General features: G+C 51.4%; 2 protein-coding genes, 1 long non-coding RNA gene and 1 pseudogene across 22 annotated transcripts; 1 reads left to right on the top strand and 3 right to left on the bottom strand.

The window, feature by feature from the left end:
• Positions 1 to 1,565: 1,565 nt before the first annotated feature.
• Positions 1,566 to 6,945, bottom strand: SPATA19 (spermatogenesis associated 19). Of its 3 annotated transcripts, none has more exons than XM_033204635.1 (8): positions 6,880 to 6,902; positions 6,300 to 6,440; positions 6,065 to 6,121; positions 5,441 to 5,572; positions 5,178 to 5,269; positions 3,423 to 3,500; positions 2,968 to 3,043; positions 1,566 to 1,743 (listed from the first exon to the last, which is right to left on the bottom strand). In XM_033204635.1, the coding sequence occupies exons 2-7, from the start codon at positions 6,375 to 6,377 to the stop codon at positions 2,977 to 2,979; spliced, it is 504 nt and encodes a 167-aa protein (XP_033060526.1). In that variant the 5' UTR covers positions 6,378 to 6,440; positions 6,880 to 6,902; the 3' UTR covers positions 1,566 to 1,743; positions 2,968 to 2,976. The 3 variants fall into 3 exon arrangements, with proteins under 3 accessions (XP_033060526.1, XP_033060525.1, XP_033060527.1); XM_033204634.1 differs by having other exon boundaries at positions 1,574 to 1,743; positions 3,434 to 3,500; positions 6,880 to 6,921; XM_033204636.1 differs by lacking the exon at positions 5,441 to 5,572 and having other exon boundaries at positions 1,574 to 1,743; positions 3,434 to 3,500; positions 6,880 to 6,945.
• A 17,455-nt stretch (positions 6,946 to 24,400) lies between these two features.
• LOC117081389 lies at positions 24,401 to 32,458 on the bottom strand (annotated as a pseudogene).
• A 15,291-nt stretch (positions 32,459 to 47,749) lies between these two features.
• Positions 47,750 to 96,432, bottom strand: IGSF9B (immunoglobulin superfamily member 9B). 17 transcript variants are annotated; one of them, XR_004435696.1, is made up of 23 exons: positions 96,135 to 96,432; positions 85,602 to 85,799; positions 83,745 to 83,891; positions 77,230 to 77,381; positions 76,806 to 76,923; positions 75,482 to 75,623; positions 75,046 to 75,191; positions 72,304 to 72,446; positions 71,780 to 71,920; positions 71,578 to 71,694; positions 71,179 to 71,329; positions 69,881 to 70,004; positions 67,153 to 67,328; positions 65,958 to 66,184; positions 65,037 to 65,121; positions 62,460 to 62,621; positions 61,187 to 61,232; positions 58,734 to 60,389; positions 58,013 to 58,098; positions 57,227 to 57,272; positions 52,897 to 52,960; positions 51,050 to 51,978; positions 48,378 to 48,472 (listed from the first exon to the last, which is right to left on the bottom strand). XR_004435696.1 is itself a non-coding variant. In XM_033204538.1 (21 exons), exons 1-19 carry the CDS (start codon positions 96,196 to 96,198, stop codon positions 57,227 to 57,229), a joined length of 4,041 nt encoding a protein of 1,346 aa, XP_033060429.1. In that variant the 5' UTR covers positions 96,199 to 96,432; the 3' UTR covers positions 51,064 to 51,171; positions 52,925 to 52,960. The 17 variants fall into 17 exon arrangements, 5 of the variants coding, with proteins under 5 accessions (XP_033060425.1, XP_033060424.1, XP_033060426.1 ...); XR_004435695.1 differs by having other exon boundaries at positions 51,050 to 52,112; XR_004435694.1 differs by having other exon boundaries at positions 51,050 to 52,190.
• A 21,552-nt stretch (positions 96,433 to 117,984) lies between these two features.
• On the top strand, positions 117,985 to 120,855 carry LOC117080952. Of its 2 annotated transcripts, none has more exons than XR_004436021.1 (3): positions 117,985 to 118,259; positions 119,503 to 119,625; positions 120,642 to 120,855. It is a non-coding gene; the product is annotated as an uncharacterized LOC117080952 (long non-coding RNA). The 2 variants fall into 2 exon arrangements; XR_004436022.1 differs by lacking the exon at positions 120,642 to 120,855 and adding an exon at positions 120,088 to 120,635.
• The last annotated feature ends 21,570 nt before the right edge of the window (positions 120,856 to 142,425 follow it).

Genomic DNA, 142,425 nt, shown 5'->3' on the forward strand with positions numbered 1-142,425 from the left:
CTAAACACTGAGAACTAATCTTGCAAATATAGAACACTTCCCCTCCCACACACTTATCACCACAATAATATGGGAATATTGTGTTAAATTATTGTATAGTTATATAATCCCTGGTTATATAATAACCGGGGATTACAGCAGAAATAACTGTAAGCCTCAGACTCTATTTAAGAAGGAGCCTCTAGGGAAAGCCAAAGACAACAAGAAAGATGAAGACAAGGATGCCAGAGGAAACCTTAGCCTCTGACACACTACAAAACCATAGACATAGCCTCCTAGCCAGGTAAACATACAGCCTCACACTAATGGCCTATTTACCACAGCTCCTTTTCCTGATAAATCATGTCTTGCTTTCCCCAAAATAATTACAAAGCTTGCTAAAAATATATATACATAGCTTTATGGGACAAAGCAAGTATAGAAACCAGTCAGATATATTGGAATTATTAGACTGGGAATTTAAAATAGCTATGATAAATATGCTAACGGCTCTAATGGGGAAAGTGGACAACAAGCAAGAACAGATGGGTAATGTAAACAGAGAGATGGAAACTCTAAGAAAAAAAGTCTAAAGAAAATGCCAGTAATCAGAAACACTATATAGGAATAAAGAATGTCTTTGAAGGACTCATCAGTAGACTGGACAAGATTGAGGAAAGAATTGGAGCTTCAAGAAATGTCAGTAGAATTTACCCAAACTGAAAGGCAAAGAGAAAAAGAAAAAAGTGGAAAAAAGTGAAACATTTTCCAAAAACTGTGGGACAATCTCAAAAGGTGTAACATATGTGTAATGGGAAGACCAGAAGGAGAATAAAAAAGAGTTTGAATAATAGTTGAGAATCTTCCAAAATTAATGACAGACACCAAACAACAGATCCTGGAATCTCAGAGAACACCAAGCAAGATAAACGCAAAAAATAAATAAATAATAACTATACCTAGTCATATCACATTCAAACTGCAGAAAATCAAAGACAAAATTTCTTGAAAGGGAAAATACCTTATCTATAGAGAAACAAGGATAGGAATTATATCCAGCTTCTCCTCAGATACCATACAAGCAAGATGAGAGTGGAGTAAAATATTTAAGTGTTGAAAGAAAAAAAAGATTGCCAGCCTAGAATTCTGTATCTTGCAAAATTGCCCTTCAAAAGAAGGACAAATAAAGACTTTCTCCAACCATCCAAAATTGAGGGAAATTTTCACTAGTATAGCTATCTTGCAAGAAACATTAAAAGAAGTTCTTCAAAGAGGAGGGAAAGGATATAGGTCAGAAACCAAACCTACATTAAAAAGGAAGAGAGTTAGAGAAGGAATAAGTGCAGATAACATAAACGTCTGAAACAAACCAGCACACTTCCCTCAAAAAGTTCCCCCAGCCCCAGCCACAGAGCACTCCTTATGTTCCAGTAGCACCCATATCACCATTGTCCCATTGTTGGAATGGCTGCTGTCTGTCTCCCTCAGGCTGTAAGTCAGTGTCCCCAGAGCCAGGCCTGTGAGGTACTCAGTGTCTGATGAATGAACAAATGAATGGCACGGCACCCCAACCAGCAACAGGGTGAGTTGTTAAATAGCACGTCTCTTTATTCGCAGTTCAGCAAGAAGACTCCAGTGCTGACACTGTCGCATGAAGAGCTCACCTGCTGGAGTCTTTCTGCCCAGGTCTGGCCCTTCTTCAGGTCAAGCAGAGAAGGATGTTCTTCTGATACAAGTCGCTGCTGGACCCTGAAGGACTTCCACCTAGGAGGTAGAGAAATGCCCAGGGGACACAGCAGGGAGATGTGGTTGGCCAAGGGGTGGGGCTGCTGATGACTCCCTGTAACCCCACTGTTCTCTGCGTTCCCAGCTCCATCTAGAGAGCAGAAACCCATGGAAGAATAGACAGTGGTTCATCAGGCAGCTGGAATTGAAGCCTGAGTCTGTTTCTTCCAGCTCAGAAGCCCCTGCGAACTGTGTACCCTCCCAGCACTTCCTGTTCTTCACCTCTAGTAATATGAGCAAACAATTGATGTGGCATTTACCTTGTGCTAGACACCATCACCCCCAAGACAACCCTCTGAAGTAGATACTCTGTTGCAATAAAGACACTGAGGCACAGTGGCATTATGTAACTTGCCCATGGTGGAGCTGAATTGGAACCCAGCATCTGCTCCCCGGCTTGACTTAAGTTCTGCCTTCTGTATAATGGGCACAAACGATGCCCTCTCTTAAGATTGTTTTTTGGATCAAATGAGAAACCCTGACAAACTACCTTGTGCAGAAGCTGGCATACAGTAAGTGCTCAATAAATGCCGGTACTGCTCTCCAGCAGCCTTCCTGTAAGCATGCTGAGGACGCTGTGCCTAAGTCTCTCCCTTAGCCCCAGGATGGCCAGCACAGCTGTTCACCACAGGCTCAGGGGCTGCATCCTGGAGAGCTCCTGTGGTTGTTTATCCTGCCACTGGCCTTCCACCTCCCAGGGCCTCACAAACAGCCCCTGTGTGACCACTGGGCCAAGCACAAGGAAAGAAACCGTGGGACCCAAAGTCACCTCACAAGTTGGTGGCAGGTCTAAAACCTATACGGCCTGACCCCGACACTACGATCTGTGACTCAAGGTGAGGTCAGCAGACCAGCAGTGACAATGCCCAGAAACTCTGAGAAATGCAAAATGGCAGGCTCCACCACAACCTCCTAAACACGAAAGCCCAGGCCCATGAATGATGCAGAGGCAGTGCTCTCTGACCCCACAAAGTCAGGAAGCCAATCTGAAACTGGACTTCAAGTGCTTCCACAGACTTAAGAGAGGCGTTGCGGGAGCCCAAGACAGCCGGCCCGCCTCTCACCCTGCTGGCCCTGAGTGCAGGCCCTTCCCCAGTAGGGAAAGGCTAAGCCTCTTTACCAAGTTCCCTGCTGCAGTGCCCCTTCCCACTGCCCAGGATAACCATCTTCTCTGCCCAGTTCCTCATCCATCAGCTCTCTCACCTGTAGCTCTTAGCAGTCTGAGCAGGATGGTCTCATACTGAAGTCCTGAGCTGAGACATCTGCAAGATGGGATATGCTGCAGGGGACAGAGGAGAAGGGCCAGGTGGAGGGAGGCTGCCTGATAGCACAGGCTACCCAGATGACGGCACAGGGGTTGGGGTGGGAGGGCAGGCCATGCCTAGGCCGTGGCCGCACTGGGCCTGGGAGCACAGTCATCTGAACAGGCCCTTAGCCTGGCGCCCTTCTGTGCACTGGCAGACACCATGGGAGGCTGGCAAAGCCCTGTCATGTGGAGCACAGAAGATAAGACGCAGCCCTGGGAACGGTGTGCCCCTGCTCTTGATGTTGTTGTACCAGAGAGAGCATTGCTGGGTGTGGGCGAGAAACCCAGCAGTCACCCCCACACTACCTGCCCCCAGTCGGGAACACAAATCAACTAGTCCGAAACGGCTTACCTTCGTCTCACCTGCTCTATTCGATCTCGCATGATGTCCTCTGTCATCTCACTTGGCACTTGGAAGATACGAGTGTGGCTGCAAAAGGCCATTCATACATTGGCATATGGGATCTGAGTTTCTTTTTTAACAGGCATAGAGAACTGCTAGAGTTGGGATCCTGCAAACAATGGCTCTTGCCCCAACACCATGAACTTTTGAGCTGGGCTCTCCCCACTTCTTGACTCATGAGCACAAAGCTTTTTTTTTTACTAACCAGGGACCCTTGAGCCCCCAGTAATGCTGGACAGGTAGCAGACTGTCCCAGGGAGAGCCAGGGACACAGAGTTGAGCGCCCTTACTAAAGGCAGCAGGCAGTGGTCTCATGAGCCATGGAATTCACCCTTCTTAATTCAGTCTTCTGAATTCCTCTCCTATCGTCAGCTCTTGATGACCTGCATCACCCCACACCCACTGTGGTTCAGAGATGCTTCTAGGAAAGCCTGCAGTGAGGAAGTTGTGGGGTCTCCTGGGGAGCCTCTTTGCTTGTTTCATAAAGGGATATATATTTCCTGACTACATACTTACTGAAATAAGAGGGGGACACCAAAACCAGTGGCTTGTGGGGGAAGATAGGCAGAGGCTTTTGGTTTAAAATCTTTGTAGGAAATCCAGAGTGGAAAAATTGTATGTAGATAATGGACTGATTCCTGTAGACTGTCTCAAAAGCTTAAATCTAGTTTTATTATACAGCCAAGATTTTTAAAATATTGGAAGATGATGTGTGTGTTATCCAAACCAAGGAGCACGATGTCCGCAATTCCATAGCACAACCACATCGGGCACAGAAAAGCCTGGATTATAATCAACAACATTTATGATTTTAGGGGCCTCAGAAGGCTTCCCATCCAAAAAACCTCTTTCCCAGGGAGCTCTCAGATCCCACCATGTTATTCCTTTTGGTTGTGTAATTACTGTGCACTTGAGTCTTCTGAAAAGGCAGATGCCACTAGAAGGGGTAAGCACATGGAACCATTTCTCGAGAAGTGGAGCCTCCTTGATACAACAGATCAACACCCCTGATGCGGCAGGGAAAGGAGAGAGAGGAGGAAGGGGAGAGGTCTCCTTCAGTTTCCCAGAGGACCAGTCCAAGCCCTCAGTCCCTCTCCTGGGAACCGGGGGCTGATGTGCTTCAGAGTCCCAGTGAAAACAGGTGCAGGAAAGGAAATAGGAAAGCCTTTGTCTGAAGAGTGATGGCTTCAGGCCAGCTCCCCGGGCCTCGTGGCTCAGCATCTGCAGAGCCAAGAGAGGCAGTGGGGATGACTGTGAACTGGCAGACACCCGGGAGGCTGGCGAAGCCACCATGACCGAGTGCAGAATTCTAGCCTCGGGCGCTGGGAAGCGTCCACACACCTCGGTTGCAGATGAGAACTTTGGCTTCTGCATTTGAAGAGCTTATTTTCTTTCAGCTCTTTAAAGTGCAGCCACTTCTGAGCAACTCAAGTGCAAAAATAACAGAAGTCTGAAATGTATTCAGAAGCATTTAAGAAATGGAGTGCAAGCCCAGTTTTCCAACCCCTCAAGTCATTTAAAAATGTAGAAATGAGCTGGGCTTTCAAGATAGCAAGAATATTCCCTTAAGACCCCAAAGCAAGGCTGAGAAATTTGTCAGCCAAAGACGACACCTCTAGAGAAGAGCATCTGTGGGATCGTGAGAGAGGGGCTTGCGCATCTCTCCCTCTCCCTCCTTCGCCCAGGGCAAATGGGACGCCTTACCTCCATCTTATGAACTGGATTCGTGTTCTCTCCTCTAGGACCTCTTGGCTCTGGTTTGCCGACATATCAGACTTAGAGAGGTGGTGCTTCACCTGGGAAATCCAGCGGGTCCATGTGATTCCTGCCCAGTGTGGCCCCCAACTGGGCTGGCACAGAGCCCAGACGAGTGCCTCACCCTTGCCCAGAATCATTTACGGTGCACCTCCTGCCTCTCCCCTCTCCCTCACCCCCACTCCCATGCAACGTCTCAGACTCTCAGTTACCACATCTCTGGTCACATGGACGTCCTGGCCATGGGTGGGAGGGGAGTCCGTGGACATCTTCTCCCTTATGCTCTGGGAAGGGTAGTTGAGGGACAGCTTTTCCTTTAGGCCCTGAGAAGCCTCTTCTTCTGTCTGAAAGGTGAGGAATTCCCTCTGAAAACGTCACTCTGCCTCCAACCCTGGGTCTTCTTCTCCTCTTCTTTCCCTTTTATTCATTCTCCATCACACTCACACACCACATATTCACACACATACACTCCTCACCTTGCTGTTCCTGCAATAAGCTTCTTTCCTGTGAAGTCCTTGGAACTCCCTAAGTACATGGCCCTATCCCAAGGTATTCCTGAGACACCCTTGAGCTGGGGAGGATGCAGCTGAAACCCTTAAGCCAGGATGATTGAGAAGCAGGACGGCATGAGTGGTGGTGCTAACACGTTTCCTACCAGGACACAAGCCACAGTGTCCTCCAGGATATGTGAAGAAATTAGACTCAAATCTAGGAAGGGTGTCTGGCAATGAACTTGAGTTCCAGTTCCGTGAAGAAGGAAATCCAGATCCCCACATCCACTGAGACCAGCTCTCTAGGATTTTGGATACCCTGAGTCCTAAAGAAATCTTACTTACTTTTTTCAACCAATGCTGTAGTACAGACACAGCCTCGCTTTCCACAACGTCAATGTCCTGGAACAAATTAGCGAGTTGGTTACCTCAGAAAACCTAGAATCCCAGCTCCTCCCACCCACCCCCCACAACTGTTACTCAAAGTTATTTGTAATAGCTCTCTGAAGTGCAGCAGGGTCCCAGAGGTGGAGAAGAGACATGAGAAATTATTCCATATGGCTACCACCAAGCTGCTTACCGAACTGGTTATTGGTAGGAAGGGAAGCCCTACACCTTTCCGAGCAAGAATATACACAATCCATGTTGTAATTATCATCTTTGAATGTATACCAGGGCCCCTTCTTGGCTCCCTCCTTCCATTGAAGCTGCCTGAGAACTCCTATGGGACAGGAAAGTCATTGAAAGGAGGTGTCCACCTGATTGGTTGACCCATGATGATGTGACAATGGCCTCCCTTTGAAGATGAGGTATGTGAGTATAAATGCAGTTGCCAAGAGCCCCTGCATTTCAGGCTCTGGGTGCACTGCTTATGAGTTACCCTGCTTCAAGGAGCAGAACCAATGAATAAAAGATTGCTGTCTAACACCACTGGCTCACCCTTGAATTCTTTCCTTGGGAAAGCACTAATTTGGGAGCTCACCTCAAGGCAGGAGGATAGAGTCTGGAGGCAGGAAACCTAAGGCCGATTCACACTGACTTCCTAGAACTAAATCAAAAGGAAAACCCCAACTTTCCATGCCCAAGTAACAAAAGAACCAGAGCCTACTCCCTTGGCAACCCTCTCCTTTTCTGCATGGCAGATGAAAAACTGAAAGTACCTCTGATTGGTCCCCTTCCACAACCAATCAAGCTGGCTGTGGGCCAGGTCTTCATTTGCGTAGAGTTATAACTTTATAACTTCACTTCAGCCTCTGATTGGTCACTTTCTGCAACCAATCAGACTGATCATGAGCCACTACTTCATTTACATAGGGTATATACCAAGTAACCAATGGGAAACCCCTAGAGGTTATTTAAACTCCAGAAAATTCTGTAACCAGTCTGCTGCCACCCTGTGGAGTGTACTTCTATTTTCATTAAATCTCTGCCTTTGTTGCTTCACTCTTTCCTTGCTTTGTTTGTGTGTTTTGTCCATTTCTTTGTTCAAGACGACGAGAACCTGAACACCCTCCACCAGTAACAACCTGTCCTGCAACAACTTGTTATGTGCTCTTGACCTAATCATTAGTCCCATTGGTCTGAGTTTCTTTGCCTTATACTGAAAGGGATAAAGTTGTGTCTCTAGTTTTCTTCTAACTCTAATATTCCATAAGTTTTCCCATGTTTATTCTTCTCAGGACTATAGAAAACCTTTTATCACTTTCTCCAATTCCCTGATACAGCCACTACACCTCTTCGCTCTCAACAATTCGCCTCAATTTTATATCATCCCTGGCATAGTCAGAATAGGCTAGGCTCTGCTGAGGACTGAGGCAACAAACCAATCTCCAAATCAAAAATGTTTATTTCTCACTCTCAAAAGCTCTGGCGAAAGTTGGGTAATTTCAGGGCAATTGTATGCCATGTGGAGACTCACAGGTCCACACTCAGAGGATGTGAGCTCCATGACTGCCAAAGCAGGGAAGAGAGTACAAAGAGGAATCAGGTCAGTGTTCGACATTTCAGCTCAGAGGCTCCTACTTAGAGCCTTTGATCTAGAACTAGTCCTATGGCCCCAACCTAACTCCAAGGAAGACTGGAAATTGTAAAAGAGCAGATGAAATTAATTGTCAACATCTCTGTTTCTGTGGCTATCCTCCAAAATTTATGTTTTCATCCTTATTGATGTAATTTTATTTTTGACTATTTAAAATATTAATGTGATTCAGAAATCAAAACTACATGAACAGATATATTCAAGGACATTCCATCTCTTCCCCTATACCTTCAACCTTGTTCTAACTCACTTCAGAAGTAAAATTTTCATTAGTTTCTAGACTACACGTCCTGTGTTTATGTTGTCAAAATGAAGCTCATACATAAATCTATTTGCTTTTTGATTACAATGTTATAAAATGGATACAGTAAAATGTACAAATATGTGTACAGCTGAGAAAAATTTTTACACACACAAACACACACCCACACACTTACTTGCCCAGATCAAGACAGAAAACATTTTTAGTAGGACATTTGTATTATGTTTGATTTGATGCTGTTTAAAATCATGCTGCTCTGAACATTTTTATACTGTGCCTATCTTTTGCTTGACATAAGCACTAAATCTTCTGAGTATATACCAAGGATTAGAGTTGCTAGGTCATAGACTTTACATATGTGTAGCATTCATATATACCAAGAAGTACTGCAAAGGGGTTGTATTAATCTACCGCCCATAAGCGATGTATGAAAGTGATAATTACTCCATGTTTTTTCCAACACTTAGTATTGTCACTCCTTCAAATTTAGCCAGTCTAGTAGAGGTGTAGTGGTAACTAATAATACTTGAATTTTCATTTAACTGATTATCAGTGGCATTATGTATGTTTTTATTTGCCTATTGATCACTTTGGGTATTCTTTTTTGTGAAGTGCCTCCTCAAGCTTTGTGCCCTTTCATTGAATTGTTGGTCTTTTTTCTTATTGATTTGTAGATTTTTTAATGCATTGTAAATAGTAGTCATTTATCAAATATATGTTTTGCAACTATTTTATCTCAACTTATGACTTGCCTTTTCACTCTTTGAGTACTGTCTTTTGAGGAACGGAAACTCTTAATTTTTAAAGTCAATTTTATTGTGATATATTTAAATAATATAAAATTTACCCATCATAATGTATAATTAAATAATTTTAGTGGATTCAGAGAATTGTGCAACCATCACAACAATACAAATATAGAACATATCCATCACCCCAAAAATGTTTGTCATGCCCATTTGCAGGCAACCTCAGCTTCTATTCTCAGTCCCACCAATCTGCTTTCTATCTCTAGAGATGTGCCTTTTCTGGACATTTCATCCATATGGAACTACACCATATTATCTCTGGCTTATTTCACCAAGCGTGTTTGGGAGGGTCATCTACATACCTTGTAGCATGTGTCAGTAATTCACTCCTTTTTATTATGGGGTAGTATTCCACTGCATGGACATACCATAATGTGTTTGTCCATTCACCAATTGAGGTACCTTAAATGGTGTCCATTTGGGGTCTACTATGAATAACACTGTGATGAACATGTTGGTGGTGGTGTTTAATTTTTTAATTGTATTTTTCCATAAGTTATTGGGGTACAGGTGGTGTTTGGTTACATGAGTAAGTTCTTTAGTGATGACTTCTGAGATTTTGGTGCACCCATCACCCAAGCAGTGTACGCGGCACCATATTTGTAGTCTTTTATCCCTCGCCCCCTCCCACCTTTCCCCCCAAGTCCCCAGAGTCCATTGTATTATTCTTATGCCTTTTCATCCTCATAGCTTAGCTCCCACATATCAGCAAGAACATGCAATGTTTGGTTTTTCATTCCTGAGTTACTTCTCTTAGAATAATAGTCTCCAATCTCATCCAGTTCACTGCAAATGCTATTAATTCATTCCTTTTATGGCTGAGTATTATTCCATCGTGTATATATACCACAGTTTCTTTATCCACCCATTGATTGATGTGCATTTGGGTTGCTTCCACGATTTTGCAGTTGTGAATTGTGCTGCTATAAATATGCATGTGCAAGTATCTTTTTTGAATAATGACTTTTTTCCTCTGGGTAGGTACCCAGTAGTGGGATTGCTGGATCAAATGGTAGTTCCACTTTTAGTTCTTTAAGGAATCTCCACACTGTTTTCCATAGTGGCTGTGCTAGTTTACATTCCCACCAGCAGTGTAGAAGTGCTCCCTGATCGCTGCATGCATGCCAACATCTATTGTTTTTTGATTTTTTGATTCTGGCCATTCTTGCAGGAGTAAGGTGGTATTGAATTGTGGTTTTGATTTGTATTTCCGTGAGCATTAGTGATGTTGAGCATTTTTTCATATGTTTGTGGGCCATTTGTGTGTCTTCTTTTGAGAATTGTCTATTCATGTCCTTAGCCCACTTTTTGATGGGATTGTTTGAGTTTGTTGTAGATTCTGGATATTAGTCCTTTGTCAGATGTATAGATTGTGAAGATTTTTCTCCCATTCTGTGGGTTGTCTGTTTATTTTGCTGACTGTTCCTTTTGTCCTGCAAAAGCACTTTCATTTAATTAGATCCCAGCTATTTATCTTTGTTTTTATTGCATTTGCTTTCGGGTTCTTGGTCATGAAACCCTTGCCTAAGCCAATATCTAGAAGGGTTTTTCCAATGTTATCTTCTAGAATTTTTATAGTTTCAGTTCTTAGATTTAAGTCCTTAATCCATCTTGAGTTGAGTTTTGTATAAGGTGAGAGATGAGGATCCAATTTCATTCTCCTACATGTGGCTAGCCAATTATCCCAGTGCCATTTGTTGAAAAGGGTATCCTTTCCCCACTTTATGTTTTTGGTTGCTTTGTCAAAGATCAGTTGGCTGTAAGTATTTGGGTTTATTTCTGGGTTCCCTATTCTGTTCCACTGGCCTATGTGCCTATTTTTATACCAGTACCACACTGATTTTGGTGACTGTGGCCTTACTGTATAGTTTGAAATCAGGTAGTGTGATGCCTCCAGATTTGTTCTTTTTACTTAGTCTTGCTTTGGCTATGTGGGCTCTTTTTTGTTTCCATATGAATTTTAGAATTGTTTTTTCTAACTCTGTGAAGAATGATTGCAGTATTTTAATGGAGATTTCATTGAATTCATAGATTGCTTTTGGCAGTATGGTCATTTTTCACAATATTGATTCTACTCATCTATGAGCATGGATGTATTTTCATTTGTAGGCGTCATCTATGATGTCTTTGAGCAGCGTTTTGTAGTTTTCCTTGTAGAGGTCTTTGGACTCCTTTGTTAGGTATATTCCTAAGTATTTTATTTTTTTGCAACTATTGTAAAAGGGTTGAGTTCTTGATTTGATTCTCCACTTAGTCACTGTTGGTGTATAGAAGACCTACTGATTTGTGTACATTAATTTTGTATCTGGAAACTTTGCTAAATTCTTTTATCAGTTCTAGGAGCTTTCTGGAAGAGTCCTTAGGGTTTTCAAGGTAAACGGTCATATTATCAGCAAACAGTGACAGTTTGACTTCCTCTTTACCGATTTGGATGCCCTTTATTTCTTCCTCTTATCCGATTGCTCTTGCTAGGACATCCAGTACTATGTTGAAGAGGAGTGGTGAGAGTGGGCATCCTTGTCTTGTTCCCATTCTCAGAGGGAATGCTTTCAACTTTTCCCCATTCAGTATTAAATCGACTGTGGGTTTGTCATAGATGGCTTTTATTACATTAGGGTATGTCCTTTGGATGCTTATTTTGCTGAGGATTTTAATCATAAAGGGATGCTGGATTTTGTCAAATGCTTTTTCTGCATCTATTGAGATGATCATATGATTTTTGTTTTTAGTTCTATTTATGTGGTGTATCACATTTATTGACTTGCATATGTGAAACCATCCCTGCATCCCTGGTATGAAACCCACTTGATCATGGTGGATTATCTTTTTGATATGCTGTTGGATTTTGTTAGCTAGTATTTTGTTAAGGATTTTAGCATCTATGTTCATCAAGGGTATCAGTGTGTAGTTTTCTTTTTTGGTTGTGTCCTTTCCTTGTTTTGGTATTAGGGTGATATTGGCTTCATAGAATGAATTAGGGAGGGTTCTTTCTTTCTCTATCTTGTAGAATAGTGTCAAAAGGATTGGTACCAGTTCTTTTTTGAATGTCTGGTAGAATTCTGCTGTGACTCCATCTGGTCCTGGACTGTTTTTTTGGTAATTTTTTAATTACTGTTTCGATCTTGCTGCTTGTTATTGGTCTGTTCAGGTTATCTAATTCTTCCTGATTTAAGCTATGAGGGTTATATTTTTCCAGGAATTTATCCATCTCTTCTAGGTTTTCTAGTTTATCTGCATAAAGGTGTTCATAGTAGCCTTAAATGATCTTTTGTATTTCAGTGGTGTCAGTTGTAATATTTCCTGTTTCGTTTCTTAGTGAGGTTATTTGGATTTTCTCTCTTCTTTTCTTGGTTAATCTTGTTTTGTCTAAGAAAAGAAGAGAGAAAATCCAAATGGTCTATAAATTTTATCTATCTTTTCAAAGATAAATCCAAATGATCTATCAATTTTATTTATGTTTTCAAAAATAAATAAATTGTATTTATCTTTTCAAAGAATCAGCTTTTGTTTCATTTATCTTTTGTATTTTTTTCTTTGTTTGTTTCAATTTCATTTAGTTCTGCTCTGATCTTGGTTATTTCCTTTCTTCTGCTGTATTTGGGTTTGGTTTGTTCTTGTTTCTCTAGCTCCTTGAGGTATGACCTTAGATTGTCTATTGTGCACTTTCAGACTTTCTGATGTAGGCGTTTAGGACCATGCACTTTCCTCTTAGCACCGCCTCAGCTGTATCCCAGAGGTTTTGATAGGTTGTGTCATTATTGTCATTCAATTTGAAGACATTTTTAATTTCCATCTTGAATTCGTTTTTGACCCAATGCTCATTCAGAAGGAGGTTATTTAATTTCCTTATATTTGCATGGTTCTGAGGGTTCCTTTTGGAGTTGATTTCCGGATTTATTCCACTGTGATCTCAGAGAGTGCTTGATATAATTTCAATTTTCTTAAAATTATTGAGGCTCATTTTATGGCCTATCATATGGCCGATCTTGGAGAAAGTTCCATGCACTGTTGAATAGAATGTGTATTCTACAGTTGCTGGATGAAATATTCTGTATATATATGTTAAGTTCATTTGTTCCAAGGTATAGCTTAAATCCATTGTTTCTTCATTGATTTTCTGTCTTGATGACCTGTCTAGTGCTGTCAGTGGAGTATTGAAGTCCCCCACTATTATTGTGTTGCTGTCTATCTCATTTGTTAGGTCTATTAGTAATCATTTTATAAATTTGGGAGCTCCAGTGTTAGGTGCATATATGTTTAGGGGTGTAATATTTTCCTGTTGGACAAGGCCTTTTACCATTAAATAATGTCCCTCTTTGTCTCTTTTAACTCTATTGCTTTAAAGTTTGTTCTGTCTGATACAGATACTCCTGCTCGCTTTTGGTGTCCGTTTGCATGAAATGCCTTTTTCCACCCCTTTACTTTAAGTTTATGTGAGTCCTTATGTGTTAGGTGAGTCTCCTGAAGGCAGCAGATGGTTGGTGAGTTCTTATCCATTCTGTGGTTCTGTATCTTTAAGTGGAGCATTTAGGCCATTCACATTACATTCAAAGTTAGTATTGAAACGTGAGGTACCGGGGCATTCATCATGCTCTTTGTTGCCTGTGTGCTTTGCTTTGTTTTTTGCATTTTGTTTTTGCTTTTTAACTTGCATTTTGTTTTATAGGTCCTGTGTGATTTATGCTTTAAAGAGGTTCTGTTTTGATGTGTTTCCAGGATTTGTTTAAAGATTTAGAGCTCCTTTAGCAGTTCTTGTAGTGGTGGCTTGGTAATGGAGAATGCTCTGAGCATTTGTTTTTCTAAAAATGACTGTATCTTTCCTTCAAATATGATGTTTAGTTTTGCTAGATACAAAATTCTTGGCTAATAATTGTTTAGTTTGACGAAACTGAAAATAGGGGCCCAAATTTCTTCTAGCTTACAGGGTTTCTGCTGAGAAATCTGCTGTTGGCCGGGCGCGGTGGCTCAAGCCTGTAATCCCAGCACTTTGGGAGGCCGAGACGGGCGGATCACGAGGTCAGGAGATCGAGACCATCCTGGCTAACACGGTGAAACCCCGTCTCTACTAAAAATACAAAAAACTAGCCGGGCGAGGTGGCGGGCGCCTGTAGTCCCAGCTGCTCGGGAGGCTGAGGCAGGAGAATGGCGTGAACCCGGGAGGCGGAGCTTGCAGTGAGCTGAGATCCGGCCACTGCACTCCAGTCCGGGCGACAGAGCGAGACACCGCCTCAAAAAAAAAAAAAGAAAAAGAAATCTGCTGTTAATCTGATAGGTTTTCCTTTATAGGTTACCTAGTGCTTCTGTCTCATAGCTCTTAGGATTCTTTTCTTCGTCTTAACTTTGGATAACCTGATGACAGTGTGCCCAGGCAAAGATCTTTTTACAGTGAATTTCCCAGGTGTTCTTTGTGCTTCTTTCCTTATTTATTTATTTTTGAGAAGGAGTGTCACTCTGTCGCCCAGGGTAGAGGGCAGTGGCATGGTCTCAGCTCACTGCAACCACCACCTCCCAGGTTCAAGCAATTCGGCTGCCTCAGCCTTCCAAGTAGTTGGGATTACAGGTGCTGTGGGGATGGGGGTGAGATTCCCAGGTAAATGGAGTTGTGTACTTAGGAGGATTATGGCTGCCTCTGCTGAGTCATGCAGGTTGTCCAGGAAGTGGGGCAAAGCCAGCAGTCACAGGTCTTACCCAGCTCCCACAGAATCTGAAGGACTAGTCTCACTCCCTCTGTGTCCTCTGCAACAGCCCTCAGTCTTTTTCCAGTCGGAGGGCCATACGGCTTGAAAACTTGCCTGAGGCTTTAAGCCTCCCAGCTGTGAAAGAAAAAGGCTTTAGTTTAGTTTAGAAAGAAAAGGTGGTCCTCTGGCCACCCTCCTGAACGATCCCTGTGGTGCCAGGCGGGAATGGGCTGCTTGGGGACCCAGAGAGCTCCCAGGGCCTTCCTGCTGCTTTCTCTACTGCTGTATTTCGCTCGGCTCGGCTCTCTAACTTGACTCAGCTCCAGGTAACATCAGAAACCTCTCCCACAAACAGTCCTTCAGCTTCTCAGTGGGGTGTGTGTTCAGTGTGCTTCCCGCTTCCACCAGTCGGGGCACTCACGGTATTTGGGACGTCTCCCGGGCCCTGCAGGAGAACTCCATTTGCTTCAGAGGGTCTGTGGGTCCTCTCACGACAGCTTGTTTGTTCTCGCAGTCAATCTGGAGCTAAAATTCGTAATGCTAGCCCCCACATGCTACTCTGTCTGGAAATACAATTTAGTCCTCCTCCCATCCACCATGATCTGTGATGAACATTTGAAAAAATATTATGTGGAATGGAAATATATTTTGTTTCTCTTGGGTAAATTCCTGGGACTAGATTGATAACTTTATGCTTAACGTGTTTTACTTTTTCTTAACAGCTTTATTGAGACATAATTCACATTCCATAAAATTCACCCATTTAAAATATACAATTCAGTAGTTTTCAGTATATTCACTGGATGGATGTAGAACCATCACCTCGACCTAATTTTAGAATATTTTTATCACTCCAAAAACGAAACCCCGTACCCATTAGTAGTCAACCCTTATTTTCCCCCAACCCTCTCTCTCAGCATTAGGCCACCACCAATCTACTTTGTCTCTATAGACTCGCTTATTCTGGACATTTCATGTGAATAGAATCATTCAATATCTGGTCTTTCGTAACTGAAGATAACATTTTTGCGGGTCATCCACATTATAGCAGATATCAGCAATTAATTCCTTGTGTAGTATTCCATTATATGAATGTATCACGTTTTGTTTATCCATTCATCAGCTGATGGACATTCGGATTGTCTCTATGTTTTGGTATGAATAACGCTACTATGAACATTTGTGTACAGGTTTTTGTATGGACATATGTTTTCATTCTCTTGGGTTTATATCTAGCAGTAGAATTCCCAGGTCATATGGTAACCCTGTGTTTAACATTTTGAAGTACTGTCAAAATGTTTTTCAAATGCCTGAATCATTTTACTTTCCCATCATCAATGTGTGAGGGTTTTGATCTCTCCACATTCTCGCCAGCATTATTACCTGTCATTTTGATTTTAGCCATCCTAGTGAGTGTGAAGTGGTACCTTATTGTGGTTTTGATTTGTCTCTCTAATGACTAATGATGCTGAGTATCTTTTCATGTGATTATTAGTCATTTGTATCTCTTCTTTGGATAAATATATACTTAAGTCCTTTTTCATTTTATAATCGATTATTTATCTTTTATTGTAGAGTTGTTAGAATTTTTATGTATCCCTTGTACAAGTGTCTTATCAGATATATGATTACAGATAGTTTCTCCCATTCTGTGGGTTGCCTTTTCACTTTCTTAATGATGTCATTTTAAGCACAGAAGTTTTGAATTTTTTATGAAGCCCAATTTATCTCTTTTTATTTTTGTTTCTTATGCTTTTGGTGTCAAATCTAAGAAACCATTGCCCAGCCTGTGACCATAAAGATTTAATCCTATGTTTCTTCGAAGAGTTTAATAGTTGTAGCATTTGTGTTTATGTCTACGATTCATTTTTAGTTAATTATTGTCGATAGTGTGAGGTAGAGGACCCAACTTCATTCTTTTGCATGTGGATATCCAGTTGTCCCCACACCATTTATTAGAAAGAATATTCTTTCTCCATTGAATTGTCTTGTCATCCTTGTCAAAAATCAGTTTATTATAAATGTAAGAGTTTACTTCTGGACTTTCAATTAACCATTGTGTCTATCCTTATGCCAGTACCACACTGTCTTGATTATTGTAGCTTTGTAGTATGCTTTAACATACCACAAAGTTTGAGTTCTCCAACTTTGTTCTTTTTCAAGATTGTTTTAGCTATTGTGGGATCCTTGAATTTCCATATGAATTTTAGAATATAAAAAAAGTCTACTGGCATTTTAATAGGGATTTATTCATCAATTTGGGGAGTATTGCCCTTTTGACAATATTAAGTCTTCCATCCATGGACATTTATTTCTATTTATTTAGATCCGAAATTTCTTACAACGTTTTATCATTTTCAGTGTGCAAGTCTCGCACTTCATTTGTTATTATTCTTAGGAATTTATCTTTTTAGTGCTAGTTTAAGTGGCATTTTTTTCTTAATTTCATTTTGGGTTTTTTATTGCTAGTGTATAGAACTATAGTGGATTTTTGAATAATAATCTTCTATCCCACAACTTTGCTGAACTCATTTCTTGTAAAAGTTTTTTAGTGAATTCCTTAAAATTTTTTATATACAAGATCAGGTCATCTGCAAATAATTTTCCTTCTTCCTTTCCAATCTGAATGCCTTTCATTATTTTTCTTGCCTAATTGTCCTGGCTATATATTATTAAATAGAACTGAAGAGTGCAAACATCTTTTTCTTGCTCCTGATTTTAGGAGAAAAGTATGGTCTTTCACCATTAAGGATAGTATTAGTTGAGAATTTTTTCATAGATGCTTTTTATCAGGTTTATAAAGTTCACTTTTTATTCCCACTTTTTGGAGTGTTTTAGTAATGAAAAAGCATTGGACAAAGTCCAATGCATTTATTGAGGTGAACCATGTGGTTGTGGCTTTTACTCTATTAATACTGTGTACTACATAATTTTTTGATTTTCAAATGTTAAACCAACTCCAGGGATAATCCCACTTGGCAATAAAGTACAATCCTTTTTATATGTGCTGAATTCAGTTTGCTATTATTTGTTGAGAATATTTCCATCTATAAGAGATATTGGGCAATAATTTATTTTCTTGTGATGTCCTTGTCCAGTTTTGGTATCAGGGTTTTGTACCATTCAATTCTTCTTGATTTTTTAAACCTCATAGAATGAGTTGGAATATTTTGTTTTTTCTTCTGTTTTTTGGAAGAGTCTGTAAAAGGATGAGTAGTAGTTCCTCTTTAAATATTTGATATACATTTAACTTTTTAAGAAATGTCAAACTTTTTTCCATAACATTTTACATTTTTATCAGCAAGGTATGAAGGCTGAAGTTTCTTCAGATCCTCACAACATTTTTTTTATCATAGATATTCTAGTTGGTGTGTAAAGAGGCGTATCATCTGCTTTAACTTGCATTTATCTGATAGCTTATAATATTGATAATCTGTTTATATTACATTGGATAGCTAATAAACTACATATTAGATATTACACCAACATATATATAACTTGTATGTATGTTTTATATATATCTAAATCTTATGTACGTATAACATATATGAAGATTTTTATATATCATTATATGTAAGGATTTTGATATATATGATATATACACACACATAAAACATATGTTATATATATGAAAGTTTATATAATATTCAATATTTATTTTTTTAAAAAATTAAGTTGTCTTCTTTTTATTATCGAGTTCTTTATATATCCTGAATGCAAGTCCTTTATCAGATTATGATTTGCAAGTACTTTCTCCAGTCTCTTGCTTGTCTTTCAATTTCCTAATGTTTTCTTTTGAAGGCAAAAAGGTTTTAATTTTGATGAATTCAAATATTTTTTCAAGTATAAAATATGTTTTTGGCATCATGTTTAAGAACTCTGCTCAATCTAAGGTCATGAAGAATATTTTGTTTTCTTCTAAAAGTTTTATCATTTTATAGTAGCTCTTACATTTAGGCGTATGATCTATTTGAGTTGTTTTTGTGGATATGCTGTAGGTAAGATCTGTATATGCTTTTTCTTATAAACATATAATTATACCAACACAATTTGTAGAAAAGACTGGTTTTTGCCCCCATTGAATTGCCTTGGCACCTTTGTTAAAAATTAAATTGACCATGAGAGTTTATTCTTTTGTGCATTCTCAATTTTACGTCATTGGGCTATGCTTATCCTTTCACCATCACCACATTGTCTTGATAATTATACCTTGGTAGTAAAATGAGATCAAGTAGTATAAATCTTTTTTCCCAATACTTTTCTGACTATTCTAATTTCTTTGCATTTCCACGGAGATTTTAGGATCATTTTGCTAATTTCTACCAAAAAACGCCTGCTGGAATTTTGATAGGCATTGTTTTGAAGCTATAGCTCAACTCCCCTAGACTGTCTAATTTGCTAAGTTATTTGTAGTATTTCCACGGAAACTTTTTAATATCTATAGTGTTGGTGGTCATGTCCTGTCTTTCGGTCCTAATTTTGGTAATTTGTTATGTTCTCTAGGTTTCCTTGCTCAACCTGTGTACAGGTGTGTGAAATTTTAAAAAGTCTTTTCAAAGACCACCTTTGGTTTACCTTGAAATTCCCTATTTATTTTTCCTCTGTTATTTTTCTGTTTTCTATTTCATTGTTCCTAATTCTGTTTGTTTTTTCTTTCTTTACTTTTGTTTGCGTTGGGCTTAGTTTGCTGTTCTTTTTCTAGTTCTTTAGGTGGAAATTTAGATTATTGATTTGAGATCTTCCTTTTTTTCTAATGTGGGTGTTAGATATAAATTTCCCTCTAAATATAACTTTAGTTGTATTCTGTGAGTTTCATATTCTTATAAACTCAATCCAAAATACATAGACTTATTTTACCAAGGCTTATCTAGAAGTATAATAGTACACCCTTATCCATAGGGAATATGTTCCAAGACCCCCATGGATGCCTCAAACCGCTGATAGTACCAAATCCGATTCCTGTCCATCAGTACACGTCCTGTCTTCCACCTACAAATACAGTGCCTTTTTCATGTTAGCTAAGCACTTAGGCACTGTGGCCATAGCTTCTGCAGTTTGAGGTATGTCAGCAAAATTAGGATGAATTTATTTTTCTTTCATTACAGTTTCATGGACAGAAGATTTACTCTCACCTTAGATCTCAGCAAACTTAGCATAAAGTTTTTATCTTTCCTTACTGAGAACTTTCACCTTTTCACTTAAGAGAAGCACTTTAGGCCGGGCGCAGTGGCTCACGCCTGTAATCCCAGCACTTTGGGAGGCTGAGGCAGGCGGATCAGGACGTCAGGAGATCGAGACCATCCTGGCTAACTTGGTGAAACCCCGTCTCTACTAAAAATACAAAAAATGAGCTGGGCGAGGTGGCGGCGCCTGTAGTCCCAGCTACTCGGGAGGCTGAGGCAGGAGAATGGCGTGAACCCGGGAGGCGGAGCTTGCAGTGAGCTGAGATCCGGCCACTGCACTCCAGCCTGGGCACAGAGCGAGACTCCGTCTCAAAAAAAAAAAAAAGAAGCACTTTATAGCTTCTCTTAGGCGTATCTGAATTGCCAGCATCACAACTCTTGTGCTTTGGTCCGTAAAGTAAAATAAGTGTTACTCGAACACAAGGACAGTGACACTGGGACAGTCAAACTGATAACCAAGAGGTCAGCCGAGTGGATGGGTAACGGGTGGGTAAAGCAGACAACACAGAGACGCTGGACATAGGAATGATTCATTTCCCAAGCGGGACAGAGCAGTATTCCATCAGGCTACTGAAAATGGCTTGTACTTTAAAACTTACGAATTGTCTATTTCCGGAATTTTCCACTTACTATTTCAGACTACAGGTCTGAAATATTTTTTTACATGTGAAATATGTTTTTGGCATAATATCTAAGAACTCTGCTCAATCTTAGGTCATGAAGAATATTTTGTTTTCCTCTAAACGTTTTATCATTTTATAATAGCTGTTACATTTAGGCATATGATCTATTTGAGTTGAGTTGTTTGTCAAACCACAGAAAGTGAAAGCAAGGATAAGTAGGGATCCCTGAATGTTGTTTAACTTACAAATAGTTGAAGATTTCCCAGATTTCTCCCCACTGTTGATGTCTAATCTAATTCTTTTGTGTTCAGAGAATATGCTTTTTTATTTCATTTCTTTTAAATTTTTGAGATTTGATAGTATAGCGTATGATCTATGTTAGAGAAGATTTCAAGTATACTTACAAGAATATGTATTCCGCTGTCATTGGTTGATTCAAGTGTTCTCTCGCTCTCAGATGAAGCTGGTCAATACTGTTGTTCAAGTCTTCTATTCATTTAATGATTTTCTGTCTACTTTTTCTTTCAGTTACTGAAAGTCAAGTGTTTAGGTCTCTTACTTGCTGAATGGTTTATTTTTCCTTCCAATTCAGTCAGTTATCGCTTCAAATATTTGACAGCTCTCTTGTTTCAGGCATAGACATTTACAATTGTTATATTTTCCTTTTGTCATTGTGAAATATCACTTTGTCTCTAGAAATATTTTTGTCTTAAACTATATTTTGCTATTAATATAGCCACTCCAACTCTCTTACGGTTATTGTTTGCATGGCATATATTTTCCCCCTTTTATTTTTAAATTCTTGTGTCTTTGAAGCTAAAATATGCCTCTTATAGACAGCATAGAGTAAGATCTTTTTTTTCATCTGGTCTAACAATCTCCACCTTTTGATTATTTAGTCCGTTCACATATGTAATTATTGATATGGTTAAATTTATATTTGCCATTTTACTATTTGTTTTCTATATGTCTCATGAGTTTTTTATTCCTTGTTCTTTATTTATTATATTCTTTTGTATCAAATAGATACTTTTAGTGTAATATGTAATTCCTCTTGATTTTTTAAACAGTATATTTGTACTTTTGGTAGTGGCAGATATAGGGATTATAACATACATCTTAATTAATTACAGTCTACATCAAAGTAATTACAGTCTACATCAAAATAACTTCATTCTGGTAAACTGTAGAAACCCTGTTCCAGTACACCTTCATCCCTCAGCTTCCTTTGTACAATTATCATACGTATTAAATCTATATTATGTTGTAAATCCAATAATACAATGTGATAATAATTGCTTTATGTAATCTTATAAAAGAAGTTAAAAGAAGTGAAGTATATATTTATATAGACTTCTTTTTATTATTTTTAACTCTGGTAAAATAACGTAACATGAAATTTCCCATATTAACCGTATTTAAATGTACAGCTCTGTGTTATTAAGCACATTCACACTGTTGTGCAGCCACTGCCATCATCCATTTCCAGGGCTCTTTTTATTTCACAAAACTAAAATTCTACCATTAAACAATAACTCCCCGTTCTCTCTACCCTCAGCTCCTAGCAACATGATTTTACATTCTTTCGCTATGAGGTTAACTATTCTAGGTACTCTATATAAGTAGAATCTTGCAGTATTTGTTTTTTTTTTTGTGGCTGACTTATTTTACTTAGCATAATGTCTTCAAAGTTCATCCATGTAGTAGCATATTTTAGAATTTCCTTCCATTTTTAAGGCTGAGTTATATTCCATTGTGTACACCGCATTTTTAAAATCTGTGTATCCATTGATGAACATGTGGGTTGCTTTCACCTTTTGGCCTTGTGGATAATGCTGCTATGAACATAGTCATACATGTAGCTCCTCAAGATCCTGCTTCCCGTTCTTTTGGGTATTTAACCAGAAGTGGAATTTCTGAATCATATGATAATTTCATTTTAAAAAATATTGTTTAGTGACAGGATCTCACACAGTTGCCCAGGCTAGAATGCAGTGGCATGATCATAGCTCACTACAACCTCAACCTCCTGCGATCAGGTGATCCTCCCACCTCAGCCTCCTGAGTAGCTGGGACCACAGGCGTGCACCACCATACCCAGCTGGGGTTTTTTTATTATTATTATTTTGTAGAGACAGGGTCTTCCTATGTCTTCTATGTCTTCCTATGTCTTCCTGGTCTTGAACTCCTGGCCTCAAATGATCCTCCTGCCTTGGCCTCCCAAATTGCTGGGATTCCAGGCATGAGCCACTACAGTCAGACTCATTTTTAACTGTTTGAGAAACCACCATACTGTTTTCCACAGCAGCTGCACCATTTTACGTTTCTACCAACAGTGTGCAAGGGTTCCAATTTCTCTACATTCTCACTAACATTTATTGTTTTCTATTGTTTTGAATATGTATATACTAGCCATTCTAATGGGTATAAGGTAGTATTTCATCATGGTTTTGATATGCTTTTCGCTAATGACTAGTGATGTTGTGCGTCTTTCCATGTGCTTATTACCCATTTGTATATCTTCTTGAAAGAACCATCTATGAAGTTCTTTGTCCACTTTTTAATCAAGTCATTTGGGTTTGTTGTTGTTGTTGTTGGGTTGTAAGAGTTTTTTATACATTCTGGACACGAACCTCTAATCAGACAGATGATTTGCAAATATCTTCTCCCGTTCCATGGGTCCCTTTTCCATCTACTAATAGTGTTCTTTGATGCACAAAAGTTTTGAATTTTGATGTAATCCAATTTATCAGTTTTTTCTTGTAGCCTGTGCTTTTGGTGTTTTATCCCCACACCCAAAAAAAATCATTGACAATTTCAATGCCATGAACCTTTCCCCTGTGCTTTCTTCTAAGAGTTTTATAGTTTTAGTGCCTACAGTTAGGTCTTTGAGTCATTTTGAGTTAATTTTTGTATATGGTTTAAGTTAAGGGTCAACTTTATTTCTTTGCATATAAATATCTGGTTTTTCCAACACCATTTTTTTAAACGGCTGTTTTTCCCCCATTGAATACTCTTGGAACCACTGTCAAAATTTATTTGACCATATATGTGAGGGATTATTTCTGGGCTGTCTATGCTTTTCCATTGGTCTATATGTCTGTCTTTTTTTCCTTTTTCTTTGTCTTCTTACAAACAGAGGTTTTATTGCGTTTGGTCCATAGTCCTTATTTCTCATTATCTCATGGTGCAGGACCCCTGGGTGGGGTTTCCTGTGCAGTACTTGGTGGACTGTGTGAGGGGCGGGGAACCAGAGCAGTATAGCTGGTCAGGCCTGGAAGGGGAAAGAAGGATTGGGGCCCCTTAAAACCTACTCAGGAGCCAGGCGTGGTGGCTCATGCTTGTAATCTCAATACGTTGCGAGGCCGAGGCAGGCAGATCACCTGAGGTCAGGAGTTCGAGACCAGCCTGGTCAACATGGTGAAACCCCATCTCTACTAAAAATACAAAAATTAGCCAGGCGCGGTTGAGCACCTGCAGTCCCAGCCACTCTACTCGGGAGACTGAAGTAGAAGAATCCCTTGAGCCCAGGAGGTGGAGGTGCAGTGAGCTGAGATTGCCCCACTGCGCTCCAGCCTGCACAACAACAACAAAACCTACTGAGGCCACAGTGGCGGGGGCGGGAGGTGGGGGGAGATTAGCATGGATAGGGGTTCAGGCTTGACCCCAACAACTCATAATTCCACTTCCTTGTATGGGCCTCCGTTTCCCAACCAGGCCATGAGATGGGTCTGAGGGTCTGAGGTCTGTTGGTCTGAGGGTCCTAGGGAAATCCAGCCACTCAGGAGCCTGAGCTATTTAGCATCGTGGCTGGGCTCCCTCTCCCAGGGGACTCATTTTCCAGCACCTCTCCACTGTCCCTGCCCCATTCCTCTGGAAAAATAAAACATATATATATATTTTTTTTTTCTTTTATAAATACTTCCTGAAACTTTTGCAGATACAGAAACCACAAACTGATCGGCTGACAGAAGGGGAAAGAGGCGAGGCAACTGGAAACTTTCCGGGACCGGTTCCCTCCATGCCCAGGTCTCTTCTCCCAGCACAGTTCTGCTCACAGCCTGAACGTGCCAACAGGGACCCTCCCCCTACACGCATTGGGATAGAGCCTTGACCCCTTCCCCCACAGCCCGGTGGCTCAGTCCTGCGAAGGAACCACGGCAAGAGGAGAAAAAAGCCCTGCTGCCTGATCCAGCGCCGCCACTCACAGACCCTTGGTTGATTGGCAGCACTGAATAGGTAAAAAAAAAAAAAGAAAAAAGAAAAAGAAAACGCAAAAAAAACCAAAAACCCAGACGGGGAGACGATGTGGGGAGAGAGCAAGCTGGGAGCCCCAGCAGCCGGTCTCCTCCTGGTAGTAAGGGGAAGAGTCAGGGGCCTCCCCAGGGCCGGGACAGTCGCCTGCACCCGAGGGAGCCCACCGGCCCCTGTGCCTTGCGGGCAGTGCTTGGGGTCCTATGTCTGCCAGCCCAGGCCGAAGACCCGGCAGCTCTGGTTGGCGTCCTGTGTGCAGCCCATCTGCGGGACATGGAAGAGTTGTCACACTTGTCGGTGCCCAGCTTGGTGTCATGGACGTGCCGCCGGGTTCCGGGAGCCATCGTGCCCACCTGGCTGGCGCACGTGTTTGCAGCCATCTGGAGGTTGATGGTCGAGTGGTCCATGGGGGGTCAAGGATGTGGTTCTTGGGGGCGTAGAGATGCCTCCTCTCGCCGTACGCGGTCGTGCCGGACTGGCTGGTGCCTCTGAGGGTTCCCATCTGCAGCCCGATGACGCCCTGGCCGGCCTTCACGGTGGCGTCGTCAAGTCCCGCTCCTGCTCCTCCGAGCGCTTGTCACCGCTGTCCGCCCCGCTCTGCAGCCCCTTAGCCTCGGCCTTCCCCGCCAGGGCGAGAAGAGGCACCTGCACCTGCAGCGTGTTCCCAAACAGGTCGTTGGCCTCAAACCGGTCCGCGGGGTTCATGCCGGAGGTTTTCCGGCTGGTGCCAGTTCTGCACGGTGCGGTTGATCTCGGGGTCTGAGCCCGGCTGCAGCTTGTTCACGAGTGTGCACAAGATAATCCTTCCGGCCCTTCTACAACGCGGGGCCGTGGAGAGGCCAGGGAGTCCCTGGATCCGGCTGCGGGGCTCTGCCCCCTTCTGGAGGGCATATTTGGACAGGAGCCGGCTCGTGACCTCAGCCGAGAGGCCATACGAGGGGCCTTTGTTTAGCTGCGTGGAGCTCGTGGCTGGCGGCCGCGGCGGCGGGCCGGGGTGGGACCGGACGGGCTGTGTGTCTGTCTTTGTACCATACTGTTCTGATGACCGCAGCGTGTACGATGTTTGAAACCCCCAAGTGTGAAACCTCCATCTTTAATGCTTCACTTTCAAGATTGCTTTGTCTATTTGGGGTCTCTTGAGATTTCATATAAATTTCAGGATGGATTTTTCTATTTCAGCAAAAAAGAAAAAAAATGAATTTTTATAGAAAATACACTGAAACTGTAGGTCACTGAGGGAAGTATTGATATCTTAATGATATTAAGTATTCTAATCCGTGAACACATTTACATGTGTTCTCTTTAGTTTCTTTCACAATATCTTGTGGTTTTCAGTATACAAGGTATATGAGGCCATTCTTGCATTGCTATAAAGGAATACTTGAGATTGGGTAATTTATAAAGAAAAGAGGTTTAATTGGTTCATGGTTGTGTAGGCTGTACAAGCATGGCTCTGGCATCTGCCCAGTTTCTGGGGAGGCCTCATGAGCTTCTACTCTTGGTAGAAGGCCAAGCCGGAGCAAGCACATCACATGGCCAGAGCAGGAGCAAGAGAGAGAGTGGGGGAGGGTGCCATACAGTTCTTAAACAACCAGATCTCACAAGCAATCATTTACTATCACGAGAACAGCACCAAGGGGATGGTGCTAAATCATTCATGAGAAATGCACCCCCATGATCCAATCACCTCCCACCAGGCCCCACCTCCAGCCCTGGGGATTACATTTCAACATGAGATTTGGCAGGCATGACTATCCAAACTGTATCATAAGTCCCTTGCCTCTTTGGATATGTTTATTCTTAAGTGTTTTTGGTGCTATTTTAAGTGGAATTATATTATTGATTTCCTTTACTGATTATTCATTTTTAGTATGTAGAAGGCAACTGATTTTACATGTTTTTGTGTCCTACAATTTTGCTGAATTTGTTTATTAATTCTAACAGGTACTTTTTGTATGTGAAACCATTAGGTTTTCTACATGTAAGATCATGCCATCTGGAATCACAGATGATTTTACTTCTTTTCCAATTTGAATGCCCTTTTTCCTTGCCTAATTGCAATGGCTAGAACTTCCAGTATTATATTGGGTTTTGGTGGGAGGCGGAGGTTGGTTTGTTCTGTCGTTGCTGTTGTTGTTGTTGTTGGAGATAGATTCTTGCTCTGTTGCCCAGGCTAGAGTGCAGTGGTGTGATCTCAGCTCACTGAAGCCTCCACCTCCTGGGTTCAAATGATTCTCCTGCCTCAGCCTCCCAAGTAGCTGGGATTACAGCAGTCTGCCACCATGCCTGGATAAATTTTGCATATTTTGTAGAGACAGGGTTTCACCATGTTGGCCAGCCTAGTCTAGAACTCCTGACCTCAAGTGATCCGTCTGCAGCAGCCTCCCAAAGTGCTGGGATTACAGGCATAAGCCACCGCACCAGGCTTCTAGTTTTGTATTAAATGAAAGTGGCAAAAGCAAGACATCCTTGTCTTTTTCTTACCTTAAAGGAAAAGCTTTCAGTCTTTCACCATACAGCATGATGCTTGCTATAAGCTTTTTATATATGGTCTTTATTATGTTGAGGTAGTTTTCTTCTATTACTAGTTTACTGGTTGTTTTTATCATCAGAAGTGTTTAATTTTGTCAGATGTTTTTTCCACATCAATTGAGATGATCACGTGTTTTTATTTCCTTTATTCTACTAGTGTAATGTATTACATTGATTGATTTTTGTATGTTGAAACATCCTTGCATTCTAGGAATAAATTCTGCATGGTCATGGCGTATAATCTTTTTAGTATGCTGTTGAATTTGGTTTGCTATATTTGTTGAGGATTTTTGTACCAATATTTATCAGGGACACTGGTCTCTAGATTTCTTTTCTTGTAATGTATTTGGCTGGCTTCAGTATATGTTATTTTAGGGCAATACTCATCTAAAAGAATGAGTTTGGAAGTATTCCCTCCTCTTCAACTTTTTCAAAGAATTTGAGGAGGATTGGTGTTAATTTTTTAAATGTGTGGTAGAATTTGCCAGTGAAGCCATCTGGTCCGGAGATTTCCTTTGTTGGGAATTTTTTTTATTATTGACTCATTCTATTTAGTAGTTGTAAGTCTGGTCAGATTTCTATTTCTTCATGATTCAGTCTTTGTAGGTTGTATATTTCTAGACTCCATTTTATCTAGATTATCCAATTTGTTGTTCATAGTATTCTCTTATAATCCTCCTTATTTTTATAAAATTGGTTATAATGTCCTCTCTTTTATTTCCGATTTTAGTTATTTAAGTCCCCTTTGTGTTTTTTCTTAGTCTAGCTAAAGGTTTGTCAATATTGTCAGTCTTTTCTAAGAACCTATTATTGGTTTTGTTGATTATCTCTATTATTTTCCTATTCTCTATTTTGTTTATCTCTACCCTAATCTTTATTTATTATTTCCTTTCTTCTCCTAGCTTTATATTTAGTTTGTTCTTCTTTTTCCAGTTCCTTAAAGTATAAATTTAGTTTGTTGATTTGGGATCTTTGTTCTTTTTAATGTAGCATTTCTAGCCATACATTTTCCACTTAGCACTGTTTTCACTGCATCCCGTAAGTTTGGGGATATGGTGTTTTCATTTTTATATGTCTCAATTATTTTCTAATTTTCCATGTGATTTCCTGTTAGCCCATTGGTGTTCAAGAATGCATTATTTAATTTCCACATATTCATGGATTTTCCAGTTTTCCTTCTGCTCTTTTCTTGTTTTATTTCATTGTGATAAGAAAAGATATTTTGTGTGATTTCAATCTTTCTAAATGTATTAAGATTTGCTTTGTGGCCTAACATATGGTCTACCCTGGAGAGTGCTCCATGTGCACTTGAGAAAAATGTCCTTCAGCTGTTGTTCAACAGAATGTTCTTCATATGTCAAGTAGGTGCAACTGGTGCATAGTGGCGTAGTGTTGTTCAAGACCTCTATTTCCTTATTAATCTCCTGTTTAGTTGTTGGCGTAGATTTTTCTATTTGCTCACATATTTACTATTTACTGTTTGCTCCTCGGGCCTCTCTGCCGGATCCAGGCCGTTTCCCCTCCTCACGCTGCTCCTCTGAGACAGGCGCCTTTTGGGTTGGCCATTCCCCTCTCGTTGCTGACATCCTCCATCCTCAAGATGCTCTTATTTGCTGAAAATGTCAGCGCCTGCCCCAGTCTTCCTCTTTCCAAGTCAGGCCATTCTTCCCAGGAATGGACCCTCCCCCCAGGGCATCTGCCCATTGCCCTTGGCTCTTCGTTCTCTGAGCATGTCTTCAGTGAACTTCTCTACCCGACCTGAGCCAACCACTTTCAGTCACACCATGGGCCTACTCATTACCAGATGCTCTTCCTGTAAGTTATGAGCGCCAGGATCTGCCTGCAAGCCCCTGTTCTTCAAGCAGAGAAACCCAACACTGACTGCAACACAGAAGCCAGTCATCAAGTCTCGGATCCATTGGACCCATCACTTTACTTGTATTTATGCATCTCGTCCTGTCTCGTGTACTCACCAACCTTGGATTCCATGGTTTCTCGTATTATTTCACCCTCTCCCTCGACTACCTTGTCCACTCTCTCCATTATACTTTCCTAGGAAATCCACGACTCGGGATAAACCACCGCACATTCATAATCACCAGCCCCATACTGACTCCGCACAGCCAGTGATCCTCAGTGCTTCCCCAGCAGGCTTGCTTCTCTGCAGGTTTCCTCTGCCACCCCCACGGCCCCTCTGCCTTCCAGCTGATACCCTGCTTCTCACCTCCTGAGAAATGCAAGCCATGGCAGGAGAGCTCCCTCCTGGCCCCTGGCTGCCCAGCACCTTCCCCTGCAGGCCAGTCCTGCTCCTCCCTGCTCTCTATCAAGGACCTTGTTCCTTTCCTGAGTGCCTTTCCCTCTGGTATCTTTGGTCTCTTCTGTTGGATCATTCCAGAAGCATGCTTTAATCCCTTCCACCTAAAACTCAGGCAGTGCCCACCTGTGACCACACTCTGCTAGCTGCCATCCCCTTTCTCTCCCCTGTTGCGATGTGGTATATGAACTCCGTCTTCTGGTGCTTTGACATCTGAGGCCTTGCTGACCCTGGAGGGACTGCTCTTCCAGGATGAGCCAATTCCTAGAGACATTAACTCACCCCATAATGCCCTTTTAAATACAAACCCACCCAATCCAGAGCCCACATCCCAAAACCTCCTGCGAGGGTCTTAGAGTCCTGCCGTAATCACCCAGGGCCAGGCAGTAGACACCTAGGGTACCAGTGCCCCAGAGCCCACTACCACTATTGAAGCTAGACAATCCTGAGCCCACTCACCCTGCTTCGCCCATTCCTTCCTAGGGAGACCACAGCGAAGACCCCCACCCACAGCTCCTGCGTCCTCTGTCTCCCGGCCGACTCCAGTGCGTCCCCAGGTGGCCCCGTGGTGTGGCGTGGTGTGGCGTGGTGTGCTGCTTCCTCTCAGGAACTGTAACAAACTGTCTTCAGTGACAATTGCCTTCTGATGTGCGGGCCTTGCTATGCCTCAAATACCCTGTTAATACACTTGGTGTCTGAAGTGTTGTCTGCATAACAGTCCCCAGTGGCTCTGTCCCCACTCAGTGAGCTCCCCACTGGCCACTGGTCCCATCACACCACTGAAGTTGCTCTCCCAAGGGTACCAACGACCTCCAAATTAAATAATGCCAAATATCATAGGCATTTTTCTGACCATTCATTCATTCTGTCCATAAATATTAAGTCTCTCTTTTGTGGTACACATTCAGGCTCCAACAGTGAACAGGACTGATGGGGGCTCCACTGCCAAGGGGCTTCCACACTAGTGAGGCAGACACACAAGGAGCCAGTGAAATGAAGCGCAGTGAAAGGCTTTATTTAGGTCAAGGAGCTGCAGCTGCGAAGGCCCACAACCGTGACAGGATGAAGGGGTCTCCAGTGTGAACGGATACTTCCTGTTGCCATTTGACGATTAAGGCCCCAAACTGAGGACACACAGGAGCTAAGCAGCCTACCCTGTCACACAGCGCTGGTTACCTCCAGCACAGCTGAACAAGAGGCGGCACAGCTGGCTCTAGCAGCACACCAGGATGGCGGCAGGAAGGAGATGAAAGGGAAGGTTGAAGTCCAGTCACTGGCCTTCTGAGGAGTGCCTGGAAGTGCTAAGAGGCGTTTCCCTCCCCCTCCTTATGTGAGTGGAAAGGGTGTGCTTCTCCCTCAGAACCAAGTGAGATAATGCTCCATAATAATCTGGCATAGAGAGGGGGCTGCCTGCAAGAAGGAGAAAGTGGCATTTCTCCTTGGAGGATGCCACCAAGCTGCAGACCCCTGCACTCAGCCTGTGCTGCCAAAGCAGTCCCCGAAGAGCTGGACAGGCACCCTGTGCGTCTGCGCAGACACGAAGAACGTGTGGTCTCCTGCCAAGAAAGGCTGGCTCCCTCCCCGCGGCAGCTGCCTCAGAAAGGCCAAGGAATTTCCCCAAGGTCCGCCCCCCAACCTTTTCTCTTTTTTTTGAGACAGAGTCTCACTCTGTCGCCCAGGCTGGAGTGCAGTGGCTCGATCTCAGCTCACTGCAAGCTCCACCTCCCAGGTTCATGCCATTCTGTTTCAGCCTCCCGAGTAGCTGGGACTACAGGCGTCCGCCACCATGCCTGGCTAATTTTTTGTAATTTTTTTTTTTTTAGCAGAGACGGGATTTCACTGTGTTAGCCAGGATGGTCTCGATCTTCTGACCTCATGATTCACCCACCTCGGCCTCCCAAAATGCTGGGATTACAGGCGTGAGCCACCGCACCCGGCCAGTCACCCCTTTCATAATGGCACAGGCAGGACAAGGACTTTTTCCAGGGGTGGGGGGTGAAGGCAAGCCACTGTGAATGCGGACAATTTCTCCACCAAGGCTGAGGAGCACAGGAAAAGCAGCTTCTCGAAAGCAGCGATCAGTCTAGTATGGGAATTGCAGGGTGCTGCCCACCTCTCTCGACTGATAAACCAAGGCATCATACAATTCTTCTTCAACACTAGGTTTGTAGACAGATGGCTCCTAGGCCCCTGACCACAGAGAAAAGCGTTCCATGGAAATGGGGAAAACAGCCCAAAAAGGGAGGCTGGGGGCACAGGAGACTCTGGCTGGTTTACCTACAGCACACCATCTGCGTGATGATGCAGACCCCTGAGTACCCCAGGACTAGCCTGGTCTCTCCCCAAAACCTAATAGCAGAGCTTGGGCCCTGAAATCAGCATGGCCTCGAGGTGTACAAAGCCCAGAAAGTTTGTTGTCGCCTGGTCTCCCCAACCCTTTCTCTGGCACTATAATTCACCCAAACTTCCACTAATAAAAGTCCTGGCGTTGCTCAGCAGGGTTCCCAAGTGCCGTTTCCTAGACTCAAGGCGCTACATGACCTCACTTGGGGAACATGGGTGTCCTGGGACTGCATCATGTTCACCTGAAAGGAGGCCTAAGGGAGAAAGTACTGGGCCTCATTTTTATTTTCTACTTCCTGCTGCCTTAAAGCCTTTGAGAAGTGATGAGGGGAGGAAAGGACGAAGGGAGAGAGGGAGGCAGAGACCGGAAGCGAAGGAGAAGTGAAGGGCCGTCGATTGGCTCATTCATTGGTTCTGACCAAAAAAGAGATAAATCACTTTTTATCTATTTTACTAAACCTGTGAGGTTATCACGAGCATCAAATGAAATAAAAATGAAAGGGTTCTTCAAGTATGGAGCACACGAATTTAGGCCCCATCTTAAAAAGAGACGAAAGTCTCTTAAATTTAACAGAGACGGTCTTCCGGACCAAAATTATTTTTTTCTCACTTTTTTTTTAAATTTAGCTTTGCCAGAGAGCTTGCGAATGTTACAGAAGGACTGTGAGGTCAGCCAGCTGCTCCCGTGGAACGCCGATGGCATGCTGGGAGTGCAGTACTGCACTGCGCACAGCCTCCTGGATGAGCCGAGAGCCGGCTCTCACAGGACAGGGTTGGCAACTTTGGCCACGTTCACCTATGCATAAGAAAGAGACTGTGAGACACTCCATGCATCTGCTTTTACAAATTAAGACCAAATACAGAAGAGACATCAAAAAGATTTTCATCATGGCCTGCTAAGAGCAGGGGAGGGCAGAGGAAAGAGCGAATGGAAACTAGAGAGGAAAGAGAATAGAGGCAGATCACTGAGGAAGAGGAAAGCTGTGTGGACACAGGGCCTGCCTGGTGGAACGGCCCATCTCACAGCTGTTAGGGAATTTCACACAGCAGAGGTTTCTTAATGTATAGATGGGCCTATTTCTGTCCGTTTGCTGGTTTGTTCATTTGCCTGTTTTCTTCTCTTGGTTGTGGCATAAACAGGAGTATCATATTTTGGCATCCGATCTCTACCTAAATCCCAAATAAAATGAGAAGGCAGCCTAGTAGGTGTTGCTGGGGAACAAGAGGAGCATTGCCTACATCCAGCATGAGAAGGGGAGGACGAGGATGAGGACGGGCCAGGGCAGGAAGTCAAGTCCCCAAACTCAACCCTGGAGGAGACAGAGTGAGATGCTGAAGCCTGAACATCCCTCCCTCCCGGGGAAAAGAAAGGCAGAGACAGAGGGGCCATCACACTCCTGACTCTTGCATGAGATTTTGCCGAGGGCCAGCAGGAGTTGCTAGCTGGGGGTCATTTAGACAAAGATGGAGTCCAACCAAAAAATTATCTTAATCGCATAATTGAAGAGCCAGCGTAAAAAGCCTACAAAGTAAAAGAGACATCTGTGTGCATTCACCAGACAAGCTACTCCCTTTTGCCTTTGCTCCAGGGCTGCCTCCCCTCGAGGCCCTCTGTGAGCACTCTAAAATAGTGTTCTAAACCACAGCCCCCTCCCTCCTTCTGTACATCAGCAGCCCCTTACCCTGCTCCTTTTTTTGTTTTTGTTTTTGTTTTTTTGCCTTAGGTCATTTGATGTCATTTTCTTAGTGCAATAACGACTCATTCTCTCTCCCCACCACCAGAATAAAAGCCCTCCAGGAGCAGGAGCCTTGTCTGGTCTGTTCACTCATGCACCCCAAGTGAATTGAACAGTGACTCACACACAGTATACCCTCAGTACATGTGTGTTCAATGAACGCAAGGCAACCTCTTCATCTCCCAGCCGCAAATCCTTTCAGAATCATGTTGAGTCGTGAGTTTTAAAGTGGGTTGATTAGGGAGACCTAGGGCCAGGGGTGAGACAACATCAGGAAGTACTCCCTAGGTACAAAAAAGAAAATTAGAAAATGAACTTTTTTTTTAGCAAATGTTTATTTATATCAAAATACAAAACATTTCTGAAGCAGAGTAATGTTACATGAAGAGCAATTAAATACTAAACGTCTTTCCATCAGTTTAACTTGCAACACTCCCGGGGACCTTCACTGGCTGCACATCTCGTCATTTGATGTGCCTTCTTTTTTCTCGTCTGCTTATGCACTTGTTTGCTCATTTTGCTTTTTAATTCAGGATATGAACATGCAGTGTTACTGGGGATGAGTTGGTTAGTACTTAGCAAGCCTGAAAATACCAGCGAGTGGAGCCTGGCGGGGTGGCCTGAGCTGAGGCAGACTGCAGGTTCTCTTCCTAATTGAGTCTGGGGTGTCACTCCATTTTTAACTGGCAAGTCAAAGGCCAAAGGGATCACCATCATCAGCAGCCAGGGCAGGCATTATTGCTTAGGGCCGTGGAGCAGGCGTGGCTTTGGGGTCATCTCCAGTGGGGTCTTCTCAGAGGTTTGGGAAGAAGGGGCAGGGCAGTCTGTAGGCCCAGGCCCAGGAGCAGGATGCCCAGGGGCCCTGCAGGAAGAACCCTCTTCCCCAGGAAACCAAGGAAGGGTTGGAGAGAAGAAAGCTCCTCCCACTCTTGGAAATCTGTGATTTGGTGGCTGGGGGTGCCTGCCCCTAGGAAGGGCCCCTTATAAGTGCTTTGAGTTTGGAGATTTTGAGGGAAAAAAAAGCACCTGATTGAGAGTGTAGCTGTTTCCAACACACCTCCCCTCCCTGACAGAGAAGAAGGGAAGGAGGCAGGAAACAGGGGAGAGAGCATCCCCCTTCATGCCTACACCGCCCCGCTCCCAGAGCCAACCTGGGTCTCCCTTCAAGCTCGTACTTAGTGCATTCACTTTGGCATTGATCACCTGTGAGCTCTCTCGCTCTCACTCTCTCGTGCGCGCGCGCACACACACACACACAGGTACGCACACATATATATGCAGGTACACGTGTGCGCACGCACACACACATCGGGTTTCCTTGCAGTCCACTCAGGCAGAAGGGTGTCCCATCCTCACCATCACACACACACACACACGGTTTTCCTTGCAGTCTGCTCAGGCAGTAGAAGGGGTCCCATCCTCACCATCACACACACACACACACGGTTTTCCTTGCAGTCTGCTCAGGCAGTAGAAGGGTGTCCCATCCTCACCATCACACACACACACACACCGGTTTTCCTTGCAGTCTGCTCAGGCAGTAGAAGGGTGTCCCATCCTCACCATCACACACACACACACACCGGTTTTCCTTGCGGTCTGCTCAGGCAGTAGAAGGGTGTCCCATCCTCACCATCACACACACACACACACCGGTTTTCCTTGCGGTCTGCTCAGGCAGTAGAAGGGTGTCCCATCCTCACCATCACACACACACACACACCGGTTTTCCTTGCAGGCTGCTCAGGCAGTAGAAGGGTGTCCCATCCTCACCATCACACACACACACACCGGTTTTCCTTGCAGGCTGCTCAGGCAGTAGAAGGGTGTCCCATCCTCACCATCACACACACACACACACCGTTTTCCTTGCGGTCTGCTCAGGCAGTAGAAGGGTGTCCCATCCTCACCATCACACACCACACACACCGGTTTTCCTTGCGGTCTGCTCAGGCAGTAGAAGGGTGTCCCATCCTCACCATCACACACACACACACCGTTTTCCTTGCAGTCTGCTCAGGCAGTAGAAGGGTGTCCCATCCTCACCATCACACACACACACACCGGTTTTCCTTGCAGTCTGCTCAGGCAGTAGAAGGGTGTCCCATCCTCACCATCACACACACACACACACCGTTTTCCTTGCAGTCTGCTCAGGCAGTAGAAGGGTGTCCCTCCTCACCATCACACACCACACACACCGGTTTTCCTTGCAGTCTGCTCAGCAGTAGAAGGGTGTCCCATCCTCACCATCACACACACACACACCGGTTTTCCTTGCGGTCTGCTCAGGCAGTAGAAGGGGTCCCATCCTCACCATCACACACACACACACACACCGGTTTTCCTTGCAGTCTGCTCAGGCAGTAGAAGGGTGTCCCATCCTCACCATCACACACACACCACACCGGTTTTCTTGCAGTCTGCTCAGGCAGTAGAAGGGTGTCCCATCCTCACCATCACACACACACACACACCGGTTTTCCTTGCAGTCTGCTCAGGCAGTAGAAGGGTGTCCCATCCTCACCATCACACACACACACACACCAGTTTTCCTTGCAGTCTGCTCAGGCAGTAGAAGGGTGTCCCATCCTCACCATCACACCACACACACACACGGTTTTCCTTGCGGTCTGCTCAGGCAGTAGAAGGGTGTCCCATCCTCACCATCACACACACACACACCGGTTTTCCTTGCAGTCTGCTCAGGCAGTAGAAGGTTGTCCCATCCTCACCATCACACCACACACACACACCGGTTTTCCTTGCAGGCTGCTCAGGCAGTAGAAGGTGTCCCATCCTCACCATCACACACACACACACACCGGTTTTCCTGCAGTCTGCTCAGGCAGTAGAAGGGTGTCCATCCTCACCATCACACACACACACAACCGGTTTTTCCTTGCGGTTGCTCAGGCAGTAGAAGGGGTCCCATCCTCACCATCACACACACACACACACCGGTTTTCCTTGCGGTCTGCTCAGGCAGTAGAAGGGTGTCCCATCCTCACCACACACACACACACACACCGGTTTTCCTTGCGGTCTGCTCAGGCAGTAGAAGGGTGTCCCATCCTCACCATCACACACACACACACACCGGTTTTCCTTGCAGTCTGCTCAGGCAGTAGAAGGGTGTCCCATCCTCATCATCATCTTTTGCTTCCCAGGGTACCCTTGGCCCACAGGTCCCCAAGACCCAGCCCCAGGCTTGGCACGCGCTGGCATTCCCAGGCTTTTGAGAAGAGGGTGATAGAGCAGGGAGCTCCTCACAGACAGGTTATACAGAGTGTAGAATATGTTCATATAAGGCTTTGGTACAGCACCGATTTCATGTTCTTATAGTTTGATTTCTAAGTCATCTTTTAGAAGAAAAAAAAAAAGCTTACTGAAAAAATAGTGTTTTTATTTACTTTTGAGTTACATACCTGAAGTTCGAAAAGTAAGCCTCTAGTTGCCATTCAAGTTCACACTCGAGGGTGTTCTGTGTGCAGCTGTACAATTTGTTGGTTTGTCTTTAATATTGAACAAAAGTCAGCCAACCCATACCATAAAGTCAGCTGCCCAAACTCACTTTAGCCAGTCCATACATACATACAGAAAAGAGAGAGAGAGAGAGGGAGAACACAAAAGCCGCCCCTAAGTCACCCACCCCAAACCCCGAGGGAAAAATCAGAAAGAAGACAAAATACAGCAAGATATCAGGAGCCAGTGGGAGGGGGGAGATTCAGCCCAACTGGCCTCTTCGAGAACAGCACCATGAAGCACCCTAGCGCAGTGATGTTGGAATACTCAACATTCAAGAAATGGAAACGAGGTTGGAGTGGTCTTCGCAGGAAGACCTGGCATGGATCGGGGGTCACCCCCAAAGAAAGTGGAAGAAAGAAAGAGTTCGAAATGAGAGCAAGAAATCTCATGACGAAACTGACAGTCATATCCAGAAAAGAAGAACTACAGCAAGAGGCTGCCACGCACCGAGAGGTACAGAGTTTGGAAGGGATCTGGGGGAGGTAGCATCCCGAGCCCCTCCCCACCCACGCTGCCCGCTCACCCCCACCCTCTGTGTGTCCACAGACCACCAGGTGAAATGGAGGAAAGCAGCTCATCTAAAACTTGCCTCCAAGTGTGCGACGGGAGAACTCTATCCCGCATGATCAAAGTCCCTCCTGGGGAAGAGAAAAAACTGAAGACCAAGGGGCAGGAGTCGCCGCTGACATGAAGCAGGATGTGGTCCCTTCACGTCAGTGGCTGCAGAAAAGCAGGAGCAACTGGTGACAGCGCCCCCTTCCGGGCCCTCTATCCCTGCCCCACCAATGGCAGTTAGGAAATTAAATCTGAATGGGAGGTCAAGACCTTTTGACACTGATGTATACAACTTGGCAAGTGGAGCATTAAACTGCTGTTCTCCCCTAGCCAGCAATTCCCCTTTCTAACACCTCAGTCTAAAGTTCCAGAATCAAGACTATCCCATCAAGTACCTTCCTCCTAGTCCCCAGACTCTGAGACCCCACCCTCCAATGCCACAGTCAACCCACTACCGACAGGAAGTGTGCTATGCAGGCTTGCTTCTTCCCCCGCCTCCTACTTTCAGACTGCTCAAAGTGGGTTGACATGAACATCTACCACAAAGAGGGATGGAAGCGCGCAGCAAAAATCCAAGACAAGGCCTCTTCCCCAAGCTGCTGGTTGGTGACAACGGGGAAGAGGGACAGGGCCCACACTGATCCATGGGAGGGCAGTTCTCACAGATCTCCCTAACCCCAACTCTTGCTCTGTACAGCAGAGGTAGCAAGACAGAAACAACTCCTCAGATACCCCCACCTTCTACCAAAAGGGAAAAGCACCAAAATTCAATGTCCATTCTGCTGTGGGGACCAAGGAACGTGTCCCACGCATGGGGAAGAGCTCAGGCTCCTGGCAGTGGCTGTGGGCCGTAGAGGCCCCATCAGAGCACACTCATCCACCTGTCGCACCCACTGATGCCACAAGCGGTTCCCAGGCCTCCTCCTTACTCCACATAAAGCTGATCTCAGTGCCCCTTGCTCCAAGTGCCTTAAGGGCTGGCTCTTCAGAGAAGCTGGAAGTCCCCTCTGACACCCACCCTTACCTCATCTTGCTGAGCAGTGGAGCAGAAAGGTCACAGGGAGGCACTAACATCCCCTCCACACTGTATAGTTTCAAGGTACATAGCCCCATCTTCCCTTTCCCTCCCCAAAACAAAGAGTCCAGTGGAGGCTGAGGAATGGAATGGTGACACGCAGGCCAGTGGCTCTCCCAGACCTTGATGCTGCTGAGGACCTAGTCTTGGGCTGGCCCTGGTGGGAGGGTGAGCCCTAGGACGTGTCCGTGGTGCTGGAGCGATTTACTCTGCTGGTTGCATGTGGCCCAGAAGTCGGGCAGAGTCCACGGAAAGAGAGAGGATGGTGGGTCTAGGAGCCAAAAGAACGGTGATGGAAGCCTCCCTTGTGCAGAGACTGTGGTGGCCTGGGAAGGCTTCGAGGTGGGAAGGGAGCAGAATTCGCAGCTCTTCTTCTTGCCCAAGCCCCTGAAAAATCTTACAAGAAATACTCAGCTGCAGGAGCCTGCAAGAAAGATCAGTCGAGGCAAGGATGGACACACTGCGAGTGGCGCCAGCACCAGGCCCTTCCGGCTGTGTGGACAGAGCCCACTTCCCATCAGCGTCCTCGGAAAGTGGGAAGTGTTCTCAGCAGTTAATCTAAGGACCCAAGGACAGTGCCTGACTGAATGGCAGGGCCTCATAGGTCCATGTGAGGATCAAGAGTTAGGCTCAAGCTTCACCCGAACCTACTCTTCCCATAATACACCAAAACTGTCAACCAAGCCCTTCGCACAGTGAAGGCATCTGCTTTCCTCTAGGGACCGAACTCTATAGACAAGAGCTCTTAGGGAGTGCCACGTCTTGGTTAGGGAAGGCGTTAGTACTGCCCTTTTCTGAGTGATGAGCAGGAATAAGGAGCCGAAAGGTTGCAGTCCTGAGTCTCTCCTCGCTGCCTGCACCATCTGGCCCAGCACCGGCTTCAAACACAGCACTCTGAGCTCTGGGCAAGTCAGGAAGGAGCTAGCACCCAGGAGACGCTTGCTGAGGCTGCAAGGCAGGGCCCCTGCATGTGTGTGAGGTCTGGAATTTGCTCAAAGAGGTATTCTTCAGGGCACACTGCTTTCTGCTCAGATACAAGTGAACTCCTGCTCTCCAGAATCTCCCGTTGTGGGTCCAGTTCTACCAATACATTGTTCAGTTTTCTAAGTCCCCGGCTGGAGGCCAGAAGGTTCCACTAAGACCTATTCTCCCAGTCCTGCCCAAAGTTAATCTCTCACTCCCCATCCTCCACTCAGTGTCCCGGGATTGGACCATCCCATTTGCAATGGCACTTTATTTTCCAATTAAAAATCACTAAAGAAAACACAGATGACATATTTATACTATATATCACATTCACGCTGGCTCTAAGAATCTGCAGTGACACTAAACAGGCCATGTGTTCTCCAAGACCAAGCCCACACAGCCAGCCTCACAAACTCTCCCATCGCCATGCCCTCTAGGAGCTGTCTGAGCTGTCTGAGCTACAGTGCTACAAACCAAGACAGGTGTCACCGTAAGTCCCTAGGTAGTCTCAACCACTCCCTTTCTAATGCTGCAAAGCCAGGTTCTCTCTGAGGAACTGGGTACCTTCCCACAGCCACATGGGGATTCAGTCACAGTTCTCATCTCCTCAGCCTTGCCCTGTTAAGCCCCTCTGCAAAGAAGTTCAAGTCAACATCCCTCCCAAGTGGCAAGAGACGCATGGGTCCTGGTTCTTTAGGGCTATCAGATCCTGCAGCTCCACACAATCTTCAGCTCACTTGTCCTTCCTGCAGGTGGGTTATTTGTTTTGTTATTTTACAAACTTTTCATATATATATATACATTTCCATCAGAAAGACCCAAGAAACTCTGAACAGAGAGAATATCAAAGGAAGAGCCGGGAAGGAGGTGGCATCAAGTAGCCCAGACTGCCTGGGAAGGTAGCACTGCTGAAAACATCTGTAAGCACAGGTACAAAAATAAAGCAAACTACGACTTCATATAGATATAGAGATAGATAGACTTTATCTAGGTTTTCTTTATATTTATATACGTGTGCAGAGGGCACGGGCCCCTGTGCATCTTGCCTGGCACTCATCTCTTGCCCTCCCGCTCCCCATACCCGAGTACCACTCGCCCGAAGCTCCCACTCTCCACAATTGCATCTGATCCTTGCCCCCCACATACATTCCCCTCTCTCCTTAAAATAGAACCAATTCTAGAGATTTATATAATTTTATGTACAGTCTCCATAAAAAATACATTAAAGATGGTGCATTACTAATTTGACCCTCCTACCCAAAGAGAAGTTGTCTAGAAAGGAGTCAACTAAAGGAGGGTCTCCTGGGCCTGACGCTACGCAGGCAAATCAGCACGTCTGTACAAATCTCTCTCACATACACCACACACACAACAAACATACCACACAACACACACACAACAAACACAACACACACACACACCACACACAACACACCACACACACACCACACACACAACACACACACCAAACCACACAACACACACATACCACACAAAGACACCGCATCACACACATGCACACCAGACATCACACACACACACGCACACCACATACACACACCATACCACACACCACACCGCCCACACACAGCTACACACAATAACACACCACACACAATACATACAACACATACCACACACACACCACACACAGTACACGCACACCAAACACACCACAGACACACCACACACCACACACACAACACACATACCACACACAACAGATACACCACACCACACACACCACAAACACACATGCACACCACACGCAACACAACACATACACCAAACCACACACAACACACATACACACCACACACTGCATCACACACACACCAGACACCGCATCACATACACGCACATCACAGACACACCATACCACACCCCACACTCCACACACACACACAACCACACACAATACACACACCACACCACACAATACACACAACACATACCACACAGAGACACACACACACCACACACAATACACACACCACACACAATACACATACCACACAATACACACACCACACAGACACACCACACACACACACGCACACCACACACAGACATGCACACCACGCACATACCACACACACCACACACATACCACACACACCACACACACACACATACACCCCCACTTACTTCCTGAATCCAGAAAAGAAACACTGGACTAGACAGTTGGCTGGGGGTTAGAGACCAGGGGAACAACCTGGTGCCTGCAGAGGGACACATGAGATGATCCCCTTTCTCCAGCCCCGCCAGGACACCATCGGCCATGGCACACCTCTCGTTCATGGCAGGCCATATAAGTCCTCATTGATAGAGCGGGTGACAACTACCCTTTCAAGATCTGCAAGATGACCGTGAGGAGGTCCATCCCCTCCACCAGAAATATAGCTTCATAGACCCCTATGCCAAAAGGAGGCCAAAGCCCTAGGTTCCACCACCAGCGTGAGGAGGGCTGGGCATTCGCCCCTTCCATGGCTCATGTGAAAACCCCACACGTGGCCCAAACGCATGCCCACAGCATTTCTGAGGCCAAAAATGCAAGTCCCCCTCCCCGGCCCAAGCCCCTGCCCTCCAGGATTCCCTGCCCCTCCCACCACCTCCCCATCGTAAACCATGCACGTGTCCAAGATCTCTGGAGCCACACAGAAGTGGGGAAACGAAAAGAAGGGAAGGGAAGCTACCTAGTGTGTATATGGGGTGGCGAGGGAGGGTCTGCCCTGGTTTCTAAAATAAATCCAGGAAGTCCAGTGCCACAGAGAGGTAGGATTGGTGGAGCACATTTCTTCAAGACCCGAACGACAGGCAGGCCCAGGCAGCCATTCACGTCCCCATCTAGTGCGATGGGAGTGGTGACAACCAAGGACCAGGGACAGGAGCTGAGCATTAGAGCCATGGGGCTAAAGCTGTCCAATCTAGCTCTTCCAGCCAGGGCTCCAAAGCCGGTAGCTTTTCACCAGCCCTCGTCCGAAACCCTAACTACTACTACTACTGTCTTCTACGCCGCGGAAGACAACACCCATGTGATTCTAATGACTGGCCACTGTTCCACCAAAGTATATGGCAACCAAGACACCCGGATTCTTCCTTCTCTAAGATGTGAGCAGCCATCAATGACCCCTGTATGGACGCTTCATTTGTCTTTATCCTACATGGGATCCCTCATGGGGTGGTGGTGTCTTTGGACCAAATTCAATCTACTGAGTGTTTTTCTAACAGCTTAAAATGAGGTTGAAAAAAACTTCCACCTTCTCAGCAACCCAACACACAGAACATCTGGTGGGGTTATTACACTTGCTCCTAAAAGAAGGTTTTGAGAGTACAGACAGGAACCCAGAAATAAGGCTCTGGACCAGTGTGGATTCACTCGCAGTCTGAGGGAAGGGTGGCGATGGGTCCCCCTAGCAAACAGCAAGCTGGTAAGAGTGCAAAAAGTCCAATCTGGGCTTTGATCCTTGGTTTACTGACTTCTTCTAAAGAAGAGATTTTTCATTCTGCCTCTTAATCTAAAAAGAAGCAGAGCTGGAGACATTAAAGAGAGAAGAATGGCTGGTCAAGCCAAGAGCTTCAGGTGAAACTCTTTTGCCCTCCCACCACCACAGACTAGTGACTTTGGCCTATCAAAAAAGAGAAAGTAAAGAGAAGGCCTCACGAAGCCACTGTGCCATGTCATGGCCTGAAGGAAGCCTCTATACCTCAAGAGGAAAGGGGGATGAAGGCACATCAGGCTCCAGCTCCTCCCCTCTATCACCATCACCATCACCAAGGCCCATGAACATTTTCCGATTGTGTGGACGGAGAGGCAACCCACCACTGCAGCTTAGGAAAACAAACACGTGAAGCTCGCGAGAATGGCGCTTCCTTCTCCACTGATGAAGAGCTGGTGATAGGACGGGCATCTCAAGACAAGTCTCTCAGCTTTGGGCCTGAGGAGCCCCCAAAAACAAATAAAGTTGAAATACAATATAAAGATGTCCATGTTTGGTTTGGGCACTTAGTGTTAGAGGCTAATTCTAGAAGAAGCAAGGAAGGTCTAGCTAAGAAGGAAGACCTCTCCCAAGATCCAGTCTGGGTCCATATGTAGGACCCCACCCCACAATCTGTCCCCAATGCCTAGATCCCCCTCCCACAGGCCCTGCACGGCCACCACTCCCCAGCCAGACTCCCACCAGGCAATCGTTCTTCATCGTCTTGAGATGATCCTCCAGTGTGTACTCTGCACCCTTACAAGTGACTAAGTTATCACATGACTCAAAGAGATGCTGAGGCTTGATGTCCCCTGGGGGTGGTCTCACCATCCTAACCCATGCCTGACCTCATCCTCTGTGCCCCTTCCAGCCTCACCAACACCTGGCAAACACATAGGTCTCCCCTCCACCCTCCAGTTCTTCAACTCCCCCTCCTGAAACACCACTGCCCCACTCATTACCCTAGTCAACCTAGATCTGGCCAATAAGACACCTCTTTGGCCCTCTCCCCAAAGCAACACACACAGCCACATGGGGCTCTACACACTGCCTACTAGATCCACTTTATCTGAAGAAGATACCCAGGCAGGGCTGGGTTAGAAGCCCCGGTGGGAATGTGCACAGCTCCTAGAGTGCTGCAGAGGCTGGACTCATGGGGCCTTCCACGACCCGCTCGGCTCCACCCTCTGCCCCTTCCTGCAGCTCCCCAGCCATCCCTGCAGTGTCCTCAAAGCTCCTTTACATGCAAGCAAAGCAAGCCCAAGATTAACCATTAGCTTTTCTTTTCCTAGGTTTCTCTACATATGAATAAAATGTACTTTATGTACAATTCTTCCCCCACCCCACCCCCAAGCCTGGAAAAGGCTTTTGCTAACAAAATGGGAAGAAACAGATTCCAGCCATGCAGTCTTCAGCCCTGGAGATTTGGATCGTGGGCAGTGCCAAAGATGCCGGAGGCTCCGTGAAATCCGTTTCTCCCCGGAAGCTACTGTTGTGTCAACCTTGTCCCCCACCCCAAATAAAATCAGAAAATTTCACATTTGAACCTTACCCCAGTTTCCTCAACACAAAAAGGGCAGAGGAATAAATTAAATCAGTTCAACCCCAAATATTTTAGATCACAAATCAAAAATAAAGACAGAGAGCAAGGAAAAATATCAAGAAATACTCGGCTTAATCCACCTGGCTTCAGTCTGCCCCCACGCGCATGGCTGTGGGACTAGGCCACCTCAAAGGAGGGCACAGACCCCATCAGCCCACTGGGAAAAAGGCGTCCTTCCTGCTAAGAAAGTAGAATCTCAAAAGGCCCGTCCTACCCCGTCTCTCGGGGAAGCTGCTTAGAGGCAGACTGGCTGCAGGAAGGGCCACTCTGGGATGCCGGGCCCAGAGCCACCCCAATAATCCAGCACAGGACCCCACTCAGCACTAGGGAGCCCACAGCAGCCCACCAGCAAATTGAGACAGGCTTCGCCTCTCTGCCTCGTCCTACATCTTCTCTCCCCATGCAAATGCAGTCGTCCAGGCCCCGCTAAGAACCATTTCACCCTCTACCTGGTCTGTGGGTCACCTGACACTGCAATAGCCACCGTTCTCAGCCACAATCCTGAAGAGGCAGACAGACATCTGAGACACAGGAGCAGGTTTGCATCTGAGCCGTGTCTACTGCAAGGCTGCCAGACAGTAAAAGGGGAAGTTTGGAAAGCGTGATCTCTCACAGAGTGAGCGCAGAAGTCCTAAGAAGCTGGTCAGTAGTCACTGCCATTGTTCAAAGGCAGACTATGAAGGACATTGGTCCCTAGAGGTGGCTATAGCTCCATCACGCACATGTTCACAACCACGCTGTCACACACGCCCACACCGAGCACCTAAGCTTGTGCCTGTGACATCTTCACCCTCTATCCCACGGACAGAGGGTGTTCCACCAATTTCCATTGCCGTCCATGGGGTGCAGGAGGGCTGCTGGCCTCCAAGGGCACTGTCACAGGAGGAAGCCCTCATGGGAGCTGAATGAGTGGCAGGCCACTGAGAGATGGGTAGACCTGACGTCCTTGCCCTAGCCAGGGAAGCCACAGCACAACGGCCATTCAGTGACCAGCGAAAAGCACGGCTCCCCACGTTGGGTCTATGTGCTGAGGTCATGGGCACTGCCAGAGGAAAGCAGAGAAGGAGTCAGCACCGTGGTTAGCACGGGGGTGCCCTGGAAGGCACAGCCACAGCCTGAGCATCTCAGCCTCTCATGACATCCAAAAGCAGCAAAGCCTTCTACCTCATCATCTCCTCTTCTTTTCTAACCTGAGGGCTGGAATTCTCAGGATGCTGCTCAGAAAAGTTGGCCAAATTCATCCTGAAGGCTGACAGCCTGATGCCCACATCCCAGTGCATCCCAGGGCCTGGCTGAGCCCCCTGAGCTCCTCTGGGAGAGAAACCCCACACTGCCAGTGCACAAAGGCTGCACGTCAGCTTGCGGTGAGCTGCCACCTCCCACCCCAACACTCAGGTAAGCTGGCTCCCATCATCCCCCAGGAGAGACCCGAGTGAGCAGCATGTCACAGCGTGGGGGCAGAGGGTGTGCCACCGGGAAAGAGGAACCCAAAGAGTCGTGTGCTCTTCCACCTCGCAGAGCTGTTCCTCAGTGGTCAAGTGGATTCCAATGCCCCCGAGAAGCACATCAAGTGGAAGGCCCAAGTTCCACCCCAAGGGTGCACGGCCCAGTCTCCGAAGCCCCTTTGTGCCACTCTCACCACGAGCCCTTCAGATGTGTTCGGAAAGGAACTGCGGTGGTGTGACTAGCACAGTAAACCTCAAGGGTGGAGCTGGTCCTCAGCTCCCTGGGTGAAAGGAAGGACCAGGGCCTGTGTGGCAGAGAAGAAGTCCATCCCTAAGATGGACATGCCAAGAAGAGACAGCAGCCATCCAAGGCCTCATCCTGCGAGGTCACTGGGCCAAGCCCATGGCAGCTGCAAGAGACCAGCAGAAGCTGTCCAGTGCTGCCATGGCTCACATCCAAGCAGGTAACTTGGGAGAGGTGGGCGCCCCCAAACCCACCAAGACAGCAGCACCAAGAAGGAAATACTTCAAGGAACCTTCATTCTAAGCCAAGCCAGAGGCGGGGCTCCTACACAGAGTCGGGGAGGGGCAGATCTGCCCTCCAGCCCGCCCTCGGGGCCTTCTGCCCTGTCCTTGGGCAGCACCATGCCTTACGGGCAGAGGCATCTTAGTGGGAAGATGACCTCATGAAGCTTCTGGATGCTAAGAGTTTGAACCAGGACAAGACTTTGGCAGAGGAAGAGTCAGTGCCCAGACCTTACTCACCACCCCTCCCGCCTTCATTCCTATGCCTCAGCCACAGAATAGAACTGGGCAAAGAGGGCGGGATCCAGAGCGTCCCAGGCCCCAGCAGCCAGAGGCGCCCTGGCTTCCCCTGAGCCCATCCTCCTGGAGCTCAGGTCCACAGGAGGAGGAAGGCCCCAAGGCAGAGAAGAGTCGGCAGGCAGCACATGGTGAGTATGGGAAAGCCACAGGCGGCTCCGCACAAGTGGTAATTAATCAATCTGGAGAATTAGCTCCCACAAAAGCAAAGGAGGATCCAATCAGCCGCTGTGGAACAGCACTGCAGAGTGCTGAGCCGGAGACGGTATAAATAGAGCCGGCAGCTTGGCGCTAGCACAGGTGGCTCTGCGGTGGGGGAGCCTTTGGCCACAGAGCTCACGGCCTGGCTGGGCGAAAGGGTGCCGATGGATGAGCTGGATTTGCGCACCAGGGGCTTGCTTTAGCCCCATGGCTGAGTAGCCTCTACTTCTGCAGCGTGAGCCGTGCTGGAAGGAAGAAAGATGCAGGTCTGGGTGCCTGGCCACCCCTTCTTCACCCAGGAACCAAGAAATAAAGACTTGAATTTAGTTCTGCAGTAACTCATTGCTGAACCCCCATAGAAGGCAGCCAGTAATCACAGCAAGACCCCATTTCTACTCTGGGTGGGAGAAGGTAGGAGACAAATGGAGAATTCAGCTGAGAGGCGTGGATCCTGTTTCAAGAGAAAGAATCCCCCAAGACAGATGTCAAGCACCTGGCCAATGTGCAGCCAGCGCTGATCGCAAACCCCAGCTGACCACTGCCCTCCTCCTCCTGCCTCCACTGACCACAAAGAGCAACAGCACTTTGCCTCAATGTACATATATATATGTATATATATATACACACACACATAGAGAAACCCACACGCTACAGACATATGCATCTGTATCTATATCTATACATATGTGGGGGTGTGGAAGATGGACATTAAGTCCAGCCTTCTTCCAGGACTTGAAAAACTGAAACAGAAGCAGAGAGCAGTAAAAGCCATTGCTTTCCTCTTCACTTCCAAAGACATTGGAAGAGATGAGAAAAATCAACCTAGTGAAGCAGGGGGCAGAGGGGCGGAGACAGGTGTTGCCCAGTCTCCAATCCACTTCCTGACCTCGACCCACAGGTGGAAGGTCTGCCCGCCCTCTGTCCTGAAGACAGGTGGCCAGAATCTGGAGGGAGACGCCCGCTCTGGCAAAAGAGGGGGCATGCAGGACAAAGATCCGGGCCGTCCTTGGCAGGTGGAGGAGGACACAGCCCCACACGGTGGCCCTCCCTGCCTGAGCCCAGCAACCTCGCCCCGGGGACACCTAGGGTGGGGTGGAGTCACAGCAAAGTGGCATGGCCTGGGTCATCGTGGTCCACACTGTTGAGAATTGCTGTCTGGTCTTCTGGAAGCTGGCGGTGGCACAAGTCTGAGAGCCGGGCAAAGGGGTCAGGACGAGAATGTCTCTTCTTCTTTCGGAGGCAGACAGCTTCATCGGGCCACAGAACCTGAGAGTTGGGAAGCTGCTGAGCCTGGGAGGCAGAACCGTCTAGGGAGAAAGGAAGAGGGACGCAAAAGAGAAGAAAAGCAAGCGGATGAAAAGGAAGAACGCAGCCCGCTCACCTTTTCCACCTGCATATGTTCCGGGATTCTAATGTTGAAACAAAGGAATCACCTGAGTCTAGAGAGACCAGAATGAATTGCTGCAGAGAAACCACTTTCTTTTCTGCTAAGGCAACCAGCAACCTGACCTGACCCTGCTCCTTCACTGGAATAGGAGTTAAGAAAGTGGAATGGAGAGGATTTTCTTTCTCATTCATTTCTTTCTCAATCAGTCTACAAATATTTATTTTAGTGCCTCTTGAGTACTAGGCATCATTCTAAGGACTGGGGATCAGGAAGGAACAGGCTGGGACTCAGGGCATCTTTCTCGTCTGCCCCAAGCAATGACTGACTTTATACAATATTTTAATTCCATGCAACAGTCAAGCCTTGACCCTTCCTGGAGTGCCCAGGCCTCTCCTCTGTCTTATGGCCCTTCTGAAGATTAAGCAGGAATGCCTTTGCTATCTTCAAAGACTATGCATCCATGTTAGGGTGCAGAGGAAGAGACAAACTGTCAAGACTTTAAAAGTACAGAAATAAAATTTGCAGTTAGTGAAAATACTACAAAGATAAAATAGAGTCAACTGAGGCACTACTCCGCTCCTTAAAGGGTTAACACTTGAATTGCGTCTTAAATTATAAGCCTTCTACAGATCTGAAGAAAAATTATTATTCCCAACAGAAGAAATGGCATTTGTGCAAGCCCCAAGTTAAGGGTAAATGTGGTGTGTCCCCAATACAGAAGGAAGGTCATCTCAGTTGGAAAAGAGTGAGGCAAGAAAAAGAGTGAGGCAGGGCATCTAGGAGCTTGAAATCTGTTCTGGTTACGATGGGAATCTTCTAGAAGGTTTTAAGAAGTGTGTGTGTGTGCGCGCGCATGCCTGCACGTGTGCGTTCGTGACTGAGAGGATGCTGCTACGTGTCCTACAGCTTGCTGTGGTGGCTGTGTGTGGAATCTGTGGTGCAAGGTACAAGGATGGGGCTGGAGCACCAGTCACAAGGTACTGCACTAGTCGAGGTGGGACAGACAGTGACTCAGAACATAGAGTTAGCAATAGAGACAACGGAAAGTGGCCAGCTTCAGGATATGTTGCAAAGGCTGAGCTAACAGATATTACCTAGCGGGCTCGATGTAAGATGCGAAGGCAACGGAAGAATCTGGGAATTAAAGGGCCTGACACCCCAGGGGGCACCAATGCTAGTGATTAAACTGAGGAAGAGCTGAGGAGAAGCAGACCTGGAGAGGTTGATCGATAACTCTGCTTTAGACATCGTAAAGGCATATGAAACACCCACGTGCACATTCAGCTGGCAACTGGAAAGATGAGCCATGACCTCAGGGAAGGGACCTGGGCTAAAGACAGACATTTGGGAGATGCCAACATAGAACTGGTAACAGGACCACTGCCATCAGAACAAGAGAGAATGCAGGTCTCTGATGTGACTTTCTTTTTGCAACAAAGAAATACATAAGTTATACATATATAAAAAATATATATTGATGGGTCTTAAACGGGTTAAGAATGGGCTTAAATTGGTTGAAAATGCAGCTTTGAGCTCCAATTTCTAACCCAGGCCCTAAAAACATCACTTTCTTTTTCTCTGCCATGGTATTTCCATCTGTAAACTGAGAGGATACTAGTGCCAGCCAAAGGCTAAGTGATCATAAGTGATCACCGTCTCCCAGAGATTCACGGGGCTCTGAATTTCTGGATAACACTCTCCCATAATCCTGTCTATAAGGAGAGTTACTATACAACAGTTATCAAAGATCTGTAAAGAAACTGTTCAGCATTCTTCCTTGACAGCCTGCCACAACACTCCTAAAACCATTCATGAAAAGAGGGTTTTTAACAAACATTAAAGAATTTTCTAGTCTTAAAGAGGGCTAAATTCGTTTTGCACTCAGAGGCTACCTATCCCTGCAAGATACACATCGGACATACTTCGATAGAGGCGCCCTCTCTGTGGGGTAAGGAGGCTTCCTTCACTCGATCTCACTGGGAAGAGTGCAGCCAACCTGCAGAGGCTGGGCCCAGGCTGCAATGTACCCTGAGCTCCACACGGGGCCCCGTCACGCCTATGTTCCCTAGAAGGCCTGAAATGATAGAGGGAAGTAAGTAAGGAGATAGAGTTACGTGCAAGGTGAACGGCAGAGTGGAAAAACATATCTGTACTATTTGTGTTGTTTGAAAACACACTAAAACAATAGGATACATTTTCTGAAGCTGTAGGCACCGAAAAGGTTCTGAAGGCACATACGCTGAAAATGACAGTTCTCCAGGTGAGTGGAAACAAATTGGGAGGGCAATCAGATAGATTCTGCTTATCTTTCTCATTTTGTATATTAAAATCATGTTCGTGTATTGCTTGAAAAATAGTGTTAAAAAAGAAAGGACAAGAGAAGCTTGTGGATTCAATTCTAGAGAAAGCCCAGGGTTGGGACCCTGAGCCCAGTCACCCTCCTGACAACGGCAAGGCAAGGTGGGAGAAGTGGGGCGGGCCTCTGCCCATCATTTACCGGATCGTTTCTTTGACTTCGAAGAGCCCTTGGATGACTTTTTGGGCTTCTTTATCCGTTGGTATTTCAGAGCCTCCAGCCTCTCAGGTGCAGCAGCGTTCCCGGGTGCAGGTGGAAGTGTTCTGGAAAGGACAACCAGAGAGCCACAGGTCAGCTCCCGGATGTGTGAGGCTTTGGAAGAGGGACTGGAAGAAAGCCAAGCAGCTGACCCATAGAAGGACAGAGTTCAGTCCCACAGAGCCCAGGGTGCCCACGATGGCTCCGTGACACCGCCTTTCTCTTGCTGCTGGAAAGAAGAAAACCCAGTAGAAAGCTCCAGGAGCATGGCCCACCTCGGCTGAAAGCCAACCTGCAGAGCAATCAGCAGACCCTAGCAAAGGGAGAGAGAGACTTTAGCAGTAAGCCCCTTCCCATGTAACTCAAGCTGGGATGTATTCAGTGTCAGAGAGAGAAGTAGGCTCAACGTCTGGAGTTCCTAGAAATCACCACCATCAAGACCTTTGCATGGAAAGTAAAAGGGCATATTAGAGCAGGGGGCAAGCAACTCCCATCCCAGTGAACCATCCTCCATCTCCAGAAAAGGGGGTGCTAAGCGAGAAACCCGGACCCCAGCTGCTTCTCCTGCAGCTGCAAGATTCCCGCAGAACAGCAGCAGCTTACAGCAGCGAGTTCTTGTCATATACCAACATTTTCAGGGCAGTGTCTCCTCAGCTCTGCAGACGAGGCTCAGCTCTCCTCGGTCATGTAAGAAAACAGGAGAAGGTGGCAGGAGATGACGGCAGAACAACCAAATCTGGTAGCCTCCCAGAGCCCTTGCTGTCTGTAACAAGAAGGTGGTGAACCTCTGTATTTTAGGATTCGACAGAGAAACGAGGTGGTTGGAACAGAAGTGGACTGGCCTCTCTTCCTGCATCCTGATTGTCACTTGCCTGGTGGATCAACTGCACAGTTAGGACAGGGTCCACGGTCTGGCCACACCCGTGCAGCAGCCCAGGTACACAAGGGAGCCAAGAGAGCTGAGAGGACAGGCCGTCTGTGACACTCGGTGCATATTGGAGAGAATCTTTCAAGAGTCATAAGAGGAAAACCTAAAAGACATGTTCTCAATGCCATTTCTTCTCAAGGTAACCCACCTAAGAGCCTGAGGAATGAAGGGGAAAGAGAAAGAGACAGGTCACTCTGTCCTCCCACCAGCGCTGGCATTAGCACGCGATCAGAGAAGCAGGGACGCTCTAGGGCTACGGCGGATGAGCGTGCCTCGCTCTTCTTCTCCTGGACCCCCCAACTCCCTCCCCTATTGCCATCGCAAACAGTTTTTAGAAAGTCCTGATTAAAAGAGGTAGGACAGACAATGCTGTGAGGGCAAAAGAAGACCCCAAAGGTCAAGAGGTCTGAGGTTAAAAAAAAAGTTAAGAGGGATAGGAAACCTGCAGCCTCTTCTCCAAAACATCAAATATCTTGGCAGCAAGGCGGGAAGAGGAGACTTACACACTAAATGCAGATAAGCCTCTGGTCTCTGGGGTTTCCTGCGTGCACTGGCAATGCAGTGACCTCCATGTTCCTGGGGGATGTCATTGTTCTCTAGTACTTTAGTCCATAAAGTTTCAAAAGGCTCCCTCAAAAGTTCAGGTCAGGATCAACCTCTTGACTTTCCATAGCCCCTGACAGCAGAGCTGAGAAGGACACACAGGGTCCCTTACGTGCACACACAGGCACACACAGCCCTCTCGTGAAGAAGTGACCCAACACGCCAGTCTACCCAGAGAGATCCGACAGCACAGCAGCAGCTGGGAAGGAAGCGGGAAGGCAGACAAAGGGTGCAGGTGCCCGGGTGGGAGGGAGCGCACCTTGCCAGTGTGGAAGGCACATCCTCACCCCTTCTCATCCTCGACTGAGGCTTCTTCATGCTGCCTACAAAGAAAGTCAATGTGAATCCACCTATTCAGTCGATCTCTGTCTCCTGGCCGGCCTCTTCAGGAGGACCACACAGGGTGAGCAACGTGTGGTCAGGGAGGCACATGACCAGCAAGAACAGTAGTCTCCAGCGTCATCCAGGGAGACTGCAGGAGCACGAGAGAAACGGGTACAGGGTGCCCTGAAAACTGTTAGGGGTTCTTCAAGCCAGGTGAAACTTCCACGGGTGATACGATGGTTAGAATCCACCTCTTATCACTGTTGTCATTTTTAACTAGCATTGATTTACCACTTACCACAGCAGGCACTGCTGTACAGTAATTGCCTGTAATCTCTACAGCAAACCTAAGAGGTAAATACTACAATGCCCCCATTTTTCAGATGGAGACACTGAAGTTTAGAGAGGTAAGCAACGTGTCGAATAATCCAGTCATCGTGGGACAGAGCCAAGACTCTTAACGTTAGGCTCACCTCTCAACTGCCCTTCCAACGTCTTCCCAATCAACACAAGTATAGCAGCTACAAAGAAGAAAAGCATGGCATCCCCACCACACCTGAGAAGCAGATATGCCTTGCAGCGTACTTGAGGCTAGCACTGACATTCTGTGCTTTGGTGGAATAGCCCTGGTAAGACAGACCAGGGCTGTAGAGGAGCCTGCTTAAGTTGTATCTTCAGACAAAAATTCCCAACAGTCATGATCCAGTAACCAGAAGCAGCCGATTTTCCCTTGAGAAACAGCCAAGCTCCAGCCCTTCCAGGACACCTGCTGTCCACCTGTTTAGCTCTGGGCTCAGCACGGAAGCATGGCCACAGGACAAAGAAGGCTCTGGACATACCAAGACCCTCACCCAATGCAGGAGGAAAAAACAAAAGCTAGTGTCTGGCAGAACAGGAGGGAGGAAGCGGGGCAGGCAAAACGAGTCTCTTTTTGGCACATGGTACAGAAAAGACGCATAGAACATGATCTAACAGACTTTACGAACTGCATGTAAAGCCCTGTGCAATCGAATTGCCTCCCTGTTTTAGGAAAGGTGACCATGTTTGCTGCCAATGCCAGCCCCACCTGGGACCCTTTGGTCATGGAGCTCCTGGTGCCAAGGTCTCCGATGGGAAGCTTCAGTGAAGCGACTCCACCTCTCCCTGGAATTCAGCTGTCAGGTAAATCTAAGTTTGATCCACAGATGACCCCATTACACCAGAAGCCAGTCCTGGGCTCTCCAAGAATTTAAGGTCACAGCTCTCTTCCCAAACAGCCTATCCTGTTCTAAAGCATGCAGGAATGCTATGAACCCTGGGGCTCCCCTTCTTCCAGGAAGTCAGGGGATTACTGTAAGATGAGGGCCTCAAAGCCTTGGCACAGAGGTGATTTTTACAGTACAGAACTACCAACAATTGCCTGGAACTTAATTCTCTCTCTTTTTTTTTTTTTTTTTTTTTGAGACAGGGTCTCTGTCGCCCAGGCTGGAGTGGAGTGGCGCAATCTCAGCTCACTGCTGCCTCAACCTCCCCATCTCAGATGATCTTTCCACCTCAGCCCCCGAAGGAGCTGGGACTATAGGCATGTGCCACTATGCCCATCTATTTTTTGTATTTTTTGTAGAGATAGGGCTTCACTATGTTGCCCAGGCTGGCCTCGATCCCCTGGACTCAAGAGATCTGCCCTCCTTGGCTTCCCAAAGTGCTAGAATCATAGGCATGAGCCACCACACCCAGCCAATACTTTTTCTCTTTTCAAAAAATCCATAGGCAACCCAAATCACGACCAGGTAGCCCAGGAGGTCTTATCTGCTTAGCTCTCAGCTTACCCAGAAGAGCTGAGGAAAGATGCAGCCACATCAAAGTGGAGGCAAGCCTCAGGACAGGGAGAGTCAAAACCCCCTGCATATTTCCTTAGCTCAGCGCCCATGAGCTGACCATTATGACCCTGTTCAGGTGCTCCCTGGCCAACAGGCTGAATCAGTGGCTTGATGGGCATTTTCTTCCTCTTCTAATCATCTGAGAGCAAACACCACCTGCCTGATTATACCCTGATGGAGGCAGAGGAAAGCCATTCACAGACGGGCCATAGCAAGGGAAAGCGTGGGCCCACTGCAGGAGTCTGGAGGTCTGAACTCACCCCACTGACGGCAAGATGTAACTCTTCTGTGGGGCTGGGCTCAGACCAGTGCTCTGCCTCAGAACCTGACAGAGGCTTGTTTCCAAAGGGGCTCCTTCCTACGGCTGACCCAGGACAGGGGCCACTCCATGCTCCAGACCCACCTGCCTCCCTGCAGTGACAGCCTGAACGGGAAAGCGAGTGGAAGGAGAGGTGAGGACAGGGCATCACTAGGCTCAGACGGGAGCTAAGAATTGGCTCAGCCTCCCCACAGTCCACAGAAAGGACAGGTCCACACAATACAACTCCCCATGTTGAGAAGGGAGTTGGGAAGAGGAGAAAAAAAGGGAGAGAGAAAAGATGAGAGGCAGGGGCAACAACTACATATGGGCCAAAGGAACAGGAGAGGAACTGAAGGGAAAAGAAACAGCGAGAACGCACGTGGACAAGAGCTGTCACAACTTCTCCAAGCAAGACCAAGAGGGCACACATGCAAAGGTGCAGCATGGAGACAGCATCTGAACAGAGCCTGCATCTCCCCAGGGCCCAGCAGCCGTACCGGGAAGGCTCCCAGCAGGCAGGAGAGCCCAGCACGGAGGGGCTGACTCAGGATGGGGAGGGCCTCCTTCTCCTAGGCTGGGGATGCTGGCCAGGCTCGGGAGAGAAACGATGGTCCCTCATCGCTGCCCCTGGTTTCTGGGTTTGCCACAGCAGTGAAAAGAGAGTGAGCTTCTCTTGGACCTGGCACAGTGGGGACACTGGGGAAGGGGAGGGTCAATGGAGTTGAGTGAAGGGGCGAGGAAGTAACACATGAGAGCGGAGTCTAGGAATTTCCAGGAGCTGGGGTGAGAGCTAGTCTAGGGCTCCCACACCTCCAGGGGCCATGGAGGAGTCACAGCTGGGAGAGGGAAGGAGATGGGAAAGGTGGAAGACCAATGGGTCTATGGCCGCAAGAGGGCCCCGGAGCAGGTGAGCTCGTCAGCGCTGCCTGACAGCCCTCACACTCACCCTATGCCAGACAGCCTCACCCACAATTCCAGGGCCTCTGGGCTGCTGACAATTTTATAGCTACAGATGGTAAAGAAATGTCAGGGCAGTCCTCTTTATGGAGGCCACTCTTTGGACTGAATGAGAATTACAGCCCTTGTTAGGAAAATGAGCCTCCCTTGACATCTCTAGGTGGGGAAGGCACCTGTCTCCTCGCCTGGGAAGCCAGAAGCACCTGGACGGGAGGCTCGCTGTCTCCCATGCAGGTGCCCAAATGCCTGTATGTGCCCAGGCACAGGGCAGAGGGTCCGTGGCGACAGGCAGCACCTTGTTAGGCTACTGTGAGAGGGAGCGAGCTTCGGGTGGCCCTGAGTCTCTGTGAGGGACTCAAAGGCTCCCTGAATGCCCAAGTTTCTTTGGCTTCCACCTGGAAGGACACTCAAGGAGAGGTCGACTGCGGGGGCAGAGGGAGGGACACAGTGCTGGTCCCTGGGGGATTTCACTTCTTGCCAGCTCAATGCCTGTCTGCCCAGGGGAAGCCTGCCCCCTCCCCTCGGGGAGGTCCCCCTAAGACCCTTTCCCTACAGCAGGACTGCAGGGACCTGACCCTGCGGAGGACCCCACTGTCAGGGAAGAAGTGGGGCTCATCCCAACCTTGTGCTCCTCGAGAGAGCCTAATACCACGAAGATCCCAAGAAGCTGGTGAGGGGCCAACCACCCCAGGAGAAGGGATGCTATGCCTGGGGCTGCTGGGAGAACAGGGTGCGGGAGGTTCTTCCTGGATACCAGAGGGGCCCCAGAGAGGTCCCCAAGGGTGCAGAGATGCAAAGCAGATCTCGGGCGTTCTGGGCCCCTTCGGGGGTGCATGCAGGGCCCCAGGGCTTCTGTGGGAGGCCCTGGGTGTACTGGCAGCAGGCTGGCAAGGCGTCGGAGTGAGGAGAGCCACAGGGGGCTCTAGAGGGGCTGGACATGGGGATGGGGGGCAGAAGCTGCAGCTAGGCGGTGCCGAGCGTGGCTCGATGTGGGGAACCCAGAAGCCGTGGGGATCGAGGAGCGGCAGCGGCCACCCCACGGGGCGGTGAGGGGACATGGTTTGGATCCCCTGTCCAGGAAGCAATGGCCCGGCCGAAGCCCCGTCCGCCTGCCCGCCCCCGCCCGCCCAGCCGAGGAGCTCCCTTACCTATTGAGCTGAGGAGAGGCTTGTCTCGACAACACTGCCCAGATAGCTGAGATCAATCAGAAACAAAGCAGTTATCAACACCGGCCGGGGGGCACCGCCCACGCACACCCAGAGGGAAGCAGGGGGGGGCACAGCGAGCACCGGACAGGCGAGGCCGGAGCGCGGGGGAGGGAGGAGGAGAGAGACGGAGACCCAGACACGATGGAAGGAAGCAGATGAGCTGAGCGCGCACAAAGCACAGAGACAAGGCTGCCGCGGCACCTCCCGCGCAGACAGAGGCGGCGGCTGCGGCTCCTCCACCTCCCTGCGCCCTAAGCTCCGCACCCCCTTCACCGCCCCGGAGCAGCCCGCGGTGGGGCTGGGGGTGGGAGGTGACCTTGTACTTCCAGGTACCAGGGAGGGTGGGGGACGGGGCAGGGGGAGGGCGCTGGGCTCCCTCCTCCTCGACCACCTCCCATCCTGCCTACCACCACCAGGCCAGCCTCCTCTGGAACTCTCTGCTCCCTCCACAGGCGGCTACATCAAGAAGAGAGACCAAAGGACGGAGCCAGAGAGAGAAAGAGAGAGAGAAGAGGGCGGGAGGACGGGTATCCAGGGGCACTACAGAGGCGTGGCCAGTTCTTCTGAGCAAGTCGGGTCAACCCAAAGACGATGGTGAGGAAGGAAGATAGGCAGAGAGAAAGACTGACTGGAGAAGGAAGGAAGGGCAGGGGGAGGAGGAGGGGGGACGGCAGGGGAGAAGGATGAGAGAAGAAGAGGCATAGACAGGTGTCCAGGCTCTGGTACCTGGAATACCAGCTGCTACAGTTTAGAGAGTGCTCTCTCAGGCGGGCTGATAGCCGGAGCTTGTCTGTCTGTCTCTCTGCAGCTTCCTGCGAGGTATACAGGTGGGGGTGGGGGACGTGTCCTGCACATGGTCACAAGGCCTGACACTTTTCTCTGGGCCTCCAGGAGAGGCTGAGGAGGGGGCTGGAGTCCGGCGCTCACTAGGGCTGCTAAGGGCCAGGAGTTTGGGAACAGGAGGCCCCTGGCCTGGTGGTCTGGAGAAGTCAGGCTCCGGGGTCCTGCTTAACAAGGAGGAGGGGCCGGGGAAGAAAAGGAGGCTAGACAGGAGGTGTGTGGGCAACCCCCAGGACCAGCGCCCGATGCCAGGACCACAGGGACACGGAGAGCCATCAACTCCAAGAGGGACGGGGTCCACCCCCGCAAGGGCACTCGCTGTGATCCGCTGCTCCCTGGTAGGTGGTGCGCCCGCTGAGAGCTCAGGGCTTGCTGGAGAAGATGCCTCATGCTCCTGGCAGGGCACCTGGGCAGGTGGGCCCACTCCACCCCAGCAACTGCACCCTGCCAATGCCGCGGCGGCCAGAACTCCTCTCCCGAGGGATGCTGGTGCAGCATGTCCACACAAGCCCTGTCACCGGGCGGATGGACGGGGTGGAGGGCAGGGCGAGGCGGGTGGGGAAGGAAGTTGACCAGGTGCGGGTGGTGGAAGAGGCGGCGCACTCACCCTGAAGTAGGTAACGTGGGTGGTGGGGGCTCTGGTCGGAGCAGTTCCTCCCCCATCCTTCCAGGGGAAGGCGTCTGTCCAAACACGTCCAAGCTGTCCCCAGGCCCAGCAGGGGCAGGGCCAGGTGGAGGGGAAGGGTAGCCTGTGGCCAGTGTGGTGAAGCCCATGGCGGGCCGGTAGCTGGGACTCCCGCTGCGGCTGCTCTGGGTCGGGGAGCCCGTGGAAGGTGTGGACTTTCGAGAAAAGCTGACTGCAGCAGGAGGCTGCAGGGTGATCTCTGACATCTCTGCCTGCTGTAGGAGGCCCGGGCGAGGCCGGGCCCGGGCGGCGAGCTCAGGGGAGCCAGTGCGGGAGCTGAGGGGGCTTTGGGTCAGAGGTGAGAGCCGGGAGGGCTGTAGCACCACTTGATGTAAACTGGGCTCGGCACGCCTGGCCTGCCGGGGGCTGGGCCGGGGCCGGGGCTGGGGCTCATACCACCGGGTGTCCAGGCCAAATGTGCTGGGGCCGCCGTGTGCCCCCGGCTCAGCCGGCTCGGGGTAAGGCAGCACAGGTATGCCCATGCCTTGGCTTGTGTGTCGCAGCTGCCCTTGGCTTACCAGAGGTTGCATAGGTCTGTCCTGCCACTTGGCGGCGGGAGGCGCTGGGACAGGGCCCCTGCCGGGCGACTTGCCTGCCCAACCCTTTGGTGCCTCCAGAGACAGGATGCCCGGGTAGGCTGCGGGCACCTGCAGGGAGGTGGGGGGCAGTCCTCGGGGGAGGCCGGCCTTGGGCTGCAGACTCTCGGGCACATCACAGGGTGGCAGCTGGTGGGGGAACATCATCGCTGGGGTCTCCAGCCCCCCGAAGGGGAATTCTGGCCGGCCCCAGGGCTCAGGGGAGCGCCCTCCTGTAGGTGTCTGAGTCAAGGGCAGCGTGCTGTTGGATGCATTCTCTCCATTCTCCTCGGGGATGGTAGGGTGGCCAAAGGGCCCCTCGGTGTGCAGGGGCGGGGACGACATGACGGAGCTCAGGGGGCTGCCCACTTCTGGCACGTAGAATGGGGGCGGCTCCACCTCCCCAGGGCTGCTGCTGCTGAGGTACCCATAATACTGGCCGTGGTGGAAGGGCCGGGGGGCAGGGGGCCGGGCCTGGCCTGTGGCCTGAAGCCGACCTTCCAGGCCACCGGGGCCCTCCAGCCCACGGGGCTGGAACCGAGGGCTGTATGCTGGTGGTGGCAGGTAGGACTCCTGGCTGGATGACAGAGGGGTGAGCTGGGACTTCAGGGCGGCCACAGATGTGGGCACCAGTGGGTCCTCATTCTCTTCATCTGACTGGCGGAACTCGGGATACATGTCCGTCTCCTCGGCGAAGGGGAAGCCCTCGATGCGCCTGCTCTTCAGTGAGGGCTCCATCTCGGCAGGGTCCATCACGAAGCGGCCGTCAGGGCCTCTGCTGATGAGTTCGATGGGCGTGGTGGCCTCCGCCTCGGCCTCCGCTTTGGCCACGCTGTACTTCTTGCTGCTGATGGCCCGCTTGGTCTTCTTGTACAGCGACAGCTCCTTCTCGCGGGTGGGGCTCAGCATCCTCTTGGCCGCAGGCTGGCCCTGGTCGTCCGAGGATTCTGACGGCGCCCGGAGCGTGCGGATGCTCTCAGGGCTCACCTTGCCAGAGGACAAGCTGCAGGGAGGAGTGAGAGCCGGTGGGGGGATGAGGTGGGGGAGTGTGCTGGCCAGGACTTCCTTTCCCTTTCTCGGCAACCACCCAGCACCCAGGATCCTCATGCTAAAGAAAACTGGCTGCGTATCGTGGTGTGAAATGCTTTGGTCAACTCTCCACTGTCTGGATGTGCATCCTCCTTTTTTTTTTTTTAGAGACGGGGTCTTGCTGTGTTGCCCAGACTGGTCTTGAATTCCCGGCCTCAAGCAATCCTCCCGTCTCAGCCTCCCAAAGCACCAGGATTACAGGTGTGAGCCACCGCACCCGGCCCCCGCTCCCTGCATCATCCATCTTTCCAGTGAACACTCCCCTCTCCACTTTTGTGCTGGCCTGCCCCCTCTCTGGTGTGCTCTAAGCATACCTCCAGCTTCATTCCCCCCTTTTCAAGGCAAGCAAGCTCACTTTAATATCAACTTAAGCAATACATATTAAGGAGGCAAATCTGCTAGGGTGGGAAAACACTAGAGAAATACATTCCAAGGCTGAAGAGAAACTGATTACTGGCTAATTTGGATCATCTACACTGCCACTCCCTCTACCAGTGTGGACAACTTACAATTAACACACAGGGCAATCAAGAAGAAATGGCTTAGAAACACTGAGATGGGGCTGGGCAAGTACAATTAACACACAGGTCAATCCAGAAGAAATGGCTTAAAAACGGAAGAATGGCTTAGATGGGCTGGGTGGGGCAAGCCGTCTACCTATGTGCCCCCTGCCATGAACAGCACAGTTCTCCCAGGATCAGAGACACTTACGGAGACTCCAGGCTCTTCCTGCAGTGGGTGATGGAGAGTGGAGGGTCTGGAAGGAAAGAGAAGGGGAGAGGCTGCTGAGGCCAAGCCAGCAACCAGGCAGCACGCTCATCCGCAGGAGCTGACAGGGCGGGAGCGCCGCCGCGCGGGCAAGGAGCTGACAGGGCCTGAGCGCCGCCGCGCGGGGAAGGAGCTGACAGGGCGGGAGCGCCGCCGCGCGGGGAAGGAGCTGACAGGGCCTGAGCGCCGCCGCGCGGGCAAGGAGCTGACAGGGCGGGAGCGCCGCCGCGCGGGGAAGGAGCTGACAGGGCGGGAGCGCCGCCGCGCGGGCAAGGAGCTGACAGGCCCCGGAGCGCCGCCGCGCGGGGAAGGAGCTGACAGGGCCCCGGAGCGCCGCCGCGCGGGCAAGGAGCTGACAGGCCCCGGAGCGCCGCCGCGCGGGGAAGGAGCTGACAGGGCCCCGAGCACCGCCGCGCGCGGGGAAGGAGCTGACAGGGCCCCGGCACCGCCGCGCGGGGAAGGAGCTGACAGGGCCGGAGCACCGCCGCGCGGGGAAGGAGCTGACAGGGCCGGAGCGCCGCCGCGCGGGGAAGGAGCTGACAGGGCCCCGGAGCGCCGCCGCGCGGGGAAGGAGCTGACAGGCCCCGGAGCGCCGCCGCGCGGGCAAGGAGCTGACAGGGCCCCGGAGCGCCGCCGCGCGGGGAAGGAGCTGACAGGGCCCCGGAGCACCGCCGCGCGGGGAAGGAGCTGACAGGGCCGGAGCGCCGCCGCGCGGGGAAGGAGCTGACAGGGCCCCGAGCGCCGCCGCGCGGGGAAGGAGCTGACAGGGCCCCGGAGCGCCGCCGCGCGGGGAAGGAGCTGACAGGGCGGGAGCGCCGCCGCGCGGGGAAGGAGCTGACAGGGCGGGAGCACCGCCGCGCGGGGAAGGAGCTGACAGGGCGGGAGCGCCGCCGCGCGGGAAGGAGCTGACAGGGCGGGAGCACCGCCGCGCGGGGAAGGAGCTGGCAGGGCGGGAGCACCGCCGCGCGGGGAAGGAGCTGCTCACAGTGGGCACCTTTGGCCCCTGCCTCGTGCTAGTTTGGGCCCCAGCAGCCTCTCCCCCAACCCCTGCTTCTTACCCCCACCTTCAAATCACGCCTCACTGGCAGCAGCTCTACCCACAAGATCTCGATGTCCCTATTTCCAAGGGGGGCCATGCTAAAAACGGTCCATCTCTCTTGATGGGGAACTTTTGAAACCGGGCCAGGGAGAGCAAGGGAAGGGGACAGACACCCACCTTTTTTGCGCTTGAGCTTACGCTTGCGCTGCTTGTTGACAAAGCAGGCAGCCAGGGTGCTGAACAGGATGGCAGCTGCCAAGAAGCAGATGGTAGCTACGATTCCCGCCAGCACAGGCCGCGCCAGCCCTTCCTCGGTCAGGTCCGGCTGCGGGAAGATGTCTGCAGGGAGGGTGGGGAGCACTCATGAGCCCATCCTTCCCCAGGACCTCACCTGCTCCGACCTTCAGTCCCCACGTGTTTCACCCTGCCTTTGTAGAACAGACAGTATCCAGGCTCAGGCTCCAAGCTGAACTCTAGCACTGAGGAGGTCTGGATGGTGTCACGAAGAGGAAGAAGATAGGAGAGTCTACAGAAGTCAATCTCTCCAGAGGGTGTAAAGAAGAAAACATCTATGCCTACCCCCATGGGGATGATGATTTCAAGAGTAATCTGTACTTATCTAGGGTTCTGCCTTCTGCAAAGTACCTTCACGCACGTTATCAGCTCTTCTCATGTTAACCCCATGAGGTACACAGAGCACACATACTGTTCTTTCTCTAAATGAAAGGGCTCTGATCCGCTGAGGTGGAGAGACCTGCTTACGTGGATACTGCCATCAGTGCCCAAACCAGAATGTAGCTGCCTGCTCCCAGTCTGGGATTTCCTGCTTCACACCACGCTGTCTCTACAAAAGGAGAGCCCAGGTGTGAAGGCAACTTGAGGATGAAATACTACTGCAGGAAGAGGGATTATTACTACAAAATTCAGATCCCAATGTATTTAACCCCTTCTAGCACAGGCATGCAATGTCCTGAAGATTCGCACCCTGGTCATCTTAGGTACGGAAGTACCCTAGAGCTGGCAGGGACAGCAGAGATGGAGCCAAATCTCGTTTCACTGTAAAGAACTGAACGTTCTCCTTTCCTGCCCAAGTCCACAGAGCTCGTTATGACCCAGCCAAGACCAGACCCCAGCCTACCTTCTTATACTCATAGGAAAGTTATGTCAGTAAGTGCCACTGCTTAGGTTCAGCAAAGGCAAAATCAATAGATTGTAATGTATTTGGCCAGAATTCATTGCTGCATTGATAATAATGGATAAAAATAATCCAGATGATGCTGATTGTCTGAGGGGAAAATGAAAGCTACAGCCTTTGGAAATGGGGGACCTAATACGGGGAATGCTGAGGCTGCTGCCTCCTCCTTCTCCCGTGTGGAAGGGTCTGATGAGGCACATTTCCTGCCAGGAGCTGGCAGAGAGCTACTGAGCACAGAATTGTCAGGGGTGGGCCCACAGAACACCCCTTCTTCAGCTCCAGCCTTGGCTGCAAGCTCTCATCTCTGTTCCTCCAACTCTGAGTCTATTCCCCGGAGAGAAGTCAAGGAGGACTGTGGGTTCTGCTACCTGTAGGACACAACTTTGTTTTTTCAAAGCCCGTTGGTGCCTAATGTATAAAGCAGAAATCGCACTCCACACCCACCCCTGCTCTCGTGCTCCCTGCAGTGTGCCCACACCAACACTTCTCCAACTCTACAAGTCCTGCCGCATGAGCTCCTCAGATGAGGTCGCTGCCACCTGGTCCCAGGAGTCTCTGGGTGAGCAGTGCCCGAGGAAATGATGCCATCACTTGCTTATAAGCAACAGCCTTTTTCCGTACCAAGGACACCCCTTCACTGGCAGAGGAACCCTGCTATGTCTTAGGAACTATAGCTGGAGAGAAGATGTGTAGAAATGGGACCAGGGCCAACAGAAAGAAAGATAAATGGAGAAAATGCTAGGGGGTTGGCTTTATTTAGCCTTAGAAATCTAGAGAGAGGAAGGAAGGAAGAAAAACACCAAACAACAATTTTCCAAATAAAACCCACATAATTAGAAAGAAGTCTATCACAAGCATTCGATAAACATGGTTGACCTGTTGTTTCCTCCGATTCACAGCCCCTCCCCCACAAGAGGAAACTGAAAATGTACAGCAAATAGCACTTCAATCAAGTCCTTTTTGACTACTATAATGAGAAGATTAGTTGAATTTATTTCTGTGGCTGTCTTATACAAATGTCAGAAACTCAGCTTCTGAGTTTCATGAAATGGAACGCATCATGGAAATACAGGCCGGGCGCGGTGGCTCAAGCCTGTAATCCCAGCACTTTGGGAGGCCGAGACGGGTGGATCACGAGGTCAGGAGATCGAGACCATCCTGGCTAACACGGCGAAACCCCGTCTCTACTAAAAAATACAAAAAACTAGCCGGGCGACATGGCGGGCGCCTGTAGTCCCAGCTACTCGGGAGGCTGAGGCAGGAGAATGGCGTAAACCCGGAAGGCGGAGCTTGCAGTGAGCTGAGATCTGGCCACTGCACTCCAGCCTGGGCGACAGAGCCAGACTCCGTCTCAAAATAAAAAAAAATAAAAATAAAAAAAAAGGAAATATGGGTTTGGTGGGCTTAAGAAAGGCTACGACTCACACAGCTGCAACCAGGCACCTCCTTAGTTTCCAATCCAGCCTCTCCTCGTGGAGTCACTACTTCACAAAACGACCCCCATGCAGCTCTGGGGCTTACGTCCCTAGAGTTGCAAGAGCACCCTCAACCCCAAATACCTGTGCTGGAGACACCGGCGATGTTGCTGGGCTCGCTGATCAGATCCTGCATGACGGCCAGAACCCGGAACTCGTACCACGTGTCCTACAGCACCAGGGACAATACCCAGTCAGCCGAGGGACCTGAGATGACCACTATCCCCATAAACACTCATCCTGCACACAGCCTTGCAAAGGGCAGGGCACCCAAAGCACGAGAGGACTGCTAAGCGTCTAATGCTAAGTGATGGTAGCACTGGCCAATTGCTGTGGTGTAAACACTCTTACAATGGCTGACTTCAAGCTACGAATGTGAGGTCACCAAAAGCGCTAGGAAGAGATATGTGCAACAGGCTCTCCAGGGCCACTGGGAGCCCACTCCAGCAACCACTATTAATAAATAAGTGTCCAGGAAGGAAGACAGAAAGATAAATGAGATTGTATCTTACGAAACCAGCTGCTTCCTCTCCCCAGCTAGATATCCAAGTTTAACAGGGCTACTGGAAAAACGGATAATGCACTTTCCTCCAGGGACTCTAAGTTATTGGAGGAGGGGTCCTTCCCTGGACAAAGCCTAGAAGAGAATTCTTCTTGGAATTTCTCTGCCCATCCCAGGTTAGGCTCAGCAAGGGGCTGGGGTCAGTGCTCTGATTATGCCGGCTGGCCTCTCAGCCTGCTCTGCCCAGTTTGTGGCGGTGCTGGGGCCCTCAATAGAACACAGGTCCCTGCTGCCCTGGAGCTGGCCCCAAGCCTGTTGACCATGATCTGAGGAGTCCAGGCCTTGGTAGCGAGTCTAGGAGAACCCAGGACCAGTGGTGAGGAGGTACAGTATGTGGCTGGCCTCACACATCCAAAGTTGGTCACTCAAAGTTTCCAGTGCCTCTGGAGTCTTGTCACTTCCAGGATTTGGGAAGCAGCAGCAAGGAAGAGCAAAGCCCTCACCTGTGACAGATCCTTGGCAAAGAACTCTCCATCAGTGCCTGGGATGGCATCGTCGAGCATCTCCCAGCGCTCCCCGACGCGGAACTCCATGATGTAGCGGTCGATGGGAAAGCTGTGGTTGGCAGGCGGAAGCCAGGACAGGAGCACACCCTGCTGAGTCCGATTGGCTATGAGGCACCTCGGTGGGGTGACCAGCACCAGGGGTTCTGGAGTTGTAATAGGGAATGCTGCAGCAGGGGAGGGAGAAGAACCACAGTGCATCAGCAAGGCCCAGGGTGGCTGCCGTACACCCACACTCCCGTGCACACATGTCAGGGCCCAGAGGGAAGCAGAGTCAGGGCCCCGGGGCCCAGGGCTTCAGAGTTCTGTCTTCAGAGTGCATCTAAAGAGCATACATAAGGGAATCGTGTACTGTGAAAGGGAAGAGAAATGGGAACTATGGAGAAGGAGGAAGAATTAAATGTTATCAAAGTATCTCCTGTGCTCTTCCAGGGAGCTAGGGATATCTTCTTTCTCACAGCACAGCAGTCGCTCCTTCCATTCCCTTCTTGGCCGGGGCTTGGGGGTCAACACGAGGCCCCACAGAGGTGCCAAGGACTGGAGGTGAGCATCCCAGACTGCTGTCCACCTTGGCGGAAGCTCAGGAGCGAATTCTGGGAAAGGGGCTGGAATCGGGCCACCCACACCACCTAGGAAAAGCCTGTTCACAGCGGCCCTTTCTCTGGCTCCAGAGCAGAGCAAACACAACTGTGGCCAGGCAGGGAGGAGTATGAGACTGCCTCCAGGAAGGTGACCGGGAAGACTCCACAGCGGGAGGCAGCCACGTGCCTACCGCCCAGTGAGACTGGGGCCAAAGGCAAGAACCAGCAGGCGCTGACAAGGAGGGAGGATGCCCAATCTCCCCTGAAAGCCACAGAAGTGGCAAACATGTGGCCTGACAAGGAAAGAGAAAATTCTAAGTGTCTTTCTTCCATCTGAAAAAGCAACAGGAACTCGGCCAACAGCACTCTGATACGGGGCCAGCAAACCCCACAGAGGCCACAACAAATCCTCACGGGGAGATCAGACAGCATGGCTCCGTGGAACACTCAGCAAAGTACCCGGCACGCAGGAAACCAACTGCTTAGCTGCCTGGGCCACTGCCCCCACCACCTCTACAACCCCGGCTCCCAACATCCCACCCCGGGGCCCTCACCTAAAGTGTTCACAGTGACCACCTCACTGAAGGCGCTGGTTCCCAGCTTGTTCTGGGCCAGGACGCTGAACTGGTACGCTGTCTCAGGCTCCAGGGTATCCACCAGCAACCAGCTGGGTCCTGGCGGCACTGGCAAGGACAGCCAGTCATGGGGCCCAAACTGTGCCCGCTTCATCCTGACCAAAAGAGAGAGACAGGATAGGGGACGAGGGGCGGGGTGGGTTACACTGGAGAGAAGAGGGTGCATGCAGGGTGGGTGCTCAGGGAGAAGGCACTGGTGGGCCTGGTGTTCCCAGGTTCAAGGGCAAGAAGAGGGCATGGCCCAGAGTGGATGACCTGCCCAGCTTTGACTGTGCCAATCCTCCTGATGCTGGGTCACCAACCACAGCTGGCACCTTTTCTACCAAAGGGGCCTTTAGGTGCAAGTCATGCTCAGGACACTGGTCCAATTGATTACCAGCTGCACTAGGAGAATCCCACCCTGGTCGAAACCCTAAGAACAAGCTCTGCCTGGAGAGAGTAAGGACACTGGGGTGTGGGGAGAAGCAGTTCAACAGTGGTGGGATGAGGGAAGGAGCCCGGGGGACCTGGCTGCACACACCCCCAGGGACAGCCGAAGTAGGGCCTCGGGTCACCCACAGGGCTCATTCATCCAATCAGACTTAAGTCATCTGAGATGTCCGGGGTATAAGACCACAATGACCAGGGGTTTCCCCCACAGTGGGACCAGGATCCCTAAGGCCGTAAGGGTCAGAAGTCACATCAGGAAGGTCACGCTATGCATGGAGAGTAGGAAGACAGGGCCGAGGGTGTTCCCTTGTTCCACAAGCTCCCAACTCCCAGCAAAGCCGGTGGGCTATGGGTGCAGTGCCACCACATCACCACAGGGAGGAGACATGGTCCTGTGAGACTGGCCCTCTCCTTGCAGCCCTGAGCTGTAACCTGGTGGGTGCCCTCCAGGATCCGCTCCCAGGCTCCTGGCTCACTAACCCAGGAGGGTGAACTGAGGCAGCGGAAAGCAGAACAAAAGGAAGCCTGCGCCAAACGTCGGAGTCAGTACACAGAGTTAGAGGCAGGCAGAAAGAAAGGAGACATCCCCACCTCGGCCCCGCCCTTCCCTGCCCCAGGCAACAAAGCAGCGAGGAGCCACGTGTGGAAAAGCAGTGCAGACGAACAGCAGCGTGGAGCAGCGCCACAGGCAGCAGGGGAGCCCCAGTCCACGCCTGAACCCCCTGTCGGATGTCCAGACCTCCCACCCGGGCATCTCCAACGACAGCTTGGCCACACCAAATGTCCCACCCTGGCCACCAAGGCGCTGAGCAGCACCAGTCTCGCAGCAGCCACCGGGCAGGCTGGTTAGGGCCCCCACGCTGCTGCGGGAGGAACAGAGTAAAGGGATAGGAGGTGAGCTGCTGCAGCTCCCATCATCTAGGTGCAGTTCTCCAACTCAGAATCAAGACACCCAGGACACTCTGTCTGAGAAGCAGCCACCGAACCACTGTGATGGGAGACAGGGCGGGTTCCCCTCTCAACTTCCCCTGCTGCTGAGAAGTGGATAAAGGGGTCTCCCTGAACCCCCTGAGCTGCCTCTGGCACCTGCCTTTTCCTCCTCCCCAGGCTCGAGTTAGCTTGGCTGGAGAGACACGTGCAGGCGAGACAGGTCTAAAAGAAGGCACTGAGGGGCTCACCCTCCCAGCTCAAGGCTGTCACCCCCGGAGCAGAGCAGGTGGCTGCCACTCTTGACTCAGACAGGAGTGTGGGAAGGGGCAGCCCTGGGGGGATGGGAGGAGTCAGCCAGGCTTCTGTCTCCTCCCCTCCTGTGCCTCCTGCCCTCAACCCGCTTGGCACATTTTTGAGATCTCTATCTATCGTAAGGTTTGTGCAAAGATCTCAAATCACTGCATCTGGCTAAACTGACAACAGAGGAATGAAAACAATCGAGAAACACATGGTCCTAGAGAGAAAATGCAGGGGCTGACCCCAAGGCTGGGAAGTGAGCATCACCTCTCCACACCAGTTTCTGTGGCCACTGGGGAAGAGACAGAATAAAAACTAGACCACAGGAGGTGGGGAGGATGAACACATACAAAACATAGTGAGAAAGAACCAGTAAGACCTGGTATTTGCCAGCACAACAGAGGATTACAATCAACAATAATGTATCATACATTCTTCAATCACTATGAGTATAACTGGATTGTTGGAACACAGAGGACAAATGTTTGAGGGGTGGATACCCCTTTACTTCGATGCGATTATTACACATTGCATGCCTGTATCAAAATATCTCATGTACCCCATACCTATAAATATATGTACCATGTATCCACAAAAACTACAAATACAAAAATACCAAAAAAAATTTAAGTTCTAAAAACTAGACTCTACACTTAAGGCTGGGCAATTTCACAAAGCCCTTGAAGGGCAGAAGTCTCTTCCAGGCTCCAGAGGAATCCAGAGGATGAAGCAGGACATAAAATGAGGCAGTAGATGAGCAGGGAGAAGGCACAGAGAGGCCCAGACCCCTCAGGCCACAGGGACACAGCCATGCCCAGAGTCCCTTCAGACCCCTCCCATCACCCTCAAGGACCTCATCACTGTCTCAACCCACCTCACTCTATGCAGGGCCAGGAACTGCAGCCTCCTCCTACCTACCCCCACCCAGAGTGGTCTGCAGGCAGATGTGGGAGGGGAGAAGCAGAGAGCAAAGCATGCCGGGGTGACTCACAGAGGTCCGTACCAAACTGAGAATGTCTGCTCGTAGCCTCCATCATAGCCTGGTTCCCAGGACACGTTGGCAGTTGTCATGGAGACCTGGACCCGGACACTGCCCGGGGCATGGGGGCTGGTGCCTGGAGATCAAGTGGAGACCTCTCAGACTGAAAAGAACTCAGCCACGTGGCTGGGTGCCCACCGTCTCGCTGTGGGGAACCTGAGAGGCTGAAGCGCATGGCAGCGGAGTGCAATATTGCAAGTGAAGGGATAGGGGCGACGGGGTGCTCTTAGGTGCTGACTCCCCTGACCCTACTGGTTAGTGGGGTTGGAGCAGGAAGTCTGTCCCACTGTGCAGTCTAGTCCAACTAGGAGATCACATAGCATCAGGAATGGGTCCAACAGAAACCAGAGCCCTCCTCGTCCTGGCCCAAATCCTGTGCTTCTCTGGTAAGCACAGAAACACTCTCTCCTAAGGTGGCAGGCACAGCCACAGAGTCCCCTCCTGTAAGGTTCTCTGGCCTCAGGAGACACCCCAATGCCGGCGTGCGGGCAGCACAGCACAGCAGTCAGGAAGCCTCATCCTGGCTTCGATTCCCAGACCCACTACTTCTTAACCATGAGACGCCGGAGAAAGCGTTCGGGTCACGCCAACCTCTGCTTCGAGGAACATACACTAGGGAAAGCTCAGCTCGCACCTCCTGAGTGGTGAAGGACGAGCTGTGCAGACCACTTAGAACGGAACCTAAAACTGGTGGTAAAGGCTCAAAAGGCGTTGCCTGTGACTGTGATTGTAGCCATCAAGACCCAGAAGGACAGGCTGAGAGGGTCCAGGCAAAGGTCCTGGGACACGCGCCTTGGGCAATCAGAAACAGGAATGCCCAGACACAGACCGCCAGTAACCTCCTCCTGCCCAGCCTCCGCACGCCAGGCCTGGCCTGCAGGTCTCAGCTCTGCCCTCATCTGAGATGCTGCACAGTCCCTGTCTCCCTCATTCCAGTCCTCCAGCTTTCCCTAAAGCCCTTAAAGGCTCTGCAGTCCCTTCCAGCCACACAGACGCCTCTTTCCCAGGTGGGCTGCTGTGGACATCAGGCCTGTCCCCAAAAAGACCTCCCCGAGGACAGGAGCCATGCTGCCCTTCCCTGACAGAGCCCACAGGGGCAAAGGCTGCAGGTGCTAGACTCGGGGTTCAGGGCTGGACGGACTTAGGAAGGATGCCCGAAGAGTGTAGTGGCCACCAGGGGATGCCCCCAGCGTCCAGCACCCCACCCCCAGCCAGCCTGTTCTGGCCCCACCGCCCTGTCAGACACGTACCGATGACGGTGAGGTGGGTGCTGGCAGTGATGCTCGTGACCACGTTGGTGGCAACACATTCCCACTCCCCGTGGTCCTCCTTACTCAGGGCACGGAACTGCAGGCTCCCACTGGGCAGGGCACTGTGCTTGCTTCTGCTGGGCTTCCCTACCTTGGTGAACAAGGGACAGGGAAGAGGGCGGGAACAGAAATGGGGGTGAGGAGAGAAGCCCGAACTGGATGGGAAGGACGCGCCTGAGACCCCGGCCCACCCATGCTGCCCCTCCTCCTGAGTGCCTGCAGCTCTTCAGGGTCAGCTCACTGCTCGGCATCTAGCCTGGTCAGGGCAGGTCCAGAACAGAACTGCTCGCTGTGTCCTCATACCTCCCCGCAGCCCCAGGAGCTCCAGGGCCCAGCTACCTTTCTCCACGTGATGACAGGAAAGGGGTCCCCTGCGGCCGCGCAGGGGATAAGCAGCTCCCGGCCGGCCTCCTGCCTGTACTCCCAGCCTGGTAGCACCGTGAAATAGGGGGGGTCCTGGGGAGGAAAGCACAGGCACCCTCATGAGGCCGGGGATCCAGGTGCCCAGCTCCTGGAGGCGGTCACAGCCCCAGGACCTCACCTTCAGGACAAGCCTCGCAGGGGCAGACTGGCCCATGGTCCCCAGGGTGTTGTAAGGCACACAGGTGTAAGTGCCAAGAGCCTCCTCTGTGGCCTCCTCAATTCGAATGGAGCCATCCTCCATCAGGGTCCAACCCAGGTTCTGCCAGACACAGATGACAGAGCAGGGAACGCTGGTCAGAGACTCCATGCTCCATCCCAGGCTGGGTCCCAGCTGGGCCAGGCAGCACGTGGGATAGCATGCAGCTCCAGCCTGGGCACGTGGGATGGCATGCAGCTCCAGCCTGGGCACGTGGGATGGCATGCAGCTCCAGCCTGGGCACGTGGGATGGCATGCAGCTCCAGCCTGGGGTGGGCAGTACCCACAGACCCCCGGAGACCAGAGACCCCTACGGAATCAGCTCTCTGTTTGCCCAGGGCTTTTGGAAGGGGCCGTGAGTCCTGACAGAAATCCACAGCCCAAGGTGGCATCACAGTACTGGGGGGAACCCTCACTCCAACCCCCAACATGCATCTCTCTAGCACCTTCTCGACCTGCAGGGGGCGGCCATCCTTGTTCCACTTGACCACGGTGGCTGGTGGTTCTGCATCCACAGGGCAGCGGATGTAGCCATGGATCCCGACGGGCACATAAATTACAGGGGGCATGTTGAGGACACGGGCTGGATCTGCACAGAGGAAACACAGGTGGGAAAGCAGACAGACACAGGGAAGAAAGGTGAGAATCCAGGCCGGAGGCAGCCCATGCACCGGCCCAGGTGCTCGGAACTTCAGTTCTGAATGTCTGGAGGCACTCAAAGGCACATCTGAGCCTGCTCCCATCCTCAGTGCCCGTCATGCTTCTGCCATGGACCTCACCCGTTGAATGAGGACTCTCAGTGCCCATTTTCCCCAGTTCCTAGATCCCGAGCCTCAAAGCCAGCATTTGCCCACACCCTTTCCCAACAGCTCCTTATCCCAAAGTCACCTGAGCAACAAGCAGTACCTCCTCTCTACATCCTAAGCCAAAAGAACACTATCATAGGCTTAACCACAAAGGGGATATTTTTCCTCCCCATTCTGCTGTTTGTCCAGCCTTCCTGAGATTCAGTTTCCCCATCTGATTCTGCAGTTGAAATGCAGAATCAGGCCAGGTGCAGTGGCCCACACCTGTCATCTCAACACTTTGGGAGACAGGGGTGGGAGGACTGCTTGAGGCTAGGAATTTAAGACCAGCCTGGGCAATTTAACGAGACTCCAACTCTACCAAAAAAAATTTTGAATTATCTAGGCATGGTGGCACACACCTGTGGTCCCAGCTACTCTGGAAGTTGAGGCAGGGGGATCACTTGAGCCCAAGAGTTTGAGGCTGCAGTAAGCCGTGATGACACCACTGCACTTCAACTTTGATGACAGAGCAAGACCCTGGCTCTTGGAGGAGCAAGAAGAACCTCACACCTCTTGTGATGCAGGCTGAGTCACCTCCTCTCAGTACTCCTCTGTTTCCCCTGAGGGCTACGGAGGAGAAGGATCCAGAACTAGGAAGGCAGTGAGGATGAATGAGCTGGTATCTTTTAAGCATTTTGAGCTCTTCAGAGAACAGCATTACATAAATACCAGGCCGAGTTATATATTTAGACATAGCTTCCTACTTTTGTATGGTGGAGTTTTTTTTTTCTCCAAGGTTTTCAAAGGGTTTATGAATGGGAAATACTCTGAACACTGCTTTTTAGCAGAAATAAAAATCCTTGCCTCACCCACCTGTAAATCTCAACCCCCTGGATTTTCTTTGAAGACAGGAAGGAGGTGAAAAAGGACAAGGGAGAGTGGGTGGCGACGCTGGCGCTGGGGAGAGACAGGGAAAACCAAAACATGCCTCCAGAAAGACAGACGGCCTATGGCTTCGAGGAGGGGCCTTCATCCTGGCCAGCTTGTCTTCCAAAGGCCACCTCCTGTTGGCTCCTCCTGCCCACCATGGCTACCTCCGTGCCAGGTGGCACAGCCTGCGTCCAGCACAGAGGGACGGGGCGCACCTTTGTGGTGGACGGGTCTCTCCTTCCTGCAGTTCTTGCCCACCCCAGCACAGCTTGGGCACATCCTAAGTCACGTATGAATAACTTCTCGACTCGCTTTTTCCCACTGCAGGCTGGGGAGCGAGATCTGTTGTCCTGGGCCTCACGGCTCTCTAAAGCTCAGGCCTGGGGATACAGCACACCAAAAGTCCTTTAAGTGGCTGACGGCAGAAGCAGAGAGGCGATGCACTCCATAGAGAGGAAAGGGTGAGACTGCAAGGTTAGGGGTCCAACCGCGCTCAGCAGGCGCAGCCAATAGTGGAACGTCCACATCCAGCTCTGGGCAGCAGTCGGACCAGCTCCACCTCCAGGGCCACCAGCCATTCTCCACTTGTCCTCAGCTCATACACCAACCCCGGCCTCATCTCCAGACTGTTCCACTTCTCACCCCTGCCACTCCCTGTCACTGGGTGTGAGCAATCCGCCTACACCAGCCGGCAAATGAGGGAGAGTCTGTTGTCTACAGCAACAATGCCAGCCTTTGTTGCCTGAGTGACAGGGCCATCCACAAATCAAAAGGAGGACATCACTCCTCATGACTCATCCTTCTCTCTCTCAGGGCTTAGCTTGCCAGGGGGCGGGAAAGCAACTGGCCGCTCAGTATTAAAGACCAGCAAGCTGAATGGTGGCACTTGCACAAAAGCCCTCGAACGTCTCGGTGAGGAGCAGCTCCTTCATCTGGATGTCCAGCCACCCAAGAGGAGAGGCCGCAGAAGCCAGAGGGAGTGGGCACAGGAGCTGCAGCACATCACCCCTGACATCATCACCCCCGACATAGACACGGTGTGGAAAGGCAGGGAGTGAGGCTGGGAGAAACCTAACCCTGCGTGGGCCTGGGCTATGCTCCATAAGACACCTCAGAAAAGAGCATCAGAGAGCAACTGGTTCTGGCCACGGAGGTGCAGGCCAGCCTTCAGCCCGAGGAACGCCGTTCAGAAGGAACTGCTCGAAGGTGTCTTCCTGAGTGCAGCCTGCACCGAGCTGATGAGATGCACTGGTTGAACAGCGACGCCTGGCCAACGAAGGAGCTGGTCCACCCCGACTGGCCAGGGCCTCGGCCTCGTCTCCAACCGTCCCTCCTTTTTCCCTCATTCGTTCCTCCACCCACACGCCCCCAAATGATGCTTGGTCTTTTCCACCCTCCAGCCTACAGTCTGGCTAACACCAGAACCTTCTGGAAGCCCCACAACCCAGGCTCCTCCACACCCCTACTCACACTGCACCGTCAGGTACGCTGAGGCAGAGGGGGAACGCCCCAGGCTGTTGCTGGGCACACAGGTGTACTTCCCGGAGTCCTCTGGCTTCACCCGGAAGATGATCAGGGTCCCATCGATTAGGATGCGCACCCTCAGCTTCAGGTCACTGCAAAGTGGCACAGGGACAGGGGGTTGGGTGAGCAGAAGGGGGTCTTGCCACAGACACACAGTCACCATCACTGCCCCAGATGTGGCATGGAGACCCCGTACCCCTGGCATCCCCAGGGCCCCTCCATGCAGACCCCGGCCTTGGCATGTGAGACACATGGACCAGACCGCCCACCTCCCCCAGCTCCAGGAGCCGTGGGCAGCCTGCCCATGCAATTTCTGCTCAGGGGCCCTGCCCGTGGGGACCGGGGTGGTGACCCCACTGAAAAGCCAGAGCAGGGCGCTCACTTCTGAAAGTAGACGTTCTCGTCCTGCCAGTACCAGGTGTAGGTGAGGTTGCCTGGATACGCCTCTGCCCGGCAGGTGAGCAGAGCATCCTGGGAGATGTTGACGGTGATGTTCTCAGGAGGGGAGACGATGAAAGGGGGCCCTGGGGAGAGCAGGGAACAAACCTCACCTCACCTGATCAGGGACGGCAGCAGCACCCAGGCCTCCTGGGAGCCCTCAGTGCCTCAGTAAGGGGTGCCCTGAACCCCACGATGGGGGTGGCTGTCATGGAGACGCTTCCAGATGCTATCTGTGCTCAGGCATCCTATCCACTGCCCCTGCCCCTGCCCCTAGCTGCCCAGACCAGCCGCCACACACACCCCTTTCCTGCCCGCCTTCTCCCAGCAGAGCCCAAGCCAGAGATGCAGCAGGGAGAAAGGCAACTCTTTTCAAATCTAGAGCAAGGAATACTCCAGTCTCAAGAAGTCAGGGCCGTATGCTGCTCCCCAGCCAGAAATCAAGAGGGCAGCTGGGGGTGCAGGGGTCGAGGAGTAAGCAGAGGGTGAGAGTCCAACAGTCCTGGTGCTGGCTGCACAGACAGAGGGGGCAGCTGTGACCAAGTCTCCCCTGAGAGGGAACAGCTTCCATCCAGGCTGCTGAGGGACCTCTGGCCCTGGCTGCTGTTCAGCACTCATAGGCAGGAGGAGCACACAGCCGCCACCAACCCCCCAACCCCAGAGTTCCTCCAGCAGGCAGGGCTGGGGAGGCTAAGCAGGGGGCCGAGCTCAGCACAGGGTGGAGACACCGCCGACCTGGATGCTGCCCCATCCTGCTCAGTTCCTTGCCCCTCTTGGGGGACTCTGAGGCTCCAGGCAGGGCAAACTGGCATCTCCCTGTGCTGACTATACAGACCCCAGCCCTGCCAAATGCCCACTGTGTTATTTAAATGTCTGGGGCTTGGATTGAGTTTCTATCTTTATTTATTGATGCCGTCACTAATGGATAGATGACCCGAGGGAGGTCTCCTCTCCCAGGGAGGCGGAGACATGGTAGAGATGCTATCTGAACAGAAGGAGAAACCAGAAACCCATACAGCAGGGGCCTCTCTGCCACGCCATGTGGTGCCCGGCCACAGCCTGTGGGCCTGGCCCTCTCCCAGGCAGCCAATGCGGGACCTCTGACCAGGATAGCAGGCGGCACATAGAGGCCCCACACAGGTCCTCATGGCCACCTGCACCTCCACCTAGCCCCGAATGAGCCCTGGGAAAATGCCCTCCGTAGCTCAGCCGGGCCGGACATCCCCGCACGCGTCTGGGGGTGGAGAGGCGGAGGAAATGGCTCCTACCTTGGACAAGCAGGTGGGTGGTGTGGACAGCCTCCCCCTGAATGCTGTACGCTCGACAGGTGTAGGCACCTCTGTCCTCCCGACTGACCGATGTCACTGTCAGGCTGCCATCACTCACCTGGGGCCCGAAACAGATGGAGCTCAGCACCCATGCTTGCACCCACCACTGCTACCCTCCAACAGGGAGATGCAGTCAGAGATGCTAAGGTGGAGATGACCGCAGGGACACATGCATCTGGGGGACACGAAGGGCAGGTGCCCCCTTGCCCATCTCCCACCAGTGACACAGAAACGCCTGCAGTTGAGCCAGGCCATGGCTTTCCAGCCTCCTCTGTGCTTGTGCACGTAGCATCAGGGGTCGGCTGCAGTGGGAGGCTGCCCTGGAAAACAGACTTCAGCGCCCCCAACCTAGAACCACACTCACCTGGTATTTCCCACTAGCACCGAGGAGTGTCCCCTCCTTGAGCCAGGTGACAATGGGCTTGGGGTTCCCAAAAGCTGTGCAGGTCATGGTGATACTACCGCCCTCCTTGGCCTCGATGTACTGGGGGGGTGTTTCTGTAAAGGTGGGAGGGGCTGCAAAGGAGACCACAAAGGTGAAGGACATGCCATCAGCCAAGTCACTGCCCTGCAACAACAGTGCCTGCCCCACACATCACCCTCACTGTGGCTCTGCAGAACGCAAGGACAAAGGAAGGAAAGTGGGGATGGGCAAAACTTTCTGCGAACCACCATTACTGGCAGGGAGACGTGCATCCAAACTCAGTCTGGCTGGGTCCAAATTCTGCACTGTAGCTTATTCCCAGTTCACCGCTGTTTACTGAGCATCTACTCCAGGGTGGCCCTTCCAAACACTGTCTGCTCCCAGCTCCTCAGGCTTTCCTACCATCCTTCAGTCTTTCCCTTTACGATGATCCATGACACTCAGGAGCTCCTACTTCTTGAACCCCAGCTCAGCCAGGCCCCCCGATTTCCAGGACACTTGCCGTCTGAGCCCCACCAAGGCCTAACACAGAGGCAGGCCAAGGCTATGCGGAGCCACATTTTCCCAGATTCTGCTGAGAAAATCATCCTGCTTCCTCCCTCTCTGGCTTCCACGGGTGAAGGTGGACAGCCCACCCAAAGGCCACTCCCTTCTTCATTTTCCTCTGATTATGCCAGGTCATCTTCCCCCCTGCGTTGGAGATTTGATTAAAACTCCATCCTGTTTGGATAATCGGCTTTTAACAGACTCAGTCCCATTTGCCTGAGCTGCTTGTAGAAGCAATCCGGTCAATCTTAACCCCTTGGACTATCAGTTCCACAGTCTTCTGAGATGGCAAGGAGGCTCCGAATTCTGAACTCTGGCCCTGAGGCCTACAGCACTAGGCTGGCGCAGGTCAAGCTGAGCTCATCTCAAGGTACGTGAAGCTCAGAATCCAAGTTCAAGCACTAGCCTGCCACTTCTGGTAGCCTTGACAAGTTACTTGGCCTCTCTGGGTCTTACATAAATACCTAAATCCCCCACCCTCCAGAAATGATGTGAGGAATAAGCATGTAAAAAGGAGCTTGTAAAATGCACAAATTGCCAGTAACACCGCCATCACTATCATCTCTTCAGGAGCCGCTGAGACATTCACAGGAAGCTTTGGGAGGAGTCCCTCCTCCCCACACAGCCCTGCCCTGAGAACTAGTCACGGTGCTATAGGATCTGGTCCTGCCTGTAGCACCAGCCTCCTCTCCCTCCCAGGGCGCTCTAACCACACTGGCTGTCTTTGTCTTCCTCAAATGCGCCAAGAACTTCTGACCTCAGGCCCTTTGCATGTGCGGCTCTACCTGCCCAGAACTACGTACCTGGATCTCCCTCCTTTGGTTCATGCAAGTCTTTGCTAAAATGCTGCCTTACCTGGCAGCCCATCCCATCTCAGATGGCACTTCCAGCATTCTCTACTTCCTGGTGCTGTTTCATTTTCTTCAAAGCACATGTCACTTACAAGTCTCTGTCTCTGTGTGTGTGTGTGTTTACCTGTTTCTTACCTGTCCCTTTATTAGGATGGTGGCTCCTTAAGGGCAGCCCCATTTTGCATATAGGTCACCACATGCCCAGCTTTTAGCATAGTTCCTGGATGTAGTAGCCAAGGGCTCAGCAAACATTTGTCGAATGAATAAAAGAATGAAACAAACAAATGAGCGGTGTTCACACACGCACAGACCTACAGGCCAGCACCAGTGCAAACACAAAACACTTCTTAAGAGCAAGACCATAGTTACACCACTTTCATCTCCCATTTCTGAAGCCTGCAGCTCAGTGCGAGCACATCAGGGGCACGCAGGGGGTGGCCACTGAATGAATGCAGGAGCATGCGTCATCACAAGCAAAAACATATGCCTCGCACGTCCTCGCACACGTCATCACATGCAAAAACATACGCCTCGTACGTCCTCACACGCGTCACCACATGCAAAAACATACGCCTCGCACGTCCTCGCACGTCACCACATGCAAAAACATACGCCTCGCACGTCCTCGCACACGTCACCACATGCAATAACATACGCCTCGCACGTCCTCGCACGCGTCACATGCAAAAACATATGCCTCGCACGTCCTCGCACACGTCACCACAAGCAAAAACATACGCCTCGCACGTCCTCACACGCGTCACATGCAAAAACATACGCCTCGTATGTCCTCACACGCGTCACCACATGCAATAACATACGCCTCGTACGTCCTCACACGCGTCACCACATGCAATAACATACGCCTCGCACGTCCTCGCATGCATCACCAAAAGCAAAAACATACGCCTCGCACGTCCTCGCACACGTCACATGCAAAAACATACGCCTCGTACGTCCTCACACGCGTCACCACATGCAATAACATACGCCTCGCACGTCCTCGCACGCGTCACATGCAATAGATACGCCTCGCAGTCCTCGCACGCGTCACCACATGCAATAACATACGCCTCGCACGTCCTCGCACGCGTCACCACATGCAATAACATACGCCTCGCACGTCCTCGCACGTGTCACCACATGCAATAACATACGCCTCGCACATCCTCGCACGCGTCACATGCAATAACATACGCCTCGCACGTCCTCACACGCGTCACCACATGCAATAACATACGCCTCGCACGTCCTCAAAAACATCAATTCTTGTCCAGTGCCTAAGAATATACTAAAAATAATGGCAAAAAGTCATTCGAAGTCCTTGTAAAGGGGTCCTGGGATCCTCAGTTGCAGGCCTCTTCCCACTAAGAGTGCGTGTCCATCTCCGACACAGCCTCTCCCTGCCCGGCCTGCCCCTTATACAGCCAACACAGACACTGCCTCTATGACGCCTGGTGCCGAGCTTGAAAGAAAAGATAATAAATTAAATTTACATCCTGAAGTGACAAATTACTTACTAACTACATAATTACTTTACTATTTAGGTGCTAATCAGGAAAGTACGTTGAACAATTTCTAGTTTTCAGGAAAATAATGGTTTGACTCTCAATTATTTACTGAATTAGATGTTAGCTTGCCAGCTGCATTTCCAGGCTTAATTCTTTTTTACAAGTGCCCTGTAATTAATAGTGCAGGTTAGTAATAGGCTGCCCTCTCCTCCATGTAATTCAGCAACCTAAAGGAAGGCTTGGCTCAGGCTTTTGGGGTATTTTACATGTGATAAAGAAATAATTGGGTCTGTTTCCACCCAACTGGTCTTCAAAGAAAACACAGAAGGAAAATGAGACAATTTGTAATTCTAATTGTTCACTGGCCTTTCATTTTCCAAAGGTGATCCCTGTCAGAAAACGCCTGACATTAAACATTCTAGTTTGAAAGCAACGGAATGCTGGTGCTTGGATGCCTTCCTTCAATAACGGAACTATTTATGCTGGAAGAAGCCTCGAACTTGGGATGAAGAGAAAGGCAGAAGAGGAGAAAGGAGATCTCTCACCTCGGAAGGGTTGGTTCTGTTCTGCCCGTGTGCAGGTAGGTGCCTTGATTATGGAAAAGCATCATTTATCGCCAGCCCTGGTTCTCAAGCCTGGAGCAGATGGTGCACCATCCCCAGCTTTCCCGCCCAGCACTTCCCTATGAGCAGCCTACCCGCGTTCCCTGAATGCACCGCTCCCCCTGCTCTGGGCTTCCGAGCACGCTTGTCTCCTCTGCCTGGAGGACCCTACCCCACTTTCCACCTGCACATGACGACCTTCCCTCCCTAGCCAGGTCTCTGAAGACAGGCCATTTCTTCAGAGAAGCTCTCCCTCCTTTGTGCTCCCAAAGCCATATTGCAGTCATCTCTGGATGTGACAGTCTCTTGAAGTCTCCTTAAGACCCAGGACAGGGTCATGCCTCTTGCTGTATTCCCAGAGCCTGCCACAGAGTGGACGTCCAAAACTATGTTTCAAATAGATAATTGTTGGTAGATTCACAGAACTACCCAAGTCCTCTACACCTTCCGGCCTCATATCCCTGCTACTAGATTTTCATCTGACTTTGTTTTTTTCCTCTCGAGAAGGAGGATGGCCAGCATCTCACACATAATTACCCACATGTAATTAACACTCCAGACACTGTGCAAGATCCAGCATTTCACTGAGTCCTCACAACAACCCTGCAAATCGTAGTCGCTGCTTTTTGTCACTGAGGAGCCGGAAGTCCGACAGGTTAAGTAAGCTTGCCCAGAGCCACAGAGCTGGCACACGGTGGGTCTATGAAATCAACCTCATCTTTTAAAGGTCTTGCTCCATGCTTATCCCACTCAAAGCAATTATGAATTCCCAAAGAACCCACTCCCACTCATGCAAACTAACACAGATACGCTCTAGAACATAAAATCGAAGTGAGATTCTACTTTCCAGTCATACGCACGTCCACTGAATGCCTGGTGTCTCAGATTCCTGAAATGAACACTGCCAACCAGGATGATGCAAAAGAATGGAGGCAATGCCCCAAGATGCTTTCACCCCACCATTCAGAACAGAGCACAGGAGAGAAGGGAAGCAATGTGGGGACCCTCAGCCTGGTGTTCATCGAGGCAAGATTTTAGCAGCAGATTTGCCTTTCTAATTACACTTTGCTTGGGTTCCTATTCTTTGCTCACGCAACAGCTGGCACCAAAAGGGGGTGACTCAAAAGTTTGGCAGATGGTCGGAACAATCCCCCCAAAGATTTCAAATATGCTTCAATCAGTCTTTTGGGACTGATTGACAGGAGCCAGCCACCTCCCACAAGAAGGGCTGGGCTAGGCAGGCTGGACGCACACAGCCTAGGGCCACAAGCTTTAAGGTTTCTTTCCCGAAAGCCAGTGATCTTGCGAAAACATAACATACTCTGTTCTTCCAGGACCCCAGACAAGTTCTCAGGCCCAAAAGGAACACAGGTCTGCCCCAGCCCCCCTAGGCAGGGCAGACAGAGCCATCCTTCAGGGCAGATCAATACTGAGAGAAGCTTCCTAGCCAGGAACATCAATTTCTCTATTCTAACCACAGCATCTACGGTCTCAAGGACTGTAAGCTGTATGTGGCACACCCAGGCACCCACGCTGCTGAAGCCTCAATAACTAGCACAGTATCTGCAACACAACAGTGGCTAGATACAAATGTTGTCATCAGTGGAATAACGAAGGATATATTTTTTTTTTTTTTTTTTTGAGACGGAGTCTCGCTCTGTCGCCCGGGCTGGAGTGCAGTGGCCGGATCTCAGCTCACTGCAAGCTCCGCCTCCCGGGTTCATGCCATTCTCCTGCCTCAGCCTCCCAAGTAGCTGGGACTACAGGCGCCCGCCACCTCGCCCGGCTACTTTTTTGTATTTTTTAGTAGAGACGGGGTTTCACCGTGTTAGCCAGGATAGTCTCGATCTCCTGACCTCGTGATCCGCCCGTCTCAGCCTCCCAAAGTGCTGGGATTACAGGCTTGAGCCACCGCGCCCGGCCCGAAGGATATATTATTAATTTTTTGGCCAAAAAACGAAAGGAAATGTTTTTTAAAACCTGCTCCCCTCCCACTACGGGGACCACTTCTTCATCTTTTCTCCACGGTTCCAGTCTTCTAGCTCCTCCAGAGTACCTCCTTCCAGGGACACAAAGAGGAGACTCTCCCTCCAGGGAGACCCCGAGGACCCAGCCCCTAGTGGTGTCACCGCTGGGGACTCAGGCCGCCCGCCTAGCCCAACTCCCGCAGCTCAGCAAGCTCTTGGGGCTTCCTTGCCCTTACCCAGACCCTTGAAAAGCATCTTATCCAGCACGAGTCATTTAACCTGAGTTGTAAGTAACAGATGCCCATTAGAACTGTGACTCTTCCCAGGATGCTTGCATTTTACTACCTGGTAAACCCCACACAAGCAGGGACTGCTTGTCAGGGTGTCTCAGAGCTGGACACACACTACACCCTTGGTACATACTAATCAAATGTGGTTAAAGAGAACCAAAATATCAATCTAAAAAGAAAGACTAACTCTGAGACTCCAGGATTTCCACCAGAATTGGAGTAGCAGGGCCTTCCCAAGGCTGAGAAATAATCCCAGCAGTGACCAATTTTGCCACCTTAAAGCTTCAGCCTCCTGATTTGAAGCAGCCACGTCCCTCTAAGGACTCTGACAGCACCACACCTGCAGGGAGCCGCTGCTCCAGGGCGCCTGCACTACCTGGAGAGGCTTCGGGAAGACAGCAGCGGGGACACTGCAGGAGCGAGCTGATGTCTCATGGGACCACAGCAACGAGGAAAGGGCCACGGGGTGGGGTGCGGTTGGGAGAAGGGCTTCCCCTGGGGCAGGCCCTCGGGGCAGTCCTCCAGGCCCACCCCAGAAACAACCCTCAGGCACCGCTGATGGTGAGGTGGACCCAACCCGGAAGGAGCCCCCACTCACCGTTGATGGTGAGGTGGACCCAGCCCGGAAGGAGCCCCCACTCACCGTTGATGGTGAGGTGGACACAGCCCGGAAGGAGCCCCCACTCACCGTTGATGGTGAGGTGGACCCAGCTGCCGTTGTGGAAGGTGTCATACTGCTGGTCCAGCATGAGCACTTTGCACTCGTACCAGCCCTGGTCCTCAGAACGAACTTGTTCCAGCCGCAGAGATGCCTTATCATGAAGACTGGCCCGGCCTGGGGAAATAGAGCAGACAAAAAGCCCCACAGGCCATCAGGGAAGGCCAGCAGCTCCCCACCGCCTGCCCCAGCTAAAGACAGGGGACCCCTCACAATCTTCATAGCATTCCCTATGGCAGGGCCCCAGAACAACAGCTGGACCCACCTCCAGCAGCAGGTGGCAAAGGAAAGGGCCTAGCACCTAGGCCACAGAGCCACTCTCCCGCCCCAGCTGGCCCTGCCCCAGCCTGTAAGGCAACTCAATGCACTTGGCACTGAGAGCAGCCTCCGTTCCTCAGAATACTCGCATTCTTTTGGAGGTCTCCTGGGAGAAAAGTACGTCATGATGGATACAGAGATGAGAAGAGATGAAAGAGACAGAAAGACAGAATGAAAAAGTGCCAACAGAAGAGGATGGGTGGGGGGGTCTCCAGCGCACTCAGCAGCACCTCCATTCAGTTGAGCAATATGCCTGTCCCAGTAGGCTTCCCAGGACTGGCTCACCCAGCTTCCCTCTCTAGAGCAGAGGGAAGGCAGGCTGGGGACCAGGATGCTAGGGTCCCCTCCCGGTCCTGCTGTCAGTGCCAGAGAGACTACGTATCCTACCAAAGCCCAGTGACCCCAGGAGATAAGGGCGGCAGGGCCCAGAAGCCTGAGAACAAGGAATGGCTTGGCCATCAGAGCAAACATCCTGGAGGCACCCTTCCTCAGCTCCAATCCCCCACCCCAGGAGGATGCCATCTGTGTCTCACATGTGGCAATGAGGAGGCCAGAGGTGCAGAAGCCCCTTCCATGACGCCAGCAGGGTGAAGCAGCCCTCGAGGTCAGCCCCCCACCTCACCCGCTCTTAGCTCACCCCTCACCCCAGCCAATATCACAGCACCTCTGCTCTCCTCCTTGTCCTCACGCTGGCAATCTGCCTAAAAACTAGACTCTCAAAGCCATCCCTGGCCAAAAAGAGAGCATGAGACATAGGCACAGGAGTGAAAGAGACAGGGACGGAAGCATTCTGAGAAAGGCAGGGCAGACCTCAGAAGCCACCAGCAAAGATGAAAGTGAAGGCAGTGCCCTGCCTGCTTCCTCCCTTCCTTTCAACCCCAACACACGCTCGCTCAATGACACGCACACGCACGCACACACACACCCACGCCCTCCTCTCCTGCGGGCTGGGGGGCAGGCAGCGGCAGTGAGTCATGAGGCCTTTGGTGGCAGGAGTAACTGCCAAGCAGGACACAGACGGGGCCAGGAGAAGGAGAGGACAGCATGACAGATGAGGCAGAGACCAGGCACCTGCAAATGGTGGGGGTCCGAAGATTCATCTATACACTCAGGATGGGAAGGAGCCCCGACTTCAGAGCCAAGAGGGAAGGGGTGGGTGCAGCCAAGCAGGGAAGCCACGCTGCCCCAGGGCTGCCTGACTCAGCCTGCTGTCCACTCCATCCCCTCTCCCACCCAGGCCTCTCCAGCTTCCCCTATGGCTCCCAGCCCTCTCCACACCCCAGGCGGGTTTTTAGGCTGTTTAGAAGGCTTTACCCTGCATCACCTCCACTTCCCTCTCCTCCCACCGCTTAATTAGAACCTACCAGAGAACAAAGGATGGGAGGAACCAGGCAGAGATGGGGAAACAGAGATAAAGAGTGGTCAGGAAAAGGTAGGGGCCAGAGGGGAACCATGGAGGAGCTGACTCCAGATGGAGAAGGTGCGGGAAACAGGGTGCCCAGACCTTACCTGCATACTCAGGGTCCACGTGCGGGGGGTAGTAGCCAAACTTGATGAAGATAGGGATGGGGACCCCGAACTTGAACCACTCTACGACATAGGGTGGGGGCTGTCCCGTCACTGGGTGGATCACGTCGCATCGTAGGACCACGCTCTCCCCAGCTCTCGCCGTCACAAACTCGGGCTCCTCTCGCAGGCCGTGGGCGCCTGATGGGGACAGCCAGGTTGGACACAGAAAGCAGGTGACAAAGAGATCCTGCCCCAGCAGCCCCATGCCCGTGTCACAGGGTGGCCCCGCCTCCCACCAGCTGCCCTCCATGGGCTACCATGCCCTCCCAGGAGGGTCTCACGCGCACCTTCCATCCCTCTCCCCCTCGCTGCTCATACCTCCCTCTGTCCTGGGGCCCCCAAACATCCACAACTTGGGGGAAAGGAAGGGAGAGGAAAGGAGAGGGAAGCCATTCTCTTCAGTCCTACACGCCAGCTCTTCCCTCCCCAGTCTCAAAGAGCCGTAGGCGTCATCCGGCCCCACCCCCTGCTGGCATCCCGCACCACGAATTACAAGGAGTCCAGGACAGGGAGGTGAGGGGCCTGGCCCACCTCTGGAGGCCCACAGCGCTGCCCAGTTGTGGCTGCCTGTGCACATGGAACATTCTTTCTGCACCAGGACGCTTGCCACTACAGCCTGGTGGGAAATGACAGCGCCAGCCTTCCTCCTCCACCCCACCCCCAGCTCAGCCTGATGTGCACGGCACAAAACAAGGGTACTCCATGCAGGAGCAGGGAAATCCCGAACAAGCTCAGCTGAGGCTGTTCGTGGCAACACCAGAAGGAAAGCCCCGCAGGCTGAGCCGGCCTCTCCAGCCCCTCCTCCCAGCAGTGTGTGCCAGCCCTGCTGCAGAGGGGGAGTGGGAGGGGCCCAAGCCCCAGACATCACCATTAGGAGAGCAGCATGCTGGGGACGGAGGAGGGAGATCCCAGGGCCATCCTCACCTTGGGCAGAGGAAAACGAAATCAGACGGTGGGATAGGGCACACCGACCCTGGCTGGCAGCAGAGGGGGCGAGCAAGGCAGCAGGAGGGAGGACCAGCCCGGCCTCCACCCCACCGCAAGCTAGAGGACACTGCAGAGAGGAAGAGCCACGCACCCCAAGCGCCGCAGCACCATTCCTGGGCCCAAACAAGGCGTGCAGCCCTCCTCCCACGCCAGGCTCCACTGCCAGGCAGGGCCAGGGAGGCCACAAGGTCACCTTGTCCAGCAACGTCCCAGGGAAAAGGATGGCTGAGGGGAAGCTTCACCCCGTTCATTCCCTGGTACTACCCCCTACTCCCAACTGACCACAACTTTCCCCAGCCCCAGACCCTTCTGGTCCCAGGCCGGGCACCCGACTCTGCAGGGCAGCACCTAGGACAGCAGCTGCAGTACTGAAGCGGCAGCTTATAGACAGAGCCAGCTGGGACTCCCGCAGGGGAGGATGCCCAGAGGAGGGCAGCACCAGCCCCTGCCATTCCCCATTCCGGTGCCTGGGTCTGACTCTCTCTGCATCTCAGACCCCTGTGTGCACCTTGCTGTCTCTTATCCCTTCATGTCTGTGTCTGGCCACCTCTCTGTGTCTGTGCACACGCACACACATGCCGGGGTCCTCTCTGTGTGTGTTTGTTCTCTCTCTCTCTCTCTCTCTCTCTCTCTCATCTCTGGATCTCGGTCTGTCTTACTGGCTCCTCTGTCTCTCTCTGGCTCCTTCTCTGGATCTCTGTCTGTCTGCCTTGCTGGCTCCTCTGTGTGTCTGTCTCTCTCTGGCTCCTTCTGTCTGTCTGCCTGCCTATTTGTCTTGCTGGCTCCATCTCTGTGTGTGTGTCTATCTGTCCATCTCTCTCTGGCTCCTGCTCCTTCTCCATGTCTTTCTGTGTCTCTCTCTGTCTCTCTCTAGCTCTTGCTCTATGTGGGTGACTGTGTCTACCTGCCTATCTCTCTCCCTGTTTCTGTCTACCAGCGTGTGTGTGTGTGTGTGTGTGTGTGTGTGTGTGTGTTCTGGTTGGCTCATGCAAGGGGAGGGGTTCTGCCTGCTTCTCTGTATGCAAGGGCTCTGTCTCTGCATGTGTGTACTTCCCTGTCTGTGGCTCTCCATGTCTGTCTGTATGTCATCTCTGTGTGTCTTGTTCTCCCCCTCCCCCTCCCCTGCAAGTTGCGGAAGAGGGAGGAGGCAAGCCCTTCCAGAAGCTGATTGGCTCCTGGTGACATCACTGTTTTCTAGAGAAAGAGCTAAGATCACAGAGTATTTTTGGAGCAGAGCAGAGCATTGCACTCACCTGCCTGAGGCCCCAGCAGGTTTCCCAATTCCCCCACCCCCAACCTTGCTTCAGGCTAAGTTTGCATCCCAGCCCCTCAGGGAAAGCAGGAAGAGTGCCCAGCTGCAGCCTCGCCTCCCCTACAGCCCCAGGGGCCCTCAGCAGGAGAGCCTGCCTCCCAGCAGCCAGGACCACAAAGGCAGATGCTGGACCAAGAGGAATGGGTGAATAATGAGTGCCATGAGCTTGCAGAGAAGCAGTGTGTGTGTGTGTGTGTGTGTGTGTGTGTGTCTACAGCACAGACCTGTGAGGAGATAAGAAACTACAGGAGCCTAGGCAAAGAGGAGGGAATTATTCCCAGGTGTCATGTTACCTAGAGGAGGGCAGAGTGGGCAACAGAAGGTGGTTCCTCCCCAGAGCTTTGGCCCTAGGGCCCAGGCAGGAGGAACAGAGGCCTAGGGGGACAGCAGGCACCTCCAACAGTGAAGTTTTGCTCTGGTGAGCTGGCTTCCGGGGGAGGGCTCTAGGGGACAACGCCAGGAGGTGGGTTGGCTTTGACATGGGTTCCCGCTGTGAGGCTGTTCATGTGCGCCTAGCCTGCCTCATTCTCACTGCATAGCAATGAGGCAGGCTCTTCAAACCTTCCCCAGCCCTGGGCTCCCACCCCAGCCCTAGCCAGCCCCTGGGCTAAGCACTGAGCACCCAACCCAAGGCCTACCCCCAAGGCAGGCAGTCCCCTCCCAGCATCTCTTCCCAAAGACCCTTTCAACCAGGCAGAGGCAGCTGCAGAAAGGACACATCCCAAAGAGGATAAGCAAGACAAAATGAGAGGGAGCTTCCCCAGAATAAAGCAGTGGTGTGGGCGCCCATGTCTGGCCTCCATCCTGGGTCCAAGCCCTCTTGCTTTTCTGGATCCTAAAATATTTATCGGTTTTCTGTCATCTCCTTCACACACACATGCGCACGCACACACACACGCACGGCATGTTCTCTCACTCCATCACCCACAAGCACTTCTCCCTAAGCCTGATCGTTTCTGAGCCAAAGTATGTCTAATAACACACTCTCTCCAGAAAAGCTCAATGTGAAAAAAAGTAATCAGGCTGGCAGTAAAGAGGGAAGATGGTGGAGAGATAGAGAAACCCAAATATAGGGGGAAACCAAACCCACATCCAGGAGCGAAAGAGGTGCAAAGCCGAGAGCAAAGAGGAGAGCGGAGGAAGGGACAGGGGCAGAGCCCATCCCTGGGAGGGTGAGTTCAGGCCAGCTGGATACAGACACAGACTGTCAGAACACCCCAGAGCCTGGGTGGGGGCAGATCGGAGACTGGAAGGGGGAGGGGCTGGCTCCTGAAGAGAGTAGGGAGAAAGGGGAGGAACAGGAGGAAGAGAGGAAGGGGAGGGTGGAGGGTGCTGAGCCCCTCTCCCATCACAGCAGCCCAGAAGGGCCAGGCTCCTCCCTCAAAGGGGGAAAACTGGCATTGTCGGGGTGGGCACAGTGAAAGGCATCCATGTGGTGCCATAGGTCTCACTCTTTTTAGAGAAGGCCAGAAATAGCAGTGCCCAGAACCTAGTAAATCTGTATCTTGGGGGTGTGCCCAGCTCCCTTTGGAGCAGTTATGGCGGGGAAGAGGAAGCAGGAGGGCGAGGAAAGATGAGGTAGCCCCTGGAGGTCTGGCTGACCTTTTTGGAAGCCCACAGGGTAAAAATCTCCCGCTCTCGGGGCCAGGTGGTACCCAGTGGCTGGCTGAGTCCAGGGCTGCTGTTGGACCCCCTGTGCAGAACCATGAGGCATCCAGGGCCTGGCACAGCCCATGCCCAGCACTCACAACCTGGAGCTGCTCCGCCGGGGAAGGGCTGGGGGGAGGAGGGTACCTGAGAGCAGGACTACTCTAAACAGAGGAAGGAGTGCAGGGCAAGGTGTGAGGAGCAGGGCCAGGCGAGCATCAGCTGGCATGCAAGCCTCTCACGCTGTGAGTGCCTGCTGCACACTAGGCTGTGCTGGGAACGCAGGGAATCTCAATCCCTGCCCACAGTGGCCCTCCTGACACAAGCACCGCTCTCTCCTACTGAAAAATGAGCAAACGGGGAGTTGCGCCGCTCACCCAAAGTTACTCAGTTCCAGCTGTGCCTGATGCACAGATGGGGTCCCTGACTTCTCAGAAAGCAGGTGGCACAGAGGTCATCCTGGCCCGACCCAGGCCTCGGGACCACGGCCTTTCACCCACTGTCTCTCACTTTTCCCTTTCTTAGGGCCTGAGCCAGAGGTCGGCAACTCCCATACCACACTTGGGACAGGTTTTGCCAGTCCAGGCCCTGAAGCCTAGGACCATAGGGTGGGCCTGTCTCAGAAGGCAGCCGGGTGGGCTCTGACCCGCTCTGAGGAGCGTGGCCTTCTGCCTGAGACTCAGACCCCTCGCTAGGTCTGGCTGGTGGCTGGGGAAGGGGGGAACGGAGCGAGCACCAGCCTCCGTTGCTCATTAGTGTAAGTCCTTATTGCAGCCTCCTCCTCCTCCTCCTCCTCCTCCTCCTCCGGGCACCAGACTTCCAAACCACAGGCCTGTTGTCTAATAATACCAGCGACAGCCACCGCCACCTCCATCTGCCAGCCTAAAAATAATCCCTGCTGAGTCCAAAAAAGGCACAGCCCCCAATAGTCCCCCAACCCCTCCTCCCTGACAAGCCAGGAGGCTCCAGGAGATTCCAGGAAGCCGGCAGACCCGGAGCTCTCACAAAGTGGGAGGCACACGCCCAGAGGAAGGCAGGAGGAAGGCGGGACCCAAAGCACAGCAAACACCCAGAAAGGACGAGGCGGCGGGGGAGAGACCCGGCCCAAAACGCCGACGGCGTCCTGTTCTCGCTACAGGAAGGCAGGCAGGTACAGGCTGTTCTGCACACCCTTCTGCCTGCAGGAAAGCCCCCACAAAACCCGACAGCACCTCAGAGTGTTTCCACCCTTCAGTGATCGCCCCTTAGTGCCCTCACAATCCTCCAGGCCCCCACTCGCCACCAAACCTCTCAGGTTCGGAAGCCAGGGGTCAGGGAGCCCTAGCCGCTCCTTAAGGAGAGAGAGGCGCTGGGGAGGTGCAAGGTCGGCAGGCTCCTTCCTTCTGCAGGGGCCGCTCTGCCCTGACCCTTCTCGGTTGGGCTCCCCCAGCAGCTGTGAGGCCAGGATGCTATTAGCAACCTTAATTTGCTCTCAGCTAGATTGTATTTCCAAGAGTCCTTTCCCCAGGAGCCACTGGCAGGAAGGAAGTCAGTAATTCAATCTGGGCTCCACTCCTTTAATGGCTCCTCAGCAGAGGCAAAGCCACACCCCCTCTGCCCCCTCCCTACCTGGGCAGAGGCCTGCCTGGCACTCGCAGGGCCCAGGTGCACGCACCCCTTCAGCCGGCAGGCAGTCTAGCCAACTGAGGGCACCGTGGGCTCAGCCCCCAGGAGGCTGGGCTCCATGGTCGGGTGCCAGATAGAGGCAGTAAGTCCGTGGGAGGCCGAAGTCCCGTGTTTACTCCCTGGGCAACATCAACATTCCTACTCCGAAGCCAGAAAATGAAGACAGTGACTCACCTCATACAGTCTGTGCCTGTGTGCAAGTCACAGGCCCCCGCTCCATCTCGGTGGCATATACGACTGGGAGGGAGGCAAGGGGCCACGGGGGACCGAAAGCCAGGCTGAGCGGGGCCTTCTCAGAAAGGACCGTCAGGCCGGCTGAGACTCCTCCCAGCCCTGGCGCACATGGACTCTGTCTCCAGAGCCCTCTTGGAGGCCCCATCTCCTGCTTATTCACGCAAGAGAGAACAGAAAAGCAGGAAGATTCCCAAGAAAAATAGGTCAGCTGCCTCCAGCAGACTGGGCTCACACCCATGGGCAGCGCCTTGTGGGGAATGGGCATAAGCTGCCTGTCCAACACCAGAGTCCTCTGGAGTAAGCAACTGAGACCACAGCCACACCCTCAGGGAGACAGAGAGGCCCTAGGCTCCTAATAATCTCCGTGCTGCCCAGACTCCAGCACCAAGGGGATCTCGGCACAGTGGGAGGAGATACGAAGGCAAGAAGTTGGCTCCAAGGGTCTCTCTGCTCTCAGGGCTGCAGCACGGAGAAGAGTGGCCCCCACCTCGTGTCTGCACACTAAATTCCCCACCCTGCCACTCCACGCACGTGCACACAGACACACAGGCACTCAAGCACTTGTGAGCATGCACACATACAGGTTTCACATGTATGGGCACACAGGCATACATGCATGTGCATGCACACGTATGGGCACATGTGCACACACATACAGGTGTGCACACGTATGCGATGCATATACATGCTGGCATGCATACACACAGGGGCACATATATGCACACATGCAGGGGCACACATGTACACACAGGAACATGTGTGTATGCACACACACAAGTGCACACATATGCATGTGCGCACACACACTTCTGGACAGCTGGAAGCTGTCAACAGTTGCAGCTCTTTGACCATTCAGATCCACTCTTCACACAAGCTGCTTCCCCTCTTCTAGGAAGCAGGTGGAAGGGGACTGCTCCTTAAGTACCCTGCACCCCAGCCTGAGAAGGCCACAGGATGTGGAGAAGAGGGCTACCTTAAATCTCAGGGCCAGCCCTCTTTAGAGCTTATCTCCCACCCCCACATCTTGAAGCACCCAGCAGGGAGCAGCCAGCAGGGCTGAGGAAGAGAGGGCCAAGGAAGAAGGCACAAGCCAGCACCCGGGCTGGGGAGAGGGCAAAGGCACAGGAGGTTGGAGTGAGGGCCAGAGTGATGCTGGGGCTCAGAATCTTCCAGCCAGGCAGCCTCTGCTCTTTTGTAACCAGATCCTACCTTTCTTTCTCAGAGCCATAAACAGGAAACCACTCCAGGTCTGGAACCCTGCAACTCCAAGACCAGCACATGCAGGGCCACAGGCCCGCAGCTGAAAGCTGATTTTCCCACTGCCCTCAGCCAAGCCCTTTTCACATCCCCCAGGGCACGGGCTGCCAGACACACTCCTGTCCCCAGCGTGTGTGTGCTGAGGACACACACACACATCCATCCCTCCACTAACCACTTCCTGAGTTAAGTCCTTCTCAGCTGACAGGCTCACCACGGGGTCTTGATAGCAACCTCTGAGTCCAAACCTCCACCCTCCCATCTTCATTACCAAAAGGAAGAAGGGTAGGTCAAGGCCAGGTAGAAAGTAGAGGGCAATGGTCCAACTACTAGCAGGATCTGAGTCAGAACCTCATTGTATTTGGGGACACTGTAGTCAGGGATAATGAAACCACAGAATCTGTGGCAGACAGAGAAGGCAGGCGTGGGAGGAAAGTCCCAGACTTGCCTCCCCTATCCAAGGTCCACAGTCAGCTAAGCACGGCCCAGGGTCCTCCCACAGAGTAGGAACTCCCTCGGGCGGGCTCAGCAGCCATCTGAGATACTGAGTCTATACCAATCACTGTCTTCCAGGTTCTGTGTACCACTCCAGCCCCTCTCTTCTCCACACTCCCCCAACCCGTCCACTGACCTTAATCACCTCCCAGGCACACACACTCAAAGTCAAAAGGAAGAGCCCATTCCAGCCTTGTCCCGCACCCGAGGGCTGATGGAGTTGGGTCCCAACACAACACCATCCCTTCTTCCCTCTGCCAGAGCAGCCCCTGCTATGGCCAGTTCCCAAGGGTGGCATCTCAAAGTCCCTCCTGCTGAGGGACTTCCCCAGAAGTCACCTCTGCCAGTCAGGGAACAGCTGAGCTCTCACAGGGAGCCTCACCAGCATGTGAACACTGGCTGGTGCTGCTCACGCGAGCGGGCACCCACCCTCTCCCTCCAGAGGCTGTGTGCTGTAAGCCCTCACCTCCCGGGCTGTGTCCTTCCACAAACCTCTGGCCACTGACAACACTCCAGCTTTGGAGACCTTGCAAAGGACTTCCAAGCAGCTCTGAGGCCTGCACACCCTGCACATGTGTCCCTGGGATGCCAGGGACGAGAGGTTCTGCCCAGACAAGGTCAGCCCAGAAAGAGGTCTTACTTCCTGACACGGGCAGCCTTCTGAACTCCCTGCAACATACTCCCAGCTCCTAGTGCCCTGAATGGCCCAAGGGAAAGAAACTGAGGAGGATCCTGGAATCCCAGGGACACTGAGAAAATGATGCTAGTATTTCCTGAGCACATACTATATAACAGGTAGTTGTTTGTTTCCTTATAACACTCATGTCCACCTAAAAACCCTAAAAGCGCATACTGTTAGCACATTTTCTACTGAAGCAAGTGACATTTAGAGAGGTTGAGAATTTGCCCAAGGTCACAGGGTCAGCAGGTGGCAGAGCCAGAATTCGAATCCCAGTCATATGGCTCTAGACCTAGGTCCTTAACTAACCACACACAGAGCACTTGAGGCTAAAAAAGACCCCAAGACCAGTAAGGTCACGCTCTGCTTCCAGGCAGGGGTACATGTCCAGCCATTCCAGACAGAAGGACCGCTCTGCACCCTGAAAGAGGGCATAACCTTCATGCCGGGCAACCTTCAATTTTGGGAAGCCCTTCCTTCTATCTTGCAATTCTGTGTGTTGCTGCAGTATAAACTCATTTTCCTTTATTCTGGGCTCAAACTTGCAAAGAAGTCCATTGCCCACCCTGACTTAGGTTTGTACGCTATTTCAGAGCCTTCCTTCAGCGTCCCTTTTCTATTCAAAGATCCCAGCTCATCCTTTTGTGCTTTCAGGGACAGTCCCATAGCAGGAACATACCAAAAACGGGAGGGGAGAAGGATGCGGGCATTGGAAGACGGCAAGGAAATGGGGGAGAGGATGAGGCTACAGGCAGACTGTCAAGCGCAGCCCGACCCACCTCACATCCACCCCGCGTTCCGTAAGCTTCCGCCATCACCCTTGACAAACGAAGAGTTTTAAAACCACCCGGACCAACATGTCAGTTAACAAAATCACCCTTCCCTTCGCCCTCTGCTCATTCTGTTTTCAGACACCACCCCCCACCCCAGAAGCAGAGGCGACATATTCATTCCATTCCAGAAAGTTTCTTGAAGCACTCCCCCCTGCACAGACCGGTGACGAGGGGACCCCGCGAGAGGCGCCTCCAGCCCACCCGGTGCCCCACGCCGCTGGGAAAGGGTGCTCCGTCGGCGAGTCCTGCCTGCTGACTCCCACCCACAGCGGTTCTCTCCCGCCGCCATCTCCTCCGGCTTGGTGAACTTGCCCGCAGCCGGGTCGTGTCTGCGCGCTGACAGCCCTGAGCTCACAGTCCTGGCTCCCTCCAGGCTCCGCTCCCACGTCCATACAAGGGCAGAAAGCCGGGGCTGCCACCCAGAGGCTTGTAGGTCGCTCTGCCCATCGCCAAACCAAAAGCCCGCGCGCTCACGCACGCATCACCCAACTCGGTGGCTTCCCCGCTGCGTCTCCCCCAGCTCAGACCCAGGAAAGCGGAAAGAGAAAATCCCCCCTCCGCTCGGATTCACAGCGTGGGGACCCCTCTCCTCCCCCCTCCCTCCAGCCCCCATCCAGCTCTGCCTCGCAGCCGGGGAGGGCGGCGTGGGGCCCGCGCGGCTGCGGCGCGCTCCCGGGGAACTTTTGCCTGGCCTGGGCCCAGGTGCGGCTGAGAGACGCGGGCGCCGGCCGGGTCCGGCCAAAAGCGGACACACCTCGAAGCCGGCCTCATCAATCCTCCTCTCATCAGGCGCCCCTGTTAGGGGCCTCCGACCTCCAGCTGCCAAGATGTGTGGGCAGGAGGGGCGCGAGCGAAGCGGTGGGCGCCCGCAGGGCCGCGAACCCGGGGCCTTAGACTCGTGTGCCACGAGTCCCAGGGATCCTCCGGGTCGCGCCTCCCCGCAGGCGCTCCTCGCGGCGCGGGGCTCGAGCGTGCTGCAGCCTTCCCGGAGACCGCAAACTCCCGCAGCTAGAGTTTCCCGCAGCTCTGGGAGGCGGCCGCCGGGTAGGAGGCGACGGGCTCGGCGCGCCGGTGTGCACCGCGGGGCCCGTGGTGGGCGAAGTCGACCTGGGTTCCACTGCGTCCTTTCCCCGGGTGCCCGGCAGCCCGTGGGCTCTGGCCCTTCCCGCCCGCCCCTCCAGCCCACGGCCCCCAGGCCCTCCCCGGCAGTGCTCCCCGGCGCGCCTGGCCCGCGCCGGAGCCCGAGCCTCGCCCGCGGGAAGGCGCGCTGGGGAGCTGGGGAACCGGGGGGCCGAGGAACCGGGAAACCGAGGGGGCCGAGCGCGCCGGGAGGAGCAGGGGAGAAACGCCGCACTTCAACTCACCTTGAGCCGCAAGCCCTCGGGTGCCGATCACACTTGCTATGAAAGTGGCCACATACCAAATCATAGTACTACCGCGCCAGCCCGGAGCCTCATCCTATCGCAAAGTGCTCCCGCGCCCGCACGCGCCTCGCGCCCGAGCGCCCGCCTCGCGCCCGCCTCGCGCCGCCTACGCCCCGCGCCGGTGCTCCTGCAGCCCGGGCGGCCAGCTCTCCATCCCTCCTGGGCTCCGCTCGGCTCGGCGCGCGCCTCCCCGGCCCCGGCGCAGCGGCACCTGCACTACTCGCCCGGGCGGAGCGCAGCCAGGTCCACGGTGAAGCCTAGCCGGGCCGGGCCTCCGGAACCGCCCCCGCCGCCCGCCTATTGGACGCCTCCCTCAATCCAGGGCTCCGATTGGCTCAGCCGTCCGCCCGTCGCCGCGCGAAGGAGGCGAGCCCATTTCAAGGTGCGTTGAAGTGTGGCGAGCACAGAGCCGCAGAATCATGCGCATTGCCGGGGAGAAGGCGGTGTAGCGTCTTTGCTCGCTTCTCTCTCGCCTCACACTGCGTGGCAAGTTTCTGGTGAGTGAAGGAAATGGTAGCTTCTAACGGGACCCTGACGGGTCGCAATTACCCCGGACAGGTCTGAGGGAAGTGGAGCCCCCGCCCACTCATGGAACCCAACATCCGGTTTCCATCCTGCAAACAGCAGTTCCCGAGAGGACCATGCTGATTCTATGATGGGGAAACCCAGGAGCCGGCGGCCCGGAAGAGCCGGGGAACGTCCTTCGCCCGAGATCTTTTCAACTCAGAGGTCACGCGCCGCCTCCCCACCCCCACTCCCTCCGCACCCAGACACGTCCCCAGAGCAGCGCACCACCCCCTCCAAACGTGATGCAGACCGGGGGATGACTAAAATGACCTCTCAAAGTCGCTAAGATTTAGAGTGAGTCATTGGCTCAGCTGCGAAGTGCCACAGACCCCTCAGGAACACTCGTGCACACACACTCCACCCCCAGTGCTGGTCACTGCTGCTCGTCATTACTGAATCCCGACTCCGAGCAGTCAAAGTTGGGGCTTTTTCCCACTTCTCCTGATAAAAGCTGCTTCCTCACGCACATGGTTCCTCCCCTCCCCACCTTACTCGGAGCCCAGCCCCGTCTCTACCGCACGAAACCAAGATGGGTTTGGGGGACGCTTTAGGAGTCTGGGATGGTGGAGACCCAGGGAAAGGGAAGGGGCTTCTCATCCTACAGAGGAATGTAAATAGGAAACTGGAAGGTCTTCGTACGTTCCAGTCTCCCTACCCTATCCTGTCTCCGTCCCCTCCCCCAATACAGTTGTATTTGTAGAAGAAATAAATGAGTGTCATGGAAACATCTACTAGAAACAATCACCTCACACCAGCGCTCACAGGCTGCAGTGAAGATGTTTGTTCTTTCAAGGAGTGAAGGCAGTGGTAAGAATCACACCGCTCCCTGGGGCGGGCTGTTGGCCAAGGAAGGAAGGCAGAGGGTCAGCGAGCGAGAGCTCAGGAATTTCATCCTCTCAAAGCACTCATTAGCACAAAGCCCTGGCTCCAGGACACGAAGCTCCGAAAACAGCAAAGAGGCTTGCTCCTGGGAAAGCGTGCGCACAGGTGCACACACATGCACGGAAAGTGGCCTTGAATACGGAAAGTGGAGCCTTCCCTGACACCAGAAGCCTCTTAGCTCACCGCCAGCCCCTAGGCGGAAAGAGGCCCCCAACAGAGCAGTCAGTGAGCACATGGATAAAGGTTGAGGGCCTGGATAGATGTGGAGAACCAGGACTCTTGAATAACCTTCTACCCTACCCACCCCTCCACCCGTGCAAACATACTCAAGATGCATAACCTGGGCCCATCTCTCCCTGAGCCATGATTTTGGTTATCTTCTTGGGCAAAGATGCCTTTCTGGGGGCAATTAAGTGAGCTGCTTCAGGTCTCATTGATGCAGTGATTTCCAGGTAGCATGACCCGGAATAACTCCACCCCCAACACACACACACACACACACACACACACACACACTTACACACTTTCCCAGGGCCCCAGGACTGTAAAGACATATTGGAATCCATTTGCAGAATTGGTCATAACAGGATCCTTCTCCTCCCAAAACCTCTAAGCAGCTAACTGTGGCCTAGAGAAAAGTGCTGGATCCGCAAAGGCTGGCCCCAATTCCTCACCATTGTTAGGTATGGAGTGGGAAACAACAGGTCTCAGAGAAACCCTCTCCTAGGGGCGTGCAGGGCAAGGAAAAAGATGGAGCCACTCTCACCACCCATCTTGACTGCTTTCTTGGACCATCCATTTGTCCTACCCAGGGTTGTAGCTTCTGCTAAAGTAGAGTTGTCTATCAGAAGGGATGGCGGGCGTGGAGGCTCATGCCAGTAGTCTCAGCTACTCAGGAGGCTGAAGCAGGAGTATTGCTTGAGCCCAGGAGTTCTAGGCTGCTGTAATCATGCCACTGCACTCCAGCCTGGGTGACAGAATGAGACCCTGTTAAAAAACAGACAACAACAACAACAAAAGTGTCTGTCAAATTGGAAAGAAAAAACACGTAACAAGCTTTAGAACATGAATTGGGTTGGGAAGGGGTTTAAAAGATCTGTCTAAAGAGGAGAATAAATTTCTTCTGGATAATTCTACTGGAAACCGTGGAACAAGGGATGAAGGCAGAGAGGAAGGGGAAGAAAATTAAGATAGAAAGGGAAAAGTTCATCATCATCATCATTAGACATATCTCAACTGGGTTTCAGATCAGCTAAAGAGAGAGATACTGTATGAGCTTACAGTGGGGAGTGAGTCTGATCAAATCTTTTCCTCTTGGCATATGGCTGAGCTTTGGACCCAGAACGGATGGCTGCCCCTTCCTAGCGTAGACACATCCAGTTGAGTGTTCAAGGGGAGCATAGACCCCAGATGTCCAAGAGGCACATGAGGGAGGAACATGAGCCACTTTCCTGAGCAGGTCCTAGGTGTACCTGAATGTCATTGATGTCACTAATAAACGCAGTAATATATCCAGGGATGCTATGTTTATCAGATATGGGAGTGTCTGTCATCTTCTTTTAAGAGGCATTGACTTGTTGGAAATACAAAACAATAATCCCATCAATGTATCTATGAATAAAAACCACATGCAGCCACCTACCTACACATCCCTAGAGGCCTCTGGAGGACATGTGAGAAAAAGGGCTAACAGAAGCTTCAAGGGTAGGAGAAGAGGAAACTATCCTCATTCCCTCTTCACAGTCATTGAACAAGGAGGACTCAAAAACAATAGTTCACTCGCCTGTCACTTCTCACCTTCCTCAGTGGTTCCAGACCTCATTGCAGAAGCCAGGGTAGAACAATTGTTGGGACAGCTGCTTCTGAAAAGGAGAGCCAGCTCTAAATAAGAGCAATTTACTCAACACAAACACCAAAGAGCATGTTTAGTGTTTACATAAATAGGGAACTGTATCAGTTGTCTTGCCATGTAAAACCAGCCCAAAATATCATGGCTTAAAGCAATAAGGCTCATTCATTTGCTCATGAATCTGCAATTTGGACACTGGTTGGTGAGGACAGCTCTTCTGTACTTCATATTGCATCAGCTCCAGTGGGGTGTGGACCTTTCTTCTTTCAGGATGACCAGGATGGCTCACGCACGTGGCTAGTAGGTTGACTCTGGCTGTTAGCCTGGGCTGCCAGCAAAGGGCTGTGATTCTTCCTCAAGTGGGCCTCTCTGCAGGCTGCCTGGGCTTCCTCAAAGCATGGTGGCGAGGTTCCAAAAGCTGGCGTCCAGTAGAACCAGGTGAAAGGCATATTACCCTTCATATCCTAGCCTTAGAAGACACAGCATCACTTCCATCAGGGTCAAAAACCTGCCCCAATTCAGAGGGAGAGGATGCAGTTCCCCAGCTCGCAGTAGAACAGTGTCCCTGTCACTTTTTTTTTTTTTTTTGAGACAGAATCTCACTCTGTCACCCAGGCTGGAGAGCAGTGGCGTGATCTTGGCTCACTGCAACCTCCGCCTCCCAGGTTCAAGTGATTCTTCTGCCTCAGCCTCCTGAGTAGCTGGGACTACAGGCACACGCCACCACACCCGGCTAATTTCTGTATTTTTAGTAGAGACAGGGTTTCACCATATTGGCTAGGATGGTCTCAAACTCCTGACCTCATGATCCACCCACCTTGGCCTCCCAAAGTGCTAGGATTACAGGCGTGAGCCACCGCACCTGGCCCCCATCACATTTTAAGAAGAACTTATGGGATGGGAGAGAGTGTTGCAGCCACTTTTGGATGATACAATTTGCAATGAAAACAGTCTTCAAAACTGAAGCAAAAAAAATGACTGTTAGAAGAAATAACTAGAAAGAAAGGTATATATCAGAGGTCTCTGGAAAAAAATGTAACTAATAGGATTGATATAGACATCAATATTGATATCAAATATACATATAGAGATATAATGGGATGTATTATAGAAATTGGCACATGCAATTATGGAAGCTGAGAAGTCCAATGATATGCCATCTGAATGCTGGAGAACCAGAGGAGAATTTTTCATCTAGGCTCAAAATCCTCCCAGAACATTGCAGGCACCTCACATGACTTTCGTCTCTCCTGGCTCCCTGCTTGTCTCTCGGGTGGATGGCCTCTGGTCTTAAGTTGTTTTTCTGGACCCAAGTAGATATTCTAACCATCCATCTTGTCCTCTCCAAACATAAATTCCTGAAGACTTTGTCTTATTCAAACGCAAACTTCATTATGAGTCAAATTTACCAGGTTGGGCACGGTGTCTCCCCCCTATAATCCCAGCACTTTGGGTGGCTGAGGCAAGAGGATTGCTTGAAGTCAGGAAATCGAGACCAGCCTGGGTAACAAAGCAAGATCTCATCTCTGCAAAAAAAGTTAAAAAATTGGCCAGGCGCAGTGGCTCAAGCCTGTAATCCCAGCACTTTGGGAGGCCGAGATGGGCGGATCACGAGGTCAGGAGATCGAGACTATCCTGGCTAACATGGTGAAACCCCGTCTGTACTCAAAAGAATACAAAAAACTAGCCGGGCGAGGTGGCGGGTACCTGTAGTCCCAGCTACTCGGGAGGCTGAGGCAGGAGAATGGCGTGAACCCGGGAGGCGTAGCTTGCAGTGAGCCGAGATCGCGCCACTGCACTCCAGCCTGGGCGACAGAGCGAGACGCCGTCTCAAAAAAAAAAAAATTAGCCAGCACGGTGGCATGCTCCTGTCGTCCCAGCTACTTGGGAGGCTGAGGTGTGAGGATCCTTTGAGCCCAGGAGTTCTGGGCTGCAGTGAGCTATGATTGCACCGCTGTACTCCAGGCCAGGTGATAGAATAAGATCACATTTTTTTGAAAAATTGCTACAATGTCCAGAGTTCTGTTGAGGTGCAATTTCCTCTGAAGGCCACAGCTTGGTTAGGTGGTGGTAACTGACCCAGAGAGTGATCCAGCCCTTCCTAGCTTAAGATACCCTTTCCAACCACCATAGCATCATTTTATATTTCATCCAGATGAGTCCACAGCCCAGGAAGAGGGTCAACCCAAATCCCATGCATTGCAAGGGTTCATCCTAATGTTGCTTCCCTGTGCTCTCACCATCCCACGCATATGGCAGAGGTAGCATGTATGCCAACTGCTGCCCACATATGCAAGTGGACAGCAGATGACACTCTCTCATAACCTGTCCTGGTCATTTGTGTGTGCACAGGTGTAAACATGCATCTCTACAGAGCAGAATTCTCTCATGCTGAGCCTGAAGTCCAAATTCTTAAAGATTTGTTTGTGGCAATGTAGTAGAAGTTAATGATAAAGAAACTAGAATTTTAGCTGAACTGTATTCATTTCTTGCCTAGCTGAGAAGGGAGGAGTCCTTGCTCAAGGGAGAAAGTAGACCTATAATTTAGGATAAGTTTATTTGAAAGCTAGGTGGACAGCACCCTCAGCCTTATTAATCCCTCTCCTCTTTTTTCTTGGTGTTCCAGGCCAGCTCTGAACAATCTCAGAGAAGACATATTTCATTGTTGTGTGACTTAAGGTAGGACTACAGAAAGGAAGTTCATCAATCTGCATGAAATTTGTCCCGTAGAACTCAGGAGCCCTATATAGATAGCCATGCTTGTGAACTGGCCCCCAGGAACATGTCACCCTCACTGTTCTGCAACTCCTCACCTTGCCAGTGGCTGCATCATTAAAAATGTTGTTCTCAGGCCTCCTGGGGCTACTCTGGCCCACCTGAGTATGCCCTTGTCTGTCCATGGCCACAGGCCCCAGCTGCAAGGCACAGTGACAGACGGGCAGCAGTGAACTTCACTCAAACACTTGGCATCCAGAAGTCTGGAAGAAAACTAGAGTCAGGGCTCCACTGCACCATCCAGCTCTGGCCCCAGCAGCCCGAAGGTGTGGGTCATTCTCTTGGAGTTCTACTTCCTCCATCTGGAAAAGGGACCATAGAAGGTAGTGGGAGCTAAGGCCCAGGAGAGAAGGATCTGAGGACTCTAATGGGCAGTTTGTCACAGACTCTCCAACAGCCCAATGTCATGTCCCTGTGACATGATACAGGAAGAAAATGGGACCTGGCTTTCTCCCCAAGGCTTGGATAGCCAGGGATTCTAGTACAGCATAGATGCTTCCACAGAGGCACATGGAGTCCTGGACTCAGGCAAATGACAACCTTGAAACTGCCAAAAGGTGGACTCGAGCAGTGGCTCAAGAAGCTACGAGGAGTCAGCCAAGGAGCAAGCCATGCCAGAATGCCAGAAACAGACAGGCCCAGGGCCTACGCTCAAGAAGCGCCAGCAGAAGGGATTCCACAATGAATGAGTAGCACCTGGACACCAGCCTGCAGTCAGCACTGTGCTAGGCCCTACGGAGAATACCAAAGTGACCAGCCACAGGCTCAGTCGCTCAGGACCTCAGCACCTGGATGGAAAAACAAGGCTGACCACATGAACGGCACTTATTAAACTCTGTCTACACCGTCTCAAGAGTGAGGATGGCCCAGACTTGAATTGCAGTAGAACAGGACAGTGGCATGGTGGCTCACACCCGTCATCCCAGCACTTTGGGAGACCGAGGCAGGCGGATCACCTGAGGTCAGGAGTTCGAGACCAGCCTGGCCAACATGGTGAAACCCCACCTCTAAAAAAAAAATACAAAAAATTAGCCTGGCATGGTGGCAGTCGCCTGCAATCCTAGCTACTCAGGAAGTTGAGGCAGGAGAATCACTTGAACCTGGAAGGTGGAGGTGGCAGTGAGCCGAGATTGCACCATTGTACTCCAGCCTGGGCAACAAGATGGAAACTCCATCTCAAAAATTAAAAAAAAGAAAAGAAAATGGAGATGGCGCAGATGGTGAGGGCTGAGTAAAGGAAGTGAAGTCTGAACTCAGTCTTCAAGAAAGGAGAGGGAGAGACGGGATGGAAGAATAAGAGACTGCCAGCCAGGAAAGCTGCTGCTCTGAAACTTGCTGAGGTCAAGGGGCTGGTCTGTGCAGCACCTAGCCCCAAGTTGGCATTCCCTAAGGATGCCTGGCAGCCGAACATGCAGAAGTGGCAAGGAGGTGGCCCGGCTGGTCAGTGTGGCACAAGGAATGGGCTTCCATGTTTAGAACAGAACTGTGTTGGGGGAGAATGAGGAAATAGGTCCACTCAGAAAGGTGGAAAGGAGGCATAGGCAAATGGGGCGAATTGTAGGTTACTTTGGAGGGAGGCAGTGAGAAACAGGTCTGGGTGGAAGGAAAGGCTGAGGAGAAGGAGAAAGTACCTCTCTTGGTCAAAACCAAACTGAAGCTGAGGGCACAGAAGTGGGAGCTGGGGAGAGGAAAGAGGTCCTTGCAGGGCTGTGGGGGGCCTGGGCTTCTGCTTTGGGCCTGCAGTTGGATAGGCTGGGGGTGGAGGAGGAGACTGGGCCCTGGAGCCACAGCTGGAGGGCTCTAGGGGGTCTATTCTTGTACCCATTCGACCCCCAGACCTCTCATTCCCGGACCTCTCCACACTGAGCTCTCAACACCCACACAAAAGGGCCTTGTGTGGTATTACTGGAGATGCCCAATGCAGCTTTATCTCACTGCCCCCACCCTTCCTGGGAGCCTTGGCATGCACATTGCCCCAGCAGGTGCAGGGGACAGGAAGAGAGGGGCTGGGGACCAGACAGGGGCCAGAGGTCAGATGGAAACATCAGCCTGCCTCCCTCCCCTGCTACCCCTCTGCCTGCCCTTTTCCACAGCCTTCTATCCTAACCCCTCCCTTCTCTGTTTCTCTCCTCTCCTCTCTGTCCCTCCCCTCGCTGGGCTTCAGAGTGGTATGGACAGCCTAGAGACAGATCCGGATTTATTCTTGGAAAACACGTCCATGGCAGAGGGTACCACAGCAACAAGTTTCCATGGTGTTTGGACACAAGGCAAATATGGCATAGAGGAGAGATTCCTGGACTCCAAGTCAGAGGACCTGGGTCCTGTCCCTGCCTCTCCTCACCACCAGTGCATCCTTAAGCAAGTTGCATAACCTGCCCAAGCCTCATTTTTTTTTGCAAATGTCCAACCATTTAATCAGCTGTCTGAACCCACTATCATGTGCCAAACACCTACTGGGAGCCAAGCACTTTACTAGGTGCAAGACAAGTAACACAAACATGGTTCTTGCCCTCACAGAACGTACAGCTAAGAGACAATAGGGTTGCTCAGAAGAGGTTAGTATGGCGGCCAGTCCACAGCAAGTGCTCAAAAGATGCTGTGCACAGGTCTACCAGAAGCCCAGCAAGGTGAGTGCAGCCAGACCTCCATCTACCCTGTGGGATGTGGCTGCAATGGGCCTGGCTAGAATGAGAGGGTGGTGCTTAACCTCTGACCTTGTCTGCAGCCCAGTGTCTGTTCTAGGTGGTTAAAGACCAGGGGAAAACATGAGATAGAGGATAGAGAGGACTGCCCAACCTGGGGAGGCCCAACTGTCAATGATATTTGGTGTGTATGAATGAGAAGGGTGTGTTCCCGGGGGCAAGGTGGGAGGAATAAACATAATAACGGGATCTGTTTGGGAAAGGTGAGTTGATCCAGAGCCCTGACTGGGGAGGGCTCGGAAGCTGGACTCCCTCCCCACTCCCTTTCTAGGAAAGCAACTTGGAAAAGCAGAGCCTGGGCCTTGGTGGTGGGCACAGCTGCCAGGGGAGCCTGGGGCAGTGGGGAGGGGGAGTGTGGGAGGCAGCCAGTGGAGGCACTGAAAAGAGAGTCTCATGGGGAATCCCGGACAATGAGCTGATGGAAGGGGGAATATGGGAAGAAGGGGCTGGAGGGGCTGGCTCTGCGAGGGCTGCTCTCCTGGCAGCTTCCCAAGGTTAATTGAGGGGCACGGAGCAGCCTCTGCGACATTCCAACAAGAGGGAGGCTGGTTTGAAAAGAGCATTTGCTGTGGGGAGAAGGGGCCTTTCTCTGCCCTGGGCTGCCGTCCCTTTGTGGAGGTTCTTTGAGGCATGAGCCCTGTGAAAAAGCAGGGAGTGAGGAGGGGCCAGGGTGGATGGTTCACCATTCATCGTCCAGGCCAACGGGCTGCTCTTGGCAGAGAAGAAGGGGTCAGTGGCTGGTTCAGCCGCCCTCAGCCCTGAGATGATGGTAGCTGGGAAATCGCTGTACACGGAATTCTAGCGAGTCTGACTCTAACATGAATTACGGGTATTTAGAGAAGAGCATGAAGGATGAGAAGGGGAGGAGGCTGAGTATCAACTGAAGGACAGGCAGTGCCCTTGGGGGGATCGGGAGTTGGCAGTGTAGAAGAAAATGTTGACAATTTTTCAGAGACCTGTGTCTGGGTTGAAGGGTTTGGCATAATCAGAAATGCCCAGGCTTTTACCATATGGTGTGTTAACACAACTAAAACCCACGTGTTTCTGCAGACACACACACAAGCAACACGCTGCACACACAGCCCTTGTAGGAACACACACACGTATGCAAAATGACATGTACAGCGGTCCACACACCAATGTGGGCCCTCCTGCGCACACACTCACACGCAGAATCTCTTCAGATAACCACACCTATGTTATCTACACCGTCTGCTCCCTCTGGAGCTGCTCCTGTGTGCAAGTGTGTGCCACATCCTCACGCATCGCGAGGCTAACGTGGGCTGTGTGCAAGTAGGACACGTGAACACATGTGCAGGTGGGCCTCATGCTCTCCCACACCAGAACTCCTGGCATGGACGTCCCCAGAACACCCTTCTCGTCTTGCCTAAATCAGGTCCCAAGGAAACTTGTCCGCCTGAAATCCACCTTCTCCACCCCTGCCCCGGGCCCAGCGTCCAGGCTGCCCATGCTTCACGCAGTCCTGCCCTCGGGGGCACCTGGCTCCCACCCGCACGGGCTCCAGGCTCTAGGGAACGACCGCCAGCAGGTGGCGCCGGCGGGAGCCTCTGGAACCAAGACCAGCAGGAGGACGAATCCGCGTTTCCGCCTTGCTGTGCTGAGACCCAGCCCCGGCATGATCTACCAAGACCACCAGGCCAAAGAAAGCCACTCCCAGGAGAGAAGAGAGAAGGGACAAGATCCCGCCGCTTGGAGGAGACGGGCGGCGGAAGACCAGGGACAGGAAAGTGGAGGGGAGCAACAAGCGCCTTCTGCGGGGTCAGCTGGGGGTCCGGGTGTGTGTGCTCATGTTCTGTGTGCGCCTGGCTCTCAGTGTCTGCATATGTGAGCGCTGCACTATAATGCAGGGCGCTACCCGTGTGTCCGTGGATGTGGAAGAAGGAGGTTTGAAAAGCTTTGAGGACACAGGTGTGTGTGTTTGCACAAGCGTGTGTGTGTGTGCGTAAGTCCATGCGTGTCTGCACATTCTGCTGCGTACAGGGAGACGCGGGGAGAAGGTAAAGATGAAGTCAAGCAAACTAGACCTCACAACTGCAGTACGGCCAGCACCCCACAGATCACAGTTGTTAGCCTCCTCCACACACTCCCCACACCACGCACACTCCAGGGACACACACTCGCACACCACCCACACAGACAGGTGCTGTGCCACCCCATAGAGACCTGCCACCCACACACTTTCTCACATACACGCAGGCCGGTAGAGAACCTAGAGATACATATAGATACAGCAACGGCACACCGGCTGTGTGTGCACCTGCACGCGTGTGCACTCACACACATGCACTGTACCTGTAGATCCTTAGTACCCCACACGCCCAACAAAGGGAAAGAAAGGTTCAGGGCGGAAAGATGACTCTCATCCTGTAAAGCACCCCGGTTTCTGAGCCTCTGGAGATCAGAGAGACGTGTGGCATCAGAAAGCCCGTTGTCTAAGGATAGGGGCACAGGGGGATGAACAGAGAGCCTTCTACACGCACACCCATGTGCCCCAGGCTGGGGGCAGTGGTGGTCCAGCCGAGTCCCTCAGCACTGTGGACAGCGCCTCCGTAGCAGGACGGTGAGGCCTGGAGCAGTTCTCAGAGGTGCAGGACACCAGAGGCCGCTTACCTGCATCCAGAAGACCAGCTAAGTCAGGTACACTCAAGTCCAACCTTGTTGACCCAGGAGTCTTATAAACAGGGGTTGAAAATACCTACCTCTCCGGGCTGTCAGGAGGATCAAATGACTGGAGACCATACAGCACCCAGCACTGTGCCCGACGTGTACTAGAGAACACTGTCAATATCGCTAACAACCACTCTGGCTCCCAGCCCCAGGCACTTCCAGGCCAAGAGATGAATAGTCTGCGCAAAACATATTGATTTCCTTGGTGACACAGCATTGCCATGTTGCGGGACCATGAGCCAGGATATCTGGGTTCATGCCCCAGTCTTGCCAAATTTCTGAGACCTAGGCAGGTTACTCACCCCATCTGAGTCTCCGTTTCCTGTCTACTAACTTGGAATAATCACAATAATAATACTAACATGAACTGAGCTTCCTGAATGCCAAGCCCTGTTATAAGCACTTTACAAAGATTAAATCCTTGAATCCTCATGACATTAAATGGAAATGATCTGTCACTAGCCTCACTGTATAGAAGAATAAATGAAAGCACTTGCCTAAGATCACACCAATGGTAGGAGTAGAAACTGGATTGGAACCCAGGCAGCCCACCTCCAGAATCTGTATTCTCAGCCATGACACAGTGTGACCTCCTTCGTGGCAGGCCGTGTGCATCCAATGACGTCATGGGTCTAAAAGGAGCTTGAGGACTGCACAGCATTATACGAATGTTAGGGTATATTGTTATGCATCCCAGCCTGGCTCATGTATGAGTAATTGTGCAAGGAATGAGAGCCGAAATGAATACAGGAAACCGGGTGGGGACGGTTGCCATCTGGGACTGGCACATCACACCAAGAAGGGAGAAATGGGTAGAAGATGGGCCAAGAGGGGTGGGCAGCCATATGCACCCTCGCATGGCTTTTGACTCTCTCCTTAGTCAGTCCATGACTAGGTAAGAGGTCAAAATAGTTTCTAGAAAATCAAGAAGATAATTTCAACTCACCCCAAAATCCTTCTAATCCTTCTCTTAATTACAACCTTTGTCTCACCTGACATCTCTCTTCTTCCAACCCCTAAAGCTGTCCATTTATCCCTCTGCTCCTTGCATTACCACCCCCCAACCACCTTCCCTCATGTGAAACCTGTCACCAGGTCTGTGACCTCTCTGAGAATCACTATGCCAGGAGAACCGGTGTTAAGCTGAGTCATCCTAGGACAGGTCCCAGAAGGACAGTCAGGAGGGTTCTGTGGATTCAAGAAGGTACTTCTGATGTTTCAAAGGGTAGGACGTGGAGACCGAGAACTACTTTGCAGATTACTTTAAGCAAAGGAGACCTCTGGACACTGCTAGGTCCCCAACCAGCCTCATCCTGTGACCTGCTACTTTCTGTAGAAGGTTCTCTGATGCTCAGAATGGAATCATTTCACTTACAAAAGCAAAACCCATCTTTCTGGAAGGCCCATACCTCTCGGGCTTGGCTGGCTGCTGTGCAGGGCAGAACAGTCACTGGCCAGGGACAGAGGGGCTTTCAGACACTCACACTGCCCCATCTCCCATGCTGTCCCAATCTTCCTTTTCTTCCCAGAATCCCAGGCAGTCTTCCCAGCCCTGAGCTGGTCCCCCTTCCTTCCCCTCCTTGCTGATGAATCTGTTAGGACAGAGTTCTTTCCTTGTACTCCTCGCGCTGGCAAATGATCTCAGGCGTTTAACAGCAATGGCTGGGAATCTGTCACCATTAGTGGTCAGTGAAGGCACCCAAGCACTCTGCTCTCTGTTTTGTTCTTACTCCTTTTCTGTCTCCTGTCGTGTTCCCCTCCTGTTTCCTGAACCTGCGCCCCCACCTCAACCCCTCCCGCCCTGCCCCGACCCTCCACTGCCTAAGAAAGATGCAGCTGCTTCTCTTCCAAAGCCCACAGAACAAGTCTTAAGGAGTCTCAGAACAGCCCGGGTTTTCAAGAACGGTCATTCAGTCCTTCCATCTTCACTCTTCACTCACAGCAGGGACGGCCCCACTTCTCTCCTCAGGCAGGCGGGATGACAGGCACTCAGGCTTCCCTGGAGCAGCCCCTGCCCTGAGCTGGCACCACCTGCTTCCTGACATCTCTTTGCTTTCCACTCCCTAAAGCTCTGTTTCTGTTTCCCCAAACCAGGCTCATGGATCACCAGTGTCAGGATCACCTGGAGCACATGATAAGAGCTCAGCTTCTGGAATTCACCTCAGATGCCCCCAGACCTGCTGAATCAGAGCCTGGAAGCAGGGCCTGAGAGTGGTGCCTCTGCGGAGCCCCTGGAGCTCAGGCACAGCTTGGGGAGCCCCTGGAGCTCAGGCACAGCTTGGGGAGCCACTGTCCTTGCAGGGGCAGGGACCACTCTCCAAACCACCAACCTTCTCTCCAGATGACCAGCTGTCCTCAGACACACACAAGCTCTGTGACCTGTTGCTAGAGGAAGCCCTGTGCTGGCCGAGCTGGGCCTGGGCTGTGAACCAGGCTCTGCCAATCACTCATTATGGGAACGCTAGCAAGTTACCTTACACGTGTGCCTCCATTTCTGCAGCCACAAAATGGGCTTGATACTTGTTATCTCATCTTATGATTATGATATAAGGTTCAAAGGAGAAAAGAAAAGTGGAAATTTGCTGAAAGGCAAGTTGAATAAATGATGTGTGATTCTGTTATCATGTAAGAGATGCCTGATGGTGAAAGACATGGTGTCTGTCAGGAGATACTGTTCCTGTCACGCAGTAGACCAGCAAACAAACAAGCAGCGTGGCCACCCCAACACTCCCTGTGGGCTTTTCTCAGCTTGTCCTGAGCCCAGGAAAGGAAAGGAGGCTGTGGGGGTGCGTCACGCACTCACAGGAAGAGTCCCAGAACCTGCTGAAGGAGGTTTTGCTCCACCCACGCTGCCCGCATCTGCCCACAGGCCTGCAGCCCCTACCAAGAGCAGTGGGCCCAGCCCTCTGCATCGCTCCTCTCCCTCTAATTACTCTTCACACACTCTGGCGCCAAGCCCTCCAACCAAATTACAATTGATTCTTCACTCCTCTTGGATCAATGCCATCGACCCTGGAGCAGGGAGGACAAACCCAAACTCACCCTCTAGGAACCAATGGCTCAAGGCAAAGCCTGGCGAGAGACCTGCTGGTGCAAACTTGGAATGTACCTGCACACACGTGTGCACACGCACACACCCACATGCATTCAGCCCCTTGCCCCAGAAGTACATGGATCAGCACGCACACAAAATGCACCGGGCCACATATGGGTATCCACATGTAGACACATACACAGCTTGATATAGACGGACACTTTCATGCATGTCTACATGCATGTACACAAAAAGCACACACGCCCGCTCATACGCAGGGGTACAGACACATGCCATTGGCTAGAGAAGAGAATGCTCTGAGGCCCACAGGAAGCAGGCTCCAGCCAAGTGAGGAGCTGGATTCTAGCCCATCCCAGCCCCCTCCCCAGTTGCCCTCCTAGCTCCATGTGTGAGCACACCCACCAACAGTTACGGTGGGAGGGGTCCGGCATGCCTGTGACACACACCTCCAAGCAGAAACTCCTCTAGTGTTGCAGAGGCCTGTGGTGTGCCCTCCCCTGCAATGGACCCTGCCTCCTCATCCCTTTGGGGTGTTGGAGAAATGCCCAGCCGCTTCTCCACCAGACAAAGCCCATTATAACTCAGCTGGGCTCTCTCTACACCTCAGTCCTCAGAGGAGCTTGGAGTGCGTCTGCACCTGAGGCCCCAAACCATTGGAAAGGAGGTGCCAATTCCTACAGATGCCAACACAGAGTGACAGCCACCAGCTCACTCCCTTTCCACACAGAATGGGAACATGAATGGCAAGTACAGAGGAGAGAGGAGACAGAGTAGGACTGGCCATCCAATACAGCCCAAGCAGACACCCAAGGCCTCAGACTCCACTGCCTCTTTCCTTATGGCCAAGTTCTCTACTCCCCACCAATGGCCAATGGCTTCCTGCCAGGCACATCTCCAGGTTAAGTCATAGAAACATAGAACGTCACAAGGAGAAAAGCTCTGGGAGATCCTCGAGTCCCTCCGGCCCACATTCTCTTGGTGCCCAACTCTCCTTAATGACATTCCCAGCAAGGGACTGTCCCTCACACCGAACATATGGCACCCAAGGACACCGGAGGAGCAGAGGCCTCTCATCATGCAGCCGGTTCTAAAAGTCTCTCTAAAGAGAGTAAAATCTCCCTGCCCAGAATGTTCGCTGGTTGGATGAAGTGGAAGGAAAGCCATCTCAATGACAAACGTTGGTCTGCAGCTTGTCGGAAGGGAGGGGCACTGTTTGGCATTTCTACTCATAGTTCTCCGTGCGAGGCTCTGCAGAGGCTGAGGGTGAGATCTGGGAGTGATCTGACCCTCAAAAGAAGGTGAAGGGCACTGAGGCCTCCCCTATGCAAAAGGAAGATCTTGAAAAAGTCAGATATCTGCCAATCTATGGAATAAGGCTTATTTGAGTTTTGTCTCTAATTTTGTCTACTAATTTCCCTTTATTATACTAATATACTACTAATATTCCTAGGGAGTTCTTGGCCTTCGCCTCCCCCCAGATAAGCTGCATTTGCAGGCTTACAGCAGCTGAAGATAGATGTGTACGATCTGGGGAGGACATCTTCAGTGCTGTGCGTTCCCCATCAACCCCTCGGGCCTTGGCCCCATCACTGGAATCAGAAGCCTGGCACGTAAAGCCAAACTCTCTGTCCTCATGGTCTCTATGTCCGTGGTCTGAACCTTCTCTGTGTAACCTACTTCCTGTCCTCTATCACACAGAGCTTTTCCAACCATCCTTGAGGGTTTAAGGACCATCACCTCTGCCCCGCCACCCCTGGACCCCCATACCCCACCAGTAACAGCTGCGTGGACTGAGAGGAATTTGCCATTCAGTGGTCCCTTGCAGGTCAGAGTAATGGAGAGAAGTCTGTGGAAGATCCCTGTGGCCCGCTCTCTCATCCACCATTTTACTCCCACCACCCCACCATCTATGCCAAAAGGTTGGAAAGCATTTCCCAAAACACCTTGCACTATGTTTCTGGGTGTGGATTAGATGCCACCAATTGCGTGCATTTGCGCAAGATTTGGCAGACAAACGGGAGAGGGGTGCTCTTCCTGCAGCCCTAGCTGTTGGTGTCTATCAAGGTCATAACAGGCTTGCAGGAGTTTCCAGTGTTCATGCTTCATTTTCCAAGATTCAGAATGTTAACCTGCACAGCCTCTCCATCCGCCTGCCTGCTCCCTGAAATCCACTGTCTCTTCTCTCATCTGCAGTCTCCAGAGGCTTCTCTAGGGCCAGTGGCAGCTCTGACGTCCAAGAGCATATCCTCAATGGTGCCTCTGAGTCATGGCTTCAGTAATTCTGTGTTGTTCTGGGAGTCACTGTAGTAGCCTCAATCCTGAATCTGCTTCTTCTGCCCTCCAATGATGGTGTAAGCTCCCACATTCCTGTACGCAGTCCCTTTTGGCTTGAACTACGTAGAGTGGGGACTTTTCCCTTTACTGAACCTTGACATACAAGATGCAAGCTGGGGTCAGAGCAGTTATGGTGTCAACTTCATTCAACAGACATTTAATGAATGCAAACCATTTCACCTGGTGCTGTGCCAGGCACAGCGACATCATGCAAGCAGGTGCACCGTGTCCTGACATGGTGGCAGTAGGCAGGGCGAGGGGTCCATATCCAGTCTTCACCCAGTCAGCCCAGCTCAAGGCAGCAAGGTGAGTGGGAGTAGGGCAGCCCTGGCTTCAGAAAGGCTGGGTTGAGCTCCGCCCAGTTCCAGTGCTCACCCCAGATGCGGGCGGGTGGCTAACCCTCTCTCTAGGGCTCAGTTGCTTTGCTTCACTGCCACCGCTCCTCTTCCTCTTTGCACTTTTATCCCTCATCCTCCAGACTCAGGGGATGTGCTCTCCCCTGCAAGTCTTCCTGACCCTCCCTCAGTGCCTCTGGTCCACGCTTCATAGAAAGTGTTCAATGAATTGAATTCATCTGATTCCCAGCCCAGCATTTCTTCTTTCCCGAACGCACACACGTGCACACTCTCACACACACACACACACTCACCACTAGAGTAAGCTATTTGTCTTGGGTGGGGTTCCCCAGATGCCAAGTCTGAGACTGGGGATTCTGTGCCAGGGAGTTATGGAGGGAGGGCTCCCAGGAGGAGCCTTAAGGAAGAGAGGAAAGCAGAACGGCAGGGGAAGAAGCCAAGAAAAGAACATGGTTTCATCTGAAGTATCTCTTCCAACTGCCCACCCCCAGCGTCCCGGGCAGGAATGGCACCACAGACTTGTCCCACGGTGGGGAAAGTGCTGGCCTTTTGTAACCTGCACCAGTCCCTCGTGGCTGCTCATCACCCTGGTGTGGGGCGTGGCCTCCTCAGCATCTCCCTGCAAGAAAGGGTGCAGCTCTGAGCAACAGCAGCCCACACTCAGAGAGAGGCAGAGGGGCAGACTGTGGCAGCCCAGGAAGGAGACCTGGGAGGTGCACTGACTTTGCAAAAAGTATAACACGGCAAATGCACTGCAGGATTCCTAGAGAATAAGAACTGGACAGAATGGGGTCAAGGGAAAGGTAGCAGATTCCTAATCCGGTTGCCTTTCTCCCCACCAGCCAAGCCAGAGGTGGGCCAGGTTGATTCCCAGCAAGACAGCACATGGTCACAACAAAGAACTGGTTGTGCTTGCAGTGTTTGGGGATTCATCATGAGCTTATTAAAAGAGTGACAGAAAGCTGCAGGGCATGTTTTTACCCTGCCACAAACAGAGCTGTTGTTTAGATGGCAGTGAATTCTGCCCTGTGTGGTGGGACCTGTGCACTGCCAATGGGCACCAGGGCATGGCACAGGGAAGATGCCCCACTCTGCCTGAAAGCTTTGCATATGTTCTGAGTACCTCCTCAGAAGGTGACAGCCTCTGGCACCCCCTCTTGTGACCAGCCTGCAGGGAGATCTCCTTCTCTCTAGCTGGAAGGTGGTGCTGTTCCACCCAGAAGCCAGGACGGGCAGGAACAGCTGTGTCAGGGGAGCAATGCAGCCCTGTAAAGACACAGTGAGCCGAGAACATGTCGTGTCACCTGAGCCCAGAAAGAAAGGGCAGAGCCGGTCAAAGCCGGCCTTGCCCAGAGAGAGGAGACACAGCCCCAGAGCCTGCAAGGTGACCTGGATACCTTGTACTTTGGCAAGGAGGAACAACGCCACAGTGACCTGATGCCTCAGTTTTCGTCTAAGCCAGAAATCGTGAATTCTATACCCCCTACAATAGACTTCAGTGGGGGCCAGCATCACCAAACCAACAAAAGAAGCACTCTGGGAAAATTCTGCACAAGCCTCTTTTAACTTGTGCTCAGTCTCACGACTTTTCCTTCTGCTTCCTATCCCTGACTTTTCTTCCTGTCCTAATGGAGCAGGTGGTGATCCTTCTTAGGGTGGAATTGGCCTAAGAAAATATTTCCCCTGGCCAAGAAGAAAAAGTGACAGCAACAGGTCCCAGAGAATCTGTCTATATCTGGACACATCGGATGCCAGAGCAGAAAAGCCTGCACCGGACGTCACCAGCCTGGAGTCCCTGGTGGGCATCCTCTCCTGTCCGAGAAGATGACACTGGTGGCTCCCTTCTTACTAGGCTGGGGTTGTACATTGTCTTAATTTACTGTACGAGCAACACCCACATTGGTTCTTATTTGCATGGTGAACACTGAGCTGGGGCAGTAAAGAAAGGGTCACATTTTACAGTAGAGCTGGGAGCATTCTCCTTGCAGTGAGAAACTGCTGAAAATAGGCTTAGCCAGGAAGATGGGACTCAAGCACCAGGGAATTAAGGGAGATGTCGATGGGGTTGTTGTTGGGGGACAGAGCAGAGTCGAGCGTATAGTCTGCCTGAACCAACTGGTTGGCCCTGGTCAGCCTCTTGGGCTGAACTCCGCCCTTACTACTTTTATGTTCACCGGGCATCTCTCTCTACTCACCTTTGGGATACCGCTCCTTGCATGGCAAACACACCATCAGCTCTGTGCCAAAGGCTGCTCAGAAATACTGTTTCCTTCTCTCTTGAGCAATTGCTACATACTGGAAATGCAAAAGCCTTGTGAATTCTGGGGTTGTGCAGAGTCAAACTGCCCATTCCCCACCTCCAGAGGTGCACATGCCCCAGAACATCAGGTGCTCTCCTGTTCCTGTGCATAAGTTAAGTGAATGTGGAAGGCAAGGCTTGGCCAGGGACCCCAGTCCCTACACACCTGAATCCAGGCTGTGCCACTTGCTCTGGTCCCCCTCCCTGGCCCTGTGGCTCTCCTGCAGAGATAGTGGTGGGGAGGACAAAGGCAGGTCAAAGCATGCTCTTAAAGTTTGTGCTGAAAACTCCACAATGGTCTTGGAGGGCAGCCTGGACACAAACATCTCCTCTGGTCAAGACCAGAGGCAGGTGTCCTTTCTTCTTTCTTGTCTCCAGGTCTATACCCACTTGACCAGAGAGGGGAGGGGAGCCACCTCAAAGCAGGATTGAAAGCAGAAGCACTTCCATCTTGTGCAAGCGTAGAGCCCCAGCCAGGCATGCATAGGTCAGGACGGCCCACCAGCAGGAAGGAGGACAGTCCTAGGCACAGAATCCCCAGGGAGAGGGACCAGACCTGCAAGGTGGCCCCAAACCACCCTTGCCCTCAGCCCATGGAAATCCAGCTTCTTCCCACTTAGGCATGAGCTGAGGGAGGGAATAATGGGCAGGGAAGGCCCGAAGCTTCCCCAGGAGCTGGCGTCCCAGGCCGGGTGTGGTCCCTCAGCTGAGCAGTGCTTCCTGCATGAAGCAGTTAGGAAGCTGCCTGTGTTTCCAGGGCTCTCGGGGGCCCCGGCTCTCACCTGAGCCAACACAGAATGAGAGGCCAAACTGCGGTGCCGTGGGAGGCTTCAGACGGTGTTTCCTGTGGGTGTTATTTCCAGCCTAATGCTGTGTTCACACGGCTCTGCCTGGTGATTACTATATTACGATATATTAATCATAGGCTAACGAGGCACTCTGCCCCACTCCTCTCTCCAGGCTGTGCAGGATCCCACCCAGATCCCACAGCACCACAGGCTCTCCTGTATCTGCACCCCCAACCCACCCTCAGGGCCCCCTTGCCTACAGATAAACTCAGAGGAGGTCATTTCTTGTGTCCGCATCCAAGCTAACGATATCTAAAGCCAGGGTTTGGCACCCACAAACCTTTGTGATGCATTAGCCCCTCTTCCTCACTCTCCGATGGCAAAGAACCAGGAGGCAAAACAAAGCCCAGAAGAGAGGAAAGTCGTTCTGATGTTTTTCTTGGGTCCAGGAGAATGAGACAGGCTTCGGCTCTCTGGGACATGTGAACTCCCCCAAGTGCTGAGTGAACTTGACTTGGTCCTGGGGAATTGGTTCATTCAATAGCATTTAAGTCTTTATGGGGCGAGTGCTGTTTTCAGCAAAGTGAACAGGAAAGTTCCTAACTCCCGGAACTTCACTCCCAACGGTGGTACGCTGTCAGGCCTCGGGCTGCTGCAGTGAAGGGTCTTGGTCCTTGACCGTCTGGTGAGGACGGTTCAAACCAGTCCCTTCAGGGTGTGGTCTGAGTCCTTAGTGGTGCACCGGCTTTAGAAGAAAGAGAGAGAGGACCCAGAGGGAGAAGACTCACTCCCTGACCCCAGGAACAGAGTCTAGCAGGAAAGAAGTGCAGATGAATGCAGTGTCTCACGTCAGGACCAAGGAACCAGGGCACATGCTACTGAGCTGATGGAGCTTCAGGGACGATGCCACTCTGTGTATCTGTGTCTGTTTCAGGAGTCAAACTCCTCACCAGTGATTTATACTTTGCCTTTTTAGGCCTGTTCATTTTTTTAGGAGTCCTTCAGTGGCATGAGGTCATTTGTATATGCTCATCCACAATATGAGCAGGGCATAGAATATGCCCAGACTTGGGGTATAATGTCCTGGACTTGATAGTATTAGTGGGTACCATGATGAGAGGTACCAACAGAGGCTGGTATGGTGATGATACTGAGGAACAAGAGGGCTTCCTAGGCGGGAGAACTGGTCACCTGGAGATGATATGGGCATATGCTGAGCCCAAGCCACAACAATTTATTTGCAAGATATGAGCACTACAAATAATTCATGCCTCCTGAGGTTCCCAGTGCTCCAGGCCTCCTGATGTCCACATGTTTTTATACAGTCCCCTTCCCTAGGGCTGACTTGTGTTACTCACCAATAGAATCACAGGGAGGCGATGATGTGTGACTTCCATTGCTTTATCACAGAGGCATTGTGCCTTGGTCTCCTGGATGACTCACTTGGGGAGAAGTCATTGTTATGCCATGAGGATGCATCAGCAGCCCTGGGGAGGGTCCTCACTGAGGACTCCAGCCAAGTGCCAGCATCAACTGCCAGCCACATGAGTGAACCTCCTTAGAAGCAGGTCCTTCCTCTCTTCTGGGCTTTGTTGTGCCTCCTAGACCTTTGTCATTGGAGAGTAAGGAATAGGGGCCTCCAGCCTCAGTCAAGCCTTCAGATGATGATAGCCCAGGCTGGACATCCAATTACAGTCCCATGAGAGACCCCAGGCCAGGACCACCCAGCCAAGCCACTCCTGAATTCCTGACTCATACACGCTATGAGAGGTAAGAAATAGAGATGGTTGCTTTAAACTGCTAGGGCTTTTAAGACAATACGCATTGCAGCAGAAATAAGTAACACATATCCCTAGTAATAATGTAGTTCCTAGAACACAGCAGGTGCTCAGGAAATGTTTCACGGATGAATGAATGAAGCTTCTTGTAGAGGGGCTATCAGTCAAACATTATGACTACTGATGAGAAGAGGGAATTGGTGGCCATGGCCAGGAGAACTCATGTTCCAAACTTGGAAAGATAAAACTTAGCCCATAAACTCGGGAATTCAAGAAATGTCATAATACTTTATTTTCTTCAAATCTGAATAAATTGACCCCAAGTCATTATTGTTACCCAAAACCCCTCTTTACCCCACCTCAACCTCACCCAAGGATCTGGGAAAGATTCACTGTGGGGGGAAAAGCCTCTACTCCCCAAGTCCACGATGGCCATTTGTGATACCTTCAAACCTCACACACCATGATTCCTTAAAGGCAAGTTATGCTACAGCTATCAGGACTGTCTTGGGAGTCCCAGTGTCTACAATACAGTCTCTTAGACACTCTCTTAGACAGTCAGGAAAGCCATTCTCTTCTGAGGTCTCACACCTCATTCAGACCTTCAACAAATATTTACTGGGTGCTCTACTAGTTACAGTTCTCTAGATAAACAGAACAAGTACAAGAGGGTGGAGAGAGAGAGATTGACTTTAAGGAATTTGCTCCTGTGTTTAGAGTTGGCAAGCCCAAAGTCCACAGCATATGCCAACAGGCTGGAGACCCAGGCAAGGGCTGATGTTGCAGCTCAAGTCCAAAGGCCATCTGCCAGCAGAATTTTCTTTCCTTCAGGAGAGGTCAAGTCTTTTTTATCTTAAGGCCTTCAACTGATTGGATGAGACCCATCCACCTTACTGAGGGCTCTACTCAAAGTTGACGGATTTAAATGTTAATCTCATCTAAAGGGTACCTTCACGGTAACATCCAGATTCATGTTTGACTAAATATCCGGGTACCGTGGCCTAGCCAAGCTGACACATAAAATTCATCATCGTAAGATGCCATTAAGTGATGTAGGCACTGGGGATAGAGCAGTGAACCAACACGGGCAAAAATCTAGGACTTTTACATTCTAGGAGTGGGAAAAATAATAATAAACCATAATCAGATACATATATCATGTTAGGTAGCTATCGTACTAAGGAGAAACACCAATCAGGTTACATGAAGGAAACTAATGAAGGTTGCCATTTTAGATAGATTGGTCAGGAAGATCTCGAGAAATAACCCCTCGCTTAAGTGAAGAAGTCACGCAAATACATGGGGGAAAGGACCTTCAGGCAGAGCAAACAGGACTACAAAGACCCTCGCACCAGAGGGTAAGGACCTGCCCCTGCTCCCAAGCCCGAGACCCTCCACCCCACTCCCCACCACTGCCATCAGTCACCTTGGAAGTTCCCCTTCCACCCTCCCCAACCCAATTCCTCCAAGGAGCTCAGCCTTAGAAAACAAAAGCCAGGAAGGAAGTGTGTCTATGAGGAACATAGCTCGTCTGCGTAAGCAAGAGAACATAGAAGACCTGGATGCTTTCTTGGAAAAGGGTGCAGGCGGGTGGCGGGGGGGATATAAATAGACCAAAAATTAATTTCTCAAAAAATCAAACAGCCACAGAAACAGCAGCTGCTCCCCACATCCCACTCCCAGCAAGGCTCTTGAGGTAGGATTGGGGGTGAGGAGAGGGGATGAAGGGAGAAGAAGCAGGAAATCTCTAATTCTTAGACTCCCTGATTCAGGAGAATTCACTAATTTCCTGACAAAAATGAGAGAAATTTCCTCCCCAGGCTGTCAGACTTCCCCTTCCCAATACATCCAACTCGAATGTGAAAGCCTGTGGGAAAGGCGAAAGGATCTCTCTACTCACACCGGCTCAGAGGCAGGAGCCCAGTACTCCCTGGAGAGGAAGCTACCAGGAGTCCTGCGGCAGCCCAGCACCCATCTGCAGCCAGGCCCTGGGAGCTCCCCCCGCCCCCACCCCAGTGAGGTTGGAGGCCACGGTGACCGTGCACCAGGAGAGGGAGAGGCAGGAAGGAGCACTGGCCTCCTGTGCCTGAGCCAATGTGGACCTGAAGTAGGAAAGTTGGAGGGGGAAGAAGTAAGCCCACACCCAGTCCCCTCCCTGAGGACAGGGAGCTTAAGCCAGACCTGCTGCAGGGAGGATGGGGGTGGCTCCAGGCCAGAAAGCCATGAAGAGACTTCGTTTCTGCCCCTCGCCTTTCCTTCCCTCCCCCTCTCATACCGCACACACACAACACCCTCAGAGAAGATGGTATCTGGGAAATTGAAATCAATTCAGCACAACAAATCGGTGTGCATTAAATGTACTTCTCCTTGCTAGGTGCTCTGCCAGGTGCTGGAAATGCCAACAGAAATAAAATGCAGCCCTGCCCTCTGTAAGCTTATCCATGGTTACAGCATGATCGCCAGTGTACCACTCGTACGAATACAGTACAACAAGGGCACAGAAGAGGAAAAGCTTAATTCTGCCCAGGGGCTGGCGGGGAAGGCAGCTTTGTCAGAGAGGGTGACATGTGCCCCCTGGGAGTGAGCTGGGGATGTTACAAGGGCCGGTAACACAGCAGGTCACACGGTGCATGTTTCCCAGGGGCTCCCTGGGTGCTGACCAGAAGGCAGGCTGTGGTGAGGGAGGGGTCCCCAGGTATCAGCAGGGGATGGTTTGGGGTGAGTTAGAGACAGATTGTGAAGAGGGAACGTGGGCCATTGCAGGAGTCCAGGTCAGTGGACTCCTTAGAAGGGGCAAGGTGTTGCCAGCCCCTTCTAAGGCAAGGCAGTGAGGACAGGGAAGAGAAGGCAGATCAGAGGGAGGTTTCAGGTGGATACCAAGGCCAGGGGGATGGCTGGATGGGGTGGATGGTGGATTCAGGGACAGATCACCCCCAGGTTTCTGACTTGGAGGAGAAAGGTCCTGGATGTGAAACCAGGGCAGGCAGGGCAGGCAGGGCAGGCAGGGCAGGCAGGGCAGGCAGGGCAGGCTGTGGCTCATTCTAGCCTTAGCGCAGTGACTAACACTTAGAAGGTACTGGATCACACGTGTAGGTTGAATGGGCAGAAAAATAAACGCATAGCAATAGCAAAGGAAATGTATGGTAAGCTCTCCCAGTGCCTCTCCGCCCAGGAACAGCTGCATTTCACCAAAGGGCACGTCACACACAGCATCCTGGAGGGAGAGGTTTCTCACTGGGGGGAACTGCCGCTTGCTCCTGCTCTGTCTGGCTTTGAGGCTAAATAGAAAGCTTGGGCCCAATGATGAGTGAGAACTGCAAATCCTAGCGTGGAATGGGAGCCATTGGGAGGCAGAGGGCACAGCGACAGCAGTAGAACTGGCAAGAAGAAGACAGTGAAAGGACTGGATTCTATTAACAGCAAGAAATCCACCACTGGGTCGGAGACCAGGAAAAGGGATTTGCAAAGAAAATTCTATTCAGGGTGTATTTCCCTCTTATCGCAGTAAATGGGCTGCTAAAATGTATTGCTCTGTATTAAAAATATGCTGTCCTTTTAAAATGGCACAGACACCGGTGCGTTCTATCTGCTGTGTGTACATAAAGAGAGAAACCTATCCGCGGCTCCCATTCATAAAGGCGGGGCCTCATGTGTGCTGATCAAGGTGGCGGGGGAGTCCTTTCCCCAGCGTAGACACCTCTCCCAGAAGCGGGGCTGATGCTCCACTTAGGGACCATCCTGGAGCCTGTGCATCTGCATAAACTCCACCCCTTCCTTTTTAAAATAGTTTTTTGTTTATTTTAAAATTACTGTACGGCAAAATTAACGCTTTTTTCTGTTGGTCTATAGCCCTATAGACCATGTGAATTTCTCCCCGTGTCTAGAGTCATGTGGTCACCACCCAATCAGGACGCATAGCAGCTCCATCACCCAAAACACTCCCTCAAGCTGCACCCCCCTTACCCTCCAACCCTCACTCAGTCCATAACCCTTACAATCACCAACTGGTTTTCTATCACTATAATGTTATCTTCTCTACTATAGCAAACAAAGGGAACCTTACAGTACACAACCTTTTGAGACTGGCTTCTTTCACTCAGCACAATGTCTGAGATCTGCCCAAGCCATTGCCTACCCAAGCCGTCACCTCTCTCCATCGCGTGTGCTTTTTTCTCTGGAACTGTGCCCCATGGCCTGGGTGGGCCACAGTTTGCGCCCCTGCCCTCTGGGTCTACTTCACCAAAGCTTAACATCTTCCTCACAGAGGGGCCAAGAAAGAAAGAAGGGAAGACACAGTGACTGTCTCTGTTCCTTCATTATGTAGGAAAGGATTGAGTGTCCTCCGTGTTTTCACTTTAGGGACTGGGATGCACGTGTGAACAAAGCAGGCTACAGTTCTTACCCTCACGGGGCTTCCGTTCTTGCGGGAGGAGAGGGGTGGTGAAGGATGTACGTACTAAATAAGTGGTGTGGTGTGTCAAGTGGGGGTGCTACCAGGAAAATAGAGAAGTGGGAGAGGAGTCAGAAATGTGGGCAAGAGGCCGTGCTTAGGAACGGCGGGGGCAGGAGCCAGAGAGGCCTCTTTGAAAAGGGGACCTTCGTGCAAAGACTTGAAGGGTGTTAGCCTCCTGGCGGGCCGCGGAAGGGAAGCCTACCTAGCAGGGGAAGCACTGGAAGGGAAAGGCTGGGCAGACTTGGCCACAGCAAAGTCAACTAAACAAGGTGCAGTTTGGGGCAGAATGTGCTTCTAGTCCAGGCCGCCCAGTGCTGCCCCAGTGCCTTCTGGCAGAGACGACATCTCAGAGCACCCAGGACTGCTGCCTCTGACTCGGCTCTGGGTAGCCAGGCCCGGGAGAGGTCCCAGAGGCCGGCCCAGGCAGATGTGCGGTGGAGAGCCCGCCACAGGCTTCCCCAGCCCTACGGGAACTGCAGTGCCCTTGCAGCCTCACAGCCGAGGACTCCAGGCCCTGACTCCATGACTTCATTCTCCTCCCAGGTAGTTGGCATTCTGGCCAAACTCTGCCAGCACCAGTCTGAGCTGCTGAGGAGGCCATGGAGGAGGTACCAGGGCTCAGGCACGGCCTTAGTCCTGGGGCACAGCCTCAAGGGCTAAGGAGATAGGGATGCGAGTCCCCCACAAGCGCTCCCATCAAGCCCTTCTCCTAGAAGCAGCAGAAGGGCACTAATCCACACTCCTTCCACTGGCTAGGGTTCCAAATCTCATTAGCATTTACAAAAGTGGAATTAATCTTCCCTTGGTAATCTGGTCATTATTGATTTTTATTTTTAACTCTTGTCTTATGAAGACAAATAAAGCGCCTTCGGCAGCACAGATGTTCCCAGGGGTGCAAAGGAAGTAGGGGCCGGAGAAACGGGTATTCAGACAGGCTCAAAGAATCTCTCATGGCTCCGTCAGCAGGTTCTGGGAGCGAGATAGGAAGTCAGATGTGTCCCAGCCTTCCAACTATCATAAACAGGGAGGACCCCCAAAGAGGACAGAGAGGCCCGAACCTCCAACGCCCCAATTAGGCCCATCTGCAGCTGACAGAGACAGCTCTGATTCATCTTAATCACATGCGAGTTAAAAATAAACATCAATAACCAGCGGCTGAAGAAAAGAGGTGACATTTTGAGATGCAAATGAAGTGGGAAGTCCCAAAGCCAGGCAAGGAGAGTCCCAACCCCCTGCGTGCCTGAACACACGTGGCCTGCAGACAATTTGGAGACCCCTCCAACCCACAGCCACCCCCACCTCCACACCTCTCAGGACCAGGTACAGATGTCAGCTGCTAGTTTGTCAGTGCCAAGACTGGGATGGCTTCACACGCGTGACACCTTCGTAGCAGCAGTATGACGGGCAGACCTAAGCCTTGGAGGTAGAAGAGGTGGGCTCACACCCGAGCTTGCTGGCTCACTCCTGCTGCACCTTAGTTCAAGGAGGTGATGTGGCTCAACCTGAAGAGGCCTGGTGTGTGTAGACACTCAAAGAGTAGGTATCTAGTCCTGCATTTTCTGCTTCCCTCTGAAGCAAAATCCAATGGTTAGAGAAATCGGTTTAAATTGCAAAAATAAAAATCTTGATGAAACACCAAGCATGAGAACTTTCTCATCCTAAATCAGGTACCAAGGATTCCACAGGAATATGCAGAAATATGTGAGGCCCTTGCAATATATATGAAATAATAGATTCCCAACTCCCACCCACACAGATCTTAAAAATCTCGCAAGGGCGTTTGTAAACAGTCCATGGAGCATGAGGGCTGTAAGAAGCTGCCGGAAACTGTGTCGTCTACCTCCACGTACATCTCACCGTCTGGCTTCCAGCCCTTCCTGCCTAAAGTCGAGGGCAAGATGGTGGGGGGGACCTGCTGCTCTTACGACATCGTGCTTAATTCCCACAGCTATCCTACAAGGATCAATACTCGCAGATGAAACAGTGGGGCTCAGGGAACTGTCCGGGATTCCGACCGGCATCTGTCAGCCCAGAGCCCGTTCTCGCTCTTCCTTCCCAGGCTTGCTCTCAGGAGGAACCTCAGCCTGAGCACAGGGCCTCTCAGCCCAAGTCTGGGATTCCCTAACTCACTGCACTGCCCAGCACGTGGCCTCTCCTGACTGTGCCCTTGCTGTAGCTTCTCTGAGGTCCCACAGCTCACCCTCATTAGCACAAGCTCCTGCACCTCTTTCCGCATGCACACCCTCAGCTTGCAGCTTGTTCTTCTCCATTCAGCTCTTGAGCCTGAGGGCCTGACTATCTCCCTGGTGCTGTCATTGCAGCCAGCACAGGACAGGGTGGCCGGGCTGGGCTGGGCTCAGCCTACTGTCCCACCACCCACCTCTGTGGTGGGCCAGTTCACCCCAACACAAGGGAGACAAGGCCAGAAACATTTACCTACAGAAAGATGATCATCCTCTCATTCCTGGTGTCGGGGGATCAGCTGCAGCATCGGCTGATGAGGAAGGCCACATTCACATCCAGTCAAAACCGCTCTGTAAAACAGGCTTTGACAAAATTGTCACATTAGATGTATCTGAATAAAGTCAGCCAGGCGGCTGGGAGAGCACAATTCTACATCATTTTGACAGCCTGCATTACGAAGCTGCAGACACCACCAGGAAATTACCTCCAAGCTAAGCCCAAATTATAGCCAGTGCAACATAGTCAAACCTTGGTAGGGTGAGAAGAGGCCGGGAAAAAGGCTTGGAGGGCAAAGAATGAACATTTTCCTCTCCTCTCCTCCCTCAATCAGGAGTAGAGAGAGGGAAGCAAAATGGGTGTTTGTGCAGTCAGCTGGGAGTTTCCCCTTCCCTCTCGCTGGGAGCCCGGGGCTTGCATTTCTGTCTGGCCTCCCCATTTAGTGGCCTGGGAAATGCCCCAGGTGGGGAGGCTTCTGCTTCTAATGAGCTTGTCCATCTTGGGCGATTTACCTCCCCTCCCTGGCCCTTCATTTTCTTTCCTGGGGGGTGGGAGGGAAGGACTAGCATCAGTGTTTTTAAAACTGTGTTCGTTAGATTTTCAGAAGGTGTCCCAGAGGTGACCCGATGGGAGGGTGGGGTAGAGAAGCAGAGTGTTTTATACCCTCAATTGCAGATGAGCTAGAACTGTGCTGTTTCCATCTGTTACAGCTGCTGAGGCTCCAGCCTCAGTAGCTGTAACTGCCTTTGAAGGAACGGTTCTGTTGCTAATTTCTTTTTTCAAAAAGGAAGAAGAGGAAAAAAGGAAGAGACGAAGGCAGGAAGGCAGGAAGGAAGAAGGGAGGGAGGAAACCTCTAGACTTCTAATTGCTCCCATAGTCTGTGGAAAGAGTTCCATATTCTAGTGCTCAGGGTGGGCCTCTCCAGAAGCAATCATCCTCATAGCCTTCGCAGCAAGTGCAGAAAATCCGCTGTGCATCTGTGCATCCTGCATCTCAGATGAGATGGTCTGACCGCCAAGCCCTTCGGCCCCTGGATGGGGACCGGCAGTCGTGAGAAGTGTGGCCTCAGGCCTAAGTCCATCCCAGCCCCCCAGGAGGCCAGGCAAGATGAGAAGAGTCTGAGCTCCGTGGGTCTCCATTCCCACCCCAAAAGGGCTCACCAGTGCACTGACAGAGCAGCCTCCTTGGGAGAGGCTGGGCGGGGCGGGGCATTCAAAAAGGCATGAGGACACTGAATATTCATGATGCTAATTAAGCAAGAGCTAATTGGGAAAATGTTGGATTTTATTAAGACCCCAGATTTATATCATTGCAACAGGCACCAACATAATAACAATCATCTAATGGCCACTTTGGGTTCTTTCCAGAGTTTCTTTCCTCTCTTGCTGGCTGTTAATGTGCAGGGGAGAGCAAGCCAGTCAGCAGATGAGACCGCGGGGAGCTTGCTCTGCCATTGGTTTGTGCAGCCCAGAAGCAGGAGATTGGACTGCGTGGTCTGTCCAGGCTCCTTCCACATCACCAGGAGTGGAACTGCTGAAGAGAGGGCTGGGAGAGTTTTCGTCTCTTCCGCACTTCAGGATTCCTGAGACTAGGGAGGCAGGGAGCAAAGCAGAATCAGGATGTTTGCCAGCCACAGAGGTGGAAGGGGGCTTCACACCTAGCCTAATGCCTTGCCCTTGGCAGACAGTAGAATATTGGTGGTAATCACAGGGACCAAATGGCCTTTAGCAGGGGGCACCGCGGGTACTCTAAACCTCCTGGTGTGTTCTCCGGAACCAGCTCTTCTCCATCCTGGGAGGGCGCTTCACGAGGTCTATGTGAACCTGAAGCACTGAACGACACTCAGAAGTTGGGGGAAAACTCCAGGCTACTGGCTGAATTTCCCTGCCCTGCAGACAGAAAGAAACATCGCCTTTAAAGGAAAGAGTATAGTAAAAGATGACTTGGATCCTTTGAAAAATGTCTGCTATGTTACTGATGTTACCTTAGAAGACAGAATACAATCACACCTTTTCCACTTTGAGATTTGCTAAAATGGACCAGGCGTGAAACAAACAGCGGGGCAGCATGTGAGCCCCTTCCGAGTGACTCTCTCTGTTATTTATGAGCTTATCTGAGCTCAAACGTACTTCAGGTTCACAGCCCCAATGTTATTTTATTATCATAGAAATAACAGAGAGGGAAGAGTAGTAAATGTCTATTTAGAAAATAAAAACTGAACATTAGAATCCAGAGAAATGCCCATAAGGACCTCCTGATGAATGGTGTGTTTGAGTCATCCTCCTGCTTTACAGAACAGCCGTGGTCACCAGCAACAGGCTGCTAAGTAAGACCTCTCTCCTCACACCTGAGACCCAGCAGGCGAGCTGAGGGCCGCGGTGACCGTCCTTGCTGTGCACCCCTGGCCAGGCAGACCTGCCACCACCACACCACTCTGCCCAGCCCAGCCGCAGGTCCTTTTGAGTGGGCCAGCGGCTACGTCCTCTCAAGGCTGGGAGGTTTCCTCTGGGGAGGAAGGCAGGACTGAAGTCCCACCACCAGTGCAGGTGAGGGAGGGCTGCGTCCACACTCAACATTATTTCTGGGGGTGCCTGAGTGTATTTCTGGGATTCGCATTTGAATCAGTGGATGCAGGAGACTGCCCTCCAATGTAGCGGGCCTCATCCTGTTCATTGAGGGCCTGGGTGGAACGTGAAGGCAACAGAGGGAGCTTCGTCCTTCCTGCCTGCCTGCTTGGGACATCTCCTTGCGTCTTCTCCAGCTCCCCCTGGTCCACAGGCCTTCGCATTCACACTGGGATTACACGATGGGCCCGTCTGGTCCCATCTTGCAGACAGCACACCGTGGGGCTTCTCAGCCTGCAGAGTAATGTGAGGCTCATAACAAATGTGAGATCATAATAAATTTCCATATATATGTAAATAAACATACACATACACATAGCCTGTTGGTTTATTTCTCTGAATAGCTCTGACTGATACACTCACACAACCCTAATATTCAAAACCCCAGGAATAACCTGGGGACCAAGTGTCCGCTGAACTGACCCAACCGGTCTCCCCTCGGTCTAAGCCTCCGTTTCCCTATCTATAGCAGGAAGAGTGAGTAGTGACTGGGGCCGTCGGGAAGCGTCTGGACACCTTTATGTGTGTCCCTTGGTCAAAACTCTCCGAAGGGGACGATGGTGATGTGTACCTTCCTCAGCTCGACTGTGGTGATCATTGTACAATGCACACATTGTCAAAGCATCATGCTTAACTAGATATAATTTTTATTTGCCAAATTATACTTCCATAAAGCTGGGTGGGGGAAAGAACATGTTACTCTAAAACAATCTGTTTATCTCCTTTGTCCTCTTCCAATTTGTAACTTCCTCTTTCAAGAAAAGGGTTTCGTTTCTTGCTGAAAGTTACTTGAAATATTTGATGTTGAAGTTCACGTAGAACCCTAGAATATATATGTGTGTGTGTGTGTGTGTGTATAAAAATATAAATATACATGCATGCACACACATACATATACAAAGGAAACATTTATTTGTGTGTATATAGATGTGTATAGGTTACACATTTTTTCCTTTCTGTTCTTTCTTTCAAAGGTTTGGTAGGCCTTCCAATTTCTAAGCATGAGCTTCCACAGAATGAAATGTCATCGTGAGTCAGATACTATATACTCTTGAGATTTTCTGCAGGCTCGTCCTTCCAGGTATTTAAAAGGAAAGCATTTCTCCAGCAGTGAAAAAACTAAAACCCTGCCCCAGGGGCCGGGGTCAGCTGTGCGCCAGTACAGGCACCAAGGCACCGCGAAGGAGGAAAAGCGCCTGTTTCTTGCTCAAAGGTCTGAGGTCAGCGAGAACGGCTGGTAGAGTGACAGCCCCAGGGAGGGGGCCCCGAGCAGCTGGTGTCAGCAAAACCAGCAAGGAGAAGAGGGTGCCTATGTGTGAGCAGAGGATCAGGAAGATTTGAGGCTGAGCAAAGAGCACCAGAGGGCAGAAGTAAGGGAGAGCTGCAGGGTCTGGGGCACAGGAGACCATGGAGGGAGAAGCCCTCTCGCCAGCACCCGGGCACTGGGCACCGGTGGGTTCAGCACCATGAGACACAGGTCCAGTGGAACCCTGTCCCCAGTCCAGGTCAGACACTGGAGCCTGTGCCTCCACATAAGGCAGGGGAAAGGCCCGTGGTTTCCATCATTTCCCGAATCCCCTATTCTCCACGTGACTGTGCTTCACTGGGCAAGAACTTGGCCAGACACTCAGGACTCCTGCAGTCACCTCTCCCCTTGTCCCGCTCCGCGGCTCTGGCCTCATCTCATCTCCCTTACCCAGCCCCCAGGCTGGGTTCGTGCTGCCCACCTCTCCTGCTGAGTGAGTCCCTCCTCTGCTCTCCCTCTTTTCCCTCTGGCCCCTCTTCTCTGTTTACCGGAGTCTCCCCCGGGCCTGCTCTGCTCTCTCTGCTCCTGGGAGTCCTCATGGGCCCTCGGTCCACAGTGCTCTCTGCCTCTGGCCCTGCTCACCTGCCCCTGAGGTGGCAACTGGTGTCTGCCGGCATCTTCTCCCTCCTATACTCTCCACTGCGCATCAGGCACATACCCTCCTGTAGGGTTTTCTGGTCCCTTCCCTTCACAAACCTGCATCAAGGGTCTCCCATGCACTGGGCACAGTGCTAGGAAGGAGGACTTCCAGTATGAAACCACTCAGACCCTAGCCGATGGACAGCCAAAAGATGCATCGGCAGAAGCAGTCCTGAGCTCACCCGCCTTCTCTGTCCCTTCACGGTCAGTAAGGAAAGGCCCAGGAGCAGCATCCCGTGGGCAGGCACTCAGCGTGGGCCTCTAGGACAGGGCTGTGGAGCCAGGGCTGCCACCAGCTAGCCTCTCTGACCTCCTCCCCGAAGCATCAGGCCTGCCCTTGACTTAGTGACAGATTTGGCTGCTCCTCACTCACAGTCTGGCTGCATCCCTGCTAGCCCTGGGTTTCTGACCTCAGCTGCCACTGCCAGCAGGCTCCATTGGCCACAGCCGTCTCCACGCCTAAGTGACAGCCCTGCTTGTCACTGTGGCCAGGCGGCAGCACGCTGTGTCCTTGGCTGTCTCCTGCCTGTGGTGCACACCAGGCTGTTCCCTCGCCCGCTGCAGCTCTGCCCACACTCTGCAGCCGTACTGTTCTTCCCATCCGAGCTCCCCATCACCTGGGGAGAGCTGACTGTGTCTGGCTACACGTGTAACCTTGGCGAACCTCTTACTCCTTTCACACCTGTCCTCTCCTCTGTAGAATGGCAGTAATAAGGCACAGGACTGCGGGGAAGGGAAAACCAGGACATGGGTGTGGAAGAGCTTTGCAAATCCCAAAGCACTAAGGTTCCAAGATAGAGTTCTTATTATTCCAATTCCTATATTACAACCTGCCCCAAAGCTGGTCACCTTACAGCTGCGTTGTGCAAACACTTCATAACTAGGGACACCTCCTCCGTCCCCAGCTAGATTCTGCAGGAGTCACTCACAGCTCAGCCCAGCAAGCTGAGGCCCAGGAAGCAGGTGAAGACTCCTCACAGTTGTAGTGGGTAATTTTACCTGCCAACTTGTGTGGGCCACGCGTGCCCACATATTCGGCCAAGCACTGTTCTGAGTGTGCCTGTAACATGTCTCTGGATGAGATGAGCAAGTAAATCTCTAGAATGAGTAAAGCAGATGGCCCTCCCCAGTGTGGCTGGCCTCATCCAACCCACTGAAGACCTAAGTAGAACAAGAAGTTTGACCCTCCCTCGAGGAAGGAGAATTCCTCCTGCCTGACAGCCTTCAAACTGGGATGGCAGCTTTTCTCTGCCTTCAGACTTGAACAGAAACATTGGTTCTTCTGGATCTCAAGCCTGCTCGTCTTCGGATGGGAACTACACCGTTAGCTCTTCTGGGTCTGCAGCTTGCTGACTGCAGATCTTCGGACTGAGCCTCCATAATTGCATGAGCCAATAACATAGACACAGACACACACTCGCACACATACACACACCCGTGCTGTTGCTTCTGTTTCTCTGGAAAACCCAATACAGCGATCTTCCCGTGGTCTTCATCAGGCTGTGTGTCAAATGGAAATATGTTGGGGGATTTGGGGGTTGTCAGATGATTTAGGAGAGTAGGCACTACCAACATTTGGGGTTGAGGGTACGAGACATCAAAGGTTACATAAAACCCGTGCTTGTCCTTTTGGACATTCTGGATTGAGGCTCTGCCAACCTTTCCCAGTCCCTGTCCTCTACTCTGGCCACCACCAGAGCCACACAAGCAGCCCTGGCTTCCTTTTCTGTTTCTTTTTTTTTTTTTTTTTTTTGAGACGGAGTCTCGCTCTGTCGCCCGGGCTGGAGTGCAGTGGCCGGATCTCAGCTCACTGCAAGCTCCGCCTCCCGGGTTGACGCCATTCTCCTGCCTCAGCCTCCCGAGTAGCTGGGACTACAGGCGCCAGCCACCTCGTCCGGCTAGCTTTTTTTTTGTATTTTTTAGTAGAGACAGGGTTTCACCGTGTTAGCCAGGATGGTCTCGAACTCCTGACCTCGTGATCCGCCCGTCTCGGCCTCCCAAAGTGCTGGGATTACAGGCTTGAGCCACCGCGCCCGGCCCCTTTTCTGTTTCTTAAACATACCAAGCTGGTTGCTGCCTAAATGTTTCACACTGGCAGTCTTCTCTCTTGGAGCAATCTCCCCTGCCCACTGCCAAAGGTTAAATGGCTGGTTCCTTCTTGTCCACCCGGTCTCAGCTGTGACAGCACCACCTGAGAGAGGTCTTTCTTGATCACTCGATCCCAAGTGGTCCCCCCACCCCGAGACACTCTTTACTCCACCTGCCTTTCCTTCTGCAGAGCACCCCTTCCCCTGTAGAAGGGCAGTGCGCTCTGCCTCCGCTTCCCTGTTGTCTCTACCCCCACCAGAGTGTGTGCCCCACAATGACAGGAGCTCTGGGCTGCTCACCCCCATATTCCCAGAACACGGCAGGAGTTTAGTCAGTGTTTATTAGACCTACATTTGGAACCCGCAATGTGCCAGATGCTGTGCTGGGCACTGAAAGATGCAAGGTAGAACAAGCTCTTCCCACTACAGGGAGAGGTGTCTCTGGAATTTGTTTGGCAAAAGCCCCCTTGGCTTCTGGCATTCCTAGGGGAAAGCGCTGGCCACCAACACAGTCACCAAGACATTATTCCTATGACCAGGCTGCTGCCTCAGTCCACAAGGGTGCTGGGCCCCTCTCAACCTCCAGCCTGCTTAATCAGAGACATGCCCCACAGCCCTTGCCTTGTCAGCCCCCAACCCTCCTGGGATCCCATCCCACTTACCACGTCCTGTCTCCAGAATCTAGAAGTCTGAGAGTATGCAGCCCCCCAGCAGGGCTCTGCAGCTAGCCCCATGCTGGGCCCCTCTGCCCAACCCCTGCCACCTTGAGCACATCATCAGTGTGGCTGTCAGCATACGAAGCAGCCACTGGACGTGGGAACATTCCCCACAGCTCCCACCCTCTCCAGACCACCTGTGATTTAGCTTCCAGAATCCCAGCTTGTCTCATGCACAAACCCGCTCAGGTTCAGGATGGACCCACCCTGACCAGGACTTGGTCTTAAGGAGAATGCTTCAAAAACTGCCTGACCTTCAACTTGATCCCAAATATCTCCTTGCTGACTCCATGGGACTTCAGGTGGGTCAAGCTCTGGGGCTTCTCGGCAAATCTCGAATTTGATGGCACATCTGGGAACAGGCTTCACAGGCTGTCTGCAGAGAGCAGTGGGCTTGAGCAAGACAACCAGTGCTGTGGGAAGAGAATGCACTGGGAGGATGCGTGGACTCATGGGGCCAACACACACTGGGGCCTGTCGGAGGGCAGTGGGGTCGGGGGAGGGAGCAGGAAGAATCCCAATGCATGCTGGGCTTCATCCCTGGCTGATCCGATGACCTCTGCTGCAAACCTCCATGGCACACCTTTACCTGTGTAACAAACCTGAACATCCTGCCCGTGTACCCCTGAACTTAAAATAAAAATTAGAAATTTGAAAAAAGAAAGAAAAGAAAATGCATTCAGAAATGGCAGTGAGCTGGCCCGGCTGGCACCACAGGTAAACACCCACTTGCTGAGACTGGAGATATCTGCTCCTGCCTTTGATTCTGGCACTGTCTCCGGAGCTTTGTGTTAACAATGTAAATGTTATTATTCATACTCAACCTGGGAGGAGTAAAACATTAGTATTTCCACACTACCATTTTATCACCCTGCGAGATCAAATACCTGAGGAGAAAAAGCCAGAATAGAGTATCAAGGAAGAAGGAGGGGAAGGAAGTCCTGGAGACAAAGTTCTTGTTTCACAATTTTGCCTGAGGCCACGCCTTTGGGATGCTCTCTGGAAGGGAGCACCCCAGGCAGGAAAGGACCACCAAGTGTCAGTCCCAGCTGGCATCACACTCTGCCTCAGCCTTGCCCTGGTTCCTTCAGAGTCAGAAGAACCACTGCCACCCTCTCCCCTCTTTAGAGATGCTAATCTGATCACTAAACCGTCTCTGCAAAGTGTGAACATTTTTTTCTTAGATCAGTTGATACGAGGTTGAAATTATTCAAAGGGAATTCTTAAAATATGAGGCAGAAATACAAGAAAGCAGAACATGCAGACAACTGTTTTCTCCTAACACAGTGCATCTCTTTCTGTGGGTGCAAATGGCCCTGCTGGCTGCTGGGATTTCCAAGTGTCCTCAGAATTTAAGACTTCTGTTCAATAAAATCATATCAAATCCATAAGTGTTTTGTTTTTTCTTCAAGTTAAGCAAGCTTTATTATGTTATAACTTATTTTCGCAGAAGCAATACACTACCATAATATAAATTGCAGTATAGATTGTAGTCAAACTTTCTAATATCATGCATTTTCATTTGATTTACACATTTTGATCAAGCATATCTAATATATTTGCTGAAACCACTTGGAAGCTGGGAACAGAGGTTAGCCTGGACCTCAGACTGAAGTGGCAGCTTCAGTGTGGTGTTGCCACTGTGCCTTCCTGGGATGGGGCTCTGGGGATATGTGGGCAGAACCGAACTTCTGCCTGCAGCCCAGGCAGCTGGAGCCATGGCCTGGGTCGCACCTCCCAGCTGAAGCGGGGGCTACCCTTTCTGGCCCCCACACATTGCAGACAATCACCATTAACCACGAGGACCCTTTCTTTGTCCTTCTGGAAGGGTCTGTGGCTGTCAGCCTCCTGTTGCCTCAGCCTTCTCTGTCACAGTCCTCTCTCTGTCACTAACCAGCTGTTACCAAGGGCTTTGGGATTCACACTTGGGACTGCTCTCTCTACTTCAGTGCTTTCGAGTTTGACTTTCTGCAGTAATGGAGACATTCGATATGGTAGCCACTAGCCAAGCAGAGGTGGCTTTGAGCGCTTAAGATGTGGCTAACGTGCCTGAGGAACTGAGGTTTGAATTCTATTTCATCGTCATTAATTTAAATGTAAAAGGCAGGACATGGTGGCTCATGTCTGTAATCCCAGCACTTTGGGAAGCTGAGGCAGGTGAATCACCTGAGGTCACAAGTTCAAGACTAGCCTGGCCAACATAGTGAAAGCCCCTCTCTACTAAAAATACAAAAATCAGCCAGGCATGGTGGCATGTGCCTATAATCCCAACTACTTGGGAGGCAGGAGAATTGCTTGAACCCATGAGGTGGAGGTTGCAGCCAAGATCACACCACTATACTCCAACCTGGACAATAGAGCAAGACTCCATCTCAAAAAAAAAAAAAAAAAAAATATATGTAAAGAGCCAGATATGCTAGTGGCTGCCATACCAGACAGTGCAGCCCCAGTGAGTGGTAACATGGGCACCACCGTCACCAGAGGCACGTGGCGTCTGTCAGGAACTTATGCACCAGTCCCTCCAGGCTTCAGGAACATGCACCTTGGAGCTTACATTTAAAGCCCTACCTAGTCTAAGAGATGCCTTCTTTTCATCATATCTGCACAGTAGATTTATTCCTTTAACCTTTAATTATCACGTTAGCCTATGGAATGATCTGTTTCTCTCCAGGTTGGATAATGGACTCTGCCACCACTAGGAGTTCTTTACTTCTCCCTTGTGGGTGCCACAGAGGGCTGAGAAGAAATACCTGAGTGGAGAGGAGAAAACGCAGCCATACTGTGCATCACCTAAACACCAAGGACAGGAGTTCAGGTGTGATGCCTTAAGCAGTGAAACATGCTTGAAGATTATAGAGCAGAGGGGTAGCAAAGGCAGCAGACAGTGAAGGAAGCCTGCGAGGTTGAAAGTCTAGAAGCATTGGATTTGGTTCTCTTCATTAGCTATGAAGAAATATCTTATTCATAGCTCACATCTCTGAGCCTCAATTTCTTTGTCTGTAAAATAGGGATAGTACCCACCTGTATTAGTTAGGATTCTGCAGACAAACTGAGTCAATAAAGTATGGATGTATAGATAGATAGATAGATAGATAGATAGAGATATATAGATATAGATTGTGTGTGTGTGTGTGTGTATATATATATATATATATAGAGAGAGAGAGAGAGAGAGAGGGACCAGGATTTAAGGAATTGTCTTACATAATTATGGAGGCTGATGAGTCCAAAATTTGTAGAGTGGGCCAGCAGGTGGAGACCCAAGGAAGAGCCCATGTCGTGGTTCAAGTCCAAAGGCTAGCAGAATTCCTTCTTGCTCAGGGGAGGTCAGCCTTTTACTGCATTTAGGCCTTCAGCTGATTGGATGAAGCCGGCCCATATTCTAAAGGACAATCTCCTTTACTCCAAGTCCACCAACTTAAACGTTAAACTCATCCCACACATCCTCACACAAACACCCAGAATATTGTTTGACCAAACAGCTGGGAACCCTGAGGCCCAGCCAAGCTGACACCTAAAATTAACCATCTGAACACCCCGTAGTGAGGGCCATATTCATTCACATGTTTGAGAGAATGTATATGACCATGTTTTGAAACTGTCAAGTGCTAATAGCCACATGAAAACACGCTCCATTACTAATCATCAGGGAAATGCAAATCAAAACCACAAGGAGGAGGCAGCACTCGCCCCTGTCAGAATGGCTGTCATCAAAGGGGAAAGATCCATGCGGCAAGGATGTGGAGGAGAGGCAGGCCTTGAGCACTGCTGGTGGGAATGGCGATTAGTACAGTCTTTATAGAAAACTGTACAGACATTCTCAAAAAATTAAAAATGGAACTACCATACAATCCAGCAATCCTGCTGCTGGGTATCTACCCAAAGGAAATGAAATCAGCGTGTCAAAGGGACATCTTCACCCACCCCCACGTGCATTGTAGCACTGCCCACAATAGCCACAACTTGAAACGACCTAGGTGTCCATCAGTGGGTAAGTAGATAAAGGAAACGTGGCATATAACATAACTGAATAGCATTCAGACTTAAAAGAAGAAAATCCTTTATTTGCATGGCTGGATGAACCTGGAGGACATTATGCTAAGTGAAATAAGTCAGGCCCAGGTAGAAAATCCCACAGGATCTCACTCCTATGTGGAATCTAAGAGATTTGAACTGGCTGGGTGCAGTGGCTCACACCTCTAATCCCAGCACTTTGGGAGGCGGAGGCAGGAGGATTGCTGGAGCTCAGGAGTTCAAGACCAGCCTGGGCAACATAGTGAGATGCCATCTCTATAAAATTTAGACACACCTGTAGTCTCAGGTACTTGGAAGGCTGAGGTGGGAGGATCACTTGAGCCCAGGAGGCGAAGGTTGCAGTGAGCTGAGACTGCACCACCGCACTCCAGCCTGTGTGACAGAGCGAGACCCTGTCTGGGAAAAAAAAAAAAAAGATACTTTGGAAAAGAGGAGTCCTTGCCTCTGCTCCCAAATGTGCCAAAACACGAGACCCACAGGCAATGGACACTTCATGCCAGTCTGGGTCTTTAAGAAGAGACAACTGGGGATTTAGAGTTAGGGGCCCTCAACATATGCCCGGACATGGAAATAGATGAATATTCATTAGAGTTGTTATCAGCCAGGATCCTGGCAGAAAAAAAATCATCTTGGCTGGTCCAAATGAAGAGACTGTAATGGAAAGGCCACTCACAGAGGCGAAGGCTGGGTGAAGGGAGGTGGGTACAGCTCGAAGAAAGCCCGCCCCCTCGATGGTTATTAAAAGTTGCGGCCTGGCATGCACCTCACACCATCAAAGCAATTTCGCCCCCATCATCCTGCCTGACCCCCGCAACAGGCTTGTCGTGGGGTACGTTACAATCTCTATTTTACAAATTGGGCGACTGGATTGAAAAATGAAGCAACTTGCCCAGGGTCACAGGACTGTTCCCCTGTCTCCACACGCCTTCATCTTTCCACCACGCCAGTCACAGGACTGTTCCCCTGTCTCCACACGCCGTCACCTTTCCACCACGCCAGTCACAGGACTGTTCCCCTGTCTCCACACGCCGTCACCTTTCCACCACGCCACACACAGGACTGTCCCCTGTCTCCACACGCCGCCATCTTTCCACCACGCCAGTCACAGGACTGTTCCCCTGTCTCCACACGCCGCCACCTTCCACCACGCCACACACAGGACTGTTCCCCTGTCTCCACACGCCGCCATCTTTCCACCACACCACACACAGGACTGTTCCCCTGTCTCCACACCTTCATCTTTCCACCACGCCACACACAGGACTGTTCCCCTGTCTCCACACGCCGCCACCTTTCCACCACGCCACACACAGGACTGTTCCCCTGTCTCCACACGCCGCCACCTTTCCACCACGCCAGTCACAGGACTGTTCCCCTGTCTCCACACGCCTTCATCTTTCCACCACGCCAGTCACAGGACTGTTCCCCTGTCTCCACACGCCGCCACCTTTCCACCACGCCACACACAGGACTGTTCCCCTGTCTCCACACGCCTTCATCTTTCCACCACGCCACACACAGGACTGTTCCCCTGTCTCCACACGCCGTCACGTTTCCACCACGCCAGTCACAGGACTGTTCCCCTGTCTCCACACGCCGCCATCTTTCCACCACGCCACACACAGGACTGTTCCCCTGTCTCCACACGCCGCCATCTTTCCACCACGCCAGTCACAGGACTGTTCCCCTGTCTCCACACGCCGTCACCTTTCCACCACGCCACACACAGGACTGTTCCCCTGTCTCCACACGCCGCCATCTTTCCACCACGCCACACACAGGACTGTTCCCCTGTCTCCACACGCCGCCATCTTTCCACCACGCCAGTCACAGGACTGTTCCCCTGTCTCCACACGCCGTCACCTTTCCACCACGCCACACACAGGACTGTTCCCCTGTCTCCACACGCCGCCACCTTTCCACCACGCCAGTCACAGGACTGTTCCCCTGTCTCCACACGCGTCATCTTTCACCACGCCAGTCACAGGACTGTTCCCCTGTCTCCACACGCCGTCATCTTTCCACCACGCCAGTCACAGGACTGTTCCCCTGTCTCACACGCGGTCACTTTTCCACCACGCCACACACAGGACTGTTACCCTGTCTCCACACGCCGCCATCTTTCCACCACACCCCCACAGGACTGTTCCCTGTCCCCCCCCACACGCTTCATCTTTCCACCACGCCAGTCACAGAGGACTGTTCCCCTGTCCTCCACACGCCGCCACCTTTCCACCACCGCCACACACAGGACTGTTCCCCTGTCTCCACACGCCTTCATCTGTCCACCACGCCACACACAGGACTGTTCCCCTGTCTCCACACGCCGTCACCTTTCCACACGCCAGTCACAGGACTGTTCCCCTGGTCTCCACACGCCGTCCATCTTTCCAACCAGCCACACACAGGACTGTTCCGTCTCCACACGCCGCCATCTTCCACCACACACACCACAGGACTTCCCCTGTTCCACACGCCTTCATCTTTCCACCACGCCACACACAGGACTGTTCCCCTGTCTCACACGCCTTCATTCTTTCCACCACGCCAGTCACAGGATGTTCCCTGTCTCCACGCCTTCATCTTTCCACCAGCCAGTCACAGGACTGTTCCTGTCTCCACACGCCGCCACCTTTCCACCACGCCACACACAGGACTGTTCCCCTGTCTCCACACGCCGCCATCTTTCCCCACGCACACACAGGACTGTTCCCCTGTCTCCACACGCTTCATCTTCCACCAGCCACACACAGGACTGTTCCCGTCTCCACACGCCGCCATCTTTCCACCACGCCAGTCACAGGACTGTTCCCCTGTCTCCACACGCCGCCATCTTTCCACCACGCCAGTCACAGGACTGTTCCCGTCTCCACACGCCTTCATCTTTCCACCACGCCACACACAGGACGGTTCCCCTTCTCGCACACGCCGCCCCCTTTCCACCACGCCACACCACGACCGTTCCCCTGTCTCCACACCCGCCACCCTTTCCACCACGCCACACACAGGACCGTTCCCCTGTCTCCACACGCGCCACCCTTCCACCACGCCACACACAGGACCGTTCCCCTGTCTCCACACGCCGCCATCTTTCCACCACGCAGTCACAGGACCGTTCCCCTGTCTCCACACGCCGCCATCTTTCCACCACGCCAGTCACAGGACTGTTCCCCTGTCTCCACACCCGCCATCTTTCCACCACGCCAGTCACAGGACTGTTCCCCTGTCTCCACACACGCCTTCATCTTTCCACCACGCCAGTCACAGGACTGTTCCCCTGTCTCCACACACGCCGTCACGTTTCCACCACGCCAGTCACAGGACTGTTCCCCTGTCTCCACACGCCGTCACGTTTCCACCACGCCAGTCACAGGACTGTTCCCCTGTCTCCACACGCCGCCATCTTTCCACCACGCCAGTCACAGGACTGTTCCCCTGTCTCCACACGCCTTCATCTTTCCACCACGCCACACACAGGACTGTTCCCGTCTCCACACGCCTTCATCTTTCCACCACCCACACACAGGACTGTTCCCCTGTCTCCACACGCCGCCATCTTCCACCACGCCAGTCACAGGACTGTTCCCCTGTCTCCACACGCCGCCATCTTTCCACCACGCCACACACAGACTGTTCCCCTGTCTCCACACGCCTTCATCTTTCCACCACGCCACACACAGGTCTGTTCCCCTGTCTCCACACGCCTTCATCTTTCCACCACGCCACACACAGGACTGTTCCCCTGTCTCCACACGCCGCCATCTTTCCACCACGCCAGTCACAGGACTGTTCCCCTGTCTCCCACAACGCCTTCATCTTTCCACCACGCCACACACGGACTGTTCCCCTGTCTCCACACGCCGTCCGTTTCCACCACGCCAGTCACAGGACTGTTCCCCCGTCTCCACACCGCCGCCATCTTTCCACCACGCCACACACAGGACCGTTCCCCTGTCTCCACACGCCTTCACCTTTCCACCACGCCACACACAGGACCGTTCCCCTGTCTCCACACGCCGCCATCTTTCCACCACGCCAGTCACAGGACTGTTCCCCTGTCTCCACACGCCGCCATCTTTCCACCACGCCAGTCACAGGACTGTTCCCCTGTCTCCACACGCCGCCATCTTTCCACCACGCCAGTCACAGGACTGTTCCCCTGTCTCCACACGCCTTCATCTTTCCACCACGCCAGTCCAGGACTGTTCCCCTGTCTCCACACGCCGTCACGTTTCCCCACGCCAGTCACAGACTGTTCCCCTGTCTCCACACGCCGCCATCTTTCCACACGCCACACACAGGACTGTTCCCCTGTCTCCACACGCCGCCATCTTTCCACCACCCAGTCACAGGACTGTTCCCCTGTCTCCACACGCCTTCATCTTTCCACCACGCCACACACAGGACTGTTCCCCTGTCTCCACACGCCGCCATCTTTCCACCACGCCAGTCACAGACTGTTCCCCTGTCTCCACACGCCTTCATCTTTCCACCACGCCACACACCGGACTGTTCCCCTGTCTCCACACGTCCGCCACCTTTCCACCCGCCCACACACAGGACTGTTCCCCTGTCTCCACAACGCCGCCACCTTTCCACCACGCCACACACAGGACTGTTCCCCTGTCTCCACACCGCCGCCATCTTTCCACCACGCCACACACAGGACTGTTCCCCTGTCTCCACACGCCGCCATCTTTCCACCACGCCACACACAGGACTGTTCCCCTGTCTCCACACACGCCGTCACGTTTCCACCACGCCAGTCACAGGACTGTTCCCCTGTCTCCACACCCGCCATCTTTCCACCACGCCACACACAGGACTGTTCCCCTGTCTCCACACGCCTTCATCTTTCCACCACGCCACACACAGGACTGTTCCCCTGTCTCCACACGCCGCCACCTTTCCACCACGCCACACACAGGACTGTTCCCCTGTCTCCACACGCCGCCACCTTTCCACCACGCCACACACAGGACTGTTCCCCTGTCTCCACACGCCTTCATCTTTCCACACACGCCACACACAGGACTGTTCCCCTGTCTCCACACCGCCTTCATCTTTCCACCACGCCACACACAGGACTGTTCCCCTGTCTCCACACGCCGCCATCTTTCCACCACGCCACACACAGGACTGTTCCCCTGTCTCCACACGCCGCCATCTTTCCACCACGCCAGTCACAGACTGTTCCCCTGTCTCCACACGCCTTCATCTTTCCACCACGCCACACACAGGACTGTTCCCCTGTCTCCACACGCCGCCATCTTTCCACCACGCCAGTCACAGGACTGTTCCCCTGTCTCCACACGCCTTCATCTTTCCACCACGCCACACACAGGACTGTTCCCCTGTCTCCACACGCCGCCATCTTTCCACACGCCACACACGGACTGTTCCCCTGTCTCCACACGCCGCCACCTTTCCACCACGCCACACACAGGACTGTTCCCCTGTCTCCACACGCCGCCATCTTTCCACCACGCCAGTCACAGGACTGTTCCCCTGTCTCCACACGCCGCCATCTTTCCACCACGCCACACACAGGACTGTTCCCCTGTCTCCACAGCCGCCATCTTTCCACCACGCCCACACAGGACTGTTCCCCTGTCTCCACACGCCGCCATCTTTCCACCACGCCACACACAGGACTGTTCCCCTGTCTCCACACGCCGTCACGTTTCCACCACGCCAGTCACAGGACTGTTCCCCTGTCTCCACACGCCGCCATCTTTCCACCACGCCACACACAGGACTGTTCCCCTGTCTCCACACGCCTTCATCTTTCCACCACGCCACACACAGGACTGTTCCCCTGTCTCCACACGCCGCCA

Source organism: Trachypithecus francoisi, unplaced genomic scaffold, assembly GCF_009764315.1.
Source record: "Trachypithecus francoisi isolate TF-2019V2 unplaced genomic scaffold, Tfra_2.0 Lachesis_group8, whole genome shotgun sequence".
Lineage (NCBI taxonomy): Eukaryota > Metazoa > Chordata > Mammalia > Primates > Cercopithecidae > Trachypithecus > Trachypithecus francoisi.

Bases quoted from the DNA above. Each gene is read 5' to 3' on its own strand.
- SPATA19 (XM_033204634.1), bottom strand. From the start codon at position 6,377: ATGATAATTACAACATGGATTGTGTATATTCTTGCTCGGAAAGGTGTA. The intron at 5,573-6,064 runs GTAAGTAAGATT...CTCACCTTTCAG, and splicing joins TACAGCATTGGTTGAAAAAA to ACAGAAGAAGAGGCTTCTCA. The intron at 3,501-5,177 runs GTAAGGCGTCCC...GGCCTTTTGCAG, and splicing joins ATCCAGTTCATAAGATGGAG to CCACACTCGTATCTTCCAAG.
- IGSF9B (XM_033204533.1), bottom strand. From the start codon at position 96,198: ATGATTTGGTATGTGGCCACTTTCATAGCAAGTGTGATCGGCACCCGA. The intron at 75,624-76,805 runs GTAGGAGCCATT...TGCTCTCCCCAG, and splicing joins CACCCACCTGCTTGTCCAAG to GGCCCCCTTTCATCGTCTCC. The intron at 66,185-67,152 runs GTGAGGGCCCCG...CCCCTGCTGCAG, and splicing joins GGTCACTGTGAACACTTTAG to CATTCCCTATTACAACTCCA.